The 144,179-nt window shown below is 45.2% G+C and overlaps 1 protein-coding gene across 2 annotated transcripts; it reads left to right on the top strand.

Annotated features, from left to right (window-relative positions):
* Positions 1-41,289: 41,289 nt before the first annotated feature.
* On the top strand, positions 41,290-131,159 carry LOC137423636 (interferon-induced GTP-binding protein Mx-like). 2 transcript variants are annotated; one of them, XM_078773954.1, is made up of 13 exons: positions 41,290-41,548; positions 51,966-52,175; positions 56,544-56,687; positions 57,500-57,654; positions 65,998-66,136; positions 66,724-66,922; positions 73,393-73,465; positions 78,821-78,943; positions 79,178-79,322; positions 112,126-112,284; positions 118,300-118,376; positions 123,141-123,425; positions 129,234-131,159. In XM_078773954.1, the coding sequence occupies exons 1-13, from the start codon at positions 41,533-41,535 to the stop codon at positions 129,477-129,479; spliced, it is 1,971 nt and encodes a 656-aa protein (XP_078630080.1). In that variant the 5' UTR covers positions 41,290-41,532; the 3' UTR covers positions 129,480-131,159. The 2 variants fall into 2 exon arrangements, with proteins under 2 accessions (XP_078630080.1, XP_078630081.1); XM_078773955.1 differs by having other exon boundaries at positions 41,416-41,548; positions 51,975-52,175.
* The last annotated feature ends 13,020 nt before the right edge of the window (positions 131,160-144,179 follow it).

Below are 144,179 nucleotides of genomic sequence, written 5' to 3'. Positions count from 1 at the left end.
AAGAGCAGTCCCATGGAATGTGTTCCGTCCATCAGCTATGTCTACCTTGGCATCTATGTTATCAGCTGAGCATCTGATTGGCAGATTTTTCAACAGTCGTGGAGGCACGTAAACGCCATTGAATTCATTCATATTCTCTTGGACTGTGGTGGCAATCTTTGAAGTGATCTCCTTTACACGTTGATATGAAACACCAACGCCACTCTGGTACAACATGTCTATGTCTCTGCGACTGCGGTGTGCATGATGGCTATGGAGTGAAAGTCCAACCCCTAATGGCGTTTCAGTTGTGAACCTGAAGGTTGAAGTTGAGGACTTTGGCTGATATTGCACCTGCCGATCAGATTTGAACTCCTGGATGATGTGCTGTCCAATAAGTGCACATGTTCCATTTATCTTTTCATTGCGTGATTGTGTTTTGGTGGTGGCTGCTCCCTGGTATTTGAAATTGCACATTTGAAATTGGCATGAGCAACGTCAACCAAAGGTTCAGGAGTTCTCTCTTGGCAGAATACACAAAGTTCGTAACTTGTGCATTTCTTCTTAGAAGGCGGCTCTTCAAACGATGACATTATGCGGCGGTGAAGCTGAAATCCAGTCTATGAATACCTGTAAGATAAAAAAGAAAAAAGCAAATGTTCATATTTCTTTCATTATTGTAATTATAGTTATCTATGTGTAGTTTAATACTGTAGAAATTAGAATACATACAAAATTGCAAAAAACGGCGGCCATTTTGAAATTCAAAATGGCCGCCGAAGACGCCATTGAAAAAAATGGAACCAAATCAGGTCTTGTTGCCAAGGGTATATAGATGCAAAAAAACATTGGATCCACTAGTGGAGCAAATTTTGCACTTACATATAATAATTCTACATAACACCATGTACTACATCACTACTCTGATCAACCATTCCTCCACTCCAAACTTCCTCAATGCCCATGTCAATACTTTGCGTGGAACCCTATCGAATGCTTTCTCCAGATCAACAAACCCAAGAAACAACTTCTTCCTCTTCTCCATGTACTTCTCCTGCAACTGCCTCACAATAAAAAGCGCGTCTGTCGTTCCTCTTCCTGGCATAAATCCAAACTGCATTTCGTCGAACTTCACTTTCTTCCTTATCCTCCTCTCCAACACCCTTTCCAATACCTTCATTCCATGCTCCAATAACTTTATCGCTCGGTACGAGCCACACTCCAGAGGGTTGAAGGAGCTGTGGCTCCCACGTCGATCGAAAGAATGGACGCGACAAAAAGCTTGAATTCATCTGAGCTGCTTTATTAGAATCAAACACTCAGGCACTCTCTGGGAAAAACGTTTTACGGTCGGCAATATATATCTATTCCGCCAGGGGGTTTGCCCAGGCCTGGCGCCAGGGGGCGTGGCCCCGCGGGCCGGCTGTGGCCTGGCAAGCCGAGGGCGAGCCTGCCCGGGCGTCCCGACCGAGGCCTGGCAAGTCGAGCGCGGGCCTGCCCGGGCGTCCTGGACGAGCCCGGCCTGGTGATCGCTCCGCGTCCTTGATAGGTGCAAGGCGATTGTGTAACCCCAGCGGCAGCCGCTACACACGTCCCCCCAGAATCGACTTGCACCGGCAGGGTCAACTTGAGGGGGGTCCTGATGACCCGGCCGAAGCGACCCCTGGTGGGTCGTGGGAGGGGCTCCGGTGAGGTGGTGGGCGGTCGAGTGGGGGGCACCGTGGACGGGGGGCGGCCTCGCCGCGGCGGGAGGGCCACCCGTGGTGGGTGGTCGACGTCCACGTGCGCCGGCTTGAGGCGGTCCACTGCAATCCGGTCCGACCTGCCGCCGATGTCGATGACGAACGACTTGTCGTCCCGTCGCAGCACCCGGAAGGGCCCGTCGTACGGCGGCTGGAGTGGCCGCCGATGTGCGTCGTGACGCACAAAAACATACTCCGCGGTGCGGAGTGCTGGGGGGACGTAGGACTGGGGGTCACCGTGGTGGGATGTCGGCACGGGGGCAAACCGTCGGGCGGCCTCCTGGAGGTCCGAGCGCTGGCGAGCTGCGGACCAGGGGCTGGTAGCGTCGGGCACGAATTCGCCCGGGACGCGTAGCACCTGGCCATAGACCAGCTCGGCGGTGGATGCCTGGAGGTCCTCCTTGGGGGCCGTGCGAAGGCCCAAAAGGACCCACGGCAGCCGGTCGGCCCAACCGCCGTCTTGAAGGCCGGCCATGAGCGCGGCCTTCATGGAGCGGTGGAATCGCTCGCACAACCCGTTTGCTTGGGGGTGGTAGGCCGTAGTACGGTGGAGCTTGACCCCCAGGTTGCGGGCGACCGCGCCCCACAGCTCGGAGGTGAACTGTGGTCCGCGGTCTGACGAGATGTCCGCCGGTGCGCCGAAGCGGGCGACCCAGGTGGCGATGAAGGCCTGCGCCACGTCGGCGGTGGTGGTGGAGACGAGGGGAACGGCCTCCGGCCACCTGGTGGTCCTGTCCACCATGGTGAGCAGGTGTGTGAACCCTCGTGATGGGGGAAGGGGGCCCACCAGATCCACGTTGACGTGGTCGAAACGTCGTTCGGGCACGGTGAAAGGTGCCAGCGGGGCCTGGGTGTGTCGGTGGACCTTGGCCCGTTGGCAGGCGGTGCAGGCGCTGGTCCAATCGCGGACGTCCCGACGAAGGCCGTGCCAGACGAAACGCGCCGACACCAGCTTCTGGGAAGCTTTCCGGCCCGGGTGGGAAAGGCCGTGGAGGGAGGCGAAGATGCGGCGTTGCCAGGTGACGGGCACGATGGGGCGAGGCCGGCCTTGGGAGACGTCGCAGAGCAGGACAGTGTCCGCGCAGGGGATGTCGGCCAGGCGGAGGCCCGTGTCCGCCGCCCGGAGGGCTTGCACCGTGGTGTCGGTGGTTTGGTCCACCGCCATGAGCGCAAAATCCACGCCCAGGTGGACCGCGTTCGCGCTGGCCCGGGAAAGACAGTCGGCCACGGCGTTGTTTTTGCCGGCGACGTGCCGGATGTCCGTGGTAAACTCCGACACGGCGGAGAGGTGGCGCTGTTGGCGGGCCGACCATGGCTCCGTGACCTTGGCCATGGCGTAAACCAACGGCTTGTGGTCGACGAACGCCGTGAAAGGTCGGCCCTCCAGGAGGTGGCGGAAATGGCGGACGGCCAGGTGTAGACCGAGGAGCTCCCGGTCAAACGTGCTGTATTTGAGCTCGTTCGGCCGGAGCTGCCGGCTGAAAAAAGCGAGTGGCTGCCAAACCCCGTTCACCCATTGCTCATGTACGGCGCCCACCGCGTAGTCGGAGGCATCCGTGGTGAGGGCGATGGGAGCGTTGAGCACCGGGTGAGCGAGCAGTGTTGCGTCGGCGAGGGCCCGCTTTGAGCTTTGGAAGGCCGCATCCATTGCTGCGGACCAGGCGATGTCGTGCTTGGCCGGCTTGCCCCGGAGGGCTTCGTAGAGGGGCCGCATGAGTTGAGCAGCGCGGGGCACGAAGCGGTGATAAAAATTCACCATTCCCAGGAATTCCTGCAGGGCCTTTATGGTGCGGGGACGCGGGAAAGTGGTGATGGCCTCGACCTTGGTTGGCAGCGGCACAGCCCCGTTCTTGGTGATGTGGTGGCCCAAAAAATCAACGGCCGTCGTGCCGAAGTGGCATTTGGCCGGGTTGACGATGAGGCCGTGCTCGCTGAGGCGCCCGAACAGTGTTCGGAGGTGGAGGAGGTGCTCGGCCCGGGACGTGCTGGCGACGAGGATGTCGTCCAGGTAAACGAAAAGGAACGGCAGGTCACGCAGCACGCCGTCCATCAAGCGCTGGAACGCCTGAGCCGCGTTCTTGAGACCAAACGGCATCCGCAAGAACTCGAATAAGCCGAACGGCGTGATGACTGCCGTTTTAGGGACGTCGGCCGCCCTGACAGGTACCTGGTGATATCCCCGTATGAGATCAATTTTTGAAAAAATGACCCGTCCCGCCAGACGGGCGGAGAAGTCTTGGATATGTGGGATCGGGTACCTGTCGGGTGTTGTAGCGTCATTAAGACGGCGGTAGTCGCCACACGGGCGCCATCCACCCCCCGGCTTTGGCACGATGTGCAGTGGCGAGGCCCACGCGCTATCGGAGCGCCGCACGATGCCGAGGTGCTCCAACGCGTCGAATTCGGCCTTCGCAACGGCAAGCTTGGCTGGGTCGAGGCGGCGGGCCCTGGCGTAGACCGGCGGGCCCGTGGTTGGTATGTGGTGCTCGATCCCATGCCGTACTGCGACGGCCGAAAACGTCGGCCGCGTGAGGGCCGGGAACTCCGCGAGCAGGCGAGCAAACTCGTTCGCCGCCGGGACGGTGCATGCCAGCTCGGTCGGCGCGGAGCTGCTCAATGTGCATACCAGGGAGCTGAAGGTTTCAGCGTTGATTAAACGACGCCGTTGGACGTCCACCAGCAGTCCGTGTGCGCAGAGGAAGTCGGCGCCGAGCAGAGCCATGGGCACGTTGGCGGTTACAAACGTCCAAGCGAAGCGTTGGCCGCCGAAGCAGAGGGTGACGTTGCGCGGGCCGAAGGTGCGGATAGTCGATCCGTTGGCCGCAACCAAGGAGGGGCCGCAAACCGCGGATTGCCTGTCCTGGTCAGAGGCGGGCATGACGCTCACTTGGGCGCCGGTGTCGCACAGGAAGCGCCGTCCGGACGCTTTATCCGTGATGAACAGTAAGTTGCCCGTGTGACTGTGGCCGGCGCTCATGGCAGGTAATGAACGCCGGCCTGGCCGTTTCCCGACCCGCCGAAGGTGCACGGGGGTCGGCATGTCCGGGCCTTCTGTCCGAACCTGGCATGATAGGAACACCACGCTTGGTCGGGTGGAGGCTTCGGACGTCGTGCTGAACCTGGTCGGCTCGGTATAGCGGCCGCCAATTGCGTCGGCAGTTCGGCCGTCGAACGCGCCGGGTGCTCGGGCGCCATGGATGGTGCATCAGGCGGCGGCGGGTCCCATGTCGCCGCTGCGATGCGCTGTCCCGCGGCGGAGATTTTGTCGGCTTCTCTGGCAAGGGCCCGGGGATCTGTGATCGTCGTGCTTGCCAGGGCGAGGCGTACCGGGTTAGGCAGCTGACGGAGGAACAGCTCCCGGAACAGGAATGCCGGAGAGTGCTCGCCGAGCAGCGAAAGCATGTAGTCCATTCGCTCGGAAGGGCGCGTGTCGCCGAGCTCCGGCAAATCGAGCAGGCGCCGTGCGCGTTCCGCCGCTGGGAGGGCGAAAGCATCGAGGAGAAGCTTCTTAATCGCGCCGTATTTGTCCGCGGCTGGCGGGCTCTCGAGGAGGCTCAGGGCGCGGGCTGCGGTGGCTGAACCGAGCGCAGCGACCACGTGGTGGAAGCGGGTGTCGTCCGCCGTGATGCCCCGCAGGGCGAACAGGGACTCCGCTTGTGCGAACCAAACCGCCGCGTGAGCCTCCCAGAAGGTAGGCAGTTTAAGGGCGACTGCCGTGTCCATGTCGGTAGGTCACCAATGAAGGAGCTGTGGCTCCCACGTCGATCGAAAGAATGGACGCGACAAAAAGCTTGAATTCATCTGAGCTGCTTTATTAGAATCAAACACTCAGGCACTCTCTGGGAAAAACGTTTTACGGTCGGCAATATATATCTATTCCGCCAGGGGGTTTGCCCAGGCCTGGCGCCAGGGGGCGTGGCCCCGCGGGCCGGCTGTGGCCTGGCAAGCCGAGGGCGAGCCTGCCCGGGCGTCCCGACCGAGGCCTGGCAAGTCGAGCGCGGGCCTGCCCGGGCGTCCTGGACGAGCCCGGCCTGGTGATCGCTCCGCGTCCTTGATAGGTGCAAGGCGATTGTGTAACCCCAGCGGCAGCCGCTACAGGGTCACCTTTCCCCTTGTATAGAGGGACGAGGGTACTCAGTTCCCAATCCACAGGAATGCGGCCTTCTTTCACCACCAGATTACAGATCTCTGCCATTCTCTTCACACCCCAACTTCCTGCTGCTTTCAACATATCTCCCACAACTCCCGTCGGCCTTCCCGCTTTTCTACTCTTCATTGCTTTTATTGCTTCCTCAACTTCCTTCTCAGTTATCTTCTCTGCCGGTCCTAAAACTGGGTTACTCTCTATGTTGCCATCCCATTCATTCTCTGTATTCAACAGCATTTCCATATATCTTTTCCATCTTCCTTTAATTCCATCTGGGTCGACAACGATTTGTCCCACTTCATCCTTCAAGCAACTCACCCCCATCACATCACACCTCTCTTTCGCTATCTGCTTTGCAATCCTGAATACTGCTCTGTGACCCTCTTCCGAATCCAAGCGTTCTCTGAACATTTTCCTACATGCCTCCTGCACCTTTGCTACCTCTTTCTTTGCAGCCTTCTTGGCTGCCTGATAACTTTCATGCTCTGCTGTTTCTGCTCCCGTACCCTTCGCCTTCTACCACTCCTTGAACTTCTTCCTCTTCTCGTCAATCCTCTTTCCAACTTCATCATCCCACCACCATGTTTCCGAGTGCCTCGGTGGTCCTTTTGTCCATCCACATACCTCACCAACGGCTCCCAACAGACAATCTTTCATTGACATCCAACCACGTTCAAGCTCAACAACATCATCCTCGACCCCACTCAGCCTCTCTTTTAATGCCTCCCTTACTGTCACCTCTTTCAACCTCCACACCTTCATTCTCGGTTGGTACTTCACCCACCGAGCTCTCCTCGCACCTTTCACCCTTATATCGCAGACAACCAAGTGGTGCTGTGAAACAGCCTCCTCCCCCAGGATCACCTTTGTGTCCCAGAGGTGCCCCCTATCTCGCCTACGCACCATCAGGTAAGTCAACGGTTGTCGTCGACCCACCTGACGTGTATGTAACAAGCTTATTATCCTCTTTCTGGAACTGAGTATTACAAATCATCAAATCAGCTCCATCAGCAAACTCCAAAATCATTTCACCTTCTCCATTTCTCACGGCTGCGTCAGCATCACGGCTGCGGTTTAAAACATATTTAAATAATATTTAAACAAAACCATGAAAAATAATCTGGGAAAAGTCTCTAAGTGAGAACGTGGATTTGAGAAAGAAGGAGCAGAGGTGGAAGAAAAACGAGATTCAGGGGGCGGGGCACAAGTCGAGACGAGGAGGAGAGCGAACAAGCACGTGTCCGGGAGAGAAAGAATTAATATCGAATTCTTTGTTTATTTGTTTGTTTTGTTTTTGAAACGTTGGACAAAGGGTAAGATGTTCGTGAGAGGTAGGGGGGAGAAAAGAAAATCAAAGAAACAAGCAAATACTATGAAGGAAAGAACTTATATTCACAAAATATTGACGGGGGGGGGGGGGGGGGGGGGAGCCTGTGTAGGAGCCTGGCCTGAGAAGGGAGCCTGACCCTGTGTAGCCTAAATATATAATATTTACATTGTTCATGGGATTGTCATGACCAATGTCATACATTGTCATTCTTATTGTTCAACGGGCAAACAATTATTCCCACGGTATTGTGAGGTGGACCAGGGGCAACCTGCCCCAAGTCTTTCACGAACTAGCTGGCGAGGCATGATGACTCAGGTTATTGATACTTGGAATTCGTTCTTGGTAGCTTGATACTCTTCGCGAAGGACACCATGGCATCTTTAACGTGCACCTACGAAGGCTGGCAGGTGGGACGCCAGTTTAACTTCCATCCGAGGGACACACATGGAAACTGTGGAAAACATGGAAACAACAAGTCACCAAATGCAATTAATGGGATAAATCGAAATGATTGGGGCAGAGAATGTGTTGCTGCAGCAGATTGAAGATACCCACCGAATGGAGAAATGATTCAGTGAAAGTGAATTATGGCGCTCATAAACATGGATATATAAATCCCTTCGAATCAGCATCTTTCCAGGATAGACGAGCAGAGTGGACAGAAAATTTGAGAAGTCATGGAGAAATGGAGCACGCTGTTTAGGTGTTCTGTAACGAAGCGTAATTGCTATTTTTAATTGAGCACGTGATGTTCCGATACAGTATGTGCAAAAAGGTGTCACCGCAAAATACCGTCAACCTCGCATGCAGCCAGTGCCTGCTGGTTGCATCATTGCTCGGAGTGCCACTGATGCAGTGCCCCCCTCTGTTTCCAGCTACTCGCTTTGCAGACCTCAGAAGGATGTCGGGCTGAGTCAACCCACCTGGTGTGAAGTCAACGGCACAGCAGGGTCTCGAACTCAAGACCTAAAGATGTTAAGCGAAGACCGACATTGCTGTGAGTTCAAGTGGTCGATTTGGACACTCGGGCAATAATATGTTCATAACCAGGAGGAGGTTTAAAAAAAATAGCATTTCTTGCATCACGAGGTGACAATGGACGTTCCAGTTAGACGGAGCAAGCCCCGATCCGTGTCCAAAACAAGCTCACCAAGGACGACGGACGTGCTGGTCTTTCAATGAGACCACTCGGAGGTGAGAGGACGATGGTGGTCCACTGCGGTCGATGCGCTTGGCAACCATGACGACGACCGATAACATGTATGAAGGAGCGGAAATGTCAACGGGTGCATGGATTAAACGGACCGAGGCTCGTTGTTTGCGAAGTTTTCCAGGACGGTGGAAGATACGGAACACGTGACGCAAACAGGACCGGGCGAAACCCCCACCTGGGGGGATGGAGGTGATCCTCCGTAATGTGAAACGTCATCGAAATCAAATCCTTCAGGTACAAACGGAGTAATACGGACCCTAATATCCTCGAGCGACCGAGCAATCCTTTATGCTCGACGGAACGTTTATTTGAATCTGTCAATGGCTTATTAATGATCCTGTTCACACCCATGATGTATTCATAGTCCAAAGTTATAATCTGAAGAATCCTATTATAATAGAGAAAACGTATTTGGTTATGTATGTTTATATGCGACCAAAACGTCTTCTTCTTCTTCAAATAAAATTAACACCCAAAACACAGTCCGTGAACTCTAAATTACGTTTAGACTGCTGAGACCCCTCAGACCTTTGACGACCCTTTAAGTCCCACAAGACCACCAAGATCCCTGAAGACCCAAAAGGCCCTGAAGACACAAAATAACCCGAAGACCGAAAAGCCCCTGAAGACCCAAAACACCCTGAAGACCCAAAACAACCCAAAGAACCAAAATACCCTTAAATACCCCGAAGACCCAAAATACCCTTAAATACGCTGAAGAACCAAAATACCCTTTAAGGCCCTGAGGATCCAAAAGACCCTGAAGACCCAAAAGACCCCGACGACCCAAAAGACCCAAAAGACCATGAAGACCCAAAAGACCCCAAAGACCCTTAAAGACGTTTACGACCCAAAAGACCCTTAAATACCCCGAATAATCAAAATAACCCAAAGACCCTTAAATACCCAAAGGAACCCAAAGACCCTTAAGACCCAAAATCCCCTGAAGACACCGAAGACCCAAAACACCCCGAAGACCCAAAACTCCTCAAAGATGCAAAATACCCTTAAAGGCCCAGATGCTCCAAAAGACCCTAAAGACCCAAATGGCCCTAAAGACCCAAAACACCATGAAGACCCAAAACACCCAAAAGACCCTGAAAACCAAAAATACACCTGTCCCTCTGAAACGACGTGTGGTGAGGCGCGCTGTGCGTGTCCACCCGCGCGAGTTCAAACAATTATTTTGCACAAATTTATTTGTAGTGTTTGTGATATTACATTTTTATAAGCAATTTAAGTTGAAAAAAAACAATCAAAACAGAACTCCTCAGCACATACATACGGGAGGGGTCGGTGCAGACGAAGTTTGTGACGATGACACCTCACCACCACGTAATTCAAAACACCTCACCACCACGTGATTAAAAACACCTCACCACAACGAAATTCAAAACACCTCACCACCATGAAATTCAAAACACCTCACCACCAAGTCATTCAAAACACCTCACCACCACGTAATTCAAAACACCTCACCACCACGTGATTAAAAACACCTCACCACCATGAAATTCAAAACACCTCACCACAACGAAATTCAGAACACCTCACCACCATGAAATTCAAAACACATCACCACTAAGTCATTCAAAACACCTCACCACCACGTAATTCGAAGCACATCACCACCATGTGATTCAAAACACCTCACCACCACGAAAATTCAAAACACATCACCACCACGTGATTCAATACACCTCACCACCATGTGATTCAAAACACCTCACCACCACGAAAATTCAAAACACATCACCACCACGTGATTCAATACACCTAACCACCATGTGATTCAAAACACCTCACCACCACGAAAATTCAAAACACATCACCACCACGTGATTCAATACACCTCACCACCATGTGATTCAAAACAGCTCACCACCAAGTAATTCAAAACACCTCACCACCACGAAATTCAAAACACATCACCACCAAGTAATTCAAAACACCTCACCACCACGTAATTCAAAACACATCACCACCACGTGATTCAATACACCTCACCACCAAGTAATTAAAAACACCTCACCACCACGTGATTCAATACACCTCACCACCACGTGATTCAAAACACCTCACCAACAACGTTATTAAAAACACATCACCAACAACGTTATTAAAAACACTTCACAACCACGGAAACAAATGTTTGAGTGAGTAGTTCAGTGACAACACAGACACTGCCCAGATATGTAGATATATAGATAGATGACGGTACCTGAGTTGCTGTTTTGTCATGGTTTACACCAATCATAATACAAGCAATTATTTTGCACAAATGTATTTGTAATATACGTGATATTACATTTTATAAACAGTTGAAGATTTAAGTTTAAAAAAAAAGTTTCAAAATATTTTTCAAAAAAAACAATACCCTTAGGACATACCCACGGGAGATATAGATGCATACCAGAAGTTTGGTACGATTTCACAAAAGTTTAAGGGAGTAGTTCAGTGACAAGACAAGACAGACATTGCACATATATATATATATATATATATATATATATATATATATATATATATATATACATTTATTTTATATAGCGCTTTTCAAGAAGCCCAAAGACGCTTTGACAGAGTACAAAAAACAAGTGCAAAAAGACAAAAATCAATAGGTAAATAATCAAAGCAAAAGGAAGGAGAAGGAGAAGAGATAGTCAGGGGTTAAATGCTGAGGGTTAAATGTTGAATGCAGTGTTGAACAGGTGGGTCTTGAGTGATATTTTGAATGTGGTGAGTGAGGAGGAGTCTCTGATGGTGTGAGGTAGTGAGTTCCAGAGGGTGGGAGCAGCGATGGAGAAGGCCCTGTCCCCCCAGGATCTGAATTTGGTCTGGATGGGGGGTGGGGGGGGGGGGGGGGTTAGGAGGTTGGTACCAACAGAGCGGGGGTTGCGGGTGGGAGTGTGTCTGGAGAGGAGGTCAGCCAGGTAGGATGGGGCCAGGTTATGGAGGGCTTTGTAGGTCAAGAGGAGGATTTTGTACTGGATTCTCTGGGGGATGGGGAGCCAGTGAAGCTTGTAAAGGACGGGGATGATGTGGTCACGGGTCCGGGAATGGGTGAGTAGACGGGCAGCGGAGTTCTGAATATATTGGAGTTTATTGGTGATTATTGAGGGTGAACCATAGAGGAGGCTGTTGCAGTAGTCCAGACGGGAGGTGATGAAGGCATGGATGAGGGTTTCTGCAGCCGTGGAGGAGAGGGATGGACGGAGACGGGCGATATATATCTATATATATAGAAACATTATCTCAATAGTATATATATCTCAATATATACATGCATTATCAATGGATTCCCAGAGGAGATCTGTGCGACAAGGTTGTGGCCTGACATTGTCATCTGGTCAGGTTCAACAAGACAGGTCATTCAACAAGATGACATTGTCATGACATTGGCATTTGGCATGACATTGTCATTTGGTCAGGTTCAACAAGACATATATATATATTGTTACGGTTTTCCACCGCCCTTCCTGCCCTTACCAAGGGGAGATTAAGCCCCTTGTTCTTTCTGGGTCGGCGCAACCGGGAGACTTGAAGCGCCCCTCCCGGGCAAACGCAAGGTAGGGTTTCGGGACAATTCTCGCACGTACCTAAATCCCTGCGCTGCCACGGAAGCGGGGAATCAAGCCTCACACGAGCCACGTGTAATTTGAGAACACCGAGCGGATTGCGTACCACGTGGTCCATGCAGTTACCTTTGGTATTGTAACCCGATTCGAGCGGTTTTATTCGTACCATGCTTAGTCAATGATGGAAGGGATGAGACGGCCGAATAAAGGAAGAACACGATTTAATTACTATTTACACTATTATGTACAAGTCGGTAGAAACTTTATTCCTTTGGTATTGGAACCCGTTTCGAGCGGTTTAATTCGTACCATGCTTAGTCAATGATGGAAGGGACGAGACGGTCGAATAAAGGAAGAACACGAATTAATTACTATTCACACTATTATATACAAGTCGGTAGAAACACAGAGGCACAGAGCAGCCCTAATCAGTCTTACGTTAACCCCAGACACGGGCCCGATCACACTCACAAAGGGGAAATGCAGGTAGGGTGGTGTTCCTCACTGGACAGTCGTCCAGGAACGGACCCGCCCGGCATGGCTCTCCCCGGTCACAGCACGTCCCGCGATGAAGGCAAGCAGGCGGTGGAAGGGATCCTTGTAGCGCATCTCTCGAACAAAGGGAAGATGAGGCAGGAGAGAAATGTACGCGTCTCTCGCCGGCTTGGCGGTTTTCCACAGCGCGCTTAGTTACCAGCGCGCTATCACTCGCGTAACCCAATAGAGGCTCTGCCTCAAGCTCAACCGAGCATCCAATTTGGTACGAGCGCTTATAGCTGGGTTCATGCGTGTCTTTTCTCAGAACTCGTAACTCTCATCAAGCGCCTCTCCCATAACTCAGTGCAGCTCCCCTCTTGCAGAACTGCACACCCCGAGCTCATAACTAAACTGCAACTCTCATCAAGCGCCTCTCCCATAACTGCACATCCCGAGCTCATAACTGACTTCGGGGGCTTCACGCAACGGGTTATATGGCGAACCCCCTTAGCCCTCTCGAATGTTCCAACCACGCCCTGGGCCGCAGTGCCGCAGCCAGCCACTCCCTTCGAGCCCTGATTGGCGGCTCGCGCTTACCGTCAGCTTCTCCGCCGCCCTCATTCGGTCTTGCCTCGATTTGCCAGGCCTGCCTCGTGTTAATTCGCGCCAAAAAGCCAAAGGCAGCATAAGCAGGCGTAAGGCGGCATAAGGCAATAAAGGCGGCATAAGGCAATGAAGGACCTACTCTCATTATTCTACTCAACGCAAAACTAACACAGAAAAGGACTATGCTCACACATACTAAGAAATAACTGAACTATCGCGAGGCTACATGTTGTTGTGTGACTAAACTATGAGGGGGAAATTTAACCTTTATTGTACAAACTCAAAACCGCAACACTACCCCTCTCCCTCGTCAGACTCGTCCCCGAGTCAAACCCAACAAAAATGGAACGACCGGTTTTGAGAATGATCTGGAAAATTACTTTTACTTTTACATGTGACATATGGATGTGGTTCCCTCTAACATTTACTCTAACCCGTGGGTGCGACAGTTTTAAAACACTAAATATGTCCCCCCTATTGCGTTGAGTAGCTAATCTAACAGAATCACGCCCACAATTAACCGAATCCGGAATTTGTCAAACTAAACACATAGCCAGTGGGCAGCATTTTTATATACAAGCACAAAAAAACTTACTCTTATTTACAATTCTATGACCCAGGACCTGTCCTTTTTGAAAGAGAAGATTGGAGGGGAGAGAAAGCACAGCAAAATACACAAAAACACACACTCATAAATTCATAACACTTGCTGCTTGCTTCTTGCATCTTGCTTCTTGCATCTTCTGTATGCATATATCAAACCGGCTAGCCCCCGGACCGGCATACAGGCCATTCCTGCTCTTCAGGGCTAACTAAACTTACAAACCTTCTCGTCCCTAGCACACCATCATAAAAATGCACAACAAATGCGTTCATTTTATTTCTCTGCCAGGCAGGGCCAACCCTATGTGGTCCGACTGCATGACATTCATGCCACTCAAAACAAGTGGTCCGAAGATGCAAGGTGATGCAGCAGCAAGGTGCTGCACAGCAGAGGTGCAAGGCCACAAAACCTGTGGTCCAGAAGTGTAATAATGTGCAACAAAGTGTTTGTGGCAGCAAAGTGCTGCACAGGTGCAGCAAAATTATAACTTATAACACAAGGATATGGCAGCAAAGTGCTGCGCAGTTCGGCTGCACAGATGTAGCAAAGTGCAGCAGGGGTGCTGTACAGGTCGATGGTGCTGCACGGTTCCACCTCCAAAATGGTCCTGGGGTGGGGGGAGAGACAAAGCACAACCAGCAAAGTGGAAAGGGCGCAAAGGTACACAGCAAAACAAGGTAATGCAGCACAAGGGGCGCTGAAGAGCGAGCAGAGCAGGCTCGTCCCTTGCCGTCCGTACCCCCCAACGTCAGCTTACATTACCCTAGCCCTGCCTTGTATTTACAAATTCGTCTCTACGCCCTGCCTCCCATATCCCCCTCTAATCCAAATTCGTCTCCCAATCCCTCCCAGGAAGGAAGGAGGGAATGGAACAAAAACAATGTCCCATTACGTCATGATGCGTCTTACACTCAAACAGTTCACTTGGTCCTGGTGTGGAGCTTCGTCCTCCTTGGTGAATGGCTGTGGATGGCGCAAAGGGATTTCTCTTCTCCTAACTACACTACTGACATTTACTCTTTTAAACTACACGGGGTCGTACCCTGCCAACCAGCCGTCTTTAAACTATGTGGTTCTAAAAACCGAATTCCCATTGACCACTCTGTGATGCCATCCGAATTTGGGTCTCACTCCCACAAATTTTCATACTGTGCCCTTGCACAATTTCGGGGCTGGGTCGTGTGGCTCCACAAGCAGGTCCAACTACCTGCGCACCTCCACCACTGAAGTCGCCACCCGAGCTTACCTGCTCCTGCGACTACCTAAACTGGGGAAGGCCCCTCCTGGCACTTTACCCCCTGATGCCCACCTTGGCATTGGGCAACCCGGGTCCTTCTCTTGGATCCTCGAGCCCCACTCAACAACTCACCACTACCCTAACTGGCTCCCAGAGCCTACCTGCGGCCTCACCTGGATGACAAACTACCAGTGGCGGAGTGCCCCAATAACCATACGCACCAATTAAACCACAAGCCCAGCCATTCCACATACTCATGCACCCAACAAAAACACTACTTTCTACTACCTTCACCACAGGTGTCAATATCCATACAGATTTTGCCTATGCCCTCTACCTGGCTTTACACTACCCACCCCGGGCGTCCGTGAATGGGTTCCATCTCCCCCTATTCACTCCTTCTCACCATGAATTCCACACCTTTTATTCCACAAAAAGCATTCTCACCACGTATTCGCACACCATTTATCTCACACACCTTTTGTCTCGCACACCTCAAACACAATTCCACTTGTCTCAATACAATTTCTCACACACACAGCATCATCTATCTAACTGGTTTTCCCCTAAAACTCGTGCTTCCCCATCGTCCCATTACACTATGCACTCCCTTCGTCATTAACAACCATCTAAACTACCGACGTCCCCACTACCGTACAAATGTCACTACTGAAATCTTATGCCTCTAAAGTCTGCTAGATCCCTATCATTATCCTAGCCCTCCCTCGGCTAGCTTCAGTGCCCCATGGAGGTAACCATTTGCTGGCACCCCCATGTGCCTAACACTGCCATCCCCCTAATCTAATGCTCATGGGCCCTGATTGTGTGAGGAATGGTTAAACTACCATTCCCCCACATAGGGTACACTATCCTCATCAGTCAGCTACACTTGAGCCTCTCCGTGTGGATATACATTGTCATCACGGCTCGACCTCGGGAGGCCGAGCGATCCATGCGGGTGGTTTGTCTACTGTATGGGGTGTCCATCCGGCATTTTTGATCCAAGGGAGGAGGGATGGACGGGCCAATATTCAGGGCTCCATCCCTGCGCGGGGCCTCGAGGTCCCACGCACGGTGGCCCAACCGCCTACGGTCGGAGCACCGCACCCGCCAGGGTGCGCGGCTCCGAAATCTCCTACTTCCCCTTGAACCTCGCCGATTGCCTTTGCCGCCACGGCACGGCACCAACCATACAGTGCGGTGGCCGGCACGGGTCGTGCACAGCGGTCCTTGGGAAACCGCCGCGACGTCGATCCCAGCCGGTCCCTGCTGCACACAACTCACCGAGGGCTCACGTCAGCTATCCGTCGCGCTAAACGCTACCCTGGTCTGTGTCGATGCATGAGCCGCGTCCTCACTACTCGCGACGCAGTCTGCACTCGCACCTGCACACCTAGGCACGCTCACACCCCTCACACACTTCAGTACGCACTCTTCTTCTACGCACTCTTCTACCGCACAACCAGGTGCACACACGCCTTCCACACACTTAATTATCGCACACCTAATTCACACACCTTCCATTACACACTCTGTAACACCCCCGGGTGTGAACTCCTGCACACACTCTGCAACACGCTCTGGTGTGCACTCCTGCACACTCTCTGTAACACACTCTCCTGTTACACTCTCCGTCACCGCACACTCTGGCGTCCCTGCGCCTCCCATACACTCCGCTACCGCACACTCTTGTGCACACCCTGGCGCACACTCTTCCATTACACGTGCACCAGTCGCTCTCGTACACCACACAATGGACCTTCCGCGACCGCCCGGGTTTCGTCTCTTTCCCAAGCGCGCCAAAAACCCGTTCACGCCAAACACATTCGCGCCATTATTCCTACTCACCTTGGGGACCTCCTTTTCCGCCAGCGCCTGGAAACTTTTTATTGAGTTAGCAAGCCCGACATCACGGTGCCAATACAACCTTTGTGTGCATTCCATTCCTTTCTCCCACGATTTATTTACTTTCTCTCCCGTCTCTTCAATTTCAATTATAATCATTTCTTCGACGACCGTCGGCGCGCATAAATCTTTTTTCCAATTCGACGATCGTCGGTTTTTCTACACCCCGCATCACGATTTCTATACCCCCGGTCAACTTAGCTGCGCTCTGCCCAAGCTCGCTCACCACGCGCCCCTCACACCGCGTCACCTCGTCGTGTCCCATTGCGACCTCCTCGCTCAACCTCCGCCTAATGTCCTCCCCTGCTTTTTTTGTGTCCTTCTTTGACGCTGCCATAAATTTTTCCAATTCCCGGGTGGTTTTGTCCCCCATTTCTTTCAATTCCCGGGTGGATTTGTCACTTTGGGTGTCCATTTTTGCAGTCAATTCGCCCTGGTTACACCTTGCTTCATCCCTCATTTCTTTCATGTCATTGATTTGGGCGTCCATTTTTGCATTCATCTGGATTAGCAATAGTTCAATGCCCAACCAGTCTTGCACAGTGGACCCGGCTGCCGCTGCCACGTGTGAGGCACCGCCACCTCCTTTACCAGCTTCCGCACCCTTTTATGCTTCCTCCACTACCAACGGTCTCTCCTGGTCTTGGGTCATTAATTTTTTATCTTCTACCCCCACTGGCATTCGACCACCTTGGCGAGCCATGGTACAAATATAAAATTTTGGATTTAAAAACTAAATTTCGTCCACTCGTAATTTTGAGGGCGTGAAGCGCACTCCAGGTCCAATCCCACTCCTGACACCAAATGTTACGGCCTATATGTACAATTTGGTGTCCAAAATTTTGTCCAGGTTTCCAAATCCCACTCCTGACACCAAATGTTATGGTTTTCCGCCACCCTTCCTGCCCTTCCCAAGGGGAGATTAAGCCCCTTGTTCTTTCTGGGTCGGCGCAACCGGGAGACTTGAAGCGCCCCTCCCGGGCAAACCCAAGGTAGGGTTTCGGGACAATTCTCGCATGTACCTAAATCCCTGTGCTGCCACGGAAGTGGGGAATCAAGCCTTGCACGAGCCACGTGTAATTTGAGTACACCGAGCGGATTGCATACCACATGGTCCGTGCAGTTACCTTTGGTATTGGAACCCGATTCGAGCGGTTTTATTCGTACCACTCTTAGTCAATGATGGAAGGGATGAGACGGTCGAATAAAGGAAGAACACGATTTAATTACTATTTACACTATTATGTACAAGTCGGTAGAAACACAGAGACACAGAGCAGCCTTAATCAGTCGTACGTTAAATCCCAGACACGGGCCCGATCACACTCACAAAGGGAAAATGCAGGTAGGATGGTGTTCCTCGCTGGACGGTCGTCCAGGAACGGCCCCGCCCGGCGTGGCTCTCCCCGGTCACAGCACGTCCCATGATGAAGGCAAGCAGGCGGTGGCAGGGATCCTTGTAGCGCGTCTCTCGAACAAAGGGCAGATGAGGCAGGAGGGAAATGTACGCGTCTCTCGCCGGCTTGGCGGTTTTCCACAGCGTGTTTAGTTACCAGCACGCTATCACTCGCGTAACCCAATAGAGGCTCTGCCTCAAGCTCAACCGAGCGTCCAATTTGGTACGAGCGCTTATAGCTGGGTTCATGTGCGTCTTTTCTCAGAACTTGTAACTCTCATCAAGCGCCTCTCCCATAACTCAGTGCAGCTCCCCTCTCGCAGAACTGCACACCCCGAGCTCATAACTCAACTGCAACTCTCATCAAGCACCTCTCCCATAACTGCACATCCCGAGCTCATAACTGACTTTGGGGGCTTCGCACAATGGGTGATATGGCGAACCCCCTTAGCCCTCTCGAATGTTCCAACCACGCCCTGTGACACAGTGCCGCAGCCACTCCCTTCGAGCCCTGATTGGCGGCTCACGCTTACCGTCAGCTTCTCCGTCGCCCTCATTTGGTCTTGCCTCAATTTGCCAGGCCGGCCTCGTGTTAATTCGAGCCAAAAAGCCAAAGGCGGCATAAGGAGGCGTAAGGCGGCATAAGGCAATAAAGGCGGCATAAGGTAATGAAGGACCTACTCTCATTATTCTACTCAACGCAAAACTAACGCAGGAAAAGGACTATGCTCACACATACTAAGAAATAACTGAACTATCACGAGGCTACATGTTGTTGTGTGACTAAACTATGAGGGGGAAATTTAATCTTTATTGTACAAACTCAAAACCGCAACACTATATATATATATATATATATATATATATATATATATATATATATATATATATATATATATATATATATATATATATATATATATATACTGTATATATATATATATTGTTACAGACGCGGCTTTTAGATGTTATATTGACCGAGCGGTGGTGTATTTAACCGCGTCCGAACAGTTACTCCCCGATTAAAACCCGATTCCACCCGACGTTGACCAGATCGCCCCACAGATATTCAATCGGGAAATCTCTAAAGCGACCGAAAGAGAAGGAAAAAGAAGAAGAAGAAGAATACGGAGGAAGAACAGGTTTTATTATACACACACAAGCAATGGATGGAAGAAGCAGTAACACAGCGAATCCTTAACTTACACTATTCATTTTTACTTAGCCCCAAGACAAACGAACAGGACAGGACGTTCACACTTACACAGGGGATAATTGCAGGCAGGTAAGGCTTGAGATGGATCGCTTGGTCGGGAGCGCGCAGTTCGCAATCCCTTGCGGTTTTGGCGGGAAACCCTCCGTCGTGTATCCACCGCGGTAGACGCCCCGCGCTGGTTCGGCACACCTGCTCCCCTTCTTGGGGCGGGGCCGTCTCCCTCCTTTCAGCGCGTCTCTCCAAAGCTGGTCTCCTTGCCGAGTACCTCTCCTCTTTGGCTTGGAGCGTTTCGCATCTCACCGCCTCTCTTTGGTGCAGCCTCGTTGCTCCTCTCCCAGGGTCATCTCCAGCTCATCTCCAGTCATCTCCTAAAGCAGTCCCTTGCAGTCGCTTTTATCACCTCGAGCGAAATCAAGCCGCCGACTCCGAGGGCACGCCTACCGGGTCACTCACCACGGTGTTGATTGGCTGTTAGGGCTGGTTCACTCCTTCCCTCTTACGACGAGGTGGAGACACGCCTTTCTTCCCCAACCTTACCTCGTGGCCAATGGTGGTTTGAAGAAAACCGGCCAAAATGCGGAAGGCAATTGGAAGGGAGGTTTTGGGGAAATTGGAAGGACCTACGCTTATTTTGTTTGATACAATGCAAAGTCAATCTAGTGGGAAAACACATACTTAGCCTACATGGAATAAGGAAATACACTATTTAAAAGATATATCGTGACCTGCGTGTATATTTCATGCAATTAACTAGGACGCTGACTGCGACCATTATTTACATTACAGGGTGGTACCGTACGTTTGTAACGTTCACATTGTAACGTTTCCATTGTAACGTTTTCACATTCATTACACTTCCTCCAAAATTGTTACACTTCTCAAAAACCGCTACACTTCTCAAATTCGTTACACACTTCTCAAAATCGTTACACACTTCTCAAAATCGTTACAATATATATATATTATATATATATATATATATATATATATATTATGCATATATATATATATATATATATATATATATATATATATATATATATATATATGTATATATATATATATATATTTTATATATATATATATATATATATATATATGTATATATATATATATATATATGTATATATATATATATATATATATATATATACATATACATACATACATATATTTTTGTGTGACTACCCTTGTTGAATTGAACACCATAGGGTAGCACTGATGACCAAACGAGCTTTAACCCTCCGAGGCGTTCAGTTCAATGGCGGAGTTAATATTGGGGAGCAAACCGGAGAGCAATTGGGGAGCAAACGGGGGAGAAGAGAAACCGGAGAGCTTACCTTTGCAGATCCCACCGGCAGTCCTCGAACCTGTAATAAATAAACTCACACGAAACGGAATTAAAATGCACAAAAATAATCAGGTTTATTTAATAAAACTAGCCGAAACCCGTGGAACATCCACGGAAGGGAGGATGTGGTGTATGGATAGAGTGTACCATTATGGATGGCATAGGGGATTTGCTTGTCCGAGTAAGAGTGAGGAAGAAAGATGAGAATGAAGAGTGCGTATATGAACAACGTATTTATTGCAATCTACTTAAATGACAACGCTACGATATACTTTTGAAAAATGAATGGATTCGTAATTGGAATCGGCATAGCACCACTCTGGCCACACTGGCGCAGTGGTATGTGTCAATGGAAAGGAACAGCAGTAGAACCATAGACTTTTAAACAATGAACGGATTAGTAAATCGACTGGAATTATCCCCATACTGGTGCATTGGTAAGCGTCAATGTCAAGGCAGAGCAGTAGGAATATAATACAATGAACGCAGTATCAGAGGTTGAAATGATTTTAAAACTTCTGGATAAACAATGTTTGGGGTAATAGTCAAGCCTCTGACGACTCCTTGCGTACTCGTATTATCAACCTTGATATACACATCTTTGAACGACCGTGCTCTTGAACATGCCACATATAACTGGCCGTGGGAGAAGACAGGAGCAGGCAAATAGATACCCAGTGTACGGAATGTTTGGCCCTGGGCTTTATTTATGGTCATTGAATATGCCAGGCGAACAGGAAACTGATTTCGCTGTAGAACGAAGGGTAAACTGGCGACTAATTCAGATTTTTCGCGTATGGCTGTACGTGATAAACAAAGAGCGCGGTTGGAAGAAATTATGGTAAACCCACCTGATGAGGTTAGCGTACACCGCGATCGACGACACCGGCACAATGCATGCTCAGGATTGTCCACTCGGTGGACGGCTTGCTGTCGCCTTCGCCTGTCCAATCAGCGGACGGCTTGCTTCGCCTTCACCCAGCAGACGCCAATACGATGGCGTCGTAAGATGGCGTCGTATCGGCAGTTAATCGGATGCTTTTGGGCCCCAAACGTCGGCTAATTCAGATTTTTCGAGTATGGCTGTACGTGATAAACAAAGAGCGCGGTTGGTAGATCGTAAATCCATTAGTGCCGTGGGCATCGGGTCACTGGGTGCGGCGTAAAAGGGATAACAAAGTCGAGTCCTTACGCTATTATTATATAGATGTTATCATATGTGATAAACAACTCAATTCAGACGTTACCATGATCGGTAAGTTCGGCAAAGGAGTCATGTGACCTCTGAAATGCACTAATTATTCAAAAACCGAAAATAGTATAAAGACAACTTATACATCAGTTTACAGGGAATTTCACTTTCATCTTATGACATAACTTTCAAGGGTGAAAAAATAGTTTGTAGAAAAAAGTACCCACGTGACTCCAACTCCAAACTGCCACATGCCAATGGGTGAACCTCCAAATGATCACCTCATCCTCACAACAAGGTGAGTTGTTTTGCTGTTTGTTTGTGACCTTACTGCTTTTAGCTCCCAAGGTTAATCAAAACGAAACTTTCTACCATCAGATTTTTCACCTCGATGCACCTGAATAGGGGGTTTATACCATGAGGAGGAGGCCATTTTGGTCAGTTATTGCCGTGTTGCACTCCTGAGTTACCGTAATTTATTTATTAACCCGAGGTAATTTCTTTACTACAGCTTCACTCCTTCACACACTTGACACACTTTAGACCCTTTACACCCCTTAGACTCATTTGGACCCCTTAGACCTTTTACACCCCTCAGACCCTTTCATACCCTTTTCGACCCTTTTGAGACATATACATACACGTTCTTCGACACTTTTCAGACCTATTGACTTTATAAGACCCTTTGGACAATTTAAGACCATTTGGACACTTTTGACCCCTTTTGCTCTTTCATCCTTAGACACCCTTCGACCCCATTTGGCCCTTTTAAGAGCATTGATTCTTTAAACACTTAGTCCCCTTTATGACCCTAAAAACACTTTAGACCCCATAGAAAATTCGAAAAGATTTGCTCCCAAAATCGGTTTTGACGACCTTTTCCGTGTGCTATTCGCGTCGCATCACAAGTTGCAATGACAAAAAAAAAATTTCAGTGATTCTTCACCATTGAGTGATAGGGCCAAAAACGATATATATCATGATATTTGAAAAAGTTGTGGACGAATTCGAACGGAACTTGGCGGACATACAAGTTGGGTGTGGGACAACGAAGAATTATTTCGATTTTGGTGAAGATTCAAATCTGAATTTTTTTTTTTTTTTTTTTTGTATATACAAGATCGAGGCTCGTGAAAGAGCTAACATTAATCACACTGAAAGATAAACCGACACATAAAACATATAATAAGGGGAGTGGTAGACAAGATGGGGAGAGAGGGGGAAGGACACAAACACAACATTTTAGAGCAGGTTAGGTGAATTTTTTACTTTAGTTACGTGAATTTTTTTTTTTATTCAAGTAATTGAATCATCATTCAAGTAAATCATCTTCATCATTGAGAGATAAAGCCAAAAACTATATCGGGCATGATATCTCAAAGTTGTGGACGACTTATGACGAAACTTGGTGGATGATTTGGGTAAGTGACAAGAAGAAGCCGATTAGAGTTTGGTGAATATCTGAATCCGACACTATAATTTTTTACATTTTTTGAGTGATTCTTCACCATTGGGAGATAGGGCCAAAAATGATAGAAAGCATGATATCTCAAAAAGATTATGGACGGATTTGGACGAAACTTGGTGGACCGGTTGGGTGTGTGACAAGGAAGAATTGATTCAATTTTGGTGAAGATCCGGATCTAGCTAGTAGAATTTATTAAGTGATTCTTCACCATTGAGTGATTTGGCCAACCAGGCGGAGGTATGCTCTGTACCTGCAGTCACCATTTTAGAAAGAAATAATGGTTGTAGGCCTACTTCTTGATCTGACCTGAAAGGCCCAATACGACCTTGTACAATATCTTACACCTTGTGGATAACAATCATTTAAAGCGGTAACGGGGAAACGGGGAAAATATACATTTTGTATGATAAATCCAACACATCACTTCTGCCTTCGCAAATACGAGATCCTTAGTAGCGCTCGAAGGCCCAATATGGCCTGGAAAATTTATCATGTGATCTCTTGATCCGAGCCCACGTGGACAAGCATCGTCTTGTATTTTGTTGTTAGAAAAAGTGTATAAATAAATAAATAAATAAATGTACACAATCACTCATATACAGTTTGTTTGGTTTGCTAAACCCCAGTGTGAATCCATTGGATGGCATCGAACCGATGATAGATCATTGACGATGTTGAGAAACAAAATGATCCATAAAATGGGAAACTATGCCTGGTCTGGTGAGATTGTGGTGAGATGGTGGTGAGCTGGTGAGATTGTGGTGAGCTGGTGAGATTGTGGTGAGCTGGTGAGCTGGTGGTGAACTGGTGAGATTGTGGTGAGCTTATGAGATTGTGGTGAGCTGGTGGTGAGCTGGTGAGATTGTGGTGAGCTGGTGGTGAGCTGATGAGATTGTCGTGAGCTGGTGGTGAGCTGGTGGGATTGTGGTGAGCTGCTGAGATTGTAGTGAGCTGGTGGTGGGCTGGTGAGATTGTGGTGAGCTGGTGAGATTGTGGTGAGCTGATGAGATTGTGGTGAGCTGGTGGTGAGATGGTGAGATTGTGGTGAGCTGGTGAGATTGTGGCTGCCTTATGGTGCTCACCTGTGTTCTGATAATTCTTGCACAGCAGGCAGACGTATCACAATGTATCGCTAAAGGCACGATGATAAATGTACTATAGTGTGGATGGCTGTGTAGTTGTGGCATTTGATACACATGATGGCAGAGAATGCTCGCTCACCGCCTGTGCCAAGTTGACTGTGTTTCAGTTTGTTTCGGTGCCCGAATGGCCGCGGCTAGTTGGGAATCTGACATGCTGGCAGTCAGCGTGAGGCGAGGGAGCGCTGTTGTGCGTATAAGGTAAGCCCGGTTACTGCTGCTATTCCCAGCAACAGATACTGCACGCTGGGACATGCGGTGTTATGTACAGGTTGCTTATGTGGGAGTCATTTAGAAGAGCGTTGGAGTTCGTGCTGATATGATTGATGGTAGTATGCAGATGGTAAATGGCGATATGATGGATGCAAGTGGCTGAATGCATGATGCTCGGTGGTGTATGGATGATGGATCGTTATATAGGCTACTGTATGGCTCGTAATAGCTGGATAATGGGACGATATGGATGATGATGGTGGGATATGGATAATGATGGTGGGATATGGATGATGATGGTGGGATATGGATGATGGTGGGATATGGATGATGATGGTGGGATATGGATGATGATGGTGGGATATGGATGATGATGGTAGGATATGGATGATGATGGTGGGATATGGATGATTATGATGGGATATGGATGATGATGGTGGGATATGGATGACGATGGTGCGATATGGATGATGATGGTGGGATATGGATGATGATGGGATATGGATGATGATGGTGGGATATGGATGATGATGGTGGGATATGGATGATGATGGTGGGATATGGATGGTGATGGTGGGATATGGATGATGATGATGGGATATGGATGATGATGGTGGGATATGGATGGTGAAGGTGGGATATGGATGACGATGGTGGGATATGGATGACGATGGTGGGATATGGATGATGATGGTGGGATATGGATGATCCTACCATCGTCATCGTTTGCATCGTCATCGTTTGTTCGGTGGTGGTGGAATGATGGTGGGATCATCTTTTCCTTCAGTCCATCCATACTTTCCACAATCAACACCAGATCATCTGCATACAACAACTCCCACGGTAAACCCTCCTTTACGTTCTGAGCCAGCACCTCCATCACAGCTACAAATAGTAGTGGACTTAGTACCGACCCCTGATGCACTCCCACCTTCACCTCAAACTCACCACTGTTCCCATCCTTCATCCTTACAGCTGTGCGCGCTCTTTTGTACATTGCCATCACTACTCCGATCAACCATTCCTCCACTCCTAACTTCCTCAATGCCCATGTCAATACTTTGCGTGGAACCCTATCGAATGCTTTCTCCAGATCAACAAACCCAAGAAACAACTTCTTCCTCTTCTCCATGTACTTCTCCTGCAACTGCCTCACAATGAAAAGCGCGTCTGTCGTTCCTCTTCCTGGCATAAATCCAAACTGCATTTCGTCGATCTTCACTTTCTTCCTTATCCTCCTCTCCAACACCCTTTCCAATACCTTCATTCCATGCTCCAATAACTTTATCGCTCGGTACGAGCCACACTCCAGAGGGTCACCTTTCCCCTTGTATAGAGGGACGAGGGTACTCAGTTCCCAATCCACTGGAATGCGGCCTTCTTTCACCACCAGATTACAGATCTCTGTCATTCTCTTCACACCCCAACTTCCTGCTGCCTTCAACATATCTCCCACAACTCCCGTCGGCCCTCCCGCTTTTCTACTCTTCATTGCTTTTATCGCTTCCTCAACTTCCTTCTCAGTTATCTTCTCTGCCGGTCCTAAAACTGGGTTACTCTCTATGTTGCCATCCCATTCATTCTCTGTATTCAACAGCATTTCCATATATCTCTTCCATCTTCCTTTAATTCCATCTGGGTCCACAACGATTTGTCCCACTTCATGCTTCAAGCAACTCACCCCCATCACATCACACCTCTCTTTCGCTATCTGCTTTGCAATCCTGAATACTGCTTTCTGACCCTCTTCCGAATCCAAGCGTTCTCCGAACATTTTCCTACATGCCTCCTGCGCCTTTGCTACCTCTTTCTTTGCAGCCTTCTTGGCTGCCTTATAACTTTCATGCTCTGCTGTTTCTGCTCCCGTACCCTTCGCCTTCTGCCACTCCTTGAACTTCTTCCTCTTCTCGTCAATCTTCTTTCCAACTTCCTCATCCCACCACCATGTTTCCGAGTGCCTCGGTGGTCCTTTTGTCCATCCACATACCTCACCAACGGCTCCCAACAGACTATCTTTCATTGACATCCAACCACATTCAAGCTCAACCACATCATCCTCTACCCTACGCAGCCTCTCTTTTAATGCCTCCCTTACTGTCATCTCTTTCAACCTCCACACCTTAATTCTCCGTTGGTACTTCGCCCGCCGAGCTCTCCTCGCACCTTTCACCCTCATGTGGCAGACAACCAAGTGGTGCTGTGAAACAGCCTCCTCTCCCGGGATCACCTTTGTGTCCCGGAGGTGCCCCCTATCTCGCCTACGCACCATCAGGTAGTCAACGGTTGTCGTCGACCCACCTGACGTGTATGTAACAAGCTTATTATCCTCTTTCTTTAACTGAGTATTACAAATCAACAAATCAGCTCCATCAGCAAACTCCAAAATCCTTTCTCTCTCTCACACACACACACACACACACACACACACACACACACACACACACACACACACACACACACACACAAACACACACACACACAAACACAACCTTCTACCATATTAACACAGCCTCCTGCCATATTGATACAGCCTCCAGCCATATTAACACAGCATCCTGCCATATTAACACAGCCTTCTGCCATATTAACACAGCCTCCTGCCATATTAACACAGCCTCCTGCCATATTAACACAGCCTCCTGCCATATTAACACAGCCTCCTGCCATATTAACACAGCCTCCTGCAATAGCAAACAGCCTCCTGTCATATTAACACAGCGTCCTGCCATATTAACACAACCTTCTACCATATTAACACAGCCTCTTGCCATATTAATACAGCCTCCTGCCATATTAACACAGCCTCCTGCCATATTAACACAGTCTCCTGCCATATTAACACAGCCTTCTACCATATTAACACAGCCTCCTGCCATATTAATACAGCCTCCTGCCATATTAACACAGCCTCCTTTCATAGTAACACAGCCTCCTGCCATATTAACACAGCCTCCTGCCATATTAACACAGCCTCCTGTCATATTAACCCAGGCTCCTGCCATATTAACACAACCTCCTGCCATATTAACACAGCCTCCTGCCATATTAACACAGCCTCCTGCCATATTAACACAGCCTCCTGCCATATTAACCCAGGCTCCTGCCATATTAACACAGCCTCCTGCCATATCAACACAGCCTCCTGCCATATTAACACAGCCTCCTGCCATATTAACCAAGGCTCCTGCCATCGTAACACAGCCTCCTGCCATATTAACACAGCCTCCTGCCATATTAACCCACTAACGCAGGCTCCTGCCATATTAACACAGCGTCCTGCCATATTAACACAGCCTCCTGCCATATTAACACAGCGTCCTGCCATATTAACACAGCCTCCTGCCATAGTAACACAGCCTCCTGCCATATTAACGCAGGCTCCTGCCATAGTAACACAGCCTCCTGCCATATTAACACAGCCTCCTGCCATATTAACATTGCCTCCTGCCATATTAACACAGCGTCCTGCCATATTAACACATAACACAGCCTCCTGCCATATTAACCCAGGCTCCTGCCATCGTAACACAGCCTCCTGCCATAGTAACACACTAACACAGCCTCCTGCCATTGTAACACAGCCTCCTGCAATAGTAACACAGCCTCCTGCCATATTAACACAGCCTCCTGTCATTGTAATGCACAGACCTTTGCCATATTAACATAGCCTCCTGCCATTGTAATGTATTGACCTTTTCCATAGTAACACAGCCTCCTGCCTTAATACCACAGCCTCCTGCCTTAGTAACACAGACCTTTGCTATTGTAACACAGCCTCCTGCCACAGTAACACTGCTTCCAACAATAATAACACAACCCCTCTGCCATTGCAACACTGCCCCCTGCCATTGCAACACTGCCCCCTGCTTTTGTAAGTTTGCCTCTGATTATCCCTGTTGCTCGGACTATGACTGGTACAATTTCAGCTTTTTCAATTTCCAAGTCCTCTTGACCTCATTTTTCAGCTCTGGGTATTTCAGCATTTTCTTGGTTTCTGAAGCATTTAGTCCAAAGTCATTGGGAACAGAAACCTCAATCAATAATACTGTCTTTTCCTTTTTGTGTTTGAGCATTATGTCCGGACACAAAGCTTCGCCTGCAATGTCTACCTACACTTAATATGATCATCTTGTCATGCGTGAGCATGATGTGTTCATTTTCAAGGATTGAGTTTGTTTTTGTGTTTCCATGATTGTTCTTGGACCGGAATGTTGAAATGTTTACAGATGTGCTCGTGGATTACTCGACAGACGCTGGCATGGCTTTCTGTGTACAACTGTTCTGACATGAGTTTTTTTTACATCCCTAAAGGAAGTGACTGGTACTTTCTGTTTCTGCACCGCAAAACCTGCATTTGTCCGATTGGCGCAATCCCGCCATTTTCTTAAAGGCATTAATGTAGTGTCCTTGGTCTTGGGCATTATGATGACTCGTTCTCCATCCCAATTAATTTCACCTCTTCTTCGCCATTCCAAGGAGCCTTCCTTGTCCATCCATGTTCTGTCAAGCTCTCATTTAATCTTCCTGCTCATTTGTCATATCTGCTGATATTTATTTTTGTAGTTCTTTATCGCCTTTGCGATCATTGGGGTTGTGTTTGTTTTTATTTCGCTATCCTGTGTAGTATCCTGCACTTGCACCTGTTTTTGGAAGTTTGTAGCTACAGTGCATTCAGAAAGTATTCAGACCCCTTCACTTTTTCACATTTTGTTATGTTGCGGCCTTATGCTGAAATCGTTTAAATTCGGAGGATCTCGCGAGATCTTGGAGACGGCGGCAGGGATTTTCGAAGCTCCACACGGTCTCCACGTTTTTCGAAGTTAAGTCTGTTCACAATTGTATTTTGTCGAAACTGTATTTATCTTTCGGTGTGTGAAGTTATTGTGTGCAACTTTGGTTGTTTCTCGGTGTTTATCTTTCATAAATTGATCGTCTGTTTGCCGTGTCGCGAGCAAGGCCTTGTACAGTGTGCACTGTACAACCTTGAGGCTTTGTTTTTCTCTCAGTGGTCCGTCGTTTGTGATCCAATAACTTTCGTTCTCTGTATTCCCATTCTTTTCACCCATAGCCTACTTCCTTGTGTAAATCTCAACTCAAAAAAAAACAAAAAAACAAAAAACATTTCCTTCTCTGTTCTCATTCGTTTATTCATTCTTATTCGTTCGTTCGTTCTTCGACCACGTGTTTCTCCCCCATTTCCCCAGATAGTTTTCACTCATTAACCTTCAATGTTTACACTTTCCCCTCAAGTTATGTATTCCGTCATATTTTATAACACCTTTTTCTTCTTCTTCTTTAAAAGGCTGCTTTCGACTTGCTCACCAAATCAATTCATCCCAAAAAAAATATCCATCTCCTATAGTGCCTTTGTTCTACATTCCCTAAACTCTCCTGCACTCCATCCTCCATCCAGCGTCCTTAAACGTATTTTTAACTCGAAGGTCACAAGAAACTCATTTTGCAATAAATGTTCGTTTCCCATAAATCGTACACTTTCAAAAATCCAATCTCACCCCTCCCCTCCAAATCTTCCCCATAACCCCTCCCCTCCAAATCTTCCCCATCACCCCTCCCCTCCAAATCTTCCCCATCACCCATCCCTTTCAAATCTCCCCCCTTGCCCCCTCCCTCCTAAACTACCCCCTCACCCCTCCCCGCCAAGACGCCCCCTCGCCCCTCCCCTCCTAGACTCCTGCCTCACCCCTCCCCTCCAAATCTCCCCCATATCCCATCCCTTTCAAATCCCTCCCCTTGTCCCTTCCCTCCAAAACTCCCCCCTCACCCCTCCCCTTCAAATCTCCCCACCCTCATTGCTTCTCAATTTCCCCCCGCTCACTCCCCCTCCTCAAAGCGTCCTCCCCGCTTCTTCCCCCTTCAAACTCTCACCTCCATCTCCCCCAACCTTCTGCCTCGCTCTTCCCCCTCCTCAAATAACACCTCATTGTGGCTCACCCAATCACCATCAAACTTTTTGTCTGCCCCATCCTTCCCTTTCTCCGAGCTATTCTGAAATCTCTGACACACCTTCAACAGCTCTCCCTACCTCTTCCACCTCTTCCACATCTTACCCTACCCCTCCTCCCCCCTGTTCTGTATCCGATGCTCCCCCTTCCTCTTCATTAACGGTATGGACCTCAAACATCCGGGGCCTTCGTTCAAACTTAACCGATCTCTCCATACAGGTTGCTTCTGTCAAACCAGACGTGATCTGCTTAACAGAAACATTCCTCCTTTATGATGTCTCTGATTCCATAGTATCTCTCCCGGGCTACTCCCTCCTCCGGTATGATAGACCTGAGCCTCGTCCTGGAGGCGGGGTTGCTATCTTTATCAAAAACTCTCTTCCTCACTCGCCCTGCACTGCACTCTCTCCACCTCACCCCCAGGAATACCTCTGGCTACGGCTTCCCCTTCGCTCCCACCTCTTGTTCATATGTGTGTTGTACCGTCCACCAAACAGTGATGACTCCATCTACATCTCGCTGTCTGATGATATGGACCAACTTCTATCTACTCATCCCAACTCTCTCTTCCTCATATGTGGTGATTTCAACTGTCATCATGCCAGTTGGCTGGGTGTGGGTACCTCTCTCACCAGCCATGGCTCCTCAGCAAAGGACTTCTGCGACTCACTGGGACTGACACAATCTGTCAATTTCCCGACCCGGATCTCAGTCAACGGAACATCTTCTCTTCTGGACTTGGTTATGACTAACTTCCCTGAAAATGTCTGCTGCTCTTCTTCTGCTCCGATCGGAACATCTGATCATGTCCTTGTTAAAGTGGACATCTCTCTGACCATCCTCAGGGAGCCTGCTCAGCGTCGACGAGTCTGGCATTTCACTCAGGCCAACTGGCACGGTCTTCAAGCAGCCATCAATCATCTGGACTGGTCTCCCATCTCTACCACCTCTGACATCAACTCATCCTGGGAATTCTTCCAAAGTAAATTGCTCTCTCTCATGCACAGATTTATCCCATCTCGTCTTCAGTTGTCATACCCTTCCTCCCGTCCATGGTACACGGAATCTTGTGGTGAGGCTGTTGCCCAGAAACAACTTGCCTTCGTCTCCTGGAAAGCAAATCCAACGGAAGGAAATCTCATTTCCTTCCACAAAGCCCGAAACAAGTGTGTGTCCACCCTCAGGAGAGCCAGGAAACAATATCTCTCCGTTCTCAAGACCGAACTCTCTTATCTGTCTCCCTCTTCCAAATCCTGGTGGCGTCTGGTCAAATCCGTTTCTGGTGTTTGTTCCCCCTCCATCCCCTCCCTTACCTCAAACGGCTACACAGCTGACTCCGCACGTGAAAAAGCTGAATGCCTCAACTCTGTGTTTGCCTCTAAATCTTGTGTCCCAAACCCATCCCTCTCTGTACCCACCATACCCAGTCGTACCCTGCTGCTCCTGGACTCCGTGTCCTTTCCTCCTGACAAGGTGGAAAAGTTTCTGTCAACCCTCGACTCTGATTCTGCAACTGGACCCGACGGCATCAGCCCACGGGTCCTAAAATCCTGCTCTGCTGCTCTATCTCACCCTCTCTCTGTTCTCTTCACCCTCTCTTTTGCTCAAGGTCAACTGCCATCTGCTTGGAAATCAGCCAACATCACCGCTTTGCACAAAAAAGGTGCAAAAACAGATCCTAGCAACTACAGACCAATCAGCCTTCTCCCAATTATCAGCAAAGTCATGGAATCCATCATTGCTTCTGATATGAAATCTTTCCTCTTCTCCAATGGCTTGATCTCTGATCATCAATTTGGTTTCAGACCAGGTCACTCTACTCTGGACATGCTGCTTCTGCTGTCTCAACAATGGATGGAGGTCCTCAATGCCAAACAGGAAATTAGAGCTGTCTCCCTCGACATATCACGTGCCTTCGACACGGTCTGGCACCCCGCTCTGCTCAACAAACTCTCCTCCTTTGGTATCCATGGAAATCTCCACGCATGGCTGGCGGACTTCCTCTCTAGTCGTCGTCAACGTGTGGCCCTGAATGGGTTTCTCTCATCTCCTCTTCCTGTTCAGGCTGGAGTTCCCCAAGGCAGTGTTCTGGGCCCCGTGCTTTTTCTGGTCTTCATCAATGATCTCTCTGACTCTCTCGAAAATCCTCTCTATCTCTTTGCTGATGACTCCACTCTCTGCCGCTCCATTCCTCTTCCCTCAGATCGGCAGTCTGCTGCCTCCTCACTCTCTGAAGACCTGGACAAAATCACAGACTGGTCAAACAAGTGGAACATGTCTTTCAATCCTGACAAATCTCACACTCTTACTATGTCTCTCCGAAAAGATCGACTGGACAACCCTCCCATCTACTTTCTCAACAATCCTCTCCAAGAAGTTCTGTCGCTCAAGATTTTGGGTCTCACTATCTGCCATGATCTTTCTTGGGAAAACCACATTTCAAAGCTGGCCTCCAAAGCCAGTCGCCGACTGGGCATCCTCTGTCGTGCGAAGTCCTTCCTCGGCACACCTGAGCTCCTCACCACATACAAGGCTTTCATCCGCAGCTCAATGGAATACTGTTCTCCCCTATGGGCCGGTGCTCCTGCCTCACACCTAGCTCGGCTTCACGCTGTTGAAACCAAAGCTTTCAGAATTATTGGAATCTCCCGCGATGAAGCTATCTCTGAGGGCCTTTCACTCACTCACCGCAGGCAGGTAGGTGGTCTTTCTGTCTTCTACCGACTCCTCTCCGGCCTTGCACCCCCAGCTCTCTCTGTGCTCTGTCCCCCAAATATTCCTACAGGTCGCACAAGATCTGCCAGCAACCCTCTGATGGTTAAACTGCCGAAATCTCGGCTCTCCGCTCACCTTCACTCTTTCATTCCTCTTTTCTCCCGCCTCTGGAACAAACTCCCTCACTCCCTTCAATCCCACTCCTCCCTCCAGGTCTTTAAAACAGCTGTTCACCACCATCTCTTATCTTTCCCCATCCAAAACCTTGATCTTTTCTACCCCCGCTAATTCACCCCAGATCCACCTTGTTTGAAATTCCAACTTCTTTCCTGGAAGTCCTGGCAGTGTCCATATGTTTTATACCTCTCCCACTGCCCCCTTCCCACGCCCCCCCCAAAGCCCTCGCCCTCTCTCAGATCTCTCGATGTCTCCATGTCTCTCGGTCCCTGCTCTCAAATGTTGTGTTTGTGTCCTTCCCCCTCTCTCCCCATCTTGTCTACCGCTCCCTATGTTATATGTTTTATGTGTCGGTTTGTCTTTCTGTGTGATTAATGTTCGCTCTTTCACGAGCCTCGATATTGTATACAAAAAAAAAAAAAAAAAAAAAAAAAAAAAATATTCATTTTTCCCCTCATCAATCTCCACTCAATACCCCATAATGACAAAGAGAAAACAGGATTTTAGAAAGTTTCGCAAATTTATTAAAAAGAAAAAACTGAAATATCACATTGACATAAGTATTCAGACCCTTAACTCAGGACTTAGTTGAAGCACCATGAGCGGTGCCTGGTTTCCCCCAGACATGACGCTTAGAATTGAGGCCAGACAGTTCAATCTTTGTTTCATCAGACCACAGAATCTTGTTTCTCACAGTCTGAGAGTCCTTTAGGTGCTTTTTTGCAAACTCCAAGCGGGCTTTCATGTGTCTTTCACTGAGGAGTGGCTTTCGTCTGGCCACTCTGCCATAAAGCCCAGATTGGTGGAGTGTTGCAGTGATGGTTGTCCTTCTGGAAGTTTCTCCCATCTCCACACAGGATCTCTGGAGCTCAGCCAGAGTGACCATCGGGTTCTTGGTCACCTCTCTTACCAAGGCCCTTCTCCACCGATTGCTCAGTTTGGCCGGGCGGCCATTCTTGGAAGAGTCCTGGTTGTTCCAAACTTCTTCCATTTAAGAATTATGGAGGCCACTGTGCTCTTGGGAACCTTCAATGCAGCAGAATTTTTTTTGTTGGCTTCCCCAGATCTGTGCCTCGACACAATCCTGTCTCTGAGCTCTGCAGGCAGTTCCTTCGACCTCTTGGCTTGGTTTTTGCTCTGATATGCATTGTCAGCTGTGAGACCTTATATAGACAGGTGTGTGCCTTTCCAAATCATGTCCAATCAATTGAATTTACCACAGGTGGACTCCAATCAAGGTGTAGAAACATCTCAACGATGATCAAGAGAAATGGGAGGCACCTGAGCTAAATTTCAAGTGTCATAGCAAAGGGTATGAATACTTATGTAAATGTGATATTTCAGTTTTTTGTTTTTAATAAATTTGCAAAACTTTCTAAAATCCTGTTTTCTCTTTGTCATTATGGGGCATTGAGTGTAGATTGATGAGGGGAAAAATGAATTTAAACGATTTCAACATAACAAAATGTGAAAAAGTGAAGGGGTCTGAATACTTTCTGAATGCACTGTACATGTAGCTGGAGTTGGATGAGGATTAGAAAGGATTATACAATGATGAATACCAATTTTCATTGTGGTTTTGTAAAAACTACAAACGTCTACCATTTAGTATATTGTCGGCCCCAGCTTTTTTCAGAAATTTCGCGAAAACTTGCTGAAGTCCATGCCTTTTATGGTCGTTCAACTGGATGATATACTTTTGTCTCGTGAAGACCATGCTGATCACCTGTCCCACCTACAGGAAGTGTTCCGTTGGTTGAGGCTGGCAGGAATTCATCTGAACTCGGCCAAATGTGCCTTCTTGGCTGATTCAGTTGTGTATTGTGGTTATGGCGTTGCTATGACTGGCATATGGCCGGTGCAAAAGTTCATCCAGGCCATTGTGGAGGCACCGGCACCTTGGAATTCATCGAAGCTCAAAAGTTTCCTCGGAATGTTGAATTATTCCCATCAGTTCTTGCCTTATGTTGCCACAGTTCTTGAACTGCTTCGCAAGTTGCTACGTTAAAGGCTTAGTATGGAAGTGAGGTGTGGTGCAAAGTGAGGTTTTCCGGAAGTTGCCTCACATCTGTAGTTGATTTGATTCATTACAGTAGTGATAAACACAGAGAAAACAGGATTTTAGAAAGTTTAGCCTGGTGTTGGCTTAGCGGTCAGGGTACCAGCTTCGGATACCTAGGATCCTGGGTTTGAATCACGGTCGATCGCTGAATTAACGCCAGGGGGGTTGACTCAGCCTGTCATCCTTCCGAGGTCGGCTAATTGAGTACCAGTTCACTGGTAATTCCCTGCTTGTCGTAAAAGGCGACAAAAAGGGTTGGCGGCAGGAAGGGCATCCGGCCGTAAAACATTGCTTCAAAAAGGGGCCCAAAAAACAACAACAACCACGGTGCCCGAAAAAGGCCAACCCCCGCTTTGCGGGGGAAAATGGCCTCTGAAGGTGGTTATATTTACAGTAGTGATACATTCCTGATCCTATCAGTGGATGCTTCTTCATATGGAGATGGGGGTGGTACTATCTCATATTGTGGAGGACGGTAGTCAATGACGTATCACATTTGCATTGAGATCTCTTAAGCCAGCAAAATGTAATTACATGCATATTGATAGAAAATGGGCTGGCCATCATTATGCGTCCGCCGATGAAGTTGACGGAGGCATTATGTCGTCAGGTTGTCCGTCTGGCTGTCCGTCCGTCCGTCCGTCCCTCCGTCCGTGATTGGTTTTCGTTACCGGGATAATTTGAGAACGGCTGAAGGGATCTTAATCAAACTTGATGCTGTATGTATAATGATGTAAAGAGAAACTGATTCGATTTTGGGGTCACGAGGTCAAAGGCCAAAGGTCAGAGGTCATGTCAGGTAAAATCCTGTTACCGCGATAACTTGTGAACCAGGGATGGTATTCTGCCCAAATTTGGTACACTTATGTAGAATAATGTATCGATGAACTGATTCGATTTTTGGGTCAATAGGTCATATATAAAAGGTCAAAGTCTGCAATAGGTCTATAAGTTGAGAATGGCTGAAGTGATCTAATTCAAACTTGGTACAGATATGTATAACTAGGAGAGTTACCCGGCATTGCCCGGAAAATAAATAGTCAGTCATGCAATTTAGTTTGGTGTTCAGAGGAAGCCACGCCTCTTGGGCACGCCCCTCGTCTAAATCTGATGCGCCCATGTTTTTGTCATGAAAAGTTACCCCCCATGGACACCCTCTTCCCTCTCCAAGTCACTTCCTTAGGCTGTCCATGAGGCACAACCGACCAAACAGACGCTCACAAATAGAGTTATAGATGATGTAAAGATTAACTGATTAGATTATGGGGTCCCGAGGTCAAAGGGCAAAGGTCAGAGGTAATGCTCGGTAAAAATATGATAACTTGAGAACAGCTGAAGGGATTTAGGGTTAAAACTTGGTACAGGTATGTATAATGATGTAAACATGATCCGATTAAATTTTGGGGTCAAGAGGTCAAACGTCAGAGGTCATTTCAGATAAAAATGTGCTAACTTGAGAACAGCTGAATGGATTTAAATCAAACTTGGTACAAGTACTATAATGATGTAATAATGTGGGCGGAGGCATATCAGTCGACGTCGTGACGTCAAAGAGTGTCGTTGTCGTTTTTGTAATGAAACATTTTCACCAGTATGTTTGGGGATACAAGGTTGAAATCCAAACAGCCAACAAGTCCGTACAGGTCTGCACCAATGGAATGAGTCAATGGGTGAGTCAGTGGGTGAAAACAAGTCTGTGCCACACTTGGCTTCTCCGAGAGTTATTTGAACATTGCGTATAGAATGATCAAACCCAGGTTGAGTGTACAGGTAGGAAAGTATCAAGATACACGGAAGGGGTATCGTGGTGGAACTTAAAGGAAATTTGAGGACCAGGAAACTGTATGCCAAGAATATGAGGTTGGGGACACAATGAATATGGTTATAACCATCCTGAAGTTGCCACGTTTTCGTCTAAAATGTAAAAGATGAAAATTATGTTTAAAAGGCTGTTTGAATCACAGATTTCGCGCTAGCAATAGCAGGTTGAAAGTGCCCGGTGAGCAGAAATGAGTCACTGAAAAGGTATGTACAGCGCATGCGCAGAAGGCTTCGTTTAGCACATCATTTTGAAATTCGCGAATTTAACGTTCATTATTTATTTTATCATGCGAGAATAGCACTCGGTAGAGCACATACCTCCTCCGCCAGGCTGAACAGTTCATATTTTGTATCCACCGATAGAGCGGATAGGGTGGGGTGGATTTGGTTTAGTTTTAGTTTAGGGTGGGGTGGATTTGGTTTAGTTTTAGGTTAGGATGGGGTGGATTTGGTTTAGTTTTAGTTTAGGGTGGGGTGGATTTGGTTTAGTTTTATTTTAGGGTGGGTGGATTTGGTCTAGTTTTAGTTTAGGGTGGGGTGGATTTGGTTTAGTTTTAGTTTAGGGTGGGGGTGGATTTGGTTTAGTTTTAGTTTAGGGTGGGGTGGATTTGGTTTAGTTTTAGTTTAGGGTGGGGTGGATTTGGTTTAGTTTTAGTTTAGGGTGGGGTGGATTTGGTTTAGTTTTAGTTTAGGGTGGGGTGGATTTGGTTTAGTTTTAGTTTAGGGTGGGGTGGATTTGGTTTAGTTTTAGTTTAGGGTGGGGTGGATTTGGTTTAGTTTTAGTTTAGGGTGGGGTGGATTTGGTTTAGTTTTAGTTTAGGGTGGGGTGGATTTGGTTTAGTTTTAGTTTAGGGTGGGGTGGATTTGGTTTAGTTTTAGTTTAGGGTGGGGTGGATTCGCTTGGGATGTTTTTTTTTTTTTTTGTATACAGAGTCGAGGCTCGTGAAAGAGCTAACATTTATCAAACAAACAAATCAAACAAACAAGCAAACAAAGTATATAAAAAGGGGGGCGGTCGACAAGATGCGGAGAGAAGGGGAGGAAGCACACAAACACAACATTTGAGAGCAGGGACATCGGGAGATGTGTGGGAGAGGGCCTGGGGGGAGGCAGGATAGGTATAAAACGCAAGGACACCAAGGACTTCCAGGAAAGAAGTCAAAAGTCACCTCAAAAAAGTGGATTTGGGGTGAAATTAGCGGGGGTAGAAAAGATCAAGGTTTTGGATTGGGGAAGATAAGAGATGGTGGTGAATAGCCGTTTTAAAGACCTGGAGGGAGGAGTGGGATTGAAGAGAGTGAGGGAGTTTGTTCCAGGGGCAGGAGAAAAGAGGAATGAAGGAGTGAAGGTGAGCAGAGAATCTTGATTTTGGCAGTTTAACCATAAGAGGGTTGCAGGCAGATCTTGTGCGACCTGTAGGAATATTTGGGGGACAGAGCCCAGAGAGAGAGCTGGGGGAGCAAGGCCGGAGAGGAGTCGGTAGAAGACGGAAAGACCACCAACCTGCCTGCGGTGAGTAAGTGAAAGGCCCTCGGAGATAGCGTCATCGCGGGAGATTCCAATGATTCTGAACGCGTTGGTTTCAACAGCGTGAAGACGAGCTAGGTGTGAGGCAGGAGCACCAGCCCAGAGGGGAGAGCAGTACTCCATTGAGCTGCGGATGAAAGCCTTGTATGTGGTGAGGAGCTCAGGTGTGCCAAGGAAGGACTTTGCACGACGGAGGATGCCCAGTCGGCGACTGGCTTTGGAGGCCAGCTTGGAAATGTGGTTTTCCCAGGAAAGATCATGGCAGATAGTGAGACCCAAAAAGCTTGAGTGACAGAACTTCTTGGAGAGGATTATTCAGAAAGTAGATGGGAGGGTTGTCCAGTCGGTCTTTTCGGAGAGACATCGTAAGAGTGCGAGATTTGTCAGGATTGAAAGACATGTTCCACTTGTTTGCCCAGTCTGTGATTTTGTCCAGGTCTGCAGAGAGTGAGGAGGCTGCAGACTGCCCATCTGAGGGATGAAGAATGGAGTGGCAGAGAGTGGAATCATCAGCAAAGAGATAGAGAGGATTTTCAAGAGAGTCAGAGAGATCATTGATGAAGACCAGAAAAAGCACAGGGCCCAGAACACTGCCTTGGGGAACTCCAGCCTGAACAGGAAGAGGAGATGAGAGAAACCCATTCAGGGCCACACGTTGACTACGACTATAGAGGAAGTCCGCTAGCCATGCGTGGAGATTTCCATGGATACCAAAGGAGGAGCGTTTGGTGAGCAGAGCGGGGTGCCAGACCGTATCGAAGGCATGTGATATGTCGAGGGAGACAGCTCTAATTTCCTGTTTGGCATTGAGGACCTCCATCCATTGTTGAGACAGCAGAAGCAGCATGTCCAGAGTAGAGTGACCTGGTCTGAAACCAAATTGATGATCAGAGATCAAGCCATTGGAGAAGAGGAAAGATTTCATATCCGAAGCAATGATGGATTCCATGACTTTGTTGATAATTGGGAGAAGGCTGATTGGTCTGTAGTTGCTAGGATCTGTTTTTGCACCTTTTTTGTGCAAAGTGGTGATATTGGCTGATTTCCAAGCAGATGGCAGTTGACCTTGAGCAAAAGAGAGGGTGAAGAGAACAGAGAGAGAGGGAGTGAAAGAGCGGAAGAACAGGATTTTAGGGCCCGTGGGCTGATGCCATCAGGTCCAGTTGCAGAATCAGAGTCGAGGGTTGACAGAAACTTTTCCACCTCGTCAGGAGGAAAGGACACGGAGTCCAGGAGCAGCTGGGTACGACTGGGTACGGTGGGTACAGAGAGGGATGGGTTTGGGCCACAAGATTTAGATGTGCTTGTGTGTTTATGTGGAGTGAGGTTAGCTTGTGTGGCCATGAGGAGTGAGTTTAGCTTGTGTGTTTATGAGGAGTGAGTTTAGCTTGTGTGTTTATGAGGAGTGAGGTTAGCTTGTGTGTTTATGAAGCGTGAGGTTAGCTTGTGTGTTTATGAAGCGTGAGGTTAGCTTGTGTGTTTATGAGGAGTGAGGTTAGCTTGTGTGGCCATGAGGAGTGAGGTTAGCTTGTGTGGCCATGAGGAGTGAGGTTATCTTGTGTGGCCATGAGGAGTGAGGTTATCTTGTGTGGCCATGAGGAGTGAGGTTAGCTTGTGTGGCCATGAGGAGTGAGGTTAGCTTGTGTGGCCATGAGGAGTGAGGTTAGCTTGTGTGGCCATGAGGAGTGAGGTTAGCTTGTGTGTTTATGAGGAGTGAGGTTAGCTTGTGTGTTTATGAGGCGTGAGGTTAGCTTGTGTGGCCATGAGGAGTGAGGTTAGCTTGTGTGTTTATGAGGAGTGAGGTTAGCTTGTGTGTTTATGAGGCGTGAGGTTAGCTTGTGTGACCATGAGAGGGGAAGTCTGACAAAGTGAAGATAAAATCCGGAGATTCGCTCCAAAAACGTGACAGCTAAGTTATCTTAATCCCTTGTACCGTGAAATGGGGGGAATAGGGACAGCCATAAAAATCCTATTTATTCCTCTTTAACCCATATATGGGGTTAATAGGGACTATAAGTTGCTTTTTAAAAAAACAAGAGAACACTTTCAACCCAAATATCAACAAATCAGTATGGTTATCAATTTTCAACGAAAAAAGTTTCCGAACTTTTTTTCAGTTTGTGTCTCTATTCACCTTGCTGTCCCTATTCCCCCCATTTCACGGTACGTTTTAACCTCAACCTCCGGCGCACACCTGATGGTCCGCTATTGTTCCCTCTTTCTCAAACAAGGGTGTGACCGGTATTCCCCCATGACGCTCATGACGCGATGCATCTGAGATGAGGATTTATGGGAAGGGAAGCATTCTTGTTCCCTTCTCCGAAACGACATTCCAAATCAAAAGCCACGTGACAACGTTATTAAAAAACCAAAGACCCGAGATCTCTCTGCACTTGTTATAAGGATCTCACCGGAGGAGGACTACCTGACTACCCGGAGAGAGATAAAGGCTTCACACACTCCACGAGCACACCATGGCTCCACTCAAAGGTGAGTACACTGTACACGTGCACTATATATATATATGTGTGTTCGCACTTTATTCGATCTTGTTCACCACAGTTGTTTTTGATTTCATGGAAAACATCTTAATGGAATACCATGAACATGTGCGCGTTGGAATTCCGATTTTTATTAACCAATATATTCATCATGATGTGTCATTCATCTTTATTCCTATTTTTATTTTTAACTGCGATCGAAGACTCGTGGGTGAGATTGTCCGTAATTCAGAAGAGTCGTCACAAAGATATTCGAATGTATCGATGTACTTTAATACACATTTGAATGGCATAGTAAACAATTAATGGACAAATATGGGATTTGACTGGGTGTTTCAGTTGGGAATAATAACATTAATCGAACCTTTTTTTTAAAATAAAGAAGAATGCAATTCCTCGTCGAAGACCCGTGAAGACCCCCGAACCGCACCTTAAATTGGGATCCTACTTTATTAAATAAGTCAATTATGTGGGTATACTCCAAATGTGGGTTTCGGAAGGTGCAACCGTGCAACAGAGCCCGCCCAGGTCTCAAAGTGTGTGTGTGTGTGTGTGTGTGTGTGTGTGTGTGTGTGTGTGTGTGTGTGTGTGTGTGTGTGTGTGTGTGTGTGTGTGTGTGTGTGTGTGTGTGTGTGTGTGTAATATGCCATGCATAATGTATGCATACAATACAATATCTTATTATAATGGAGCAAACGTATATGGTTATGTATGTATATTTGTGATCAAAACATCTTAAAATAAATAAATAAATAAATAATATATATATATATATCTATCTATAATTCCAGTAATCTCTGTGTGTATGTTTGTATGTTTGTATGTTTGTATGTTTGTATGTTTGTATGTCTGTATGTCTGTGACCGCTGTTTCTCGACAACCACGGGTCCGATATACTTTAAACTTGCCAGGTATATTGCTGGGGACCCGAGGATGTGCCTTTTCAAGGTTTGAAATTAATCGGACAAGTAGTTACCGAGCTATGGCGATTTAGCCGTTCGCCGTTCGCTTTGGCGTTGCGAATGGACCAAACCATTTCATGTAAATAGAGGGGGGGGGGGGGGGGGTTCTGTGGTCGTTGCGAATGGACCAAACCATTTCATGTAAATAGAGGGGGGGGGGGATTGTCACCGTACTCGCAAGCCGTTCGCCGTTCGCTTTGGCGTTGCGAATGGACCAAACCATTTCATGTAAATAGAGGGGGGGGGGGGGATTGTCACCGTACTCGCACCCACGTACCCACGTACGGGCATTGCACCCACGTACGGGCATGCCCTAGTCTATCTATAATTCCAGTAATCTCTGTGTGTATGTGTGTATGTGTGTTTGTCTGTGACCGCTGTTTCTCGACAACCACGGGTCCGATATACTTTAAACTTGCCAGGTATATTGCTGGGGACCCGAGGATGTGCCTTTTCAAGGTTTCATATTAATCGGACAAGTAGTTACCGAGCTATGTCCAAAAAACGATTCAACCAATCAGAGAGCAGCGAGTTATCACGTGTGCCGAACGTGGCGAACAGACTCTGCCTCGGACGGCACATTTGAGAGCGTATTCATTTATTTCACGTTGGCAAACTATGTTGGCGTTAAACTATGTTTTAAAACTAATTTAAACTAATTTGCGATTCATCGTAACTGCGATTCGTAACTGCCGTTCGCTTTGGCTTTGCGAATGGACCAAACCATTTCATGTAAATAGAGGGGGGGGGGATTGTCACCGTACTCGCAAGCCGTTCGCTTTGGACCAAACCATTTCATGTAAATAGAGGGGGGGGATATAATTTTAGATATAGATATAGTACGGGCATGCCCTAGTATCTATAAAATAGAAAACAACGTCCGTGAAGCCGTGTGATTATGTGCATCCACTAGTGGGGCACCTGTGGGAATCCCATGGGCATGGCCGCGTGACATTCAGATGCTGCACGTTTAGTTTTACAAAATGGTTACTGGCAATTCATCAGACCCACAAATGATGTAATCTACACAATTTATTTACTTCGCAAAATATGTTACCCCTCACTCATCTCCTTTCCCCTCATTCATCTCCCCCTACCCCCCCTCCCCGTCACTCCACTCCTCTCTCCCCTGACCCCTATCCAACACCTCCTCACTCCTCTCTTCCCTTTACTCCTCTCTAACTCCTCCTCACTCCGTGACTCCTTTCCAACTCCTCCTGGCTCCTCTCCCTCACGCCTCTCCAACCTCTCCTCTCCCCCTCCCCCACTCTCCACCGCCCCCCACTCTCCTCTCCACCCCCACTTTCCTCTCCACCCCACACTCTCCTCTCCACCCCCCACTCTCCTCTCCACCCCCCACTCTCCTCTCCACCCCCCACTCTCCTCTCCACCCCCAACTCTCCTCTCACCACCCCACTCTCCTCGCCACCTCCTCCCCACTCTCCTCTCCACCCCACCACTCTCCTCTCCACCCCCCACTCTCCTCTCCACCCCCACTCTCCTCTCCACCCCACCCACTCTCCTCTCCACCCCCCCACTCTCCTCTCCATCCACACCTCCACTCTCCTCTCCACCCACCCCTCCACTATCCTCTCCACCCCCACCCCCCACTCTCCACGCCCCTCCCCACTCTCCTCTCCACCCCCCATTCTCCTCTCCACCCCCCACTCCCCACCCCCCACTCTCCACCCCCCACTATCCACACCCCCCACTCTCCACACCCCCCACTCTCCACACCCCCACTCTCCACCCCCCACTCTCCATCCCCCTCCCCCACTCTCCCTCCTCCCACTCTCCACCCCCACTCTCCACCCCCCACCCCCCACTCTCCACCCCCCCACTCTCCACCCCCACACTCTCCACCCCCCACCCCCCACTCTCCACCCCCCACTCTCCATCCCCCACTCTCCACCCCCTCCCCACCCCCCACTTTCCACCCCCCGCCCCACTCTCCACCCCCCACTCTCCACCCCCCTCCCCACTCTCCACCCCCCCCACTCTCCACCCCCCCTCCCCACTCTCCACCTCCCCACTCTCCACCTCCCTAGTCTCCACCCCCCCACTCTCCACTCCCCCACCCCTCTCCACCCCTCCCCCACTCTCCACCCCCAACCCCCCCACTCTCCACTCCCCCTCCCCTCTCCACCCCTCCCCCCACTCTCCACCCCCCACTCTCCACTCCCCACTCCCCCCCACTCTCCAACCCTCCCCACTCTCCACCCCCCACTTTCCACCCCCCTCCCCACTCTGCACACCTCCCACACTCTCCAACCCCCACTCTCCACCCACCCCCCCACTCTCCACCCCCTCCCCACTCTCCACCCCCCTCCCCACCCTCCACCCCTCCCCACTCTCCACCCCTCCCCACTCTCCACCCCCAACCCCCCACACTCTCCACTCCCCCTCCCCTCCCCACTCTCCACGCCCCCTCCCCTCCTCACTCTCCACCCCCAACCCCCCCACTCTCCAACCCAACCCCCCCACTCCACCCCCAACCCCCCACTCTCCACCCCCAACCCCCCCCCCCCCACTTTCCACTCCCCCTCCCCACTCCCCCTCCCCCTCCCCACTCTCCCCCCCTCCCCCTCCCCTCCCCAACCCCCTCCCCCTCCCCAACCCCTCCCCCTCCCCCTCCCCCTCCCCCTCCCCAACCCCTCCCCCTCCCCCTCCCCCTCCCCAACCCCTCCGCCTCCCCCTCCCCCTCCCCAACCCCTCCCCTCCCCCTCCCCAACCCCTCCTCCTCCCCAACCCCTCCCCACTCTCCACCTCCTCCCCACACTAAATCCACTCCCTTGTCCTGTTCATTTATTTATGAAATGTTTCGCAGAACAGTACACGTGTGACCTCATCGGACTCTGACCGCAATGATGATCTTAAAGCGCGGTATTACTCGCGCTGCTTGTGAGCAAGGAGGAAGCAGACAACGCGGTAATTTGTAATTCTTTATTCAAGAGCTCACTGTAATACTCAGCTGCTCAGGGCTGCGCGCCCCGTGTATATCGTGAGGCCACGCCTCTCTCCCGGGCGTGGCCCACCCCCGCTTGGTGTGCGGGGTGATGTCACCACGTCAGTGCTTTCGTGTCCGCCACACGCGCCCCCCCAGAATCCCCGCGCACCTGAAGGGTCAGTTTGCGGGGCAAACGGATGACGTCGAAGTGCCCCCTGGCGACTGGCGGCGTCTGGGATGCAGGGATGCCATCTGGGATGCCTCCGGCTGCCCCTGGGATGGGTGCACATCCGGGGGGCGGCGTGGCAGCGGGGCTGGGCGGTGCCGGGGGGCGGCCCCGACGCGGGGGTCGGGCCACTGGCGGTGGATGGTCCACGTCGAGGTGGGCCGGCTTGAGGCGGTCCACAGAAACGCGGTCAGGAGTACCGCCGATGTCCAGGGTGAAGTGCTTCACCCCGGTCTCCAGCACACGGAAAAGCCCGTCGTACGGGGGCCGCAGTGGTGTCCGGTGGGCATCGTGGCGGACGAAGACGTACTCCGCCGTGCGAAGCTCCGGGGCGACGTGCGTCAGTGGGTGCCCGTGGCGTGCCGTTGGCACCGGGGCGAACCTCTGGGCGGTCTCCTGCAGAGCGGAGCGCTGCTGTGCCGCAGACGATGGTGCCGTGGAGTCGGGGAGGAACTCGCCCGGCACCTGCAGCGGTTGCCCGAAGACCAACTCCGCCGCGGATGCGTGCAGGTCCTCCTTGGGTGCTGTCCGGAGGCCCAGCAGGACCCAGGGGAGCCTGTCGACCCAGCCGCCGTCGCGGAGGGTGGCCCGGAGCGCGGCCTTCAATGAGCGGTGAAATCGCTCACACAGGCCGTTAGCCTGGGGGTGGTAGGCCGTGGTTTGGTGCAGCCGGACCCCGAGCCCCCGTGCGACCGCCCCCCAGAGCTCCGAGGTGAACTGGGGGCCACGGTCGGACGAGATGTCTGAGGGGGTGCCGAACCGGGCGACCCAGGTGGCGATGACAGCCTGCGCGACGTCCGCCGCCGTCGTCGACGCCAAGGGCACAGCCTCCGGCCACCGGGTGGTGCGGTCCACCATGGTGAGGACGTGGGTGAAACCCCGCGAGGGGGGCAGAGGTCCCACCAGGTCCACGTGGACGTGGTCAAACCGGCGTTCCGGCACCGTAAACGGGGCCAACGGGGCCTGGGTGTGCCGGTGCACCTTGGCGCGCTGGCACGCGAGGCACGTCCTGGCCCAGCCGCGGACGGCCTTCCCGAGGCCATGCCAGACGAATTTGTCGGCGATCAACCTTTGGGAGGCCCTCGCGCCCGGGTGGGACAGGCCGTGGATGGCGTCAAACACCTGGCGCTGCCAGCCCGCGGGCACGATGGGGCGAGGCCGCCCGAGGGAGACGTCGCACAAGAAGGCCGCGCCCGTGCCGTCGAACGGCACCTCGGTGACGCGGAGGCCCGTGACGGCGGTCCGCAAGGCCTGGACGTCGGGGTCAGCGGCCTGGTCCGCTGCCATCCGGGCATAGTCGATGCCGAGGTGGACTGCATGGGCGACGGCCCGGGAAAGGCAATCCGCCACCGGGTTGTCCTTCCCCGCGACGTGCCGGATGTCCGTCGTGTACTCGGACACGGCCGAGAGGTGACGCTGCTGCCGGGCCGACCACGGCTCGGCGACCTTGCCCATCGCGAAAACCAGTGGCTTGTGGTCGACGAAGGCCGTGAACGCACGGCCCTCGAGCAGATGGTGGAAGTGCCTGACCGCCAGGTGAAGCCCGAGCAACTCGCGGTCGAAGGTACTGTAACGGCGTACGGGCGGGCGAAGCTGCCGGCTAAAGAACGCCAGCGGTTGCCAAGCTCCACGCACCCATTGCTCGTGCACCGCGCCCACCGCGTAGTCCGAGGCGTCGGTGGTGAGGGCGATTGGTGCATCGGGCGCCAGGTGCGCGAGCATGGTGGGCTGGTGGCGTTAGCCAAGGCGAGCTTCGCGCCCGTGAACGCCGTGTCCATCTGCTCGGTCCAGGTAACGTCGCCTTTGCCCAGCTTACCTCGGAGAGCTTCGTGCAGGGGGCGCAGGAGCTGGGTGATACGGGGCAGGAACCGATGGTAAAAGTTCACCATGCCCAGGAACTCCTGCAGCCCCCTGATCGTGCGGGGGCGCGGAAACCCCTTCACCGCCTCCACCTTGGCCGGCAGGGGGACGGCCTGGTGACGCGGTGCCCCAGAAAATCGATTACGGCGACGCCGAACCGGCACTTTGCGGGGTTCACTAATCAGGCCATGCTGGCCCAGGCGTTCGAAGAGCGTGCGGAGGTGGTGTAGGTGCTCTTCGTGGGAAGCGCTGGCGACGAGGATATCGTCCAGGTAGACGTATACAAAATCCAAGTCGCGCAGGACGCTGTCCATCAGCCGCTGGAACGCCTGAGCCGCATTCTTCAGACCGAAGGGCATCCGCAGGAATTCGAAGAGTCCGAACGGCGTGATGACCGCCGTCTTCGGGACGTCCTCCGGCCTGACGGGGACCTGATGGTAGCCGCGTATGAGGTCCACCTTCGAGAAGAAGGACATGCCCGCCAAACGGGCGGAAAAGTCCTGAATGTGGGGGACGGGGTAGCGGTCGGGGGTGGTGGCGTCATTGAGATGGCGATAGTCCCCGCACGGTCGCCATCCCCCGCCGGGCTTCGGCACGATGTGCAGCGGTGACGCCCAAGCACTCTCCGAGCGCCGAACGATGCCGAGTCGCTCCAGGGTAGCGAACGCCGCTTTTGCTACCGCCAGCTTCGTCGGCTCGAGGCGGCGTGCCTGGGCGTAGACCGGTGGCCCGACGGTGGGGATGTGATGGGCCACCCCGTGCTTGATGGCCCCCGCCGAGAAGGTGGGCCGCGTGAGGGCCGGGAAGCCGGCGAGGAGGCGGGTGAATTCGTCCGCTGCCGGAAGCGTACAGATCAACGTGGCCAGAACCGAACCGTTCGGCAAGCCGCTTGGCAAGCCGCTCGGTGAGCCGCTCGGTGAGCTGCTCGACGAGCTGGGCAGCGCACAAGCGAGCGAGCTGAACGTCTCGGCCTGGACAAGACGTCTGTGCTTTATGTCGACCAGGAGCCCATTGGCGCACAGGAAGTCCGCGCCAAGCAATGCCATGGGCACGTCGGCGGTGACGAACGACCATCGGAAAACCTGCCCTCCGAACCGCAGAGAGAAGCAGCGTTTTCCGTGCGTACGGATGGGCGTCCCGTTCGCGGCAAGCAGCGCGGGGCCCCCGCCCGCGGCGTGCTTGTCCGACGTACCGGCAGGAACGACGCTCACCTGCGCTCCCGTGTCGCACAGGTAATGGTGCCCGGATAAGGTGTCCGTTATGAACAGCAGGCTGCTCGAACGGCCGGCGCTCATTGCCACTATTGAGCGCCGGCCCGGGCGTTTCCCGACCTCTTGAGGGAGCATGGCGGATGACACTGTCGAGCCTCGTGGCCGAACTTGGCGTGGAACCAGCACCAGGTGGTGGAGCTGGAGGAGTGCGGCTGGCTCCGCCAGGCCGATGGAGCCGGCGGTTTTCCCCGCGGTGGCGGTTTTCGCCGCGGCGGTGGGCGGGGCGTGGCGGCAGCCACGAGGTGCGTATCAGCATGTTGTGTATGCTGTGGAAGCTGATGCTGTGGATCAGCATCAGCCTCGGGATCCACGAGGTGGGCGGCACCGACTCTCGCACGCGTGTCCGAAGCCGCGAAGTACCTGTCCGCCTCGGCGGCCAATGCTCGGGGTTCCGTTAGCACGGTCCCGGCCAACGCGAGGCATACCTGTGCTGGAAGTTGGTGACGGAAAAGCGCCCGGAATAGAGAACCAGGGGCGTCGTCGCCCAACAGCAACAGCATATGGTCCATTCGGACCGATGGGCGCGTGTCGCCGAGCTTGGGGAGATCCAGGAGGCGGTCGGCCCGTACGTCCTCCATGAGGCCGAACGTGGCTAGGAGCAGCCGCTTGAGTGCCTCGTACTTGTGGCCGTCCGGTGGGTGGCGAAGGACGGACACAACTCGAGCGGCCGTGCCGGGCCCGAGGGAGGCGACGACATGGCAGTAGCGCGTGTCGTCGCCGGTGAGGCGCCGAAGCTGAAACTGGGCTTCGGCTTGGACGAACCAAACTTCGGCCTGGGCCTCCCAAAATTCGGGAAGTTTAACCGACATCGCGTTGTTGGCCATGGCAATGGCGTCGTGTTTGGAAGGATCGCTACGGCAGATCCAACGTCAAGGTCACCAGTATTACTCGCGCTGCTTGTGAGCAAGGAGGAAGCGGACAACACGGTAATTTGTAAGAGTCTTTATTCAAGAGCTCACTGTAATACTCAGCTGCTCAGGGCTGCGCGCCCCGTGTATATCGTGAGGCCACGCCTCTCTCCCGGGCGTGGCCCACCCCCGCTTGGTGTGCGGGGTGATGTCACCACGTCAGTGCTTTCGTGTCCGCCACAATCTTCAGCAATCAAAATATTATCCGATACTTCATCTGGATTCATTTCAGCTGCTCTTGTGTATGTTTGCTAAGCACGCATTACCCTCCAACGTCTTTGTTGCTCAGCATCCCGTGCAAGTCTGTGTTAACGTTCAATGGCGGCCTCGTTCTATTCCCTCATTCTTTTATTCATTTTTGAAATAGCATTTACAAACGTGACGCGTAATTGTTACCACGATTAATTGGCGACACGTAAACGATGCTCCGCCCTTCTCCCCACATGTGGAGTATTGAAGAATTGCAATTTTTATTGTGACTATCTGAATAATACAGCTCAAATGGAAAAGTCCCTGGAAAAAAACTCTTATGGGCAGTGTATAAGGGCATTGCGTTACACCCTTCTGTCGGGCAAAAACCAAAATGTCTATTTTTGTTACAGCATACGTGATTTTTTTAAAATTAAAGATTTAAAATAAACTTATTTAAAGTGTACATGCACATAACTTATAAAATAAGAATGAAGAAATATCTCAGCAATTTCCCGTCTGTGTTATTTGGGTGGTGTATGATATACCGTGCCGCAAATTTTTAATATATCTCGGCAATTTCCCATGTGTGCGTGAATTTTCTCAACCATTGCTGAAACAGAGTCTAAACCATAGATTAAAAATGAAATCAGATGGCGAATTTGAGTCGAGATAAAGCCGTGAGGTAGTCTCAATGGACTTTATGTTACAGGCCTTTGAAAATGCATTTTGTTCTATAAACGTTAACTTTCTCTTCCCGTTTCTTGCAACCGAGTCTAAAACCATGTTAGCGACTGTGAAAAATGAAATCAGGTATCCAATTAGAGTTTAAATATAACTGTGAGAGTAAGAAACTGCGAGCCTAACAAAAGAGGCCTCAAAACTATGCGAGGAAACAAAATGGTGGAGATTTGTTTTTGAAGCCGCTCCCAGAATGGGTGAAGCCACTCCCACGGACAGACACGCAGACAGACAGACTCACGTTAACAGAATGTTATATAGATTAATTACGTACTGTTTGAACATTGGTTGCATCCTGCTTTGTGCAATTTGCCTAATTAACAGACGTAACTACGTACGTCTATTAATTACGGACTGTAGGAATATACCTTTCGACCCTTTAGACTGCTGAAACCATTAGACATTTGAAGATCCTTTAAGTCCCCAAAGACCCAGAAGATCCAAAAGACCCCGAATACCTAAAAGATCCAAAAGGAGCTGAACACCCAAAATACCCTGAATACCCAAAAGACCCCAAATAACCAAAAGACCTAGAGCACCCAAAAGACCCAAAATATCCCAAATGCTCTTAATGAATCTGAAGACCCAAATGCCCGAATAGACCCTGAAGACCCAAAAGACCCCAAATACCCCGAATTCACGAAACAACCAAAAAACCTAGACGACCCAGAAGACCTAGAGGATCCAAAAGACCCTGAATACCCAAAGAACATACATGACCCAGAAGGCCTAGAGGACCCAAAAGACACAAAGACCCTTAACGACCCAAATTACCCAAAAGACCCACAGGATGCAAAATACCCTGAATACCGTGAGGGCCAAAAATACACGAAAGACCCTTAAATATCCTGAAGACCCAAAAGACCCTGAAGACCCAACAAGACCCAAAAAGACACAAAAACCCCAAGGACTATTAAAGACGAAGAAAGCCAAGAAGGTGCTCAACCAGAACCAATACTCTGTATAGAGCATAGTGCATGAGTACAATTATGTCTGAACTCTGTGAATGTCAAAACGTCTGCGATGGAAGGAACGTCCAATTCTCGAGAAAGACTCGTGTATTTGCATCCCTGGCTAACATTTTGTGATTTACAGTGCAGTACTTTGTTTTCCTTCATTGTTAGCAGCCTGTGGTTATTTTGTATCGACAATTTATTTTTGTTTGTCTCTAAGACGTAACTTGTTGGGTCGTGTCATGTTCAGGAGGGGGAAAAAACTTATTGTTCAGGATGTACAGTAGAATGATGACAGTTTCAAAAATGTATTTATTATTGTACCTTCTCTCCCTTTACCACGACATAGTGCAACAAGATGAAGACACCCACATTGGCATGCTGAGCAGCTCCTTTGAGAAGAAAGTTCGACCTTTCTTGGACCTCATTGATAACCTGCGAGCGGTGGGTGTTGAGCAAGATGTTGCTCTCCCCACTGTGGCCGTGATTGGAGATCAGAGTTCTGGAAAAAGCTCTGTGCTTGAATCACTCTCAGGGGTGCAGCTTCCACGTGGGAACGGTATGTATGCTTACATACATGTCAAATACCTGTTAAGGTAGTGGTTTGGGGAAAATCGTGATCAAAATAACACCCATTTCAATTTGAGGCGCAGACGTCATCAGAACAGGCCACGGATGAAAGGTCAACTCATGTCGAGCCAAATTGTGATCAACTGAATAGGACTTTTAGTAATCTCTCCCTATAAAACGAATTGTGATCATTAAGCCTTCCCCTATTAAAGTAATTCTGTGCTCGTTAGCTATTGACGACATTCGGTTCCTTATAGACTGCAGAGCTTTTTCAGTGGCCGTTCTTGACAGCTAGCAGTGCAACTGTGACCAATGTTGTATTAGTTGTTACATCCAAAGACACGTCTGCAGCTCCCCGACACCAGGAATCTTGGAAACCTAGCCAACAGGAGGAAAATACATCTGCGTTTTTTCATCCTTCATCAGAAATTTACTTTGAATGTTTTAGAAAATGAAGAATGAATTTGCATCCTGTCATTATTCAAGAAGGTTAAACAGATTTCCCGGATGTTTGGCATTTGTAAGGCATGGCCCAGGCGGCACAGGGGAGGAGTAGGATTGAGGAGAGTGAGGGAGTTTGTTTCAGAGGTGGGGAAAAAGAGGAATGAAGGAGTGAAGGTGAGCAGAGAGTCTTGATTTTGGCAGTTTAACCATAAGAGGGTTGCAGGCGGATCTTGTGCGACCTGTACGAATATTTGGGGGACAGAGCCCAGAGAGAGCTAGGGGAGCAAGGCCGGAGAGGAGTCGGTAGAAGACGGAAAGACCACCAACCTTGCCTGCGTCGAGTAAGTGAAAGGCCCTCGGAGATAGCGTCATCGCGGGAGATTCCAATGATTCTGAACGCTTTGGTTTCAACAGCGTGAAGTCGAGCTAGGTGAGAGGCAGGAAGCTTTGTTTTAAAGCTTTGTTTTGAAGTCTTCTTTTAGAATCTTTGTGAGCCTTTTTAGGTAACAATCCTCACTCTACCTGGCACGCATGATATACGTTCTTTGCCCTTGTGAACATTGTTGTGAAGGGCTTCTGCTCATGCACACAAGCACTCTTGGACAGATTATGTCATTTTGAAAGTTGCGTATTACATTTATATCCACGCAGAGCCTTCTGGAATGCAGTACATTTGTAACCTCGTTCACTTTGATCCATACTCCTCTGTTCCATAAGTGAGCGGCAGCATTTACTACAAGTGTATTTGCTCACTTTGTGATTGCTATCTTGTAAATTCTTGCAAAACAAAAGCCTTTGAGAGATTATTTGACCTCAGACTTTATCCACCCTTGGAAGAATCCATTTTTACAAGAAAAAGTGACTGCAGTGTAGAAAATACAGGATTATCCATTTCAGGTTTTAACAAAAAAGTCTGATGCATCACACATTGGATCCATGTTTGGGAGGCTATAATCATGATACTTTAACTTAGCTAAAATATTCACTTTAAAATTTCAACAGAGCCATGCACCTTGTCACAAACAGGTCCAAAAGGTGAGAAAAGCAAATAGATTTAAAATGACGCCTTCATCACCACGTTCTTTGATAATTTTGAGAAAAGCATTGTAGGTTATGGTAAACATTCACTATGTCTGTTGGTTTTGATTTTTATTTCAGCAAAATACATGTACATGCAAAATGGTGGTTGAAGAGGAAGTGAATTTAACATTGAGCTCTATATTGAATGCCGCACACAAATAAAATGTCGTGGACATGGAGAGGTTGACAGCATGTGTCACACGTAGGACCCTGCTCTTGATGGCAAAACATAATCTGGTCCTGGCATTGGAATTGCTTGGATCGGTATTGAGAATTCCTTCTAGGGAGTAACTTTGCATAATGCAGTGATAGTTATTTCCCATATTGTATCTATTACAATTATGAGACAGTTATTTCCCATATTGCATCTATTAGCATCTAGATCGGCCATCAGGTTACGAGTTTCGGTGGGAAAGCTGCCATCATGGCAAACCGCACCAAAGTGCAGGGTGAAAGGTCAAGGTAGGGTCCGCTCCGCCCACAAGCTGAGCTGCAAGTCAATAGTGGCCAAGAGGGGAGGTGTTAAGTGCATCACGGCCGAGGGTGGGGGCTGACTCTATATAATGGCGTGTCACAAACGGCACAGTGTGAAATGCTCCTGGAGCTTGCAGAAGAGCCTCCGCATGAGCTGCATTGGGGTTTCTCCTAAAATGAGGCAATTGCTGCCATAGTCCCAGTCATGCCCCCACACAGCAAGCCACGCCACTCTCCCCCTCGAGACAGCCTCTGTCTGCTGCCAGGGGCTGCTCATTGCCTACCCATGTCACCACTTGGGACTCGCTGCATCCTGGCAGAGTGGCTACAGTATTCAGTCTTGTCTGACTCGATCTCTCATCTATCTACTGAGAGTGTCTATGGCTTTAAGGCATATATTACTTAAGTAATCTCATTTTATTAGTTTGTTCAGGGTACATTTGAGGGTATAGACAGTTCTTTTTATTAATCATTGCTTGTATTGCTTATTTTGTATTCCCGCCCCGTGTTTCAATGCACCATTATAAAATATATTTGGTCTCTGGGTGAATTTGAGTGTCTTCACCGCTAGTTGAGTTATACATGCCTATTAAAGGACAAATTAGCTTTGGGCAATTAGCACCCAGAACAATTTTACTCAGTCACGATTAGTGTAAATGGACACACTGCACCGATCAACACGCTGCCTGATTGGCTGAGGTGTTTAGTGGAACTTTGCATCATGGCAAACAGGCTCGTGATCTGGCTTGGACCAACTGACTCAGTTGGCTGGCACAACCTCTTTGATGCAGTTCGTCAGATTTTGACAGGACAAATAGGATGAATCTGATGACTATAACAATATATATATATGTATGGGCCAGTCAATAAGTAACCTTAAAATGGCGATATAAATTCGAGAATGTAATGTGTGTAGTTGTAGACGACATGCTATATATATATGGGAAAGAGTCATGTTTTGCCTGTTTTAGATCTGGCAACATTGAGCGTATGATGTCAGTAGAGCAGTTCCAAGATGGCGGCTCCCTTAGAAGCATGCACCAGGGAGGAGCAACGTTCTGTCATCCGTTTCTTGGGAAGTGAGGGTGTGAATCCCAGTGAAATCCATCGCAGAATGAGGATACAATATGGTGACGCATGTTTATCACTGCAGCAGGTGTACGACTGAGACAGGAAGTTTAAAAGTGGAGTGTCCAGTGTGGCAGACGCTGCTCGCTCGGGCCGGCCTCACACAGCCGACACACCAGAAATGCAGGAGTTGAGCGCTTGCTAAGGGAAAACCGTCACACTACACTGGATGAAGTGGTCACAGAATTGAACATTAGCCATGGTTCAGCACAACATATCATTCACAATGTGCTGGGGCTCCGCAAAGTGTCTGCAAGGTGGGTGCCTAGACAACTCACACCCGAACCGAAAGAACGGCAAGTGGACGCATGTGAAGAACTTCTGCAATGTTACGAAACAGAAGGCGATGTTTTCTTACAGCGCATAGTGACTGGGGATGAAACCTGGGTTCACTACTTTCAGCCAGATATGAAAAGGGCAAGCAAAGAGTGGCGCCATTCAACTTCACCGAAGCCCAAAAACTTCCGCACAAAGCTGTCCGCTGGAAAAGTGATGCTGACGCCCTTCTTGGATAGCCGAGGCCCACTTGTAGAGCATTACATGCCCAGAGGGACCACAGTCACCCGTGCATCATACTGCGACCTCCTTAAAAATAATCTGAAACCAGCAATCAGATCAAAACGTCGTGGACTACTCACGACTGGTGTTTTTTTGCAGCATCACAATGCTCGGCCCCATACTGCCCACGCTACAGCTGCAACAATCGAGGACCTGCATTTTGAGTGTCTTCCTCATCCTCCCTACTCGCCACCCTTGCCCCTTCGGATTACCACATATTTGGGCCACTTAAAGAGGGGCTTCGTGGAGCCACTTTTCGATCCAACAAAGAAGTCCAAAAGGCGGTGCACGAATGCCTACACAAGCAGCCAAAATATTTTTTCCTAGAGGAATCCAGGCCTTAGTAAAGCGCTGGAAAAAATGGATTGAACGCAATGGAGATTATGTTGAAAAAAAACAAAACGCAGTTGTTACACACGTACATGCAATAAACAAGTTGTGAAAATATTTTAAGGTTACTTATTGACTGCCCCCTCGTATTTATATTTATGTATGTATATATATATATATATATATATATATATATATATATATATATATATATATATATATATATATATATATATATATATATATACATACATATATGGTTTATATATATATATATACGCATTCATGCTGCTTTTGAAATATCTTGACGTGCCAAAATATTTAAGTATTGATTCATCTCCAGGTATCGTGACACGTTGTCCTTTGGCTTTGAAACTCAAGAGATGTGATTCACCATGGAAATGTAAAATAAAGTACAAGACAGCAGAAGGACCATTTGAAGACGATATCATGGCACCGTGTGATGTTGGAGAGGCTGTTCTTGTTGGTAGGTGGTGATTAAAACTTTGATGTTAATACTCTAGTTCATTAATTGCAGTTTACATTTAGTTGAAAATGTTCTGATTATTGAATAATCATTGTTGTTGTTTTTTGGGGGTCGGGGTCTATCTGTCGGTCTGTCTGAACAAATGATATCTCTAAGAGTTGATGGATTTTGATGAGAATCGACAGTAGGTTCATCATTAGCCAATGTTGAAAACATTTTCTTTTGGGCTGTGTATGTTGTTATTCTTCTTTTTTTTTTAAACTTTCACCACCAAAGTTTGACAAAGCTTATGTTTACCTCAGCCACCAAAGGTGGACAGGTTATATTTTCACACCTGTTTGTCTGTCTGCCTGTTTGTCTTTGTCTGAGAGTAGGATATCTCAAAACTTTTATGGATGGATTCAAACAAAACTTGGTGGACAAGTTGGGTGTGTGGCAAGGACCAATTGATTATGGATCCGGATACGAGAATTGTTGTGATTCTTCACCATTGAGATATAGGATGAAAAACTATATATAGCATGATATTTCAAATTGTTGTGGACGGATTCAGACCAAACTTGGTGGACAGTTTGGGTGTGTGTAAAGGACGAATTTTTCAGCTTTTATTAAGGGTAGATTCCGAAGGCAGATCCAGCCTATCAATGGGACAAAACGTAAACTGTTCAGCCTGGTGGAGGGTATGTGCTCTATCGAGTGCCTTTCTATTTTTCTTTTAATGCAATTCAATTGAAATGGTTAAGAGTGAGTTAGGCAACCACTAAACCAGTGTGATTCTTCTTTGTCTCCCATGGCCAAACCCATCCTTTTAGCTCAGAGGGTGATTGCAGGAATTCAAAAGGAAATCAGCCAGGAGCTCATAACATTGGAAGTGGCATCGTCATCCACTCCAGATCTTACCCTCATCGACCTCCCGGGTATTGCCCGTGTGGCTGTGGAAGGGCAACCACGGGATATTGAAAAAAAGGTTTGTCAGGAAGGCTACTTCAACTACATCAACACCACTCAAACTAGATATCACACAAAGCGATTGCCAAGGGTAAGCATCGCCTGCTTTACCCTTGACAATCATCGCCCACGACTTACCCAATGGGGTTGCATCTTAAGGTGTATATCCATATTAAGTTGGCTTTATCGTGGCGTTTTCCCAAAGAAGAAGATTTATTGTGGCGTTTTTCCAAAGACGCTTTTAATAACAAAATTGATAATGATTGCAAAACAATATTAATACTAATAATATCCCACCACCCCAAGGTGGTTTTCCTGCCGTGATAACGTGTATAAATAGCTTATAGTTATAGTAAAGCGCGGCGTTACGCGCGCTGCTTGCGAGCAAGGAGGAAGCGGACAAGCGGTAACTTATAAGCGTCTTTATTTCAGGAGCTCACTGTAACACTAGCGCGCTCTGGGCTGCGCGCCCCGTGTATATCCTCAGGCCACGCCTACCCCTCGGGCGTGGCCCTCGCCCACTTGGTGCGCGGAATGATGTCACCACGCCAGTGGGCTTTCGTGTCCGCCACACGCGCCCCCCCAGAATTCCCGCGCACCTGGAGGGCCAGTTTGCGGGGCAGACGGATGACCCGGCCGAAGCGCCCCCTGGCGATCGGCGGCGTCCGGGGTGCAGGGATGCCAGGTGGGGTGCCCCTGGCTGCCCCTGGGATGGGTGCAGGACCGGGGGGCGGCGTGGTGGTGGGGCTGGGCGGTGCCGGGGGTCCGCCTGCAGGGGGGCGGCCCCGACGCGGGGGTCGGGCCACTGGCGGTGGATGGTCCACATCGAGGTGGGCCAGCTTGAGGCGGTCTACAGAAACGCAGTCAGGAGTACCGCCGATGTCCAGGGTGAAGTGCTTCGCCCCGGTCTCCAGCACGCGGAAAGGCCCGTCGTACGGGGGCCGCAGTGGTGTCCGGTGGGCATCGTGGCGGACGAAGACGTACTCTGCCGTGCGAAGCTCCGGGGCGACGTGCGTCGGTGGGTGCCCGTGGCATGCTGTTGGCACCGGGGCGAACCTCTGGGCGGTCTCTTGCAGAGCGGAGCGCTGCTGTGCCGCGGACCATGGTGCCGTGGAGTCGGGGAGGAACTCGCCCGGCACCCGCAGCGGTTGCCCGAAGACCAACTCCGCCGCGGATGCGCGCAGGTCCTCCTTGGGCGCCGTCCAGAGGCCCAGCAGGACCCAGGGGAGCCTGTCGACACAGCCGCCGTCGCGGAGGGTGGCCCGGAGCGCGGCCTTCAATGAGCGGTGAAATCGCTCACACAGGCCGTTAGCCTGGGGGTGGTAGGCCGTGGTTCGGTGCAGCCGGACCCCGAGCCCCTGCGCGACCGCCCCCCAGAGCTCCGAGGTGAACTGGGGGCCGCGGTCGGACGAGATGTCTGAGGGGGCGCCGAACCGGGCGACCCAGGTGGCGATGAAAGCCTGCGTGACGTCCGCCGCCGTCGTCGACACCTAGGGCACGGCCTCCGGCCACCGGGTGGTGCGGTCCACCATGGTGAGGACGTGGGTGGACCCCCGCGAGGGGGGCAGAGGTCCCACCAGGTCCACGTGGACGTGGTCAAACCGGCGTTCCGGCACCGTGAACGGGGCCAACGGGGCCTGGGTGTGCCGGTGCACCTTGGCGCGCTGGCACGCGAGGCACGTCCTGGCCCAGCCGTGGACGGCCTTCCGGAGGCCATGCCAGACGAACTTGTCGGCGATCAACCTTTGGGAGGCCCTCGCGCCCGGGTGGGACAGGCCGTGGATGGTGTCAAACACCTGGCACTGCCAGCCCGCGGGCACGATGGGGCGAGGCCGCCCGAGGGAGACGTCGCACAAGAGGGCCGCGCCCGCGCCGTCGAACGGCACCTCGATGATGCGGAGGCCCGTGACGGCGGTCCGCAAGGCCTGGACGTCGGGGTCAGCGGCCTGGTCCGCTGCCATCCGGGCATAGTCGATGCCGAAGTGGACTGCGTGGGCGACGGCCCGGGAAAGGCAATCCGCCACCGGGTTGTCCTTCCCCGCGACGTGCCGGATGTCCGTCGTGTATTCGGACACGGCCGAGAGGTGACGCTGCTGCCGGGCCGACCACGGCTCGGTGACCTTGCCCATCGCGAAGATCAGCGGCTTGTGGTCGACGAAGGCCGTGAACGCACGGCCCTCGAGCAGATGGCGGAAGTGCCTGACCGCCAAGTGAAGCCCGAGCAACTCGCGGTCGAAGGTACTGTAACGGCGTTCGGGCGGGCGAAGCTGCCGGCTAAAGAACGCCAGCGGTTGCCAAGCTCCACGCACCCATTGCTCGTGCACCGCGCCCACCGCGTAGTCCGAGGCGTCGGTGGTGAGGGCGATCGGTGCATCGGGCGCCGGGTGCGCGAGCATGGTGGCGTTAGCCAAGGCGAGCTTCGCGCCCGTGAACGCCGTGTCCATCTGCTCGGTCCAGGTAATGTCGCCTTTGCCCGGCTTACCTCGGAGAGCTTCGTGCAGGGGGCGCAGGAGCTGGGCGATACGGGGCAGGAACCGATGGTAAAAGTTCACCATGCCCAGGAACTCCTGCAGCCCTCTGATCGTGCGGGGGCGCGGAAACCCCCAGGCTAACGGCCTGTGTGAGCGATTTCACCGCTCATTGAAGGCCGCGCTCCGGGCCACCCTCCGCGACGGCGGCTGGGTCGACAGGCTCCCCTGGGTCCTGCTGGGCCTCCGGACGGCGCCCAAGGAGGACCTGCGCGCATCCGCGGCGGAGTTGGTCTTCGGGCAACCGCTGCGGGTGCCGGGCGAGTTCCTCCCCGACTCCACGGCACCATGGTCCGCGGCACAGCAGCGCTCCGCTCTGCAAGAGACCGCCCAGAGGTTCGCCCCGGTGCCAACGGCATGCCACGGGCACCCACCGACGCACGTCGCCCCGGAGCTTCGCACGGCGGAGTACTGGCGGTGGATGGATCACGTCGAGATCACCAGTAAAGCGCGGCGTTACGCGCGCTGCTTGCGAGCAAGGAGGAAGCGGACAAGCGGTAACTTATAAGCGTCTTTATTTCAGGAGCTCACTGTAACACGAGCGCGCTCTGGGCTGCGCGCCCCGTTTATATCCTCACGCCACGCCTACCCCTCGGGCGTGGCCCTCGCCCACTTGGTGCGCGGAATGATGTCACCACGCCAATAGGCTTTCGTGTCCGCCACACTAATGGCGTTTCCGTGCGACTGGCTTCCTGGCTTCGACAGGAAGTAAAAATATTATATACCACAAACACGTATGCTTAGCTTTTTAAACAGTCGTTAATGCTCTTTATAACACTAAATGAAGAAATTTGGAGGAATGCCGACATCCGTGAAGTAAGGTTTACTTACACAACTGAGCGAAGATCTACTGTACTCTATATAACCCACACATGTTGGGTTAATAACATGGCTCTTTCTGCCGCTACAGTGTCATTTTTCGTAGCGAACTTTTGAAACTCGCTCCTGCTGTTTGATACGAAACTGAAAGGGAGGAAGACCGGGGTGTGCTCATTTACCAAGCAGCTAGCTTGTGCTTGCCAAGCCAGCCGTTCCTTAAGGGTTTTGAATGCAATGCTTGCTCGAATGCTTAAACCACTTGGCGATCTCTTCACAAGAAACTTGGTAAATGAACACACACCCAATGTTCTTGAAACCCGCCCATAGATTGACTAATCTATATACCCCAAAGAGGAATGACCCTTCCTGCAGCGCCCGGGGTCTGCGGGTGTACTCGTCATGAAAATTGGAGGAAAATTATTAAAGTTATGATCAAAAATGTTTTTTGCTTATTAGGTAACAATCCGAAAAAGTAGGTTAAGGACACTAATGAAACATCAGGTGCACAACTTCAGTGCAGGTACACTGTTATGATGCAAGAACATCGTGGAAGGCTAAGAGGTCTTTGAGATTCAGTATTGGCAAAATTGAGTGATGATTAAAAAACACGTTTTTCTCAGACCATCATTTTACTTTTAATTTGAATGGGTATGATGTAAATTAATCATAAATGCACCTTACTCTGGGTATCTAGCAAGGGCAATTTTATTCCAATCGGACAAACCTTAGTCAAGTTATGGTGAAAAACAGCAGTGTCTTTAATTAGGTCAGGGTCAAAAAGCGTTATGTAAGGCTTCAAATATTGATCATGACTATTTTCTTTCCTCTGCATGGGTTGTAATCAAAACATAGCTTTCTTTCATGCTAGCCGATGCGTTGTTCAGTTTTTAAATGTCCATAGTCAGCAATCCTCTTGCTTGTATGAAAGTTTTATTTGAGTGGTGTATAGTAGACCGCTGCCTCGATCACTCCCAACAAAAACATGCATTACCACATTTCCTCTGCATGGGTTGTAATCAATACATACTTTTCTTTCCTCAAAACATGCCCTTATTTCATGATAGAAGGCTCGTTGTTCAGTCTTCAAATGTACATCCTAGGCCCAAAGCCTGAGGCCTATAAGTAGCGCCCAAAATGGTGATTGCCGGGTTACAATTGTGGGTGGAGTCATCTGTCCAACCAAAGGGCGGAAAGAGAAACAAACGGATAAATCTGACGACTTGAATATGTATATTAACTGAAAAATAGTTACATCTGGACAAAAAATGGTCGACGTATTAGGCATTGATGTTACTACATAATACAGTTATTGTGAAATGGGTTAAAATGAAACTAGAACGCATCTGAAAATGTAAAGCCCATCCGCGTCCACTTTGTATTTGGACTTCTTCTTCATTATGCTAAATATGACGAAACAGCTTTACACCAAAAATTGACGATTTTAGGCGACCTTTAACTTTTGACCTCAAAATAAACAGGCTTCAGTGACCCAATATGTGAACCCTGCTCAGATTTCAAGTCAATTAGATGAAAATTGACGATTTTATGTGACCTCGACCTTTGATCTAAAAACAAGACGTAGTGGGTGCGTGTCACATTAAAAAAACAGTGGGTGCGTATACGAACAGTGGGTGTGTATACGAAAACAAACTATTATCACACTCGTTTGTGTATGCACATCGACATTAAAATAAATGCTTTCGATTTTCCTTGGTGCTTGCTCGAATCCTTCAGTAGCCGGGCTTGTAAAATATTATAAACCACAAACACATATTATTAGCTTTTCAAACAGTCGCTAATGCTGTTTATAACATTAAACAAAGAAATTTGGAGGAATCTCGACATCATGAGGCAAGTTTTACTTACAGATCTGAGCGAAGATCTACTGTAATCTATATACCCCACAAGGTTTGGAGGTGTGCTCATTTACCATGCAGCTAGCTTGCGCTTGCCAGGCCAGACGTTAACGGTTTTGAATGGCGTGCTTGCTCGAATGCTTAAACCACTTGGCGATCGCTCCACAAGAAACTTGGTAAATGAACACACACCCAATGTTCTTGAGACCCGACCATAGATCGACTGTAATCTATATACCCCAAAGAGGAATGACCCTTTCTGCAGCTCCCGTAGTGAGCGGATGTAGGCTTCCTCATAAATTTAAATGTCGGTCAGCGGAGCAGCCATCGTAATGACATCATAGACGTAATGATGTAACAGAGACAAAACTGCCGCTACTTTGATATGTAGAACTTGATATATTTTAACTTCCAGTACGTTTGCAGTCACTACGAAGAGATTAGTGTTATGATTAGATTTAGTATAATATTAACGTTACATTATCATTATTTCGAAAATGATATTACTGTAAAAAAACCGAGGTGAATTCCTTACTTCCTCAGTTATTAATATTAGTGCCGAACACCGCTCATTGATCATGAACCATACACCGCTTCAATCCATCGACCTTCCATTCACGACATTGGGATTAAAGTATTATGGTTATATTTACTATATTATTATTATTTTTAAGAAAACGATACTACTGAAACGATACCACTGTATTTAAAAACCTGGGCTTAATTTGTCCGAAGCGGTCCGACGATGAGTCATATCGCCTAAGGCCTATACGTACCATACCGTATTGTTGGACGAGACTTAATGCCGATGCTTTCGATATTTGATGATCATTTTAACAATCGGTTTGTTTGTGTTTCACACTGAATGAAAAACGTAAAGGTAGAGCATGGTGATTGTGATATATGACAGGTTCGACGATATGTTCGGCCTGAACGGCATATAAATCAAAATGGCGGCGTGTGGAGAGTCAGCCGCCGCACCGCTGTAAAGACATCAGACGTGATCACATCACCCTGTCATGTGACCAGATTCTCAGCTCTGATTGGTATACATTTGAGGGGACATACATACATACATACATACATACATACAGATGGACAAATGCTGTTCTAGATGGCTCTGCCCGATGGGCTACGCCGTAAAAACAATTGGCCTCTCACTTTTGATTGGTGACCCAATTCAGTGACCCGATATAAAAATTATTTAAACTTCAGGTCCATTGGATGAAAATTGCTGATTTTAGGTGATGTTGACCTTTTGACCAAGTTATTAATTTGTCTCCTCCATATGTTTATAATAAAGCTTTGTTGAATATTTGTTGACGTAAGCCCAAATGGTGAAAACGTTACGGCCTGGATTTCCAAGAAGAAGCAAGAGAAAGAGCACCCAGCGGGCACACGACGTTGTTTCAACGTCGAATAACGGTTGGAATGAGGTCGCGACGTCGGACAACCAAAACCCAACCACATTAATACCTACATCAAAACCCGACAGTCATTCAACGTTGTTTCACCGTTGGCAACTTGGCTTGATTTTTTAATCGAATAAATGACATTGTTGTGACATTGTATCAACGTTTATTCGACGTTGTTTCGACGTTGGAAAAATGACGTTTATCCAATTTGCAAATCCAACTCGTTTTCAACCTCGGGTCCACGTCGAATCTTGACGTTCATTCAACGTGGATCCAATGTCTGTGTGCCTACTGGGAGATACGGCGAATGCTAAAGCATGAAACCAATAAATTCCACATTCCTGTAGCACCCTCAGTCGCACGTCAGACATGGACAGCAAGTTCGTGAAGGACTTCCATGAAAAACGTACCCATTCGCAAACAAATGGGTATGTTCACGTATAGAAACATTGATCATGGGACCGTGGCGAATCTGCAAATGACGATCCTCGAAGTTCACGTTTAGAAAGTAGAAACCATCACGGCATGTCGTTATTTACTTGAACTCTATATCTCTTTTTTCATTCCAAACAACATAACTCCAATCACAAATTAATCACAAAATAAACTTTTAACAACATTGTTAATGTTTCCTTCATTGTAAAAACTACCAAGTCAACAGTTAAAAGGCTTTTGAGCCAGTAGGTGTTGCAGCCTTGGCAAGATCGATGGAGACGGCGATCTGTTAGCTTATACACCCTCCAAATAGCTATGTGGAATTCTCTCATGTAGAGATTATACCCACGTCGTTTGAACTTTGGCCGAGGTCATTATTTACTTTTAATGATGTTTATATACGAATAAAAAAGAAGATATTGGTTTTGGGTCGTCCTTTCTGCATCTCTCGTGGGATTGTGTGTTGGAGAGACGACCGTGATGGTGGGGAGGGGGTTGGCATTCTCTCAAGCAGGGATTCAACCCATGTCCTTATAAAAGGTCTTTGTCCGAGGTCACCGAGTCCTATCGGTGCAGCCGATCGGTACAGCTGTGCAGCGATCGGTGCAGCCGTTTGTGCGGCACCCGGGAAAATAACGTTATGCGGGAGTCCAAACCTGAAAATGCTGGAGGCCAAAGCTGAAATTGGAAAAACAATATACCCTATTTTACTCCAGGAGATCCCAGGATTACCCACCCAAAATATCGTAGCGATCGGTTCAGCCGTTTTTGCGGTACCTTCGAACGGATGGACAGACAGAGAGACAGACAGACAGACGGACGGACATTTGATGAATTATAGTAATATGTACCATAAGATGCTCATTATGAAATTTCCATATTACTCGTACATGTACATTCACATTATGATGATGAACTTGGGCAGCCTTGGTTGATTGTGGAGGGTTCTGGATTCGAACAACGGTAAAAGAATCGTGGAGTTTTGTGTTTTTGGAGCTGAAAGAACTATTATCACACTCGTCTGTGTATGCATATCTACAGGTTTGTCTGTTTATCTGTTTTATCAAAAAGGATTAAAATAAATGCTTAATAATATCCAGCTCTGCAAGGTGATGGTCTGTACTCCAATGAGCAGCTCTCGTTTTTTGTGGTGCACTTTGTAGATAGATTCAAACTTTTATTTTTTGACTTATTCCCCTTCTCTAACCTATAATTGGTGAATGTTGTGAGAACTCACCTATCATTCAGTCAAAAACACTCAGAAGATTATGTGACACATCTAGTTATACAATATTACCTTTGGATGCAGATTAAGCAGCTGATCATGTCCTATATTGAGAGGGAGGAAACCATCATCCTCGTGGCCATCCCTTGTAATGTGGACATTGCTACAACAGAGGCCCTCAGCATGGCACAGCAATGTGACCCCCAGGGTGAAAGGACACTGGGTGAGATTTCCTCCCATTTTCCTTGTCTATTAGTATCTGTACTCCCAGGTTTGTCTAATTTTTATACAATATAATCACTTGTGTATAAGCCGCACATTTTCCCCCAGAAATATCTGATCAAAATTTGGGGGGTGTATTATCCACGTGAACTTTTTCTATTTTTGGATACAAAGTCAAGGCTTGTGGAAGAAATAGAACATTGAGCAGATGAAGACACAACAAAACAAAATAACAGTTGAGAGAAGGGGGAAATGGGAGATATTTTCTTTAGAGGGCATTGTTGTATGTTGGTTTTGTAAAACTCTTTTAATTCTGCTGATTCTAGTTGAAAGTCTGTAATAACGGTTGTTTATTAAAGTGTATCCTCATACTAATTGACATTTTTCTATGCATAAATTATTTTGTATCTTTTTCCCACTTTATCGTAATAAGTATCTTTATTTTGTGCACATATTTTTCATTTCCAAATCCCCCCCCCCCCTCCCCTTCCCCCTCTAACACACACATTACATCACGTGTTTGATCGTTGCATTCGTACAACCTCAAAATTTATTACTTACCTACCATAAGAGTCTTTTGACCAACAGGAGTCCTTACCAAGCCAGACCTCATGGACCGTGGGACAGAAACCAGTGCCATCCGTGTTCTCAACAACCAAAGTATCGCGCTGAAGAAGGGATACATTATGGTTAAATGTCGAAGTCAGCGGGATATTGAGAGAAGCATGACTCTGGAAGATGCCATCGAGGCGGAACAATCTTTCTTTGAGACGCACAGCGTTTTCAAGTGGGTTTAAAACAGTTGTTATATCACAATTTATAGAATTGCGTTTAATTTTTAGTTTAAATGCCATATCCTGAAAACAGTCTCAAGAATTTTCACATCGTGCTCCTTCGTTATGAATGAATTTCCAGCTTTAATTAAGGTTGTCAACCATTTATTTTTGTGATCAGATTAGTTGTCAGAAATGTTTATTTAAAAAAAAACAAAACCCAAAGTACAAAACACATTTTGCTTCCTCATTCATGTTTTCCAAGATTATTTTCTCAATGAGGTGCTCTGGTGTAGTTTATGCACCTTCGACTTATTTTTTGATGCAAAATAATGTATACTTTTTTCAGCAAATAATGTGCAAACTCTGCAATTAATAATAATAGAAGGCAAAAGCATTCAGGCTTTCCAGTAGCCTTTTAGTAAAATATGCAAATCCTCATTTTTCCCCACCCCTTTCAAAAAGTCCCCCTCCACTACCCTCCCACAATACACCTCGGCCCTCACCACCCATACTCCCCTTCCCATCCCCTAAACTAGACTGTGTTGCTATTAGTTGCTTTTATTATAATTGAACCATTCAAATTTGTACATCTCATAAACTTGTCAATCATAAATTTGTCAATTGTGCTTCTCAAATAACAGCATCTACACTTACTAGGGCATGCCCGTACTATATATATATCTAAAATTATATCCCCCCCCCTCTATTTACATGAAATGGTTTGGTCCAAAGCGAACGGCTTGCGAGTACGGTGACAATCCCCCCCTCTATTTACATGAAATGGTTTGGTCCAAAGCGAACGGCTTGCGAGTACGGTGACAATCCCCCCCCTCTATTTACATGAAATGGTTTGGTCCAAAGCTAACGGCTTGCGGAGTTTGGTAAAGAAATCGCCATATCGTGCACAAACGCGCAGGAAAGCGAAAGAATCGCAAATTAGTTTTAATTAGTTTTAAAACATAGTTTAACGCCCGAGCGAGTTTAACGCAATCGCAAATCGCATCGCAAAGCGAAAGAATCGCAAATTAGTTTTAATTAGTTTTAAAACATAGTTTAACGCCAACATAGCGCCAACATAGTTTGCCGACGGGAAATAAATGAATACACTCTCAAATGTGCCGTCCGAGGCAGAGTCTGTTCGCCACGTTCGGCACACGTGATAGCTCGCTGCTCTCTGATTGGTTGAATCGTTTTTTGGACATAGCTCGGTAACTACTTCTCCGATTAATTTAAAACCTTGAAAAGGCACATCCTCGGGTCCCCAGCAATATACCTGGCAAGTTTCAAGTATATCGGACCGGTAGTTGTCGAGAAACAGCGGTCGCATACAGACACACACACACACACACAGAGATTGCTGGAATTATAGATAGACTAGGGCATGCCCGTACTATATCTATATCTAAAATTATATCCCCCCCCTCTATTTACATGAAATGGTTTGGTCCAAAGCGAATGGCTTGCGAGTACGGTGACAATCCCCCCCCTCTATTTACATGAAATGGTTTGGTCCAAAGCGAACGGCTTGCGGAGTTTGGTAAAGAAATCGCCATAGCATGCACAAACGCGCAGGAAAGCGAAAGAATCGCAAATTAGTTTTAATTAGTTTTAAAACATCGTTTAACGCCAACATAGCGGCAACATAGTTTGCCAACGTGAAATAAATGAATACGCTCTCAAATGTGCCGTCCGAGGCAGAGTCTGTTCGCCACGTTCGGCACACGTGATAGCTCGCTGCTCTCTGATTGGTTGAATCGTTTTTTGGACATAGCTCCGTAACTACTTCTCCGATTAATATGAAACCTTGAAAAGGCACATCCTCGGGTCCCCAGCAATATACCTGGCAAGTTTCAAGTATATCGGACCCGTGGTTGTCGAGAAACAGCGGTCACAGACAAACATACATACATACATACATACATACATACATACATACATACACACAGAGATTACTGGAATTATAGATAGATAAAAGGCAAAAATCTCCCTCTCTCTCTCTCTCTCTCTCTCTCTCTCTCTCGCTCTCGCTCTCTCTCGCTCTCGCTCTCTCTCGCTCTCGCTCTCGCTCTCTCTCGCTCTCGCTGTTTGTTTTAGGTGTACCAGAAAGTAATGTCGTTTTTCAAAGAGGAATACACAGCTTAAAAAACGACATTACTTTCTGGTACACCTAATATGTATGTGTTTTATGCACGGTCACGCATTTTTAAGTTCCAAACTCGGAGTACAAATACAATTTTATGTGGGGGATAACATAGGCTATGTGTCTGCAGCATCAAGCGGGAGTGTGGGTGGTGGTGAGGGGAGGGTGTACGTGTCGAAAGTTCTCTATGTAAATGTGTACCGTGTAGCGCCATCTGGTGGTGGTGGTGGCAGAGGGTATTACAATTTCCTCTTTTACCATTGCAACACTGAGGTTAAAGCACTCTTTGTACAGGTAAATTTGTTCTCCTTCCCTCCTCCCCCCACACAAATGGAGAGGCCTGTCAAAGCTCCCCCGAAATATGTACAAGCAGTATTTCTCTCCCCCTCCCTTTCCCTTCCCCTCCTTCCGCCTCTCCTGTTCCTTCTCTCCTCGCCCTCTCCCTTTCCCCATCCCCCCTTGCCCACCCCCCTTTCTTCCTCCCTCTCCTCCCCCCCTCCCCTGGGCAATGCCACGGGTACTTGATCTAGTTATTTTTAAATACATTATCTTTGTTATAAGAAAGAATTTTGCCCAGAGTGGTGCTGTCATGTTGTGGGTTTATAGCAATTGTTTATATATTTTGTCACCACTTTTGCTGTAAGAAACATGTTCTTAAATGTTCCCTGCACACTGTGCATGCGAAGTTCAGCTCTCAAATGTGAAATCGATATCTGTGGGAGCAGCATGGCTCCATGACCCACTGTGAGAATTTACCCTTGACAGGTCTCTAACCTATCACAGCTATTGATAACCTTATTGCTGCTGAAACCACCCTCAAGCAGGGCAGGAATGTAGATTTTGGTGAGGGTATTAGAACGCAATATTATATTTTCTGGAAAGGTACCATGGGATTTTTAATTTCCACAAGTGAGCCTGAGCTCTTCCTCTTTACCAATAAATACTCAATAAATAATATGTAATAACCCCTGAGCTCTTCCTCTTTACCAATAAATACTCTATTATGCTGCACAATCATTTACTTTAATTGAAATAGGTTTTCGATTCAACAGATAATCAGAATAATTTTCAGGCTCCCTACATCAACACTTTAAAGAGATAGTCATCTCTGGAAGACCTGTTATTTGGGAATTCTTCAAATAAGTTGAACGTGCTCATACATTTTGTTCAGTCAGATTGCTCTTGCACCGACTCCACAATACCATTCAAAAATAGTCCGGATGGCATACAGGTCATAATGAGCAATTGAACTGCATGAAACGAGTTGCAAGCAGATACTGTAATTCAGCTTAATATCCCTTATGAAAAACAGTTACCATTGTTGAATTACTTGTTATTGCAAGTAATTATTAGCCCTTCCGCCCGCACAGCAGGAGGTGTGTGTGTGTGTGTGTGTGTGTGTGTGTGTGTGTGTGTGTGTGTGTGTGTGTGTGTGTGTGTGTCCAGAGCATAAATGTTTTGCCATTTGAGCTTTTGTCATCAAATATTCAATAAACCTTTATTATGAGAATATGGAGAAAACTAATTAATAATTGTGTCAAAGGGTCCAATGTCAAGGTCATAAAATCGTCAATTTTCATCCGATTGACTTGAGATTTGAACATTATTTGCATATTGTGTCACTGAATTGATTCAGCAAATCAAAAGCTAGAATCATATTGGTTATCAGTTCCAATGGTAACTGCTTTCACAAGTACCGGGCTATGACCGTTTGTTTGTTTGTTTCTGTCTGCCTGTCTGGGCCTTAACGTTTTCACCATTTGAGCTTTTGTCATCAAATTTTCATCAAAACTTTGTTATGAATATGGAGAAGACCAATTTATAAATTTTATATATTTTTTAAGCTGTTGTTTTCGTCAAGTTCAGTTCGAGTGCAAGGCGGATGCGGATTCATAGTGGAATTAAAATTAACTAGGGCATGCCCGTACTATATATATATCTAAAATTATATCCCCCCCCTCTATTTACATGAAATGGTTTGGTCCATTCGCAAAGCCAAAGCGAACGGCTTGCGAGTACGGTGACAATCCCCCCCCTCTATTTACATGAAATGGTTTGGTCCATTCGCAAAGCCAAAGCGAACGGCTTGCGAGTACGGTAGAACCCCCCCCCTCTATTTACATGAAATGGTTTGGTCCATTCGCAAAGCCAAAGCGAACGGCGAACGGCTAAATCGCCATAGCTCGGTAACTACTTGTCCGATTAATATGAAACCTTGAAAAGGCACATCCTCAGGTCCCCAGCAATATACCTGGCAAGTTTCAAGTATATCGGACCCGTGGTTGTCGAGAAACAGCGGTCACAGACAAACAAACACACACACACACACACACACACACACAGACACACAGAGATTACTGGAATTATAGATAGAAGATGTTAACCACCCCTCCATCCCGGTGAGGATAATCTGCAATCCCACACTACAAACAACAATTATTATTTTTTTTTTTTGGAAAGCCTGAATTCTCACCAAGCAGAATTTTATTTTTAATGGTGTTTGGAAATCAAATGGATGGGTGTGATCATCGGATGTGTTACCCTCTTAGCAACACCGAGGGGTAACTGCATAAACCCTGGTTTGAACTTCAAGCCATTAAATCGATTTTTGCCCACAATATAAAAGTGTCATCTTTACAGTGCATTCAGAAAGTATTCAGACCCCTTCACTTTTTTCACATTTTGTTATGTTGCAGCCTTATGCTGAAATCGTTTAAATTCATTTTTTCCCTCATCAATCTACACTCAATACCCCATAATGACAAAGAGAAAACAGGATTTTAGAAAGTTTTGCAAATTTATTAAAAAGAAAAAACTGAAATATCACATGAACATAAGTATTCACACCCTAAACTCAGTACTTGGTTGAAGCACCTTTGGCAACGATTACAGCCTCGAGTCTTCTTGGGTATGACGCGACAAGCTTTGCACACCTAGATTTGGGGATTTCTGCCATTCTTCTCTGCAGATCCTCTCAAGCTCTGTCAGGTTGGATAGGGACTGTCGGTGGACAGCCATTTTCAGGTCTCTCCAGAGATGTTCGATTGGGTTCAAGTCAGGGCTCTGGCTGGGCCACTCAAAGACCTTCACAGAGTTGTCCCAAAGCCACTCCTGCGTTGTCTTGGCTGTGTGCTTAGGGTCATTGTCCTGTTGGAAGGTGAACCTTCGGCCCAGTCTGAGGTCCTGAGTGCTCTGTTTCAGGTTTTCATTCAGGATATCTCTGTACTTTGCTCCGTTCATTGTTCCCTCAACCCTGACCAGTCCCCCAGTCCTTGCTGCTGAAAAACATCCCCACAGCATGATGCTGCCACCACCATGCTTCACCGTTGGGATGGTATTGGGCAGGTGATGACCGGTGCTTGGTTTCCTCCAGATATGATGCTTAGAATTGAGGCCAAACAGTTCAATCTTGGTTTCATCAGACCAGATAATCTTGTTTCTCACAGTCTGAGAGTCCTTTAGGTGCCTTTTTGCAAACTCCAAGCGGGATTTCATGTGTCTTTCCCTAAGGAGAAGCTTCCGTCTGGCCACTCTGCCATAAAGCCCAGATCGGTGGAATGTTGCAGTGATGGTTGTCCTTCTGGAAGTTTCTCCCATCTCAACACAGGATCTCTGGAGCTCAACCAGAGTGACCATCGGGTTCTTGGTCACCTCTCTTTCCAAGGCCCTTCTCCCCCGATTGCTCAGTTTGGCCGGGCGGCCAGCTCTAGGAAGAGTCCTGGTTGTTCCAAACTTCTTCCATTTAAGAATTATGGAGGCCACTGTGCTCTTGGGAACCTTCAATGCAGCAGAAATTTTTTGTAGGCTTCCCCAGCTCTGTGCCTCGACACAATCCTGTCTCTGAGCTCTGCAGGCAGTTCCTTCGACCTCATGGCTTGGTTTTTGCTCTGATATGCATTGTCAGCTGTAAGACCTTATATAGACAGGTGTGTGCCTTTCCAAATCATGTCCAATCAATTGAATTTACCACAGGTGGGCTCCAATCAAGGTGTGGAAACATCTCAAAGATGATCGAGAGAAATGGGAGGCACCTGAGCTAAATTTCAAGTGTCATAGCAAAGGGTCTGAATACTTATGTCAATGTGATATTTCAGTTTTTTCTCTTTAATAAATTTGCAAAACTTTCTAAAATCCTGTTTTCTCTTTGTCATTATGGGGTATTGAGTGTAGATTGATGAGGAAAAAAAAAAGAATTTAAACGATTTCAGCATGAGGCTGCAACATAACAAAATGTGAAAAAAGTGAAGGGGTCTGAATACTTTCTGAATGCACTGTATATATTTTCATCGGTCATATGAAATGTTCACTGCATGTCATTCAGATTTTCTATGCTCCCCGTAGGAATATTGAAGGGAAATCTACCACACAGGTGCTCGCTAACAGGCTCACCACAGAGCTCGTTGGGCAAATCAACGTAAGTATTATTTACTTTTACCTGTCTGTGATTCCATCTGAACCCTTGATTTTTTTTATGATGTAGGGAACCCAGGTTCAAATCACATACATCAAATGTCTGGACATTGTCTATTAATGTCTTTGTAATTTAAGTAAAAGGGCACTGATATACACCAGTTATTTATTTCCTCTTGCATTTGACGAATGGGGAAGCTCCTCCAAGAGTCTTGGATCGCTGTACAAAAAAAAATCAATAATGGGGTATCTACATATTGCATACACAATTAGTAGTCACTGATGCACAGGCTCAAAAGCTCAATAAAATGGGTTGGACCTGACATGGCATGCTATACTTTTTGTTTGTGTTTTTTCTATTAATTTGGACATAAAGGTCCGCTGAATGAGAGGTCTGCTCTGCCGGAAACCTTGCGAAAAAAATTTGTGGCCATTTTTGTATATGCAGACTTTATTTTTTTGACCGAAAAATGTGAAAGATGTTTTTTTTCTTGAAATCCTCAGTGGGTTGTGTAGGCTGTCAATAAATGCATCCCAGATACACAGAACACATGTGTTGACAACATCAAGTTGAGAAATACACTTACAAAACCTTTCCAAATGATTTAGAATCATTTTTATGCAAAAGCGCCCCCGATTTTTTTGCATTTTTTCATTATTTTCATCTTTACTTCATTAGTAATAAACTATGCCCTGAGTTATGACATCAGCCAATGTGTCATTCTTTTCACCAAACATTATAGTCATTCCACATTAAACATTCTGAAAATCAAACCAAAATCAATGGATCTGTGGTGATTTTATTACCCTTACGCTAAAAAATCCTAGAGACATACCGTATATTTAGCATCATGGTAGTTTATGTCCATTTTATTAAACATCCTGGCCAAGGCACCTTTTTAATTTTAACAGAACCCTGTGCCCCAAAAGAAAATACTTGTAACACAAGAAATACAAAACAGCAAAATGATTTTTTTAAACAAAATGTACACAGGATGACAAGCCAACAAAACAATGATCGTTACGCAGCTGAATTTGGATAGATTAGTGACCAGTATGTAGAAAAAATGAAATTAAACTTTAACTGAACAACATAATTGAACATAACAAAATATAAATTTACTGGCAACAACGTCTGTAACATCACATGAAATTAAAATTGCACTGAACAAAATAACTTATAATGTGTTATGCATGTCACTGTTTTCGAGTGCGAGTTCAATCCTTGAACATTTGTTGGGGTCCCCGGTGCAGAGACATGCGATGACACACTTCACATTGGCTCTCGCACAGGAGCATCCTCGGGCACACGTGCTTTTCTTGCAGTGACAGTATTTGGTGCGTTTGAATTCTGCAGGTTTTGCCTCCTTCAGCATCATGGTTGCCACCAACTTACCATTGACAAGCTCTCTGCCAAAGTCAGTGGCAGCAGGGTAGGTTGGCTGAAACATGTGTGCTCGCTTGCATACGGCCAACTGATGCAGGGCTCGGCGAAGGTGTAACTGGAAGGCATCTTCGGTAGGTGGAAGGCAATGCATGTCTCCTTTGATGTTACCAAAGAGATGGGCTCGCAGTGCATACAAATTACCACCGAAGTCACTCCTCTCATACAGTGACACCATGTATCGCCTAGCTGCTGTCACAACATCTTCCTGAACATCCAGGCTTTCTTCAGGGTCACCGTATCTGAACAGGGGCAGAAGGTCTGCCAGGTGATCAACGGCAGTTTTGTAGGCGCGCCTTTTTCCTCTTCTGTAGAGATAGCTCACTGTGTCACATCCAGTCAGTATGTAGGTGCTGAGGAGTATGGATGTAAGATCTGCAGCTTCAACATCATTCTTCACTGCCAGGGCTTCGGCGTGCATGAGCAGGTAGGTAGATATCCATCTTCTTCACCCACAGCTCCTGCAGGCCATGTAGGTGTGTGATGTAGTATATGCACATCATGATCACGTCTGTGTCAGTAGCCACCACTGCAGCCCGTTTGTGGTGCAGATGTTGTACTGAGTATGCAATGTGGGCAAACATCCTGGTATCTGCCTCCTCATGCTTCTCACAGGACAGTTCTGGAAGCTCAACCTGACAATCTGCTGACAACAGGACAGTGCGACCAGGATCACGGAAGATTCCACCAAGAATAAGTGTGCATCCTGCAGGAAGGTACTTCAGGTACTTTACTTGCAGTTCATGGAAGGTGCTGCTCCCAAGATGTTGGTGACGCTGGATGAATGCCATGGCATCTATTACCATTACAACAGGCTTGTCGGACGGTGGCAGTCTGTGCACTTCCCTCCATGAGCTGCCAAGGGATGTCTTGATTGCAGCCAAGTAGTCAGCCTTGTTCCCTTTACGCATGGCATAACCTTGGTCAAGGGATGGATCTGGCTCAAACAGGGAGGCTGGGCAACTTGTCCACTCATGACTGAAGACCTCCACCTTCTTGTCTTCATCCAAGTCCTGCACAAAGTACAGGTTTCGGACAACTGCATTCTCTTCCTCGTAGACCTTCTTTGCTTTGAGTGCCATGGACAGTGACTTTTTTGGCTTTGCTGCAAATGTGGCAAGTTTTATTGGGGCTATTTTCTCACTGTCTATTTTTCTTGCTGCAGCCAGTGCCTCCAGTCCTTTTTCACGGGTGCTCACCAACTCTGCAGATGCAGCTTTGTGGCCTGTTGAGAGGTCCATCAGCTCCTGTTCTTCACATGTGAATGGATTGATCATCTGGTTGTTGATGACATCTGTTATTTTCCTAACACTTTCAGCCTCCATTGTGCCTTGGCTGTTGGAGTCCTCATGGTGTTTGGTGTCATCCATATCCAGGTGTGCCATAGCCTTTGTCTGCTCTGACACTGCTGTCAGAACTGGAAGAGCTCGCAAGTATTTCTCCATGGCCGTTGGCTGCTGACTGATGCCAGTGAAGAGTTTGTCTTGGTATCACGGTTGTAGGTTTTCTCGAGTGCCATGTCTGTCCAGACACCATTGAAACGACCTTCTATTTGACGTACAGTGAACTGCCCATCCTTGAATTCCCTATGGATGTTCGGAGCCAGTGTAGGTAGGCTTCTCATTACTTCTAGGTAGTGGGGCCGGCAGGATACATACTTGTAGTGGCCAGCACCTACAAGATATGGTAACACCTTTTCTACTTCAGCCAGGTGTTCCTCCCACAGGCCTGCATGCTCAGCGTGGATGAACCGTTTCAGAATCATCACCATGTCCATGTACATTCGCCATAGCTTTGTGGTAGGTGACGTACATACTTCGTCAAATTCAGCCATCAAACGTGTCAGCTTTTTTTAGTTGGTCGGTTGCATCAGCACATGTAGAAGATGCCTTCTCTACATCCTTTTCTGACAGGGCATCTAGGAGTAGCTGGACATTGATGGCAAGCACAGACATGCACTGCAGGTCCTTCTCTTCAATGATCAACCATCTGGCAAATGCTTCCCAGTGTAGGGCGAACATGGCTGCATGAACCATAGTGTGGGCATGTAGCATTGCGTAGTAGTCTTTTCCACTGATGACCTTGTTTGCTGTTGCTCGGAGACAGACATCAGCTTCTACCATGATGTCTTCGATTCCAGTGGCCTGCATCAAATGTCCAATTGCTCCCAGGAAATTTTGAGCAATATGGAAGCCACCCATGCGCAAGATAAGTTTGAAGTACTTCTGGGGGTTCTTCTTTTGCAGACCCAGAACCACTTCATACATTGCTTGGTCGCATGTGATGACTGTGAACTCTTGGCCCTGTTTTCTTGACACATCCATGCAGTACTGAACTGACTGTTCAACCACATCTGGGTCCGTTGGCCACAATTTTTTTTAGCAAGATGAAAATAATTTTTAAAATGCAAAAAAATCGGGGGCGCTTTTGCATAAAAATGATTCTAAATCATTTGGAAAGGTTTTGTAAGTGTATTTCTCAACTTGATGTTGTCAACACATGTGTTCTGTGTATCTGGGATGCATTTATTGACAGCCTACACAACCCACTGAGGATTTAAAGAAAAAAAACATTTTTCACATTTTTCGGTCAAAAAATAAAGGCTGCTGATACAAAAATGGCCACAAATTTTTTTCGCAAGGTTTCCGGCAGAGCAGACCTATCATTCAGCGGACCTTAATGTCCAAATTAATAGAAAAAACACAAACAAAAAGTATAGCATGCCATGTCAGGTTCTTTCAAATTTTGGTGACTGGATCCCTGACTGTAGTGTATTACTTCCCCCTTCTCTCTTTGCCCTCCTTACCTTTTTGTGTCATACATTGCTCTTGTAAAACCGTAAATACTGTACTGGCTTGCGAAATTGTTCCTCAGGGTAATTATTTGGAGAGATCTCTCTTCTCATTTTCTTCCTCTATTCTCCCGTTTCCTCCTTTAGCCTGGCATTGGTTTAGCGGTTAAAATGCTGGCTTGGGATCCTAGGATCCTGAGTTCGAATCCCGGGTGATCGTTGAATTAACGCCAGGGGGTTGACTCAGCCTGTCATCCTTCCGAGGTCCGCAAATTGAGTACCAGCTTGCTGGGATGAATGATCCCGGTGTGTACCCTGATTTAGAATAGGTACACCGTATCCCTGCGTGTCGTAAGAGGCGACTAAAGGGTTGGCGGCAGGAAGGGCATCCAGCCATAAAAACATTGCCTCAGAAAGGGAACCATGATTGTCATGGGGCCCACAAGGCTAACCCCCGCTCTAGCAGGGAAAAATGGCCTTAAAAAGGGCTGTTTTTGTGTTTTTATTCTCCCCTTTCCTCCTTGATGTTGTCGTGTTGACATATTCTGCAATGTGACATTTACTCATCAGTGCCTCTTGTTGTTGTCATTGCCTGGAAACTAGTTGGCATGGCCATTATTTATTGTTGGGAGTAGATCTTACTTTATGGCAAGGGGGACATCGTGCGGTTAGAGTTTGGGTGGGTTATGGCACGACTGCAAAATGGCTTCTTTCTGCTTCAAATTTGAGTGTGCGTCAGATGGGTCAAATCTTGGAAATCATTGGTGTCCTTGTGTTTTATCCTTCTCCCTCCCCCCCCCCCCCTTCCCACGCCTCCTCCCCCCAAGCCCTCTCCCTCCCACACATCTCCCTGCTCTTAAATGTTGTGTGCTCTCAAGTTTGTGTGCTTCCCCTTCTCTTGTCTTCCGCTCCCTCTTTTTATATATTTTGTTTGTCTGGTTGATTTGTTTGTGAAGTAATTGTCAGCTCTTTCACGAGCCTCGATTCAGTATACAAAAAAGAAAAAAAAAGAAAAAAAAAAGGCAATAGCAGAGTTTGTAATGAAAAGAAAATGGTTATTAGTATAAAACTTAAAATTGTTTAATAGTTGGGATTGTTTGTCTTCTTTTATTTTTATTTTGCAGCACCTCCTTCCATCTTTGCGACAAGAAGTCAACAGAAAATATCACGAAACCATGGAGGAGCTGAATAAACTTGAGTGTGGAGCACCCACTGAAAATAAGAGCCAAATCATCTTTCTTAATCGGGTTTGTTTTTGAATTAAACTTTTTGTCTGCGTCGATTCTTCATTTTTGGAAGCCAGGAATATAGTGAGCTTTTTTGGTGTTTTTTTTTTTTCGTTGTTGAAATCTTTGTAAGTTAAATTTTTCGACAGGACCTTCCAAATTGTTTGTAAATCTGTAACATGATGTCATCACGACACCAATAATTGTCTGCAGTATTAAAAAAACAAAAAACAAATTGCTTGCCTTTCTCTGCAGTTGATTATGAAATACAATTCTGACATCCAGAGCTTGGCACTGGGCGAATGTAATCGCAACTTCAAGGAGAACATGATGATGTATGCAAAAGCCCGTCACTGCTTTGCAAAATGGCTCGACATTGTGAAGGAGCAGGAGAAGTCATGTATGTATTCACATGCTATGATTTTGGGATTTGGTAACGAGCATTCTCTCTACTTTTTTGTATACATAGTCGAGGCTCGTGGAAGAGCTAATACTAGTACACTGAATGGATCAGGATGAAAAATGAACAGCAAAGAGAGTGGGGAAACTCCAATAGGTCAAGACCAAGGGAAGCAGACAAACAATGGGTGTGGGGAGTAATGGTGGCAGGAGAGGATGCATGGGGTGGACAAGATGGATACAGAAAGAAATTCTCAGGAGGAAAAACTGGAAAATTGGAATGAGGAGGGATTTAGGTGGGGTTAACGAGGGTAGAAAAGATCATGGCCTTGGATTGGGGATGATCTGTGATGGTGAACAGCTGTCTTGAAGTACTGGAGGGACGAATGACATTGAAGAGGATGTGGAGGTTGGTTCCAGAGGCGGAAAAATAGAAGAACAAATGGTTGATGTGAGCAGTGATCCTGGATTTAGGTAGTTTCACCAGAAGGGTGTTTGGTGGACTATGTGTGCCCTGTAGAAGCCTGGGAGGACAAAGCATGGGAATAGCTGAGGGTGCAAGACCTGAAAGGAGGCGATAAAAGACAGAGACCACCAACCTATCTACGATGGAGAAGTGATAGGCCCATAGACTCGGCTTCATTGCTGGAGATTCCAATAATCTTAAAGGCCACAAAGTAAATCTGAGCAATATTTGAGACAGGGGAGAGTAGATGATAAATGTTGTTTTTGGGACACCTCCATTTAACATGGGAAATCCCTATCTAATGTCGTTTACCCCCCTGTCTTTTCCCACTTTTGGAAAACACCCCTATTAATCCAAAAGACTCTATGAGCCTTTTGACCTTTTGAACCATGAGCTTATTGACCTTATGAGCCAATTAATCTACTTGGGCTAATACATAATGAAGATATTTTAATTGAGCTACGGCTGAATGGTAAACCCATCTTGATGTACCAGGCTGAACACTAACAGCTTGGAACCAATCCTTCATTGAACCTCCAAATCCCCATTCACTTACATGTTAATTTTCAACTCTCCTCATTGCCCCTAAACACCTCTATTTCTCTCACCCTGTTCTTTATGAACCTTCTAACCTTTTGACATGCTATCCTTATTCATTAGACCACTTAAACAATGGTCCTTCTACCCTTGTGAACCTGTGATTCTTCTGACCTTATAGACCTTTTAACCTTTTACTCTTAATATCATCTGGTGAATCATCTTTGACCCACTCAAACAACGACCCTACAAATATTTGTTTATGTGTGGGAAATAATTTAATTCTCCTACAACTTCCATCACCATCTAATGCATTAACAAAGTATATGTTTGAGTTTGGTTCTTTATCAAGATATTTTAACTGAGCTAAAATAAAATGATAAACCTCCCTCAATGTTCTTGTTTGAGCACCTCCTGTGCCACACACCATTTTTAAATTAAAGTATATATTTTCCTGACAACCATCAAAGTTTTCCGTCCACTCAAAAATATTTCCATCTTTTTTACCCAACTCACCGGTATTTAAATTAATTCTCTTATTTGTTTTGTGAACTTTTTTACCAGTTGCCTTTTCAATAAGTCTTATTTGATATTTTTCACATTCATTATGTTTTCCATTTATATACCAAGGTTGATTACACCTCCACTCTTTAGTCTGGTTGATACTTGGTTTTATCATTTATATAATAGTAAAAAAGGCGGCGGAAGCCCATTAAAATCCCTAACCCCCCTTTTTAACTTATCACTTATATATTTTATCACTTATATATATCTTATCACTTATGTATATCTTATCACTTATATATATCTTATCACATATATATATATATCTTATCACTTATATACTTATATAACCATAAGGGAGACTATCAATTCCATTTTCTAAAATAAACCTCTTATCATCAAAAGCCCCCAATGCTTTCTTATTCATCTCTTCTGAATATAATTTATGTTTATAACTTCTTATTCCATTAATCTTTCTAAACTCTTCTTTCTTTGTTGTTAAACAGTTATAATAATCCTTAAAGTTTATTGTTTCTTTAATAACATTTTTCTTTACACCTTTTAACTTCTTATCAGTCTTTTCAACGTTATTCACAATGTATTTGTAAGCATAAGCCTTTGACCTCAATCCCACAAATTCACTCATAACATTTCCTCCTAATTCATCCTTGAACTTTCCAATCACCTTTTTATTTTTAGAAGAGAACAACTCACTCTCTGGACTGTAATTACTCGTGTCATAGATATTAATGTCTCTTTTCATGTCTGAATAAACATCGTTAGTATTAATTTTCAAAATAAAACTATCTGTATCCATATAAAGTAGATTAACATCATTTTGATATTTCTTCCTCAAGTTATTATAAAAGTAATCATACATTAATGACTTTGATAAATCAAGAATTGATGTTCCAATATAAATAGGTTTGTCCATTTCAATACTCTCTTTAATCAAATGGATCGCACAAAAGTTCTCAGTAAAGACCTCAGCTCGAGTAAAACTCGGTCTATTAATTAATTTTGATGCTTGTTCCCAAGATGTTGATAGTCTGATATTTGGTCTTTTCCTCACATTCTCCATAGTCTTACCAAAGACCGCATTATTCATCAATTTATAAAAGTCTTTCTCAAAATCTGTTTTTGACTCTGTTCTTCTTTGTGTATTAAAATCAATGTACCCCTTTAACCAATGACTTTGATTGAACTTTAGAACCCTATGGATCTTCTCTACTCTTAGACCTTTTGATAAATATTGTCGCAAATTTATTTGGAGTAGAACATAATTTTTCTTGTTATATAATGTAGTAAGTAATTTTTCTGTTGATTCACCTATATCAAACGATCGTTGATAATCACTCAACCATTCTTTCTTTGGACTTTCTTTCTCACAAGCAAATGGGAGATCTTTGTGTAGGTTATGGAGTTCCTCTGGATATTTCAAATCAACTTCAAAATAATAACCAACTTTTTCTTCATCCAATTCTTTTTGTGTAGAGATACATACATCTTGTAAAACCTTTTTGTAGTCTTTTTCCTTTACCCATCTAAGTTTTCCATAAGGAAGAGCCTGAGACATTGCCCAGCCATACAGGTTGTTCGCGTCATAGTACATCAAGTAAGAACTCTCTTTCATTGAATCATAATTTGGAAGATATTTGTTATTTGCTTTTGCGTATCTACTCGAGCAGACTTGTGAAATTCCACCTCTTTTTACCTTTTCAATCATCAAAAGCATATCAACATCGGTTATCAAATCCAAAGCTTGTTTTGTCATTTTCAACATCGCACTCCAAGCCAATCCAGGTGCTGTGTAGTAGTGAGCAGGATCCAATCCATATCCAGTGCGACAAACAGATCTAAAGGCTTCAAATACATCGGCCAATAAAAGCACATCAGTTTTGAGATACAAATCGTGATACTCGCCAAGATTCTTGATGTTATATTTTTCCCAAACATTTTGTGCGTGTACATAATCTTTATCAGATATATGACTGTTGTTTAATTTGTCATAGAAATTTTCTTTTGAAGGAAGTTGTGTTTCATTGAATCTCTCAAATGAGTCCATATAGTCATAGGGGTAAATTCCCTTTTGTGTTAGAAAATCTTTATCTGAAAAATACTCTGAAAGACATGGAAACTCTTTTAGATTTTGAACCAAGTTAGCCATTGGACTTGCTATGAATTTAAATGTATCAAGAAATCTGATATGAGTAATAGGAGATGTGTGAATTGTTTTTGTGAATGAAATGTATTTCTGATCCGTGTTAGGAATTGCTGAAATGTGTCCAGATGTCTTTGAAAGTTCATTAATAAATAGATGTGTATCATAATGACTAATGAGCGTTGTTATGAAGAAAGACAGGAATGAAAGAGGGGAGTTTATAATTAATATTACAACTTTGATGAGCCGGACCTCTATATTTACCAGTGAGATGACAATGATCTCTAACCTTTAGACCTTCACCAATTTTTTCCTCACAAATATGACAAACATTGTTTTTTCTAAATTCCCTTTTCTGTTCACTCGTCAAGGACATTGGTTTATTGGTTTCTCTCATTATCTTGGTTAATCGAACACAGTCTTTTTCTAGTCGTTTCACAAACTCCTCTGGGGTATTTGAGCCTCTATACTCCTCTAACTTGTTATATTTATCACCAACGGATGATTTGATATCTATCTATAATTCCAGTAATCTCTGTGTGTATGTATGTATGTATGTATGTATGTATGTCTGTATGTCTGTGACCGCTGTTTCTCGACAACCACGGGTCCGATATACTTTAAACTTGCCAGGTATATTGCTGGGGACCCGAGGATGTGCCTTTTCAAGGTTTCATATTAATCGGACAAGTAGTTACCGAGCTATGTCCAAAAAACGATTCAACCAATCAGAGAGCAGCGAGCTATCACGTGTGCCGAACGTGCCGAACAGACTCTGCCTCGGACGGCACATTTGAGAGCGTATTCATTTATTTCACGTTGGCAAACTATGTTGGCGTTAAACTATGTTTTAAAACTAATTAAAACTAATTTGCGATTCTTTCGCTTTCCTGCGCGTTTGTGCACGCTATGGCGATTTCTTTACCAAACTCCGCACGCCGTTCGCTTTGGACCAAACCATTTCATGTAAATAGAGGGGGGGGATTGTCACCGTACTCGCAAGCCGTTCGCTTTGGACCAAACCATTTCATGTAAATAGAGGGGGGGGGATATAATTTTAGATATAGATATAGTACGGGCATGCCCTAGTAATAACAAAAACCGCAAGGAGTATGTTTTTGATATTTATTTGTGTATGATTCTTTTGGATCTGGAGAAGCAGTATCTATTTTTTCTAGAATACTTTCAAAATCAGCATATATAACAAATGGATGTTTGATCTTTTTCTTTTCATCTTTGAATGTGATCTTTGAGCCTTCTTTAGGCATATTGATTACCGTTGATTTATGTTCACCACAATAATTTGAATGTTTATCTAATCTTTCTTGTGTATGGAAGAAGTTAAGACAACGTAAACAAATATATATTTTATTTGTTCTTTTACATACTTGTGGTTTTATTAATTTAGCAATATCTTTGATGTATGTATAATGTGAATTTTCCTCTGAATTAAAATATAGAAGATTAATATGAGTTTGTTTACAATTGTCAGAAAGCTTTAAAACCTGAATGCTGTTTGTTTCTGTTAGACCATAAACATTAACTGATAAATTATTCATCTTTTCAAATTTAGGAATATCATTTAAAGCCATAGGAAACTTTAGATCTTTCGTATTTAATGTATTCTCATATTTTTTATAATGAGATACTCTTTCATCATGAAAATGTGGAGGATGTAAGTGTGCTAGAATAGACCAGAGAAAACATTTATTGTCTTTATTTTTGATATTGATAACTGCTTTTCTATTTTTGATAACACTGGGTAAATCAATGTAAGAAGAAGCTTTTAGAGGATCTGATTTAAGAATATGAATGTCTATGTAAATAATTTTTCCTATATTGAATCCACTTCCTACGATTGAATTATCCACAACTTGCTCTTGTTTAATAAGTTCATCATAGACTCCTGATGTTTTAAAATCTTGATATGAAGATATAAAGTGTGGCTCAGTTCTCATGTATGGTGTATCTATAACTCCTTCGTCCTTTGTCATTTCTAATTTTACTCCCATATAAAATTTAAGTGGTTTCATTTCTTTTAGTATTTTTTCAATCAACGTTTGAACAGCAGGTTTAACTATTTCTACAGCATCAACTATAGACTCTGGTTCAGGAGGTTTGAAGTTAAAGACTCTTATTTTAATATGTCCTTTGAATGCGCCATCAGAGTTTTTAGTTGTGATAAAATTTGATAAATGTAGATTTGTTTTAAGATGTATTTTGAAGCCTTTCTTGAGGATATTTTTACCATATATCGCTATCGCTATATATACCATATCGCTATATCATATATCGCTGTACTTAAACTAAAACACTTTTTCACTCAGAATAATCTGAGCCATAACTATCACATGAATACTCAGAATCATACTCAGAGTCATCAATAAAGCTACTCTCATAACTATCATTTGAGTACAAACTATTAGTATCATAACTATCATCTGAGTTCAATGAAATACTATCATCACTATCATCTGAGTTCAATGAAATAGTAAAATCTTCACTGCTGTAATGACTCATATTTAATTAGTAGGAAAAATATTCCCATCAATATCTATATATTTTCTTTCATTAGAACTAATAACCACAATATTTTTTACATTAAATGTTATTTTCAAATAATCTCTAATAATCATGGTATGGAATGATAGTTCACCACTAATATTCATATTATTAATTTCACCCACATCTTTGGGTCTATTAAAGAATATACAAATGTTTCCTCTGGAATCGTTGATGGTCTTATCATTCATTTTCAAAGTTTCTTTCTCAATGATATTTTCAAGCTTTGAGTAAATTGCCAGTAGTAGTGGAGAAACTTTTGTCAAATTTACTTTAATAGAGTTATTAATTAACATAGCTTGTCCCGTAAATTTAATAAAAGGACACATGTTATTCTCCATTATGGGTTTAATCCAAAAATTTCCATATTTATCTTTGTTCAATTTAACATCTTTGACATATTTTTCTATATCTTTCACCGAAGTAGAGATTGATTGAAATTTGTCTTTTGTGCTTTGAAACATTGTATTTATTAATGAATAAACTTGCGTTTAGTTTAAGTAAAAATTTACCATATAAATATTGTCGCGTAACCGTGATTAACACCACAGTTACGGATGACCGATTTGCGAGACTTTAACTCCCGAGGCGAACACTCAATGGCGGACTCAAGTTCAACACCAACGCGCGGAATGGCGGGGCGCAGCGAAGGCTCCGCAACCTTATCTATTAAAATCAAACACCCAGGAAAACTGCGTTCAGATATTATGTACAAAAAGTAATATAAGGGTTTATTAGGAAAAGTAAAGCCAGTGAAAAAGCCCGCCGGTAAATCTAATAATTCTAATAAACCTAAATCGGGACGTCCCCACACGACTGACAGCAAACACAAACGAGGGAGATTAATCACGAAAATAACACGTCCCGTCGTTCAAAATATACGCGGAGATCGGGCTTATCTGTCTTTGTCGTCTTGTATTGTTGGTGTCCAGCACCGCTCCTTCCGGCCCGATCGCACACCACGAGGCCCCTCGCTCCAAGCACCACGCGTCCGACGCAGGCCAGCGGCTCCACTTGACCAGGGACAGGAAGGACTCCTTTCAACTCCACTCGACTCGACGACGCGGGAGTGCTGGCAGCCAAGTGCCAACGAACTGCTCAGTGCCAACTGGGTGTGCTCTCGTGTGTCTCCTGCGACTCCCTACAACCCGAACTGCACTCGAACTGCGACTGGAATGGCGTGTCCTCTCCAACTCTCCACCACCGCTCAACTCTCTGGTGCCTGCCTGCGTCTGCCAGTGCCTGCCACGAACTCAACTCAACTCCTGAAATGGCGTCCGCTCAGAGAGACTCAACTGGCGAACTCGTGAACTCTTCTCCAAAAAATGGCGTCCGACCGTCGCCTATATTGGTGGCCGATGACGTCACATTGCGCACTCCTCAGCCAATCAAAGCCTCCCGCGACTCCTGACATCTCCCCCGTTACGCGACCCTGCGGTCCTGGCATAACACGTGCCGGCCAGGTTTGTAGGCCTTTGGAGGTGTACACGGTGGCGGCCAATTGTGGTGGTGTTTTTGACCTGGTTTCCTGTCAATTTAATACGAAGTCCTTGTCAGGGAAAGGGGATTATTTAATGTTGCGCTAAGGACCTAACTAATGTTTATGTGGTTTGCAGTGCCATAATGGACAAAGGTTTGACTACTAGGTGAGACTCACAGGGGCGTTACCTTTAATCCCTCACTATTTAACACTCGAATCTCCAGGTAGATCCACACTCATACATCTTACCCCGACAACCGCCTGAACATCAATAACTTATTACATGTAGAGTCCCTGTCACGACAGCCGAATACCTACCTATTCAGATCTACCTAGCTCTAGATGTTGCATTACCAAATTCATAACACAGCCCCCCCCCTGGAACCGTAGCTCCTGCAAGGTTCACCGCAGGGCTACCATTCCAGCCTTAACACTTACTGTCACACACTTAATTAACCTATGAAATAAATCAGGAAGGGCTGTGGGAAGTGAGTCGGACTACCTACCTACACTTCCTTAACATGCTGAACCCCTTAACCATCATGCAAGTATGTACATCTTCTTCGTTGTTCCTGTGGAGGGAGGAAACAACAACACACAACACTAACTTAACCACAAAACTTAACCATCTCTCCAAAACTCAAAACTCTAACCTTTGTACATACCCCGGTCTACAGACCGCGTCCCCCGGTGGATGCCACAAGACACAACCTCACCTGCGGGGCCATCCCCAATGCATCCCACTAAATTTCCACGGGCCCTGTCCAGATGTTACAGGTGAGTGACACGGCTCGGTGGATTTCGCCCACATTCATGCAACACAGACCCCTTAACCACTCATTCTCATTCCATAGGTCATCAAGGCATTTCAAAAATCAATAAGGTTCTTCTTCAATACACCCCCCTGCAGGACCATGGCATTGATGTCATTCACGTGTGTGTGCATTCCTCAACTAGGCAGCGGGGAGGTACCGCACAAAAAGATGGTGGGGGCGCATCAGGCTGTGGTGCCCGCAGTCCCAAAAACAAGTCAACCGACTTACAAGTTCATTGCCCCCCCCCCCCCTTTACCTCTTGGCCCCATGACAGCCCAACAGCCCCTTTCCGCCATTACCTCGCCGGTGAGGGTCTCCACACACACCAGGCTCCTTTGCCTCCTGCTTTCGCGCAGCAACACGGGTCACCGGGGGACTTCCTCACCCCGCGGCGCCCAACCAGACCCTCCACCGACGAGCTCCAATTTCCAGTTACCACCGGCTGCCAGGGGTAATTGCCGCAGAGGGGGGCCCGCAGGCATCGCTCCTCAGAGCTTGCTCTGTACCTGCGGACACACACACCTTCCCCACCCACAAGACCCCAAAACACACTTCCTCCCCCACTGCCATTCAATTCTCCACACAACTCAGCACAATTCAGTACAATTCCATAGATGGTGTAAAAGGTGTTACAAGGCTTGCCATGGCCTGCTACATGTGAAATTCCCCCAGTTCACATTTAAACCATCACATCTTCCCAAAAGCACATTTCCAAAAGCACAATTATCACCCCTCATTATCTCCAATAATCATCACACACTCTCCAGGTTCCACTCTCACGACCACATCAAAACACGTAACCACAATACAAAAACATACGCCACCCACAAGACACTGTGGCTCCCATTCCATCCCCTCACCGGCCATGTCATCACTCTCACCCGCCTCCCAACTCCAATTTACATGTCCCCAATTTCCAAAGCAAGTCCTGAAGCCTGGGACAGTACTCCTCAAAACACTCACCTCAAGTGCAGGTAGTTGCAGGTTGGTCAGGTTCAAGAGCGTCATCCACCACACCTAATTTCCCCCTCACCCTTCCAATCCACTCCGGAGCCTCCCGACCCATGTAGGAGCTCAATCTATCCCCGTGAACTATCTGTGGAAGGGCATGCGGGCCCATCTGAATTTTGAACACCACATCAGTCACCTGCCGAAGCACCACCCCAGGGCCCTTCCAAGGTGAAGTGAGTTTTGGGCACACCCCCTTCCTTCTCCGGGGCCAGTAGAGCCAAACAAGGTCTCCAGGAAGGAAACGAGGTGTGTGAGCCCGAGCGTCATACCGCGTTTTCATCTGCGAAGAAGCCAAGCCAATTTGCTTCCTCGCAAACTCATGAGCCTTTTCCATGCTCGCTTTCAAATTGGTTGCATAGCTCTCCACAGTTGGCTCACCCGGTTCCCCTGGTGACGGTCCCATCAACAAATCTGTGGGGACTCGCATCTCCCTACCGAACATCAACAAGGCGGGGGTGCACCGAGTGGTCGCATGCTGGGCGGTCCGGTATGCCATCAATATAAAGGGAAGGTGCTCGTCCCAATCCTGTTGGTTTTCAGATGTAAAGAGGGCCAATTGTGTCAACAGTGTCCGGTTGAACCTCTCTACCATCCCATCCGATTGAGGCCTCAGGGGAGTCGTCCGGGTCTTATGAATTTGGAGGAGCTCGCACACCGACCGCAGGAGGGCAGATTCAAAGTTCCGGCCCTGGTCAGTGTGTAGCTCCCTTGGGACGCCAAATCGGGAGAAGAATCCTTCAACTAGAACTTGAGCTACCAGCCGGGCTTCCTGGTTGGGCAATGGGTAGGCCTCTGGCCACTTGGTGAAGTAATCCATTGCCACCATAATGTACCGATTCCCTCGGCGGGTGGCTGGCAGGGGCCCCACCACATCTACTGCCACCCGCTCGAGCGGTGCCCCGACATTGTACACCTGGAGCGGGGCCTTGCGCGCCCGTGGGGGTCCCTTCTTACCGCGGCAGAGGTCGCAGGATCTCACCCAATTTTGAATGTCTCTACCCGAATTCACCCAGTAGAACCTCTGTCGTAATTTGGACAAAGTCTTGGCCACGCCCAAATGTCCCATTGTCCTAGTCCCATGCACGTGCCCCATAACCACTTCCTTCAATTTGTTAGGTACAATTATCAACCAGGAAGCTACATCACCCATTGGTGTCACCCACTTTCTGAACAAATAGCCCTCTTTCAACCCCAACATCTGCCACTGTGCCCAATAGGCCTTTACCTGGGCTCCGTGTGGGGCAATCTCCTCCCAAGAGGGTCTTTTGTCCTCCTCTAGCCAATGAAAAAGGGGCCCCAAAACGGGATCCTCCCTTTGACTCTCTTGCCAATTCACATCGCCCAATTCCTGTGGGGGTTGTGGCAAAGTTCGCCTGGTCACTCTCGCTGCATATAGGCATGCATCAATTTGGCCCTGCCCAATTGGATCCTTGGCTTCTTGTCTATCACAAAATTTACACTGTGCCTCCCAACAGGGGCGCCGAGAGAGAGCGTCTGCATTGGCATGTGCTTTGCCAGGCCGATGTTGCACAGTGAAATTATACTGCTGCAGCCTCTCAAGCCACCTTGCAATTTGTCCCTCCGGCTCTTTGAACCGAAGGAGCCATTGCAAGGAGGCATGATCCACTCGGATCACAAACTCCCTCCCATAAAGGTAAGGGTGAAAGTGTCCAACTGCAGACAGCAAGGCCAATAGTTCTTTGCGGGTAACGCAATAATTTCGTTCGGGCCTCGAAAGTGCCCGACTGTAATACGCAATAGCCCTCTCGACTCCCTGTTGCACTTGTGACAACACAGCTCCCAATCCCTCTTGGCTCGCATCTGTGTCCAGGATGTAATTGCCATCATCCGTTGGGTATGCCAAAACTGGGGCCTCCACCAGACGTTGTTTTAAGTGACTGAATGCCTCGATGCAGCTCTCTGACCATACAAATTTGGCTCCTTTCTCTGTCAATTTGTGCAAAGGTCTTGCAATTTCCGCGAAATTTGCCACAAATCTCCTGTAGTACGAGCAGAGGCCCAAAAATCCTCGGACCTCCCTTACATTTTTAGGGGCGGGCCACTCTTGTACAGATTTTACCTTTCCTGGGTCAGTGGCCACGCCGCTCTCACTGATCACGTGACCCAGGTAAGTCACTTCCCTCCTGAAAATTTCACACTTGCTCGGATTTAATTTCAACCCGGCACCCCTTAATCTCCCAAATACGTCTGACAAATTTTCGACAGCCTGTTCAAATGTGGGAGCGTGGACCAATACATCATCCAAATAGACGAGGCAAGTCTGCCACGGTAAGCCAATTAAAACACGTTCCATCAGACGCTCAAACGTGGCAGGGGCATTGCACAATCCAAAGGGCATGACGACAAACTGCCAGAGACCCTTTCCTGTGGTGAACGCCGTTTTCTCCCTCGCCTCTTTATCCATTTCCACCTGCCAATAACCACTCTTCAAATCCAACGTGGAGAACCACGTTGAGCCTGAAACGGCATCGAGGGTGTCATCGATCCTTGGCAGGGGATACGAGTCCTTGAGTGTCACATGATTGAGCTGGCGGTAGTCCACACAGAACCGAGTGGTTCCATCCTTCTTCTTCACCAGCACAATGGGTGACACCCAAGGACTCACCGAGGGCTCGATAAATCCGGCTCTTTCCATTTTGCTCACCTGTTCCTCTGCCTCCTCCTTCTTAGCGAAAGGGAGCCGCCTCGGCGGTTGGCGAACAGGCCGAGCCTCGCCAGTGCTAATTTTGTGCCTGACGAGACTCGTGCGTCCAACATCCTCGGGGGAGAGAGAAAAAACACCCAAGTTCTTACCAACCAAATTGTGCAACGTCTCTACCTGCTCCGATGTTAGGCCCTCTTCAGAGCGTGTCATCATGTCCCGCACTCCCTCTGACCAATCACATTTCCCCAAATTTTGCCCTCCTTCCGGCTGTACTGGCAAGCATGTGGATCCACCTCCTCCGGTGACCTCTACTACACTACTGCATTTGGCTACGATGGCTCCGCCCCTTATAGTGCGGGGGCTGTCGGACAAGTTGAGCAGCCTGACTGCCAGCATAGGCCCACGGGTGTCTATGAGGGTGCGACCCACCATTAATTCCTCCGTCCCCTGCGAGGACCACGACTCCACTAGCCCCAGCTGGCCAATGGGTTGAGCACCTGCTGCTAACTCTGCCATCACGACTCTCTCGGACCTGGGAGGCACGGTCACAGTGCGCGGCACCTCCAGCCACGTCCCCTGCACCTCCTCGTCATCCCCCAGTCCCATTAACTGCAGCCTCTCGGTGCCCAACCACATATGACCACGCCCAAGGTCTAATTGGCAGTCATGTTCCACCAGGAAACTCAGTCCCAACAGACACTGATCGCACACCCCCGCCACCCACACAACCACGCTGACCTCCAGGCCACCCAACTCCATCCTCACCACTCCGCGTCCCAATATTGGTGCCGTTGCCCCCGTAGCCAGTTGAAGGCTGTGTCCTTCTACCCTATCAATTTTGTCCCAGCCTCCAACACTCTGGTCTAGCACACCCGGATTGATAATGGTGTCACTGGCTCCAGTGTCCACCACAGCCTCACAAAATTCTCCCTCAATTTTGCATCTAACCCTTAGATTACCCGTGCCAATTTGTCCGCAATTCACTACTTCCACCAAAGGAGGGCGCTTCTCCACACACTTGCCAGCCGAGCATGGCCCCGTATGCTCGGCTCGTTCTAGTTTCCCGCACACTCTACCTCTATTGGCCCAGGCGGAGGTGGTGGTCCTCTGTCTGGCATCTGTGGACCTACTGGGGGCCCCCTCCTTTCTGGACTGCGAAGCCTGTCAGGAGGTGGGGGCCCATATGGTTGCCGACAATTCCTCTGACTGTGCCCTCTTCTCCCACATCTAAAACAAGTCCCCAAGAACGGACCCCTCTGGTAGCCAGGTGGAGCCCCCCTTTCTCCCGGCCCAGCCCGATAAAAATCAGGCCGTCCTGATGGCCAACCTGGACCACCCTGTCGTGACTCGCTCCCTGCAATTTGTCCCCCCATCAAATTTGTCAGCTGGCGGCTGATTCCCCTTAACATTCGCCCGATGTCATCCTCTGGCTTTTCCCGATCCCGCACCTCGGTCTGCCGTACCGTCACAGGTGCCCTCTCCGATGCGCGGTTCGACCTTCTCAAAAAGGTCAGTCTCGCCGCGCATTCCGCTGCCCGGTGCACCGTGGGTGGGTCCTGTAACTCCACCAACGTCCGGACCTCAGGATCAGGGAGAGCCGCCATAAATTTTTCTATCGCCAGCTTGTCCCACGCCTGTGCTGGTAGGTCCCTGTATGCTATCCTCACAGACTGGTATATATCCTGGGCCAGCTCCTGCAACGTCTCATTAGGCTTTTGCCTGCGATGCAGCAGCTGTGCCCTGACCAGGTCGCACCTTGCGCCTGTCCCGTACCTGTTATTCAAGGCCTCACAAATGGCCTTGCTGGTCAATATTCCCTCTGGGACTACGTTCAACACGTCGGCGGCTGACCCACGCAGTGTCGCCACCAGATTCCCCATGCGCTCCCGCTCTCCCCAACCATTGAGCTGAGACACGCACTCAAATTGTGTCAGGAAAGCCTCGAGGCTCCCTGATCCGTCAAAATGTACGAGGGGGATTGTTTTTCCAGAGACTCTATTCCCCGATTCCTCTCTGTCCAAATCCAGTCCGGGGCCAAAACACCCCCCCAACTGGGTATTTCGTTTCGGAGCCTCTGGTGTCCAAATGTGGCTCGTGGTGAGGGTCTCCTGGGTCACCTTAATCTGGTCCTGAAAATGTTTAACCGACCTACTCACCTCTTCCTTCAGGCTCTCTTGAACCCGACCAACCTCCTTCTTGATGGTATTGTCCCAGATCTCCAGTCGCTCCTGCATAAAATCACTCACCCTTTCATTATCCATTAGTGGCCCCCACAGGCCTTTCTCAATTAACCCTTGCTCCTGCTCTTTTATGCGGGTTTCCAACCCCCTCACCTCCTCGGCCAATTTGCCCCCCTGCCGGTTGAGCAGTCCCCATTCCTCACTCTGCTGTAGCATTCTGGCATCCACCCGGCCCCGATAGCCTTCCAGGTCCCCATTTGCTTTATCAATTCGAGCATTTGTGGCACCAATCTGACCCTCCAACTTTTCCCCCATTTGGACAGCCTGCGTCACGCCCTCCTCTATTTTTGACATTAATTCTTCCCGGTTCAATTCAATTTCCACCCCTATGGCTTTTTCCATCTCCCCCATTTGAGTTTCTACTTTACCCTCAAATTTTCCCAGTCTGTCCGTAATTTGGTTTTGCACTCTCCCTTCTATGCCATCGATTCGTTCCCCCAGCTGCTGTGCCATTTCCCCAATTTTTTCTTCCAATTGTTCATTCCTTTCCTTTATTTCATTCCTCCATTCCTTCCCCTGGGACTCCATTTTATTTTCCATCCCTCTTTTCATTTGTCCCATCTCATTACTCATTTTATTTTCCAGCCCATCAATTTTATTTTTCAATTCCCGACTGGCTCGCTCACTGTTCTTTTCCATCCCTTCAATTTGTTCCTCCAATCGATCACTCATTCCCTTCATTCCTTCCCTACATTCCTTACTCATTTTATTTTCCAGCCCGTCAATTTTATTTTTCAACCCACTTTTCATTTCTTCCATTTTTCGAAGCAATTGACCCAACATCTGGTCGGTTGTCGGGGCCGTTCCTACTACTCCCGACTCCCCGGTGGGGGAGGGGGATAAGTTGGTGCTCGGGACGAGGGAGGTTCCAAGGCTCACCTCTGCATCTAATTCCCCTATTTCCGGCTCACTCCCGACGCTGACGGAGGCCTCGCTGCGCACCTCCATTTCGTCGACCTCCGACATCCGCCTTCCGGAAGATTGTTTCCCGCGCGCGTATTTATTTTAATAATTCCTGAAACAATTTAAATTTGACGAAGACACGATATCGCGCTCCGTTTGCCCGATTGATTATTAAATTTCTCCGCCTCGACTATAAAAATTTTGCGTTCGAACGTCGGGCGCAATGTACGCCCGACCGTGTCGATGTCTCCCCGCGGACAAAAAAATTTGTCCGACCGTGTCGATGTCTCGCCGCGGACAAAAAAATTTGTCCGACGGGTTCAAATCCCACTCCTGACACCACTTGTCGCGTAACCGTGATTAACACCACAGTTACGGATGACCGATTTGCGAGACTTTAACTCCCGAGGCGAACACTCAATGGCGGACTCAAGTTCAACACCAACGCGCGGAATGGCGGGGCGCAGCGAAGGCTCCGCAACCTTATCTATTAAAATCAAACACCCAGGAAAACTGCGTTCAGATATTATGTACAAAAAGTAATATAAGGGTTTATTAGGAAAAGTAAAGCCAGTGAAAAAGCCCGCCGGTAAATCTAATAATTCTAATAAACCTAAATCGGGACGTCCCCACACGACTGACAGCAAACACAAACGAGGGAGATTAATCACGAAAATAACACGTCCCGTCGTTCAAAATATACGCGGAGATCGGGCTTATCTGTCTTTGTCGTCTTGTATTGTTGGTGTCCAGCACCGCTCCTTCCGGCCCGATCGCACACCACGAGGCCCCTCGCTCCAAGCACCACGCGTCCGACGCAGGCCAGCGGCTCCACTTGACCAGGGACAGGAAGGACTCCTTTCAACTCCACTCGACTCGACGACGCGGGAGTGCTGGCAGCCAAGTGCCAACGAACTGCTCAGTGCCAACTGGGTGTGCTCTCGTGTGTCTCCTGCGACTCCCTACAACCCGAACTGCACTCGAACTGCGACTGGAATGGCGTGTCCTCTCCAACTCTCCACCACCGCTCAACTCTCTGGTGCCTGCCTGCGTCTGCCAGTGCCTGCCACGAACTCAACTCAACTCCTGAAATGGCGTCCGCTCAGAGAGACTCAACTGGCGAACTCGTGAACTCTTCTCCAAAAAATGGCGTCCGACCGTCGCCTATATTGGTGGCCGATGACGTCACATTGCGCACTCCTCAGCCAATCAAAGCCTCCCGCGACTCCTGACATCTCCCCCGTTACGCGACCCTGCGGTCCTGGCATAACACGTGCCGGCCAGGTTTGTAGGCCTTTGGAGGTGTACACGGTGGCGGCCAATTGTGGTGGTGTTTTTGACCTGGTTTCCTGTCAATTTAATACGAAGTCCTTGTCAGGGAAAGGGGATTATTTAATGTTGCGCTAAGGACCTAACTAATGTTTATGTGGTTTGCAGTGCCATAATGGACAAAGGTTTGACTACTAGGTGAGACTCACAGGGGCGTTACCTTTAATCCCTCACTATTTAACACTCGAATCTCCAGGTAGATCCACACTCATACATCTTACCCCGACAACCGCCTGAACATCAATAACTTATTACATGTAGAGTCCCTGTCACGACAGCCGAATACCTACCTATTCAGATCTACCTAGCTCTAGATGTTGCATTACCAAATTCATAACAATATGATAAGTTCTGAAGGATATTTAGAATTTCCAGACTCTCCATATGATAAATTAGAGAATTGTCCGGCTTGTGATAGAATAGGGCTTAATAATGAGGGTTCATATAAACAATGTATTTTCTGTGATTTAATTTTAATTAATGATAATTAAAAATATATATAACTCTTTTAAATTAGAATAAAAAATGAATTACTTTACAAGATTAATAAGAGAGATGAATGTTAAATATTGTGATGATAATACACCATTTCTTTCAAGGGAAGAGACTATTTGTATTGAGGAAATGTACAAGCGTTTAATGATATTTATTATTCAAAATAATTTTCAAGGAAATGTTAATACAAGATACTATATAAATAAAATAATGAATTATTTTGAAATTAAACCCGAACTCAGGATAAAATATAGAGTTTCTAAAATAGCTCAAAAAAAGTTAGATGACTTGTTTTCCAAATATATAAATGAATGATTTTTTACCCGTTTGGGAAAATAAGATAAAATTTAATAACCATAAAAACATTCCAAATTCATTGAGATGTCTAATAGTTGGTTCAAGCGGATGTGGAAAACCCTGTTTGCTTTGAAAGATGCTCCTTACCCCCAACTTTTTAGATTATGATAATTTAATAATTTTTACGAAGTCAAGTTTTCAACCCGAGTATCAACTACTATCACAAGGTTTTAATGCGGGTCTTAAAAAGGAAGACATTATCGGTTTATTTAAACTTCAAAACAAACTAAATGATTACAACATTGAGGATATAATACAACTATTTTGTGATACACAGAAATCAAAATCAAAACCCATAACTTGTATTCTCAGTGATAATACGGATGATATACCTTCACCTCAAGATTTAGATAAATCAAAAAAGAACCTCGTTATCTTTGATGATTGTGTTAATGAGAGAAACCAAACAGTAATGGATAGCTACTATACAAGAGGGAGACATTCTTCTTGTAATTGTATTTATCTTAGTCAGTCATATTTTCAACTCCCTCGGCGCTCAATAAGAAACAATGCCAATACTTTTATTTTATTTAAGTTAAATTCAATAGATGTAAATAATTTTTGGAGAGATAATTGCTCTACGTTATGTAATAAAAAAGAATTTGAAAATTATATGAAACACACGATTGGAAAATATAAATATATTGTTGTGAAACAAGATGAGATACTCACTGATATTTTACACACATAAATGACAACTATTATTATTAATATTGTGGGTAAATCTGCTTCAGGAAAGAACTTTCATAAATCAAAACTCTTGAATAGTAAAAATGAAAAGATTGTAAGTTTTTTGAAAAAACACCCTATGATTCGTTTTGTAAGTACTACAACCAGAGCAATGCGACCAGGAGAAGTAGAAGGGAAAGATTATTACTACATTTCAATGGAGAAACATATGCGATTGAGGAACGAAGGTCAAATATTTGAGGAGGTCTCTCTTGGTTCTACAAAATATTCACATTGTAAGAGTGAGTTAAATAAAGTAAAATCTAACGGTGTTGGGATTTTAGAAACGAATCCTGAAGGAATGAGACAAATTATTAAACATTTGTGTGGTGATGGAGTTAAGATTTTATCATTCGGTTTTGATATCAATGAGGAGACTCAACGCAAACGTATGAAAAGCAGAGATACAAGTATTAGTGAAGAAGAAATAACAACTCGTATTAATACCAATAAAGAATTTGATGAAATATTTAAAGAAAAGGATTTATTTCAACACATTTACTAAAATGACAAAGAAAAGGAAAATTTTCCCATTGACCTTTACAATTCATTAAATGATATTTTTCAATAAATAAATACAGAAGATGAATACCGAAGAAAGAGCAAGAAAGTTTAAAGAACATTGGTTTCAAGAGTTGGTTTCAAAAGTTGTAAAGCAACAGGAAGAGATAAAGAAGAAACGGAGACAGAAACTAACTGGTGAAGAAGCCTTTGAAAGAAAACAAGAGAAATTTTTTAAACCACTTTTGAAAACTCAACACTCACCTACAGTTCCCACAGTAGAATTTACTCCAAAAAAACTTCAAATGCTCAAAGATTTTAGTCAAATGACGGCGCAAGAACTTGGAGAATTAGAATATGATGATGAAGGATTATTTCGGAAACTTGAGGAGGTAAATCAACCACCTAATTATGTTGTGGAAGCTCTTCAAAACAATGAATATTCGGTGGGTTCAAAAACCAGAGCAGGTCTCATTCCAACAGAAGAACCAGCACAGTTCCATCTTGTGAAAGAAAAGTTATTGATATTTAATGATAAATTAGTGTTCTTAAGTTCTGCTCAACCAAATGTTGAATTAACTCCAAGATTAATGTTTCTTCTAACAAACTCCGGATTCAGCGGTTCAAAATATTTTGATGAACCACTTGATATGGAAAATGCGGAAGATAGGGTATATATTGATTTACTAAACTCACTTGATTATGGAGTTTCTGTTGCCGGTAAAAGTAAGAAAAATGAGAAGGAGAAACATATTATTGATGCTTTAAGTAAGCTTGGTTCGGGTGTTAGCTTTCTTCCAAATGACCCATCACAATTAGTTAATAGGTTATTATTGTTGTTAGGTAGTAAGAAGGCTGGAAACAACAATTGTTTTAATGAAGCATCCGCCATTTTAGATCAGTTGATGAATATGAAAATAATTAATAAATGTCAATACAAAGATATTTTATTAGATATTAAATAAGATGAGAAGCACAATTCTTAGTTTTAATTTCACAACGAGTGATTACACAGCTTCATTCCCTTACCCACTACAACTTGACCCCACAAAAGAATATGAGGCTTCTTTGTTGTCAATGGAGACTTACAATACACTTTTTAATATCACAGAGAAAAACAACAAGTTTAGTTATAATCCAGGAAGTGGGTACAAAACTATAACAGTTTCACCCGGAGCTTACGAGATTTCTCAAATATCTTCTGAAGTCTCTCGCCTTATGAAAGAAAAAGGTGATGAACCAAAAAATATGGTAATAGATATTCAAAAACACACTTCAAAATCAACTATTAAACTTAAAAATAATTATAAAGTTGATTTCACCATTGAAAATTCGTTCCGAGAGCTATTGGGTTTCTCTTCAAAAAAGATTGAAACTAACGGGACGATTTACAGTGATAATGTCATTCAAATATCCTCCGGTATAAATTCAGTATTAATTCATTGCGATTTGATTGATGGTGCTTATAACGATGGAATAAGAACAAATACAATATTTTCATTCAGTGCATACTCAACCCCGATTGGTTATAAATTTAATATGGAACCAAAAAATCTTGTCTATTTACCTGTGTCAGGTAAAACCATATACAGAGTAAATTTTAGGATAACCGACCAAGATAATCGAATTATTTCTTTCAATGATGAAATTATATCCATCAGAATACTTTTTCAATAAATATATAATGGTTATTGTGAGAAAACACGAGTTGGGAAAATATAAAATAATTACAGGGGATGGGATGTTCCTTTCACCATACCATAAGGGTGAAGGTATGTTTCTTGGTCGAGGATACTATAAACCAAAGAGACAACGGGGTGTGGGACATCAATTTAGAAATAAAGGAGATGGGATAATTGATACTCTAATGGGTATTGGTTCAACCATTCTTAAACATAAAGACCTAATTGGTTCAACTGCTTCTGTCATGGGAAATGTAGCGGGTGCTATAAAGAGTATAAAAGATGCTCAAAAGGAGTCTCATAAATTACAAGCAATCAAAGAAATTAAAAAAGGTAAAACTCAACTATCTTCACAAGAACGGCAAAAAATCATTAAAATACTCGGGTCTGGGTTTCAACGATTTTAATGCTATATAAATACAAGTATGGAAGCGATTGATAGTATCTATGATTTGGATGATACGATTATCATTTCAAACTCCACTAAAAAGGAAGACTATTTTAAGGTAAATGCTATAACAGGAACAGACTGGAATTCAAACGGAACAAAAAGTTTTGAAATAAATAATCAACAAACTTACTTGAATATAGCTGATAGTTTCTTGTTGTGTAAATTTAAATTCACTAAGGCTGCGAATAATACTAATGCTACACTCGTAAATGATTTCTTCTGGAAAATGTTTGATAGTGTTCGCCTGTATATTGGAACACAAGAGGTTGAAGCGGTTGATTATGTCTCTGCTACATCTGAAATGATGAAATTTACACTATATTCGTTTAGTGATAGAATGGGTAAGGGAGCTGTTGAAGGTTTTATTCCTGATATGTCAACGGGTACAAACACAGACCCTGGTTATAGTCAAAGGAAGGCAATGTATAATGATGACACAAAACCAGAGAATAGCTTTACTGTAGCAGTACCTCTGAAAGGTATATTTGGATTTTGTGATTATGATAAAGTTTTGTATGGTCTTAAAATTAGATTTCAACTACAAAGGAATGATAATGTAAATAGGTTGCTTTTTGGGGTTGAAAATGCTTTTGGAGACAACAATAAATTTGTTATTAATGATTTGTGTTGGTATATCAGTGAATATACTCCTAATCTTAAACGGAAGAGATGTTAAATAGAAGACTTAACTCAAAGACCCCTCTAAATGTATCATACCTTAAAAGAAGATGTCAACATGTTAAACTGGAACACACTACCTACACTTGGAATTTAGGTGTTCTTCAAGGAAAGCCCCGATACCTCTGGCTCATTTAAAAAAAACCAGATGGGGAGGACGGTACTAATAAGAATAATGCGCTGTGTGATAATGCTAAGGTGAAACAACTTCGGGTTTCTCTTGATGGAACATTTTATCCGCGAGATAGATTGGAAATTGATTGGGAAAAAAATGATTATGCGGAAGCCTACAAGTCTTACCAAAAGGTGTGTGAAAGTAATGGTAATAATAACCCTATTTTGGATATGGTTGCGTTTCAAAAACTTTATACAATCTACACAATTGACCTGAGTTCTCAAAAGGAAACTATAAAGTCTAATAGAGTGGATACTTCTCTATACGTTGAAAGAGGAGAGAATGAAGAAGTTGATGCTTATTGTTTGCTTTTGGAGGAAACAGAATTACAGATTAATACAGATAATGGTGTTATGATTAATATCACATAGGTTTTTTCTCATAAATAAATGGTAGGGGTATATGTTAATCAAATCAATCTTAATAAATTAACATCTTGTATTCAAAATCAAAAGCCTTGTATTATTAATGTTAATACAATTCAAAGAAAAGGAGCTGTAAGAATTGATGTTTTACTCACACGCACACAAGTAAAAACACTAAATGATACTGGTTCACTTAAAATTAAAATGACAAAACCTATGTTAAAGAAATATTCAATAGACGAGTCAAGAGGAGGATTTCTCCCGTTTCTAATTCCTTTATTTGCTGGTTTAAGTGCGGCGGGAGCATTGACTGGTGGTATTTCAGCAGCGGTAAAAACTGCTAACGAAAGGAAGGCACAACTAAAAGCTCAAAAAGAATTGGAAAGACATAACAAGGAGTTGGAGAATCAAATTAGTGGAAGTGGTGTAATTGTAGATTTTGCTCAAAAACTTGAAAGTCTACCTGATAAAGCTAGATTGTTGGTTGGAGATATGCTTTCCTCTATCGCTCAAGCGGGTGTTAAACTAACTAAACGGGGTAATGGATTGTATCTTTCTCATAAATAAATGGATAAATGGTTTAAACAATTTGGAAAGAATACAACGTCAAATATACAACTAGCTAAGTATTGTAAAACACTAAAAATTGATAATGTGGTTATTTGTATGAGAGATGAATTAATACATATAAATAAGAATACAAAGAATATTATTATGAATTTAGACACACAGAATGATTCTCATTGGGTTTGTATTCATAATAGTCAGGATAAATATTATTTTGATAGTTATGGTATGCCACCACCTGTTGAAGTAATACAATTCTTACAGAATGGTGTTTATCAAACATTTCAAGTTCAAGAAATTAATTCTAAATGTTGTGGTCAATTATGTTTATATGTATTATTTCAACTCAACAATAATGAAAATTTTTATGATATCATTTTTAATCTAATATAAATGACTTATGTTGGAAAAGATGGTTCTATCTTTGGAAAATCCTCTCAGGATATTGATTTATCAAATTATTATACAAAGGCACAGGCTGAACGACAAAAATATACTACAAGTAAAAATATTAATATGAAGAATACTTATAAATTAATCAATTGTCCAAACCCTACAGATGCGAATGACTTAATTAGATTTAGTGATTTATCACAATATATATATTTAAAGAAAACAGCACGTTTTGTTAAACAAGTAAAATTTACAACCACAACACCTGGTTATACTGACCATACACCTTTCCTCATTGAATTTAACTACCTGCTTACAATTGAATTTTATAAAGAAGGACATATAGTTAATATGTGCATTAATAAATGGGGGTATGATATGCCTGATTTAGGGTATAATTGGTCTTTTTCAATAAACATAGAAGACCTACATGATTTTAATCAGTCTCGTAAAGAAGAATATTATCCACTTGGTGAGGATAAGGATTTATGTGGAAGTACAATTAATAAACAACAAATACATGATTTTAAGAAAAGAAAAATATATGATAGTATAGCGATGGTTAGCATGACAAAGAAGGAAGGTCATGAGATAAGGATAGAAAGCCGAGGAATACAAACCGATTTGGTAGTGGGAAGATGGGGTGGTATTACCTGTCATAATATTAATCTCACATATATTTCTGATACATAAATGGCAGGAAGAAGACTACAAGAGAATTATAATTTTTGTATTCAAGGATACCTACAAGAAAAGGGTGCTCGGTATTACATACCTTATGATTTGGAACATATACATGGGAATTTTGTCATAAAAAACTGGCCTTATACTGATATTGCTAAACCCACAAATAGAGACTTGTTTAAAATATTAAATAAAAATGAACTTCTCAAAGTTATGAAATATAAAACTCTTTTAGAAATCATCAACAAATCTTATTGGTATCCTATTATGAGAAAACTAATTATAGATACAAGAACATCTCAAAATCCAGATGAGTATATGTATAATATTCTTTGGGGCTCAAACTCAAGGGTAGCAAGGGATGAGGAAGGAGTTGAAGAAGAGAAGGAGGAAAGAGAGAAAAAGGAGAAGGAGGAGAGGGAGAAAAAGGAGAAGGAGGAGAGGGAGAAAAAGGAGAAGGAGGAAAGGGAGAAAAAGGAGAAGGAGGAGAGGGAGAAGGAGGAGAGGGAGAAAAAGGAGAAGGAGGAGAGGGAGAAAAAGGAGAAGGAGGAAAAATATAAAAAGATGGAAATCAGTGAGATTCGTAAAAGATTGAGTGTATTACAGCAAATAAATCAATCTCAACGCACCGAAGAGAAAAATAAAGAATTAACGACTCTTACTAAGATAATGATTTTAAAAATGGTTGAGATGAGTTCAGCGAGGAGATTTACATGAAGAAGACAAAGATTATGTGGTTGATGATGCTATTGACTTCATTTATTTACAAATAAAACTAACTGGAGGAGAGAGTGAAGGCATTCCTTAGGATTCTTTATGTTTTAAAAATAAAGATTGAAATGTATATGTTAAAAACCAAAAAGGTTTTGATACTCTGTCGGACTTTTTCTGATAAATAAATATGAGTTATTGTCTCAAATGTAAAAAGAAAACTAAATCTAAAAATATCTCTTATGTTAAAGCTAAAAATAATAAAGTTTATCAAAAAGGAATATGTCAAGTGTGTGGCTCTAAAAAGTGTCAATTCATCTCTCCTAAAAGTGGAGGAGACATACAAAAGTTTCTGTCAGGAAGTAAATTTACAACAACTGGAATTCCTGGGGAACTACATCTACCTGGATATTCTTTCTGTGGTCCAGGAACAAACTTGGATAAAAGATTAGATGAGGCTGACAATCCTAAACCTTGGTCTAAACCTATAAATAGGGTTGATGAAGTGTGTATGAAACATGATATTGCTTATGGAAATACCACTACATTGGATGAAAAACATGAAGCAGACAGAGAAATGTTGTATAATTTGTCTTTGATACAAAATCCTACATTGAGAGAGAAAGTTGATAGGTTTATTGTAAAAAAAAATGATAAGTGCTAAATTGAAACTTGGTCTTGGTTATTCCTCAAAAAACTATTATAGTCAGAGAGCCTACTACACTCTATTTCAACCCATAGCATACAAAAGGTTTGACCCCCTAGAGTTGTTGGGGGTATCAAGCTGAGTAAAAAAAAGTATGTAAGATTGACCCCCCCTGCTGGAACTAGTCACCAGACCCCCCTAAAATGACCCCAATAATGGGTTATTTCAACCCATCTCATACATGGACCAAATTTGGTTACAATATAGTGTCATGTCAGGACATTACAAAAATGTCAAATCTAACAACTTACCCTGCTGGAAAGGTGATGTTAGACCCCCCGCAAAGTACCCCCCAAAATGGGTTATTTCAACCCATCTCATACATGGACCAAATTTGGTCACAATATAGTGTCATGTTAGGACATTACAAAAACATCAAATCTAACAACTTACCCTGCTGGAAAGGTGATGTTAGACCCCCCGCAAAGTGCCCCCCCCTAAAAACGGGTTATTTCAACCCATCTCATACATGGACCAAATTTGGTCACAATATAGTGTCATGTCAGGACATTGCAAAAACATCAAATCTAACAACTTACCCTGCTGGGTAGGTGATGTTAGACCCCCCCCCCCGGCCCCAAAGTACCCCTGTTTCAAGCCATCGTTTACATGAACCAACTTCGGTCACAATCATGTCATCAGGATATTACAAATTATCAAATGTAACAACTTAACAGCTTAAGACATGTCTGTACATTGACATACATCATCATTTAATGCCCCTAGTTTAGTAAAAGTATGCAAATGACCTTGCTAGGCCCTCCTTGGTAATATTTTTTGTAAACTACGGAAGCCAATAGAGGACAACCAATAAAATATTGTTGATGCACTTATAATAGCATGACATGATCAAATATAATATAATAATAGAAGCCTGAATGAAACCAATCAGAGATGATTGACTTGTAGGCATACTATCCTAAATTTCATGAGCATTATATGGTCAAATAGCAAATACATTTTGTATTTAACTTTCACAGATACTGAACGAGCCCCTCCTTGAGGAACTGCATATTCTAGATTTTCCAGTTTTTAAGCAACATGCTTTCATATAGTAAGTATGGAAACTTAATCTGAAGTACCCAAACCAAAACTTAATCTAACCCAATTTTATGTACCAAAATGGAACATAACTTTTGCGTAAATTTCATATTACACATTTGTAATGTAACATTGGCATTTTACAGAGTTTGGTATTCTTTTACACAAAATAATGTAAAGAAAGTTATGTTTTCTTTCATTTCTCATTATTTTGTAAAAGTATAACATAGGCCTAATAGTATGTACAATAATAGAGCATAACTTTTGTGTAAACTTGTCATATTCACATTTATTATGTAATCAAGGGAGTTTACTAAAGTTTTTTTGTTACAAAACGTGTTGTGAATATTGTAAAATACATAAATATTAAGTAAAGGCCGATTTTCTTTTACTGAACTAATTATGTTAGAGTCGCCATTCCCGTCGCCATTTTTTTTCGGTGAACGCGAAGCGGTGAGAAGCTGTCATAAATGTCTGCCGATTTTGCATGGTTTGAAGGTAATTATACATTCTCTTTTGCAATTATTATGACTCACATACACTGTAGAATGCTGTGATTATTTCAAATTTGCCGACACGATGATAATTAAAGCAAAAATCAAGTAGGATTCATGTCACACAGTCGTTAAGTCAGGATCCTCAGATTGAACTGCACTACGGTAACATTGGCAGATATTTATGACAGCATCTCACCGCTTCGTGTGCACCGGGAATCGCGAATTACATAATTAGTTCAGTAAACAATATATTATTTATTATAGTTTTGGAGTTCTATTTTTACATAATTACTGTGCAAAAAGTTTACATAAGAGATATGTAATTTTTTTTTACATATGAATTATGTAAAACTTAACATAATTAATTAGTAAAATTTTACATATCAGGTCCTATGTAAATGTTTACATAACAGTTTTGGAGTTCTATTTTAACATCAGAAATGTGTAAAATTGTACACAAGCTGTGTAAACATTTCTCTCTGTGTAGCCTTAATAAACTTAATAAACCACGCTGATGATGATGCTGATGACCACACCAATGACCTATTCCTGTATCATTTATTGTTTTAAATGAATTTTAAAACAACGATAAATCATGATGTCTTCCCTAAAATAAGAGCTCTGTTGCTGACAGGAAGTCATGTTTCGTTTATGTTTGAGTCTTGTGATAATAAATAGTAATCCTCATTGACTGATGGTGAGTTTATATATTTGAAGTATCATGTATTTTGTGTGTAGATTGTTTTGAGGAAGGGTCTAACATCACCCACCTTTTCCAGAAGGGTAACGTTAGATTTGTTATATTTGTACATCGTGACCAAATTTGGTTCGTATATGCAATAGGAGATTGCGGGGGGTCTAACATCACCTACCCAGCAGGGTAAGTTGTTAGATTTGATGTTTGTGTAATGTCCTGACATGACACTATATTGTAACCAAATTTGGTCCATGTATGAGATGGGTTGAAATAACCCGTTTTTAGGGGGGGGGGGCACTTTGCAGGGGGTCTAACATCACCTTTCCAGCAGGGTAAGTTGTTAGATTTGATGTTTTTGTAATGTCCTAACATGACACTATATTGTGACCAAATTTGGTCCATGTATGAGATGGGTTGAAATAACCCATTTTGGGGGGTACTTTGCGGGGGGTCTAACATCACCTTTCCAGCAGGGTAAGTTGTTAGATTTGACATTTTTGTAATGTCCTGACATGACACTATATTGTAACCAAATTTGGTCCATGTATGAGATGGGTTGAAATAACCCATTATTGGGGTCATTTTAGGGGGGTCTGGTGACTAGTTCCAGCAGGGGGGGTCAATCTTACATACTTTTTTTTACTCAGCTTGATACCCCCAACAACTCTAGGGGGTCAAACCTTTTGTATGCTATGGGTTGAAATAGAGTGTAGTAGGCTCTCTGACTATTAGGCTCTAATGATGTCATCAAGACTGAGGAGCTTTTGGCTGAAGAATTACACAAACCTATAATCACCAAGTTTAAAAGAAGGAAGGTTTATTCCAAAGACACTGACCACATATGGTCTGCTGATTTAATCGAACGAAATAATGATAAGGGATACAGGTATGCTTTAACCGTTATTGATTTGAGGAGTAGATTTGCCTGGGTTGTTCCGTTGAAAAACAAGAGAGGTAATACTTTAATGTTAGCCTTTAAGCTAATATTTGATAGGGATAAAAGGAAACCAAAGAAGTTATGGACTGATGAGGGAACAGAGTTCTATAACAAAATATTCATGAAATTTCTTAAGGGGGAGGATATTAAATTATACAGCACCTTTAATGAAGGAAAGGCAGTTGTTATTGAGCGTTTTAATCGTACTTTAAAAGAAAAATTATATAAAAAATTCACACAACTCGGTTCTCAACAATGGGTGTATTTAATCCAGAATATTGTTGATAATTACAATAATACAGTTCATTCATCAACAAAATCAAAACCATCAGAAACATTTACAAAATTAAAATATGAAATGGAGATTAATTTGAAAAAACCCAATTTCAAAGTTGGTGATATGGTAAGAATATACAAATGGAAAAGCCATTTTGAAAAAGGTTATACAAAGAGGTGAACTCATGAATTATTTAAAATTGTTGATATAATGGATTCAGTCCCTTGGACTTACAAATTATATGATATGAATGGGGAAGAAATATTAGGGGCATTTTATTCACAAGAATTACAAAAAACAAAGCTGATCATTCATTAAACAACATTTCTATTCACCCCACCCAGATTAGCTAATTTAATTAGTGGTAATAAAAAATAGAATAAAAATAATCATAAGCCGTGCCCACACAGACCCCGCCCACACCGACCCCGCCCACACAGACCCCGCCCACACAGACCACACCCATCATCCCCCACCCCCAGTGCGTCCCCCACCCTTGATCCCCCCTCATCCCACCCCCACCTTCCCCACACACACAAGGGGAGGGGAGGGGTGGGATGGGGGGAATCAAGGGTGGGGGACGCAACTCCCCCCTCCTTTTTCCTTTATTCTCGTTTTGTAATTAATTATTAAATAGTTGTATACAAAGCAATTATATATAAATAATATTGGAAGCATTAGATTCTTTATATTATTAAAACATTTTTCTTCTTCTTCCCAAAACAAATCATCAATATCTTCCCAACATAAGTTGAAGGTAGTTTCAATCATTTCATCAGTTGTCTCCAGACTTTCTTTCTCTTTCTGTTGAAAACAAGAGGGTAGAGAAAATATAATCATACACACATACATACATACACACGTACACATACACAAACACATACACACACTTACAAACACACTTACATACATACATACATACACACACACTTACATACACACATACACACATCCGCACTTACATACACACATACACACATACACACATACACACATACACACATACACACACACACATATACACACACGTACACAAACACACATACACACACATACCTCTAAAAGATCAAGCCTTCTGTCAATGCAGTCGAGGTGAAAATTAAGGATATCACAGGTTGGCAGGAAATAACCACTCCTTTGGAGATCAAAATCGTCCCACTCAAAATCGTGATCATCGATCTCAACAGGTGTTGTATTCTGTTTGAAAAAGAAAGAAAAACATGCACCGCATTATTATCAATTAATTTGTTATTATCAAACGGGAACGGACATTTATTCATTGACAATCAGAGCGAGAATAATGAATTACCAGGGTTTGATGGTGGTTTTGTATGCCTTCATTCCAACCCGTATTCAGTTCGTTGTGAAACTCTTGAGATGGAGGGAGGAGGGAGGAGTTGGATTCTGCCAGGATATTCGCATTGCTGTAAAGAGAAAGGGGTATTAAATCACAAGATGTACAATTAAACACATACAAATTTTAATTAATACAAATATAAATACAAATACAACATACAAATTTAATTTTAAATGAAACTTACCCTGGTGAGTTGGTATCATCTTCAACAGAGTAAAGGCTGGAGTAGTAAGACATGTCGATTCCCAATGATCAAAATTGAATTGAACACGGCTTTTTATAATGTAAAAGTTATTTCGGGATATGTCGACATTTCGAGGAAATTCAGGGTGTGTGTGAAAACAGGAAACGAAACAATGGGATTTCTTGAAAGTTGTCCAAGTTTTACCACAAGTCATTTCTCAAAGTGAGGGATTAATAAAAAAAGGTTTGAGTATGGTAATATATAAAGTTAATGAAAGAATTAAATTATTTCCCACACATAAACAAATATTTGTTGGGTCGTTGTTTGAGTGGGTCAAAGATGATTCACCAGATGATATTAAGAGTAAAAGGTTAAAAGGTCTATAAGGTCAGAAGAATCACAGGTTCACAAGGGTAGAAGGACCATTGTTTAAGTGGTCTAATTAATAAGGATAGCATGTCAAAAGGTTAGAAGGTTCGTAAAGAACAGGGTGAGAGAAATAGAGGTGTTTAGGGGCAATGAGGAGAGTTGAAAATTAACATGTAAGTGAATGGGGATTTGGAGGTTCAATGAAGGATTGGTTCCAAGCTGTTAGTGTTCAGCCTAGTACATCAAGATGGGTTTACCATTCAGCCATAGCTCAATTAAAATATCTTCATTATGTATTAGCCCAAGTAGATTAATTGGCTCATAAGGTCAATAAGCTCATGGTTCAAAAGGTCAAAAGGCTCATAGAGTCTTTTGGATTAATAGGGGTGTTTTCCAAAAGTGGGAAAAGACAGGGGGGTAAACGACATTAGATAGGGATTTCCCATGTTAAATGGAGGTGTCCCAAAAACAACATTTATCATCTACTGGGGAGCCAGCCCAGAGGGGACAGCAGTTACTCCATCGAGCTGTGGATGAAGGCCTTGTCGGTGGATTGGCATTCAGGTGTGCCAAGGAAGAACCATGGTCCATACTTGCGTTTATTTGAAGGATAAAACGCAAGCGATACACAAAAACACCAGCAAGACACTGTGCACAGCCTAGAAAATGATGACTGGATTTTAGATTAACACTGTACAGAGCCCTCCATTCTCACTCCACCACCACAACCTCACTCTTTGTTACCTCATAGCTCACCTTTGCTCATACCCGTAGTAACTCGTACCCGCAGTAACTCATACGGCAGTAACTTGTACCTGTAGTAACGCTGTGTGGAAAACGGGGGTAGGTTAGTTTAGCTTATGTCTGCAGAAACGGTCTACGGCCCCGGAACTTATCTGCTGACCCCAGGAGAGAATATGTTCTCATTCAGGAACCTGGAAACTGACTGGTACTGTAAACTGACTCGATGTTTGCGCTTGCGTGCTTCATCCCTTCCTGCGGACATGCCTGCCAGGCTCGGCTATTGGCTACTCAATGTTCCTGATGGGTGGGTGTTCATGCAGCCACTCAGCACTCCGCCTTCATCAGCACTGTTACCTCCATTACACATTGTCTGAGCCGGCATAATATTTATTTTCCTGGCGGGCCAGGAGATCTACAGGTCTGTGTGCGAAGAGCTAATGAGTCCTGCGCTCACTTATCTCCCATTAATACCTGACCTTGCCTGACAGGAAGGTGCATACAATGTATCGTCTTAGCCATATGCTAATCTCTATCAGTAACAACACTGCATTGCTCTGTGCACATACCAACAGGACAAATTTAACCTAATGTGTCCTTGGTTACAATGAATGAATGAATGATCGTTTTAAGGCCATTTTCCCCGCTAGAGCGGGGCTTAGCCTTGCGGGCCCCATGACAATCATGGTTCCCTGTCTGAGGCAATGTTTTTATGGCCGGATGCCCTTCCTGACGCCAACCCTTGGTCACACTCTTACGATGCGCAGGGATATGGTGTACCTATTCTAAACCGGGTACACACCGGGATCATTCATCCCAGCAAGCTGGTACTCAATTTGCCGACCTCGGAAGGATGACTGGCTGAGTCAACCCCCCTGGCGTTAATTCAGCGATCGACCGGGATTCAAACCCAGGATCCTAGGATCCCAAGCCGGCACCCTAACCGCTAAGTCAACACCAGGCTCAAGGGAACAATATTTCCTACTTGAGCAAACGGACCATGCTATCTTAACAGTTCTAAGTCGGGGTTCATTTCCATCCTTCCTCCCTCCGCCTCCACATACACGTAACAATACTTTAGCACAGTCTGTACAGATTGAAGCAGGTAGACAATGATGTGGTATGTTTCTTTCAATTTCAGTCATCAAAGGTCAAAATTGGGCACAACATTTTGGGTTTTGTTCTGCCAAATCTTTATATTCAAATCAATCCATCAAAGATTTGGCATAGAAATACCTTACCACAGCCCCTTCAAACTAAAGCAGGTAAGCATTAGTGTAGTGTCTTTCTTTTGATTTTTCCTTTTGACATTCATTTCCATTGGTGGGGAGGACACATTTCATTTGCTTGCAAATGACTGCAATTTTACTTAAATTTAAAGTTTCTGCTACAGTAATCATTCCAAATTTTGAGTTTGGAAAGTTTCACATGGCCGGTAAATTCGTAAGAACACTTTTTTATTTCAGTCATTCTTGATGGAAATTGGGTTTTTGGTTCTTGCATCACATCTCCTCCCCTCCTCCTCACCCTCCCCCAGGGAATGATGACCTTTACAACACTGTAAAAAAAATTATGACACAGAAAACAGGTCGAGAGCTACCAGGTTTCATTAGCTACCATGTATTTGAAAACCTGGCCCGACAGCATATTGCAATGCTGCAACATCCAGCTCTGGATATTTTGAAAGAAGTAGCAGGTGAGTTGGCATGGAAATGACTCAGTTTTTACTTACCTGTTTAATCAATTGAGTTTGTTGCAATGAAGATGTTTTTAATTAAGTGACAAAGTGCCACCTCTTGTGTTGAGAATACTTGGAGAAGAAGGCCTCTGATCTGGGAATAGTGAATTGCTTCGAGTTTCCCCAAGTATTTTTACCCCTAGGAAACTGGTGGTAATTGGAAAGATGCTAATTCAAAACTGTCGGCAACACCAAATGGTATAGCTGCCCAACATGCAATCTCTTTTTGGATGTATTGACCACTGAGTGGTTTTCATCCAGGACGATGAATTTTGAAGTCCTGAAATGTTGAGATTTGAACAGTCCTAATAAAAGACCAATGTCAGACCTGATGTATGCCTTGATGGCCTCCGACATTAGTTGGCAGTACAGTGGCCTGCAAAAGTTTTCACATTTTGATTCCCCCTGAGCTTATTTATTCCATAACCACCTTCAGAGGCCATTTTTCCCCGCAAAGCGGGGGTTGGCCTTTTTCGGGCACCGTGGTTGTTGTTGTTTTTTGGTCCCCTTTTTGAAGCAATGTTTTACGGCCGGATGCCCTTCCTGACGCCAACCCTTTTTGTCGCCTTTTACGACAAACAGGGAATTACCAGTGAACTGGTACTCAATTAGCCAACCTCGGAAGGATGACAGGCTGAGTCAACCCCCCTGGCGTTAATTCAGCGATCGAAGGGGATTCGAACCCAGGATCCTAGGATCCCAAGCTGGTACCCTGACCGCTAAGCCAACACCAGGCTAAGCAACACCAGGCAACACCAGGCACCAGGCTAAGCAACACCAGCTTATTTATTCCATGATGCTTTCCAATCAAATTTAATATATAGAGTCTTCACAAACGATTCCAATGTGAAAAAGCTAAAAATACAGATAAAATCTGAATAAGTTTTGATTAACAGAGAAAATCAGATGATTCTCAGTTGCATAAGTATTCAAACCCTTTGCCTAATTGACCCTAAATCACTCCAGGAGCAAATTATTTGTTTGAAAGGTTACAAAATACGTGTAATAGGTTACACCTGTACGTAATCAGTGGTTTAACCTTAAAAATTAAGCTCCCCCACTTATCTAAGGAGTTTTAAGGTGAAACTCACTTGGTCAACCAACAAGGCAATCATCAGCATGTGCATCAATCATCAGCATGAAGACCATGGAGCTTTCCAAAGAAGTCAGACATAAAGTGGTGGAGAAGCACCGTTCAGGAGAAGGTTATAAGAAGATTTCAGAGTCACTCATTATCCCTTTGAGTACGGTGAAATCTATCATTACGAAGTGGAAGACGTATCATACCACCCAGACTCTACCCAGATCAGGTCGCCCATTTCTGTGTTCTAACCCCGGGGATTGTGTTGCCGATGTTCTGCCTCCAATCGGTAACTCGGATCATCCCACTGTTTCTGTTTGTGTCTCCTACTCCTCATTCTCAACTCCAGTGCATCCTTTTCACCGCACTGGTTTTCAGTTTGGGAAAGCTGATTGTGATGGATTCCGTTCATTTCTTGCTGATGTGCCATGGACCTCAGCTTTTAGCCATGGTTCTGATATGGCTGCCGAGGAAATATCCCAATGGGTTTGCACTGGAATGGGCATTTATATTCCCTCACATACCTATCAAGTGAAGGTCCATTCCCATCCATGGTTCACTCCGGCTTGTGCATCAGCAATTGCTCATCGCAACCACTATTCAAGCAGTACCATGTACAAGGGTCTCTGGAGTCCAAATGTCTCTTCCACAAAGCATGTAACCACTGTAAAAGAGTTATTGAGGATGCCAAACAACAATATGCTGCTTCTGTAGCTATAAACATTGCGACTCAGCAGATTGGCTCTCGGGACTTTTGGTGGATTGCCAACAGTGTAAACCACAATAAATCTTTTATACCTACTCTTTTTCATGGACCAGAGGTTGTTACTTCACCTCTGGATAAGGCTAACCTCTTTTTAACGGTGAATTTGTTTCTAATTCAACACCCAATGATATCTGGAGGATACCCTCTTCTTGATTTTCCATTTCGTACAGACTCTGATATTCTTGTTCCAGTTATCACTTCTAAGAAGGTTGCCAGAATTATTCGTACCCTAGATTCCTCAAAAGCGACTGGTCCTGATGGAATCCCTGTGATTGTATTGAAGATGTGTTGTCCCGAACTGTCACCGATTCTTGCCAAGCTATTCAACATGTGCTTGTCTGCTCCAGTGTTACCTTCATCATGGAAAGTGGCTTCTGTTGTCCCTGTTTTTATGGGTGCCGGTGAGCATTCTGAACCAAGTAACTATTGCCCCCATCAGCCTGCTTCCTGCAATAAGTAAGGTATTTGAATGCTTCATCAATGAACAACTTCTCAGCCATCTGGAGGACAATGAACTTCTCACTGACTGCCAGTATGGCTTTCGCTATTCTCGCTCCACTGGTGATCTGCTATCCTTAATTACAGATCATTTTAACAGGGCATTGGAGCTCATGGGTGAAGCTCGATTAGTTGCTTTGGATATTTCAAAAGCCTTGGATAAAGTTTGGCACAGGGGTCTGCTCCACAAGCTTCAGTCATATGGTGTATCTGGAGTGATGCATTCAATCATCTCTGCTTTCCTTAGAAATCGCAAGATAAAGGTGGTACTTGAGGATCAATCTTCTCCTACTTTCTCCATCAATTCTGGTGTTCCACAGGGTTCTGTCCTTGGTCCCACATTGTTCCTTGTTTATATCAATGATCTTCCTGATAATGTTCTGTCTCAGCTAGCCATGTATGCTGATGATTCCTCACTCAACTGTACATCTGCTGATTCACTCAATGCCACTCGTATTGAGGTTGGAGTTTCTCTGGACAATGATTTGGAGAATGTGTTGAAGTGGAGGCACGACTGGCTGGTAACCTTCAATGCAAAGAAAATGAAACTGTTGTCCATATCTTGTTCTAGAAACAGGTCTTTCCCTTCTGTGCACAAGGGGTCTTCAACCTTAACAGAATCATCGGAGCTTCGGCTTCTTGGTCGGGACATGTCTTCTAACCTCCGTTGGGATAAGTACATTTCTGGTATTGCTCAGAGTGGTTCCAAGCGAGTTGGTTGTCTTTATCGAGCGCAGAGGTATTTACCTCCTGAGGCCATTTTGTACCTGTATAAGGCAACTATACGTCCCCTCATGGAGTACTGTTGCCACATTTGGGCTGGAGCACCAGCCTGCCACTTAATCTTTACTTGATAGACTCCAGAAACCCATAGTCAACCTGGTTGGTGTGGAGATGGGTTCAACTCTTAACCACTCTCTCACCATAGGTCGATTGCCACTCTTGGTTTGTTCTACAGATATTTTCATGGCAAATGTTCTTTTGGACTTTCTAACTTAGTTCCTCCCTGACGAGTGTTTGGACGCAAGCTCGGTTTGCCATCTCCGCTCACCCATACACTACAGCTGATCCAAAGTGCAGAATGAAAGGCTATGCAGATAGTTTAATCCCTCGTGCTGTCTCGCTCTGGAATTCACGACCTGCAACATGCTTCCCATTATCCTATGATATACTCTGCTTTAAGAGGAATGTCAATTCATACTTCCTACATCTTTGAGGTTTAATCGCATTTTACCTGACCTCTGCTACTTCCGGTGTCTTGGATGTTTTCTTGTTTTTTTATGTATTTATTTTTATTTTGTTTTGCTTTATCCTCATATTTTTCTAACTTTCTCTTAGCCCCTTACCTAGAGTGGCTGTATGCCTTGTCTGGGGTGATGCCCGTGAAAAAAAAAAGCAGCTGGGCAAGCAAGAAACTGGTTCAGGATGTCACTGTAAATCCAACAATCACTTTGAAAGATCCGCAAGGCTCTATCTCCAAGATCGGGGCCACTATAGACAGGTGGCAAGAAAGAAGCCATTACTGAAAAAGACACATCCAAAAGCTCATGGAATTTGCAAAAATGCATCTTAATAATACTATGGTCATGTGGTGAAATGTTTTGTGATCAGACGAGACAAATATTGAACTTTTGGTCTAAATAATAAAACGTTACGGCTGATGCAAGCCTAACACTCCACATCACCCAATCAACACCATCCCAACTGTCAAGCATAGTGGTGGTAGCATCATGTTATGGGGCTGCTTTTCATCAGCAGGGACTGGCAAGCTTGTCAAGACAGAAGGAATAGTGGACAGTGCAATGTACTGGAGAATCCTTGATGAAAACCTGCTTGAGTCAGTCATGAATCTGAAACTCAGTCGGAGATTCACATTTCAGCAGGACAGTGATCCAAAGCACAAAGCTAAAGCCACACTGGAATGGCTGAATAAGGGAAAACAAGCATTACGCCTCGGTCCCCCGTCGGTGAAGTGATGTGAGTTGACAAAGTGGAAGACGCAAGGCGGCCATCTTGGATTTTGACGTGGCGACCCAATTTTCAATAGCGTTCTCCCTTATGCATAGATACACCTACACACCAGATTAGAAGTTAGTAGTTCGTTTATTTTTCAAGATATTTCGCTCACAAGGTTCAGACATATATATGGTGGCGGCCATCTTGGATTTTAACGTGGCGACCCAATTTTCAATAGCGTTCTTCCCTATGCCTAGATACACCCACACACCAGATTAGAAGTTGGTACTTCGCTTATTTTTCAAGATATTCATCTCACAAGGTTCAGACATACATGGCGGTGGCCATCTTGGATTTTGACGTGGGTTGCACCCACACACCAAATTAGAATTCGGTCCGTCACTTACGCACGCACGCACGGACGGAGGGGAACACCATCGTCCCCCTTTTGCTCCGCGGTGCGACGGGGGTCAAAAATGTTCTTGAGTGGTCCAGTCATAGTCCTGACGTGAACCCAATTGAACATTTATGGTGAGACTTGAAGAATGCAGTCTTTCGACGATCCCCATCAAACTTGGCAGAACTCGAGTAATTTTCATGTGAAGAATTGGCAAAGATTTCACCATGTCACTGTACAAAGCTGGTAGAGATGGACCCAAAAAGACTCATAGCAGTCAATGCTGCAAAAGGTGCTTCCAGCAAATACTGAACTAAGGGGCTGAATACTTTAGCAACTTCTTTCAACTAACTATAGCTTATAACTCCTTCAACTTAGGGTGTTTAGTTGGATCTCTTCTGTTATGAATAAAAAGTTCATTTGGAAAAAAAATTCTACATCATTGGTAATTCGTAAAAATGTGGCATTATTGGTAGGGGGTGAATACTTCGCAGGCCACTGTACCTTCAGTTTTGAACCACTTTGGCAAAAATGGAAAATGTACACTGTTGTCGTGTAATGTATACACAAAGAATTAAGTTAAGCACCCCTACACAACGAATTAAGGTAAGCACCCCCTAATATATATTCTTTGTGTATATGTATACATTGGCATATATTCTAAGGTATGTGAGATCAAATAATGATTGGTATGACATTAGCAATTATCCATTGATGAAATTGAGTGATCAAAGTGAAAAAAAGTGATTGGTTGAGTCAGTGATCCGATCACGTGGGTCCTACACACGTTATTGACGCAAAGATCGCTAGAGGTCTTCTCAGAACAATGACTGTACGTTAGAAAACATAAACGTCATCCACACTGTCCGTGATGGACCTATAGCTCCATACTTAAATTGAGGTGAAAATATGCCTAAAATTCCCAAAAAATTTCACCTTAAATTATTCAGAATAAAATAGTGAAAACGGCATGATTGTTATGTTTTTATGTGACCATAATATCACTTCTCCAGAAAATATAGCAATATCATGGGTATATTACACTGTTTTGACGACAACAAACTTGTAATGTGCGAGGTTGTAAAAAAACGGGGGGGGTGCTTAACTTAATTCTTTGTGTATATATTGAACAAACACCATTTTCACTGTTCACACCTTATAGTTGGTACCTCATACTAAAACGATTCACACTTTTTTTTTTAACATTTTGATCCCTTCTTATAATATATCATGATTTCAACAAACTGAAGAAAAATCCCTTTTGATTTCTTGCAGACATAGTGCCAGCAATTGCTGATACTTTGGCAGATGACCACTTTGGATTTTTGCCAGAACTTGCAAAAAGTGTCAAGGTTAGTTCTGCAGACATGCTTGACTTTTCACTATAGCTATAATGCACATATAGATCAATGTTTTTATAAACACAACTTATTCATGTTTCCATCTTTTCCACTTCTGTTGCTCGTAGGCCTGATTTTCTTTTGTTTTAACATGCGCTGTAGGCCAAAGTTTGGTTTATAGTTTACTAGCAGAGTACCCACTACCCACCTCCTGAGTTGGTCGAGTTTGCACATTACTTGCTGAAGAAGTATAGTTTGTGTTTTGCAACAAGCCTACAGATGTTTGCATGGTGTAATAGTGTATGCCTAAAAGGTTCTAGATGGTCTAAAGGTCTAAAGGGTATGTTCAAATTGTAGTTAGGGTCTAAGGGGTCGAAAGGGCCTAATCTCTCAAGCAAAGGGTCTAAAAAGGTCTAAGTGGTCTAAATCTCTAAATGGTCAAGGGTCCAAGTCTAACATAGGGTGTAAGGGGTCCAATTGGTGTTAAGATATAAAGGGTCTAAAGGAAGTCAAGGGACTTAAGGGGTGTAAAGATCTAAAGGGTCTGTGGGGTCTCAAGGTTCTGTGGGTATAAAGGGTCAAGTTTCATCGAAATTGTGTGTGTAGTTTTGGAGAAGAGAGCAAATACTATTTTGGGGGGTCAACCCCCCCCATAGACACCCTTAGACCCTGAATTTTTTATTTTATTCCATGAACAAACTTTAGTAAATCACAAGTGATGAAGGTTGGGGTCAAGTGTCATCTAAATTGTGTGTGCAGTTTCAGAGAAGAAGTTCCGAGTGTTTATTGACTCACTGCCTGACTGACTTATGGACACCGTTCAATGCTAATACCTCACCCAAACAATGTTTGTTCCAGCTGAGCTAAGAAATAATATAAGCCCTTCTTTATTTCTTAAAATGCATAGTTTTGTCAAAAAATGATGGTTCGAGACTAAATTGATCTGTTTTTTTTCTTAAAAGGATTCTTCATTATGAGATTAAGTGGGTGCTTGTTACGTTTTTGTTTATCATGGTAAAATGTGTGTATTTCATTTATCACTTATTTTGGGGACTCAAATGATTAGTGTCATGTTAAAACTTGATGTGCTAGTAGATCTGGTGATGATGTCATGGCCGACATACTTTTTGCAGGGCTCCGGTACCTCAAAAATTGGCACTCCACCACTGCTAATAATGATGACAAGTAATAAAAACAATTACAAAAATGTAAAGGCATGTATGGATGTTACTCCCAAAAGTAGGAAAACAAGGTCGGGATGATCACAAGAAATGATCATGTGAAACCATCCCTACATCTTTCTTTGAATAATGGTTGCCTAGTTTGTGATATAACTGTCTATAAAAGACAGTTATAACACACACACACACACACACACACACACACACACACGCACACACACACACACACACACACACACACAGCGAAGGTGGATACTTTGAGAGATCCGGTAGATCTCCGTTCCATCTCCTGAGGGGATAGCAGGAATAAACAACTTGCATGCACACCAAGGGTGAAACCAAGAATTTGAAGATGGTGGGGGAGCGGGAGAGGGAGAAGGAGGGGTGAGATGCACCAAGTTATCGTGCTGAATGGGGCAATTCCCCCCAGGAAATTTAGAAAAACTGATCATCAGAAACGGCATTTCTTGCGTTCTTGGAAGTTATTGTAGTTCCATGCGTTCTATCCTGGCCCGACAGTTCAGCAGATTTGGGATGACTATTAATAGGAAAAGTGGTGAACTGGTGAGCCGATTTCCTCAGCCGTTCATTAGGCAAAATAATAATGTCTGCTCTGTGGTCACAATCAGCGACACAATCTGGTAACGGGCCGATTGGGAAACGTGCATTTAAAACACTCTTAAAAGATGAACGGAGTGATTGTGAAAAACATTAATGGAAACATTTAATGCACTACTAACTCGACACCTCAACCCGGTGTGTATCCTGAAAATACACTAATAATTGACCGACATATGAAGAGAAAGTTGAATGGTGTGCACACCACTCTATATCTGCCACTGGACTGCATCCACTATCATGGTGTATAATTTATCAACGAAAATCCGAAGGGGGGAGGGGGGGGAAACGCACCCCCTGCCTCACCCCCGTCCCGCCCCCCCCCCCCCCAGATCCAACTATGCACAGACACATACACGTGTACACACTCGTACTGTACATATACACATTCACGAACGTGGGTGCATCCAACACCTGGGAGGGCTGTGTTCCACCTTCTGACATTTGATTTTGGAGACAACAACCAACAACAAACACACAATTATCAAAAAAGGATTTGGGATGGTTTCACATGATCATTTCTCATGATCATCCCTACCTTGTTTACATCCTTTTTGGAGTAACATCCCTTTACATTAAAAAAAGGTTTTATTAATTGTTTCTTTACTTTTTTACAAATGTATATATAGAAGTTCTACTACTGATTTACAAATGTTGTAGTACAAACTTTATAGACGTGCTCAACAGTGGTATACTGAGCGTGTCTGGCACCCGGGGGGCAAAACATAAATTTGCGCCCCCCTGCTTCACCTCCATACCCCAAATCCCCAACCCCAGTCCGCCATAGGGCATAGACATAGGGAAACCAGGATCTTTATCTTAAAATATCAATGAACTGACAATTGACCACTCCACTCAATGCAGTATGCCAAACAAAGATGAAAAAAACACTAAATGTCAGTTCAAATATTTATTCAATTCAGAATTAGAGTCGATAATCTCCTGTTCAAGCTGTTATATACATGCCAGATGCCGACGTGATGCGCTGACGTAGTGAATCTGCCGCTGAGAAACCGCGACTGGACTGGAAGAATTAATCTGAACGACAAGATTAATTCCTGGGTTTGCCTGATCTCGGTTTTTTGCTTTTTACCCCTTTTCCTTTTCAATCCCAATAAACTAACAGGTATCTGGGCTTTTGATTGTCTTAGCGACTCTGGTACTGCATATCTGTCACTACAATACTACATACAGTATTTATGTTAATGACTAGGATACCATTAGCCTGGTGTTGGCTTTGCGGTTAGGGCACAGGCTTGGGATCCTTGGATCCTGAGTTTGAATCCTGGTCGATCGCTGAATTAACACCAGGGGGGTTGACTCAGCCTGTCATCCTTCCGAGGTCGGCAAATTGAGTACCAGCTTGCTGGGATGATTGATCCTGGTGTGCACCCCGATTTAGAATAGGTACACCATATCCCTGTGCATTGTAAGAGGCGACTAAGGGTTGGCATCAGGAAGGGCATCCAGCCGTCCCGATGAGTATGCCACTTGATTGGCTGTATCATTAGCCGTGACTTGGTCCGAAATGACTTGATTCGAAATGACTTGGTCCGAAATTGACTTGGTCCGAAATGGGGACTTATGGATTGGGTCTCGTCCATCCATCCGCAACCATCGGATATGTATTTACCAATTTTGTTCATACTTGGCACAAAGACGATACATGATGGCATGCATATGCACATCATTTTGTTTCATAATGCGATCAAAAATGGCTGACTGGCGGCCATTTTCATTGTAAAAAATCCCGGTTTTTGAACACGTTCTCAACCATTTCTCAGACATGCATTCACCGATGTTGCTCAAACTTGGCACACAGATAAAGAATGATGGCATACATATGCACCTCATTTTCTTTTGAGATCAGATTCAATATGGACGACTGGTGGCCATTTCATTAGTTCAACGTGTCCCTAACAATTTCTCGGACAGGCATGGTCCGATTTTTGTTCAAACTTCGCGCAAGCACAGTTCATTATAACATACACGTGCACCTCACTTCATTTTGCGATCTGATCAGAGATGGCAGACTGGTAGACTGGCGGCCGTTTTAGTTGTAAAAAACAAAACCTGATATTGCAAACATCCTCAACCTTCTCTCGGACATGCATTTACCGATCTTGTTCAAACTCGGCACACAGATAATGAATGATGGCTTATATATGCACGTTATTTTTGTTTAGAGATTAGATCCAAGATGGCTGACTGGTGGCCATTTTGTTACATAAATGTGACCACAACCATTTGTCAGAGGACATGCATGGACCAATTTTGTTCAAACTTGGAACAAAGACAATACATGACAGTATACATATGCAGAAGATTTTGTTTTATAATTCCACTAAAGATGGCTAACTGGCGGCCTTTAATTGCACATTTTTGACATTTTATGTATTTTTATGGGGCTATGACATTTTATGGGTTTTTCTCTGTTTATGTTTATGTTTTATGTTTTCCTGCTGTTTCGTTTCCTGTGCCCCCATACCCATTATTTTAAAGCTATTTGAAGTGTATTTTGAGCCACGATACCATATTCTGGCACAATCAACCCCCTTCCTTCCCCATAATACCATGCACACTTGGTGAAACCATTGCACGGTTAAATTAATAAAACATAGCTGCAGCGGATTAGTTGTGTTGGGCAGTACACCACTGATAAACGTCTTGGTATAAAATAAGCTTTGTTTCAGTCTTTCTTGTTTTGTACAAGTTTGCTGATCATAATAAAATGATAAAAACTTAAAATATTCTTTCTTCACTGCAAAGTGGCCATTTGGCTGAATTTGTTTTCTCTCTCGCACTCACATGCTCATTTTCCAAATTATTTTTTATTGTTGTGAACTTCACAATTAGAGAGATTTGGAAAACAGAAATATAATTGCTTTTCACATTCCTATGAATTTTGTGCATTTTAAAATGACCAAATTGTCCATAATTTGTTTTGTTGCTCATGTTTTATCCTTTAAATGTGCAGATGGCATTGGAGGAGTTGAAGGAAAAACTGTATGAAGAGGCCAAGACATTCATTCAGAAAGTTTTCAAAATGGAGTCTCAGATTTACACACAGGATGTGCTGTACAGCAATTACCTTGACAATGAGGAGTCTGAAGAACCAGAACAACCACCAAAATCATCTCGGAATGCAGTCACGCCCAAGAAGTTACCTTCCCTGTTGGGCATATTCAATGGTGATGGCAACTCTATGAAGTGCCAAAAGGACATCGAGGTGATGAGCAAACACCTGACAGCATATGTAAAGGTTAGTAAATAATGCCTTTTCACCATGGTTTCCTTTAGCCAAATTAAAGGGCATCTCTGATCTTGGAAGAGCTTTACCTATTGTACAGTCGTGGCCAAAAATATTGGCACCATTTTTCCAGAAAACTGTTGAAAAAAAAAAAATTGGTATCCACATATGTATTTATTTGGTTTGCAGTGAAACAAAACCAAAAACGCTTTAAAAAATTACGAAATATTAACCTTATTTCACACATAAATCCTAAAATGGCCCAGACAATATTGTTAGGATCTCGGGGGTCGGCGCTCCCCTTATCAAGGGGGGGGGTTAAATCCCCTTGTCTCTTATCTGGCCGACCCGAGTACTTAGAAGTTATAACGTTCCTTCCGGTCGGTGGTAAGTAGGGTTGTTGGTCGAGTCTTAGTCCAATTACCTAAGTAATACCACCGGCCGTAAAGCAAGGAGATAACTCCCGCCCGAACCACGGCGTTAATGGACACGCCGAGCGAAGCGAGCCGTGATTCGGGCCGTTAATAGGGACTAAACCCGATTCTAGCGGTTCCGAATCGTGCCACATTTCCCAATGAAAGAAAGGACGGATGCAATCGGATGGAGAGGAAACCAGAGTATGGGAAGAACAAAGATGGGTTTATTCACAAATATACAAGAGAAGAGGAAACGAAAGGAATATACAGGGAAGGAAGAGGAAGAAGCAGAACACTGGGCAGTCTTAACAACAGTCTTAACTTAGGACCCCAGACAAACATACACACTCACACGGGGATTGCAGCTGGTAGATGGTCAGGTAGAGGGTCCAGGCTCCAGTCGACTCCCGTCCAGGCTCCGGTTCCACGGGCGAAACCCGGCAGGCAGCTCCGCGTAGATTGGAACGCGTCCGGACCTTCTATATAGCGGGGGGGGGGGAAGCTGGTGTCCTTCGTACTTCGTACGTACTATCTGTACGTTCGCGCCAAACGCTCTCTCTCTCTCTCTCAAAGTCCTCTTAATCAGCGCCAGCGAGTGAGTCCTTTCGCAAATGTGCGCTCCGTATCAGTTCTCAAATCCTTCTTCATAAGCGCGTCTCCAACAAGTCCGTTTGCAATGCACTCTCCCGACCAAGTCCAACCAGTGCTCTCTCATCAAAAGAAGTCCGTTCAATAGCGCCGCTCCCGCATGAGTCCGTGAACAGGCTTTGCGTTCACGCTTATATCACGCGCCACGCGATCACTCCACGCTCCACAAAGCCACGCCTGCCAGCGATGTTACCTCAGCCCTGGTTGGCTGGTGAGGGCTTACCGGCCATGCCTTTGACGGCTGGTTGACAGGCCACACCTTCTTCTTGGTGTTCCGCCCCCTTTTTCCTCGGGCCTAACCACATGGCTTATGGCGTCGTTTGAGCGAGCTGTGAGGCACCGACTGTAGGGGCGCGTAATGGCGTCGCTGGAAGAGAGAGGTCGCAAAATGGACGGAATGGGGACCTAATCTTATTTGATTGATGCAACGCAGATTCAACTATTGGAAACACGGCCTTATCTAAAACACATAATAATGAAATAACTGAGTTCCTATGGAGGCCTACGTGTTGCTTGTGGACTAACTAGGGGTGCTACCTTTAACCTTTAATGTCATATTTACAAGTGATGTCATATTTACAAGTGTGGGTTCTAAAACTGCAACAATATTATTGGCACCTTTTAGGAATTAGAAATAATTAGATTTCAAGCAGGTGGTTCTCCTTTACTTTGGAATTGAACTCACCTGTGGTGAGTTGCAGGAGCCTGCAATATAAAAATCACTCATTCAACCAGTTTGAATAGAGAAAGGAGTCATTCTGCTGTTTTGTGTTACTGGGTGTACCGCAATGAGCATGAAGAAAAGAAAGAAAACCAGAGAATAGTCTGAGGAGGTCAGACACAAGATTGTAGCCAACCATGGATAATCTCAGGGCTACAGGTCCATCTCCAGAGATCTTGATGTTCCTGTGTCCACTGTATGCAATGTTATCAGGAAGTTTAAAGCTCATGGCACTGTAGCCAGCCTCCCTGGATGTGGCCGCAAGAGAAAACTTGATCGAAGATTGCAGCGAAGGATCGTTCGAATGGTGGAGAAAGCACCTCGATCAACTGCCAAACAGATTCAAGCTGACCTTCAGACACAAGGTATGACAGTTTCAACTCGCACCATCCGTCACCAACTCGATGAAAGAGAGTTCTATAGTCGGAGACCCAGGTGGACCCCACTGCTGAGAGGGAGACATAAGAAAGCCCGACTGGAGTTTGCCAAAACACACATGAACAAGTCAAAATCCTCTGGGAGAATGTCCTGTGGACAGATGAGACCAAATTAGAGCTTTTTGGTAAAGGACATCATCTCTATGTTTACTGAAAACAAAATGAAGCCTTCAAATAAAAGAACACCTTCCCCACAGTCAAACATGGAAGAGGTTCAGTGATGTTTTGGGGTTGCTGTGCTGCCTCTGGCACTGGGTGCCTTGAATATGTGCATGGAATCATGAAATCAGGAGATTACAAAGGAGTATGAATGTTGTGTTAGGAAGGATTAATGGGGGTGCACTTCATTCCTCTGCCCTTTCAATCCTGCTATTTGCCCGAGGTCATCTTCCATCTGCTGGAAATCTGTCAACATCACAACATTACATAAAAAGGTGCAATCCCCTTAACAAATACCTATTAGCTTTCTTCCAATCATCAGCAAGGTCATGTAATCATCAAGGTGGACATAAAATCCTTCCTTTTCTCCAATGATCTCATATCGGATCATCAATTCAGACCAGGTCACTCTACTGTAGACATACTGCTTTGACTCTCCCAACAATGGATTTGAGGCCCTCAATGTCAGAAATGTTATCAGAGATCTCTGGATATATCTCAAGCTTTTGATACAGTCTGGCATCCTGCCTTGCTCTCCAAACTGTGTGCCTATGGCAGTGGTCTCCAGCCTATTAAATACAACATCACTTTTAGAATCGAAATTGTTACGGAGTCCTCTACAATCTCCTGGTCTCGGTAACCTCCGGACCCCGAGAGGAACCCCGACAGAAAAATATATTACCCTGTGTTGGAAATCAATAATGAAACCACACCAATGATTATAAATGAACAAACTTGTATTATAAATCACACACAGGTAATACGGTACAGCAAATGGCCATTAAGAGTGCACTCTATATATCCCTTATATAAAGTCAGGTCACTCACGGCACGGCCAGCGAGTGCAACGACATTCCTCAATGTCTCTATGACTTTTCCCAAGGCGAATGGGATTCGCTCCAGCGGTCGATGGAACGAAATCCGGTCGAAGCCCGAATCTCGCTCTCCAGTCGATCTCCGAAGCGTGTACAGTGGGCAAGGGTGCTCTTCCCGCCAAACTGTACAACGGTGCCCTCCAGAGGCGCACCTTCACTGCTCCCTCAGCAAACCGCAACGTAATTGGAAACGAAGCGGTCGCACCCACTCATCCCCGACAGACGGTAGGATGTTGGGGGTGAAGATGACACGAAGCAAATGTTCACAGGTGTCTGAAGCACGGGGTTCAAAATGGCAGACGGCTCTGGCTTGAGCCGATGCGACGAGGCAAGGATTCGTCGGAATCTCAGCGCCCCAAATCTGTCTACGCAGATTTCTCCACTCCAGCGAATATTCTTATCCCCGGTCGTCCCTTCCAGGAACTCAAAATCCCCTCACGGCTGTCGGTAAACCTGGTTCGTTACGGAGTGCTGACGTCACGCGTCCTCTCCGACTTTGCTCGCGCTGCTTCTTCCTCTTCACCTCATTGTCTTCTCCTTCAGTTTCCTGTTTCACTTACAGTTATCCTTTTTAACTTTTGATAACCGTTCTTGAATAATAAACTTTGTGAAACTAATAATAATACATAATATCAGAAACATGTCCAGTGGGTGAAAACCACCCCAGCGGAAGTGACGAATCCATAACAAAATGCAACATGAGTTTGACCAACATGAGCACGAGGTTGACCTGGGGTGTACCTGCATACTGAGCGTCACGCCCACAAAACACCCACGACTGGTTCTTGAAGCACACAAAATAACATGGAGGGGGGGGGGGGGGGGTTTAACAAGTGAAATGATTGGTCTCCCAACCCAATACAACACACTAATAAAGACATAGGCATCAAGAAAGGGATGGTGTAAAACCAAGCCGATCAACAAGCAAACCCTACCTATACACCACAAAACGAAAGTTGGAACAGATGTTCAACCTGTAGTACGTCAATGGGGAAAGGGGAGGGGCTTGACTACCCACCTACATCATTACAACACCAGATCACAATAATGGAAATCCATGAATGAGCAGTAACCCAATGATGATAACGTGGTCTTTTTGCTTCAACAAAAAACAACAACAACGGTTTCATGCTTCCGTGCATGACAGGAAGTAGTCTGAGAGTGGCCTAAAACATGGCCGTGTGCACCCGATGGTTCACGATGGCTTGACAAGTCTTGTAAATGACAAGCTGAATGTTGGCTGAGGCTAATCCTGCTCTTGTGGTTCCTAGCAAAAATCAGAGAGTTGGTTTTAGTTTTTATTTTAAAAAACAACACTGGAATGGGTTAAAAACACAATTATCAACAAACGATAACAGAAAGACAGCCCAGATCCAGTGCAGAAATGTTAGCTTTGATGAGCTTCAATGAAGCAGGTAAAAAAAAAACATATGGGCAATACCCCTGGTGCTCACCTGGTAGAATAAACAGTATACTGCACCAACTAAGGGTATTTTAAACCAATTTCAATGGTTGCTAGAAGACAGGGCAGCATGTAGCATCATATTAACATAATCATGACTTTAAACAAAAAAAAAATACCTATTTTGGAGGGCAACCCCCTACTTCCCCCAACCCATATACCTCCTAAGACCCCAATTTTTCTAATGCCGTGAACAAACATTGGTACATTATGGGTGATTGAAGTTGTGGTGAAGTTTCATCGAAATCGTGTGTGTAGTTCCTGAGAAGAAAGCAAATACTTATTTTGGGGGGCAACCCGCGTAGAGCCCTAAAGGGGCAGATTTTTTTTAATGCCGTGAACAAACTTTGGTACATCACGGGTGATGAAAGTTGTGGTCAAGTTTCATCTAAATAGTGTGTGTAGTTTCAGAGGAAAGAGCAAATTCCTATTTTGGGGGGTTAAACCTGGACCTACTTTGACGCCCGGTAAACCCCGTTGGACCCAGATTTTTTTTAATGCCGTGAACAACTTTAGTCACAACACAAGAAATATCATTCGTGCCAAATTTGGCAGCAATCCCATCAGCGGTTTCAGAGAAGAAGTTTCAAGTGTTTACGGACTGACAGACGGACGGACAACGCGCCATTACATAGGCTCCCCTGAACTTCGTTCCAGGTGAGCTAAAAATGATAACCAGGATAAGACCTGGAAATAAATATTTCCTCCACTTTATTAGATTCACGTGTACAAGATGCATGGAAGATATTTTATTTCAAAACATAGACATCACACAGTTACTGAAGTTGTCCTTTTACCTTGCCTATTATTTACTTATTTTTTTAAACTTTTTTTTTTAATTATTACCTTTGCTCTTCACTCGTCTTTGTTAGATTTGGAAGGAAAAAATGACAGTAAACATTAGAATGTGCAATGCATGATTAATTAGCTCGCATTTTAATGTTGCATTGCACATTGGAATCGTCCATATCTGTCCCACTCCCACTTTCTCAGGGCAGACACAGTTACATAATAGAGCGTTCATTCGGCATTGAAACTGCTTTGGTAACATCAACGTTCTGTAAAGAGTAAGGTGCATCCATTTTTTCCTCCTCTTTCTCAGATTGCTCAGAACAGACTCTGTGATCACGTTCCCATGGTCATCCGCCACCACCTGTTGCATGAGTTCTCATCACAACTTCAGCTGGAGCTTTTCTTACTTCTCCAAGACAGGGACATTGAGGAGCTTGTGAAAGAAGACCCCGAATTTGCTTCTCACCGTAAACACTTGTGTGCCAAGGCAAAGCGTCTCGAGGATGCCCGCAGGATTTTGCTTGCGCCCTTTGCCAGCATTCCTTCTGCTGACTGATTGTTCTTCTGTTTTTCATGCATGTGTTTTCAATGTTGAATATTTTATACTTTTATCATTTACGGGTCTCATTTGTAGCTAATGAGGTTGATTTATTTTTTATGATATTTTTTGTGTTGTATTCTTCTCGCCAGTTGTTGCTGGAAACATTCCACCAATGCAAAAGGCATTTCTGGTTCAGTAGTATGGTATTCAAATACGGACGATTGTAACTATCTCTCATTCCTGTGACATTTTAAAGGGCCCACGTCGTGGTCATTGCCATACAATACATCACATGACCCCAAATGTGTTGGCGTAGCCTGTTTATTTCACATTCTTGTTTTTTTGACATTTTCGACAAGAGGGCCGCATGAGTGACTTTTCTTTCTGTTGACCTGGAACGGATCAGATGCTTCCCTCACACCTGGACACGTCATTCAAGTCAGGCAAATATTTTGCTTTCACCTTGTCTTTCCGGAAAAACCGTAGGATTAACCCACCTCTATATTTCCAAAATCAACCACTGGAGGAAGCTCAAACTGTTCGTCGTCTGGTCCTCACCATGCATTATCTGACATTTCTGGAGCAAACCATATTTCCAAGCTCGTTTTCCAAGCCAGCTGCAAACTCAGCCTCTTCGATCGTGCCAAGTCCTTCCTTTGTAAATCGGAACTTTTCACAGCTGACTCGACTAAAAGGTGAATCTAAAGCAGCCGATCTTTATTTATTTTACACAAATGTTACCTCATAGAGGGGTTTGTACTGTACATAAATAACATGCAGGACGAAGACAACAGCAGACACCAGTGTACTCTAAAAAGAATTACATCAACATATAATACTACAATATACATATATGGGATTTGAACGTCAAATCTGGGTGTTGAGCATCACAACCATTGGAAACAAGCACAGGTGATGTCCTGATCCAAACACTTTGCACCACTCGATGTTGGGCGATTCTGACCTAATGTCAGTAAAATTTGGCTTGCTTGCCCCATTTTCGGGATTGTTTCAACCTGTTACCTTACATTTCCCAAGGACGTTACCCACAGCTGACTTTGGAAGCCCCACGGTGGCATGGCCAGATTAAGTTATTGTTAACCCCCATAACCTCCACTCCTCGTCATTATGACAGCGCAGTGACGTCACTTGCCAGTAAATAACCGCAGTACGGAAATAAAACATAACCTGCAACAACACTAGAAAATGATTACGTGGCACTTATAAAATACACCTTTCAAATTGTTTGTTTTTACGGCGTAGCCCATCAGGCAAAGCCGTCGAGAACAGTGTTTCCCAACTTTTCTCGCTATGTGGCCCAACTGGCTTTTGACCTGACATGTCATGGCCCAGTGGGGATCATAGCAATTTTTTGAAACCAAAGAAATGTCAATAAGAACCACAACTTAATTCAATTTAGACTTTTAGAGTATTTAATGGAACAATATTTCTTATTTGAACAATTTCTTTGTGAAATAAATTAATGCGAATGAAGTAAAGCAAATTTATTTGTGATAAAGGGTCTTGCGATAATTTTTTAGAACAGAACATCAAGAAAATCAATTGAAAAGGAAAATGAACACTTCAGACTTCAAGGCTTTTCCATAAAAACTAATATTTATTTTAAATTAAGAAATGAAACTCTATTAACACATTGCAATAATAATCAGGAAAATAAAAAATATTTGAAAACTCATCTCCAGGGTGCTTTGCTTGTGGGCTGAAACACAAAACATTGCAGTATCTGTCAATTGAAAAAAAACTTAAACCAGTTTAACCTGAAGCTACTTTAATGAGAGATGTTCTCCTGAATTTTCTGCACCAGTTTCCAAATCCTAGGTTCTGTTGTAGAAAGCGCACATCTAAGATCTGCCTCACATTCAAGGCCGTTCCGAGCCTTTGTCTTCAGCTGCACGAACGTTGAGAAGCCTGATTCACAAATAGTCTAGTAGGAAGACTAGGTCCCCCTGCACCCCCCGGAGATATACTTCTAATCAGTGTTTCTAGATTGGAAAAAATGTGTAGAAAATGACTAGCTATGGCCCCAAGCTGAAAAAATGTCCCACATACCATTTTTATGCAAATTACTGCTGCAAATTTTATGCAAAATTATGCAAATTTTATGCAAATTTTTGATGAGGAGTAGAGTTGAGGGGTCTTTGAGGGCTTCATCGAGGTGCTCTCGGTTGCAAGACTGGGTCATTCTGAGAAGCACAGCAGGGTCAGAGATCATGATGTTCTCCTCCTCAGTGAATCTCTCCATCAACAGCCTCTCCATTGCCTCACACACTGTTTTGAGGCAAAAGAGGGACTTTGCGTAGGCCTTTCCACTGAGAACACCTTTGAGAGATCCACTTGTTACTAGTTGTGCCTCAAAGAGAATCTCTGCATATCCAGAACCACGCATCTTGTGTCCAGTGAGCATCCCGATGTAGTTCATGGATGTGTGGAAGGGTCCAATCGTTACTACATGACTAGCAAATTCATTTGGCCAGCGCCAGATGATGGGAAGGGCTTTCATGCAGACACCCAGATCAAATGTATTCAGGACCCATCTCTGACCCACCTCAGCAGTTGCTGCCTCGGAACGCTTCAGTAGCTCACGAACAACTGCGTTGTCTGTGATCGGTCTGTGCCTGGTGCCTGCATGGCATGGCAATGGCCTGCAGCCTGTGCCTGGGCTAGGGGGTTTCACCTCTGCAACTGGTTCTCCCCCACCCAGCAAATCAACAGTCGACTACTGCACGCCTATCCACCAACCGATCACAGACAACGCAGTTGTTCGTGAGCTACTGAAGCGTTCCGAGGCAGCAACTGCTGAGGTGGGTCAGAGATGGGTCCTGAATACATTTGATCTGGGTGTCTGCATGAAAGCCCTTCCCATCATCTGGCGCTGGCCAAATGAATTTGCTAGTCATGTAGTAACGATTGGACCCTTCCACACATCCATGAACTACATCGGGATGCTCACTGGACACAAGATGCGTGGTTCTGGATATGCAGAGATTCTCTTTGAGGCACAACTAGTAACAAGTGGATCTCTCAAAGGTGTTCTCAGTGGAAAGGCCTACGCAAAGTCCCTCTTTTGCCTCAAAACAGTGTGTGAGGCAATGGAGAGGCTGTTGATGGAGAGATTCACTGAGGAGGAGAACATCATGATCTCTGACCCTGCTGTGCTTCTCAGAATGACCCAGTCTTGCAACCGAGAGCACCTCGATGAAGCCCTCAAAGACCCCTCAACTCTACTCCTCATCAAAAATTTGCATAAAATTTGCATAATTTTGCATAAAATTTGCAGCAGTAATTTGCATAAAAATGGTATGTGGGACATTTTTTCAGCTTGGGGCCATAGCTAGTCATTTTCTACACATTTTTTCCAATCTAGAAACACTGATTAGAAGTATATCTCCGGGGGGTGCAGAGGGACCTAGTCTTCCTACTAGACTAAAAGATAAGTTGTTGCAAAGGGCAGGAGTTTCCGGAGGCATTCCTTTGCAATGTTGAGGTAGCTTCCCATCATTTTTGGCCAAAACTCAGAGAAAGAGGAAGCTTCAAAACATCTCTGCATCCAGAATCATTTTGAAATTCAATCAGTTCATCTTGCAGGTCATCCTGGACGTCACTGACTTTACTTTCTATGAGTGGATTTTTATTGGTAATTGGAAGATGGAGATTCACGACCTCCGCAGCTGTCGAAATGGCTTCGGGGTTTTGCTGCTACTGCACATGTTGGCTGGTATCTGTTCTTTACTTCACGGACGTTCTTTACAAGATGGCGTCATCACGTATACTCGCGAGGCCTTGCTGAACCTGCGTTTCAATGGTATTGGTGGTGCTACGCAGAGAGTTGTGAACTTGGCATTGAATGGTGTTTTCAGAATTAAAGAAAATAAAAAACGAGGTTCTCGTGGAGGTCTTCGTCAGCGGCTTAAACGCAGAAACCCCAAGGTACCGCTTACTGTTTTGACTTTGATTAACTCTCGCTCGATAAAGAACAAAACTGATGAACTTGATGCCCTCCTGAGGTTCGACTGGTACTATCGGACCTCATCTGTTGTGTGTTTCACCGAGACATGGCTTGGTGAAGGGGATGACGTGTCCTTCGATGGATTTGAGATGATCAAGGCCGATAGAGTCGCGTCATCGGGCAAGGCCAAAGGTGGCGGTTTGTGTATGCTGGTGAATTTGAATTGGGCCAAACATTTTACGGTACGTGAACGATACTGTTCCAAGGATGTGGAGATACTGACGGTGTCTTTCCGACCCTACTACCTGCCACGGGAATTTGGTCAATGCACTATTATTCTGGTGTACGCACCGGGGCCGGACTTTAAATGCGCATCGGAACGAATCACAGAAAGTTACAATGGAGCGACCACCCGTTCAACAGATCAATCTTTCCTGATTCTTGGGGATTTCAATCGATGTGACCTCGATCAGGAACTCCCTCAGCTCGATCAGTATGTGGATGTTGCTACCCGTGGTAACAGGACGTTGGACAAATGTTACGGTAACATTGAACATGCTTATGTGGCGAAATGTGCTCCTGCAATCGGACGATCAGACCATAAGGTGGTCCATCTCCTATAGTTAGGGCATTTTATATTTTTTTTGAAAAATATGTGAAAAAATTGCTTACCAATAGCTTTCTTCACCAATGTGTTCAATGTTCATGTAGGTGTCTACAAACACCTCTCAATTTATTCCTTCCCAAATCCTTGGGGAAAAGTCAAAATTCAAAATGGCGTCCAAAATGGAACAAGTACAAAAAGTTTTAATTAAAACAAAAGCCGCGTCGATGTTACACAATGCCTAGATGCAGCTGTGCCTATAACGTCGATGTTATAGGCACAGGACATTCCTATTGATTCGATTACTTGATGTTATTTTTGTGCAAAGTGAAAATATATCTCGGCAATTTCCCGTGTGTGGCGACGAATTTTTAATATATCTCGGCATTTTCCCGTCTGTTATTTCAGGCGGTGTATGACTGACCATGCCGTGATTGTAAAAAAATATATCTCAGCAATTTCCCGTGTGTAGCGACACGTGAACGAAGCTATGCTCCTCTCTCCACATTATTGTGACGACGTATAAATTAAATATTTCATCGTGACGATTGTCATCAAATGGACGAATTTTTAATATATCTCGGCATTTTCCCATCTGTTATTTCAGGCGGTGTATGACTGACCATGCCGTGATTGTAAAAAAATATATCTCGGCAATTTCTCGTGTGTAGCGACACGTGAACGAAGCTATGCTCCTCTCTCCACATTATTGTGACGACGTATAAATTAAATATTTCATCGTGACGATTGTCATCAAATGGACGAATTTTTAATATATCTCTGCATTTTCCCGTCTGTTATTTCGGGCGGTGTATGACACCATGCCGCGATTTAAACAAAATATATCTCAATGGACTTGAAGTTACAGGCCTTTGAGAATTTATTTCGTTCTATAAAGGGCAACTTTCATCGGATTTTCTTCCCGTTTTTTTTCAACCGAGTCTAAAACTATGTTAGCGACTGTGAAAAATGAAATGATATATCGAATTTGATTTGAAATAAAACTGTGTGAGAGAGGAAGACACCACGGGCCTACAAAACAGGCCTCAAAGCTATGCGAGTTAATAAAATGATGGATATTTGTTTATATGAAGCCTCTCCCACAATGGGTGGAGCTATGGTTCCCAGAATGGGTGGAGCTTTGAGGTTTTGTCTTCTCTGCAAGAACAAGAAGAACAAGAAGAAGAAGAACAAGAAGAACAACAACAACAGCAGAGGGCACTCTATGAGCAGCGTCTGCGACGCGGCTAAAAATTGTGGATAAAGTCATAGTTTGGCCAGAAATTTAATACTTAATATGGGGAAGAAACCACAAAAATATTGTTTTAGGACAATTGTGAACTCTTGCTAAGCATATTTGTATTATTATCTTGCTTTATATCCAAGATGGTGGCCAAAATGATGTCCAAAATGGCCGCTAAAATGTGAAAATTGTGGATAAAGTCATAGCTTTATATAGAAATTGAAATGTATCTCAATTGAAACCTCGGTTAGTCAGTTCTCTAGTTCACCCTACTCATCCTAATCCCCAGCATATCCCACACTCCTCTCGTCATCTGGCTGGTTGATGTTCTGGCAAGAGTTACCATGACAGTTGCCGCAAGCAGAAATACACTTGACTCCTTGCTTTTTACAGCAGCACCTGAGTGTGCTACATTCCCCCTCACAGTTGCAGCAGACAAACTTCAGAAGATAGTCCGGTGCGATAGGGTCTGTTGTAGGGACCGGCGCATAACCTTGGTCACCGAGTTTCCATCCGTAGTCCAGGACATCCAATGATGGAGTTTGCAGCAGCAGCCAATCTCTAGTCTGGAGATAAGCCCGGAGAGAGTTCTGTGCTGCAGCTTCTGTTGTCGGGGGCAGTTTCTCAGGTTTGATGCTCCCAGCAGCGGCCCGCTTGCTGAAGATGTCAAATCTCAAGTCCCCCAAGTCTTTGGATGGGTTCCCGCCGAACATGAGCTTGAATAGTTCACAGCCGGCTTTGATGATGTCATCTTTCTTGGCTCGGATGTCCAGAAACACGTCCATGGCCCTCTCTGCTTTGTCAGTCTTGCAGAGCTTGGTTAGCAAAGTTGATTTGCTAAACCCAGAAATCACGGACACTGTATCGCAGCCGGAGAAGCTGTGCAAGAAGATCAGATACTTCCGGTATCTCTCTGGGAGGGCCTCCCGGATCTTTCCGACATCGTAAGATGTGTCTTTGGCTGTTGTGAGGAAGATCGGGTGGTCTGCAGCATGATGAATCAGCAAAACTATGATGTCGGTGTCCTCAGCCCTCACCTCAACAGGGGACTCTCTTGCCTCATCTAGAGCTGCCCGGACGATAGAGGTGTCTGCATCATCGGGGCATTCCTGTACACTGATCCCATTTCTACCGAATGTCTCAGCAAGTAACCGAATGAACTGGGTCTTGTTGCTCTTGTTGTCGAGGAACTTTTCTCTTGGAACGAGGCTTTTGATGTCTGGGCGAATCAGAATGTCGCAGCATGCGTTCTTTGTTCGTCTCAGGTGATCATGGTCCTTGGTGGAGCTGCCGTATCCGTCAAAGACCACAGTGATCCTGAGGCAATGGCTCCCCATGGACTTCACAAACTGGAGGTAGCTCTCAGCGATGTCCTTCCAGGTGAGCTTAGCCTCCCATCTGACGTTGTGCAGGAGCCACCCACCATCAATCACCAGGCTCGTGCAGGGGTGTTGTTCAACGGGTTCCACAAATGCTTTCAGGACCCTTGCTAGGGCAGCCTTGTCTGGCTTTCGCAACTTCTGGTCTTTATCAAATAGAGACATCCGTGTTGGCGTCAACTCAAATCGCAGGGCTTGTTTGGTCTTGACTTCACGCTCACTGATGATGATGAGGCGGTTGAAGAGCTTGAGTGAGTCAATAACCAGCTTCTTCCCATTGACTTTGGGTCCACTTCTGAAGCTCTCTAATGATTTGACCTTGTGCTTAGTTTCCATTGTATCCAAAAAAGTTTTTCCATCCATCTTGGCCTGCATGGCTCTGCCAACCTCCTCTGCCTGATCAGCATTGACTGGGTCCTCGGGAGTGCTACTGAACCCCGTGGAGAAGGATACCAGGGTCTTCGAGTCCCGTGTTGCATCGAAGGGGTTAACCTCCTCCAACCATCCAACAATGGCGTTGACAGCATCATCGTCTTTCTTCATCTGGGCTCTTGTGACGTCTGTGTGGACAGGTACTCCACGTGTGTTCATACCTCCTTCCTTCTCCTGGTGAATGAACGAGAAGTGGTTTAGCGTCTGAACCCAAGACTTATAAGCAGATTCATTCCGGAAACGTCCTCTGTTTAGACCGCCTGAGGACTTGGCATCACACATGAGTGTGGTTTCTATCGTGATGTCGGTCCATGTGCCTGACCACTCATGGTCTGAGAACCTGACTGCATGGTTGCCATACACAGTGAATTTGGTTAAAGTTTCCTGGAACGCCGGACTGTCCTGTCGCTGCTGCATCAGCTGTATGTACAGCCTTGCTCCCTTCGCATACTGATGGTGGCCCGCTGCTGCGAAGGTGTTCAGCATTGCAATGATGCAGCTGAGGTGACCTGTGTGATCCGGGATACGCTCACACCTGATGAACACCTTGATGAGGTCGATTCTGCCGTGGTACCAGACCCAGAGTGCAGGTGTCCTTCCTCCCTCAGCCAATGTCTTCAAACTCTCCTCCATCCTCTCCTTGAACACAGTGACTATCCTTGCTGCGTACGTTGTACCTGTTGAAAAATAAAAGTATGAAATCGATATTAATTATATAATATGGGAAATTCCATTTGGCACGGCAATTTTAGTATTCAGAGATAGTTGGAGATTTACAGATTGGGGAGATTGCAATTACCTGTTTTCTCATCTTTTGCATTCTTGATGAAGTCCTCCATGTCTTTGAAGTCCTGCTCACTGAACACAACATCTCTCAGCACGAACTTGGTAATTCCCACAGATGCAAGAAGGTGAAACCGGATGGACTTGGCATAAGCACCACCTGAGAGGATGTGTTCTGCAGTGCTGCTGCCTGGGTAAACCAGCTGTATCAGCTCTTGCAGTCCCGAGTCTGCCATGATTGCCCCGATGGACTCCAGGAAGCTTTTCAGGAGGTGAAACCCGCCTAATCTTGTGATGATGGGCAACTCAGACTGGAGGACTATCTGAGTTGCTTTCAACCATATTGGCAGGTCGAACGTGATGACAGCAGGAGACTGACTGCTGCGTAGGCACTCCATTAGAGTAGTGTAGATTGTGCTGTAGTTCGGGTCACCCTCGATGATTGGAAGAAACTCAATGAGGGACTTATCCTTGCATTCAGGTAGGTGTATTGACTTCATGAAACCATTCCAGTTGTGATGTTCAAATGCGGGGTTGTGATTCTTCATAGCCCATCCTGCCGCCCAAGCGATGTCCCCTGGTAGCAAAGCTGGAGGGTCTTGGCGGAGATCTGCTACCGGAACAAACTGAAAGTCTGCCAATCCTACTTTCTTTTTTGGCACAAAGGACAGAATTTTCACCTCTGCTGCTTTGAGAGTTGCTGCTTTCTCCTCAAAGGTTATCTTTCTTCTTGGGATAATTGCGAGAAGCTCATTTTGTCTTGTCGCCAGAGCCGGACAAGTTGCCTTGATCATGCCCATAGCATGGAATACTGTGTTCCCATTCAGTGACACAATGTTCAGGTCTATATTATCACCAACAAATTGATGAACTGTCTTTTCCTCTGGAACAAAGAATGCAGAGGTTTGAGGATCCTCATCCATCTCATCATCACTACTCTCCTCTTCTGGAGATAGGATTGCGTCGATTTCTGCTTCCTCAATCTCCACGGCTCCTGCTTCATCTTTGTCTGTGATCACGGTATCCCAATCCATGCTACCAAGTCCATGTTTCACACTCAAGTAACAATGCTTATAGCGATGGAGCTCAGCATACGACTCGGAGTATCCTAAGTGATGACAACGTTCAATCAACCACTTAGATCCAAACTTGTGGTCAAGCTGAATCGTGAGTCCGAGTTGAGAGGGCATCACTGCTGACCGAGGGCGGTCGGCTTTCAACAGGTTCTGGCCCCAGACTGCCACCTTTTCATCAGTTTTTACGATCAGCTTCAGTAACTGCTGGAGGCTGTTGGGAATCAGAGCGAGCTGGCTCTCTGTATTGGTCATGCTGTCCACTGAAGGGTATTGCTTACGGGTAAGCGGACCTCTCGCCAAGTCTCCACAGATTAGGTTGATGGCAGTTGTAATCGTGAGCTCTTTGAATTCAGCATCGTCAACAGTGTGCAAGGGGGTGGTGACCTGTTGACGGTAGTCTCGAAGGATTGCATTTGTCGTGTCTTTCAGGCACACAATGTCCGCTCTTTTCTCTTCCGTCGTGAAGTAGAGAGACTCATTGTACTCTTGGTGAAGCTTTGTTTTCAGATATCGCCGGCTGTATGCCAGACTTTTGTCCTCGGTTGGGTCAAGCTCTACCATCTTCATGTGGATCTCTGCGAGAGTTGTCACACCGTGTTCCACTTCTTCATCCATCCATTTGCACAAGTTCGCAAACAGCAATTGTTTCTCTTCGTCAAGAGGCCGTCCGACCTGAGGAAATAATATTTAATTTTTAATTGAAATGATTGACTTTAAAAACAAAAATTTGCCCCAAGAATATTATCCATGGAGTCATGGACTTCTAGTCTAATTAAAAAATCAGTCATAGATCCAAAGGGGTCATTCATTTATTCGATAGTCAATACCTTAGAGTTTTCAACTGGGTGCTCGAACAGGGTCCTGCACCGAAGATGATACAGTGCCTCTTCTGCTACCAAATCTACAATCCCACACAGGCGACCGGCGACCTCATTTCCCCAGGCATCTCCTCGGCTCACTGCTGTCTCCATGAAGCTCCTTTTCAGTCGGTTCATGTAGCGATTGTCAGGTGCACGATACAACTTCCGGGCTCTGTCTGGAAGATAGGTATGTTTTAAAATAGTCACATATCTAGGATTAGGTTCATGATTAGATGATTCGACTTCGAGTAGTACAGTAAGGAGCAAGAAAAATAAAAAAGAAATATGAATTCTCAAGACATTCATTTTAACTTCTGCATGACCCTGCTTGTGACAGGCTGACAGGCAACTTACCAGGGTATCTGGCCAATGCTCCAACGTTGATGCCTTCGTTACAGAGTATACAAACATCACGGTACACAAGGTGTACTGATGGGGTTTTGGACTTGGAGCTGCCGGCACTTGAAGTACTTGACCCAGAGAATACCCGTCGTCTTTTCATCCTGCCTGACCTTCGGTCCTCCTCGTCTTGTCCTAGGGAATGGATTGTGTCGAAAGGTAGTTTTGGTTAGTTTTTCTTCATTTGCAACATCACAACTTTCACAGATTGGGATCGAAATCTCTGCAAGTGGCTACTTCTTCTGAATGATAATCTAAAAACTTACGATTAGCAGTTGCAGTTGCAGTGGATATACTTTTCACACGATTGTATAACTCGGTTCTGCAATCCAAATGATATCTCAACTTGGGGTCATCTCCGTTTTTCCAGTCCTCATTTAGTCTCCTGATCAGCGCCGCATCGTCCACGCACTCGGAATATGATAACATCTGTGAGTGGCCTTTTTGGGTGACTTTTGACAGCTTCGGCATCTCAGTCCCAGGATCATCACAGATGAAACACCTCAAGCCATGGCCAGGTGCAGCTATTACATCCCCTTCCATACTGAATCAATTGAGAGGTCTCAGTAGACACCTATTATTGAAGCAAGATAATAATTATTACATTTCTGGCCAAGCTATGACTTTATCCACAATTTTCACATTTTAGCGGCCATTTTGGACATCATTTTGGCCACCATCTTGGATATAAAGCAAGATAATAATACAAATATGCTTAGCAAGAGTTCACAATTGTCCTAGAACAATATTTTTGTGGTTTCTTCCCCATAAATTTCTGGCCAAACTATGACTTTATCCACAATTTTTCCATTTTGGACGCCATTTTGAATTTTGACTTTTCCCCAAGGATTTGGGAAGGAATAAATTGAGAGGTGTTTGTAGACACCTACATGAACACATTGGTGAAGAAAGCTATTTGTAAGCAATTTTTTCACAGATTTTTCAAAAAAATTATAAAATGCCCTAACTATTACCTACGTACAGACCAAAGGTGAAACGAATGCCGGTTCCTTGCAAGACGGTTAAAACCAGAACGGTGGAGGATAATGAACGTTTGAAGGGCTGTTTCCTATGCACAGACTGGGATGTATTTTTTGACTCTTGTGACGACCCTCATGAACTTACTGAGACGATCACAGATTATGTGAAGTTCTGTGAGGATCTCGTGACCACAAAGAGAACCATTCGCATGTTTCCCAATAACAAACCTTGGCTTACCGCTGAAGTGAAGGCTTGTTTGAAGAAGAAGAAGCGTGCATTCCTGAAGAAGGATGATTCGGCCCTCAGGGTGGCGAAGAAAGAATTGCGCTCTGTCATTGGCAAGTGTAAACGGTCGTACAAGGATAAGATTGAAGAACAACTCCACGATGGTGATGCTCGTAACGCTTGGAGGGGACTCAGGCATATGATGGGAATGAATGAGAGGCTCAAGGATGGTAGATTGACCACTAATGTTCCAGATTCCAAATTTGTGGATGAATTGAGTGACTTTTACGCGAGATTTGATGTTTCAGGAAACCGAGTAAAACGTGAAGCTGTCTGTGAGGATCTAGATACTCGAGCGTGTCCCATACCTGTAATTTGTGAACCTGATGTGAGGTGTTTTAGGGCGTTGAGTACAAGGAAGGCTTGTGGTCCAGATGGCATTAAGTCTGGTATTCTGAAAGAGTTCTGTTTCGAACTTAGTGGTTTTTACTCGATTGTTTCAGGTACTTTTGGCGACTCACACTGTTCCTATTTGTTGGAAAAAGTCCATTATTATTCCCGTGCCAAAAAAGGTTCACCCAAGGCAGCTCAATGATTATGGACCTGTTGCCCTTACCTCCATCTTGTGTAAATGTATGGAGAAATTGATGGTGAAGTTTATAACATCAGATGTAACTCCTAAACTGGATCCTTTACAATTTGCATACAAAGCAAGACGAGGTGTTGAAGATGCCTGGCTCAGCTTACTTCATCTAATCACAAGTCACCTTGACCAGAATGGAACTTATGTCCGTGTGTTATTTATCGATTTCTCGTCAGCCTTTAACACTATGCAGCCATTTACCCTTCTGAACGTGTTGAGTGACCTGTGCCTGAATCCCCATATCATACTTTGGGTGGAAAGTTTTTTACGAGACCGTCCTCAGCAGGTGAGGGTGAATGGTAGCTTATCAAAGTTATCAATCTTGAATACTGGTGCTCCACAAGGCGGTGTATTGTCACCTCTACTGTTCAGTTTGTACACCAATGGATGTGTGGCTCTTAAAGAAGTTTGTAACTTTATTACGTATGCAGACGATATCGCCATTGTTGGCTGTCTTTCCGATCAATCATCCTTTGTATCGTACCTCGATGAGATTGACACATTGAATAAGTGGTGTGGGGACTTTTGTCTTACTCTGAATGTTTGCAAAACAAAAGAGATGATTTTGGACTTTCGGAAAGGGCACAATCATGAGCCTGTAACCATAAATGGTGCTAAGGTGGAAATTGTTAGCAAATTTAAATACCTGGGCACCTTTATTGATAACAAGCTAACTTTTGATGGAAATACTGATGCTGTGTACAAGAAATCAATGCAAAGATTGTATCTTCTCAGGAAGTTGAATTCATTTGGTGTTAGCTCACGTGTGATGCGGATGTTGACCAATTCCTTACTGATCAGTGTTTTGTCATTTAATTTGATTTCCTGGTACAGTTATCTTAATGTGTGGAACAAGTCACGATTGAGAAAGGTCATTACACTGGCATTAAAAGCTGTAGGTGGGCCTTCAACTAGTCTGCAGTCTCTATACTTGCGAGCATTGAAAAGGAAGGCGGTGCAGGTGTGTACTGATGAAAGTCATTTCTTGAATGGACTTTTTGAAAAACTGCCATCAGGGAGACGTTTTCGTGTAAGGAGGATGAAGAAGAACATTTTCAAAAGGTCATTTGTACCATGTGCAATTCAAATGCTAAATTCAATTTCCTAGACATTTTGCTGTTTAGTCAATCTTCCATATTTTATATTTATTTTATATTTTATATCTTTTTTTATATTGTTTTCTTATTCCCTTTGTGTTTTATGTTTTAATGATGGTCAACTTACGGTGTCACTAAAGAATAATTTCCCTGAAAATGGGACAATAAAGATTTATTTATATCAACAAGAAAAGGATTCCTCATGAGCGCCAGTCCTTCTCTCCCAAATTCTGGAAAGTACTGCAGAAATTCTTCTCTGAGACAGCTGAGGTGTATCACAACATCCTTTGCAACGCCAGGATCCAACAGCTCATGAATAGTGACTTCTGAAAGAGATTCCAACATGGTAAAGATAAGTCAGCAATCCTCCTTTGAACAGTATTATTTAACAAATAAATTTTGTTGAACTTTTTTTCAGCTTCTTCTCCAAGCAGAATGCTAGCCATCTTCAGAGCACCTGGCTTGATCAGAGTCTCTCCGACTGTGTGAGGTTTCTTCTGTTGCGCAATGAGGAGGCTGACGGCATAAGAAGCCTCCATAAGACGCTTGTTTTGCTGAAATAATGTTCCACTTTGATCCAAGTGCTGGCGCTTCACGTTCTCTTCCATTCGCTTGAAGGAGTCCACATCCTTATGTCGATGATGTGGATGAATCTTCTCCAAATGGAGCTTGAAATTCGATGGCCGCAGAGATTGATTTCCGAGAACTTTCTGGCACAGGACGCATTGTCCCTTTAATTCTCCACGATCATGTAAGGATGTGTATCCAAACTTTATGTATTGCTCATCATATCCTCGTTTTGTCATTTCAGAAGGGTTTCTGGGGGGGGAAAAAAAGGAAAAATATTTTTAAAAACAAGACTAAAAAAATATGCAGGGAATAGTGGGTGGCTACCACTGGCCAGCACCAACACACACAGAATTTAACTCTTGTTTTAGGCTTTGTTCGTGAAAAGATGATATTATTTGGGCATATATCGGGCAGTCTCTGTGGCCCACCTGGAAAACGTGCTGTGGCCCACTGATT

This window comes from Myxine glutinosa, chromosome 3, assembly GCF_964187855.1.
Source record: "Myxine glutinosa chromosome 3, kmMyxGlut1.1, whole genome shotgun sequence".
Lineage (NCBI taxonomy): Eukaryota > Metazoa > Chordata > Myxini > Myxiniformes > Myxinidae > Myxine > Myxine glutinosa.
The sequence above is the reverse complement of the archived record's forward strand: the minus strand, read 5'-3'. Positions and strand labels throughout refer to the sequence as shown.

What these genes read in the sequence shown, in the direction of transcription:
- LOC137423636 (XM_078773954.1), top strand. An exon ending in GAGACGCACAGCGTTTTCAA is followed by an intron (nt 66,923 to 73,392) that starts GTGGGTTTAAAA and finishes TGCTCCCCGTAG; the next exon opens with GAATATTGAAGGGAAATCTA. An exon ending in GAAGGAGCAGGAGAAGTCAT is followed by an intron (nt 79,323 to 112,125) that starts GTATGTATTCAC and finishes ACCCTCCCCCAG; the next exon opens with GGAATGATGACCTTTACAAC.